The 144,179-nt window shown below is 43.7% G+C and overlaps 1 long non-coding RNA gene across 3 annotated transcripts; it reads right to left on the reverse strand.

Moving 5' to 3' along the window:
- Positions 1-24,055: 24,055 nt before the first annotated feature.
- Gm34799 lies at positions 24,056-109,169 on the reverse strand. Of its 3 annotated transcripts, XR_876396.1 has the most exons (5): positions 108,845-109,169; positions 93,131-93,201; positions 90,552-90,642; positions 90,142-90,176; positions 76,957-77,340 (listed from the first exon to the last, which is right to left on the reverse strand). It is a non-coding gene; the product is annotated as a predicted gene, 34799 (long non-coding RNA). The 3 variants fall into 3 exon arrangements; XR_876397.1 differs by lacking the exon at positions 93,131-93,201; XR_003952248.1 differs by lacking the exons at positions 76,957-77,340; positions 90,142-90,176; positions 90,552-90,642; positions 93,131-93,201; positions 108,845-109,169 and adding exons at positions 24,056-28,714; positions 85,955-86,162.
- Between the last annotated feature and the right edge of the window lie 35,010 nt (positions 109,170-144,179).

Below are 144,179 nucleotides of genomic sequence, written 5' to 3' on the forward strand. Positions count from 1 at the left end.
TTAAGAACTTTGGAGGGAAGCTAAAATGTTTGAGAATTTCTGAGCTCAGACATCACATATGACTATTTTATTTTTGGTTTCTTTTATTTTTATCTTGGCTTTTGGGGTGGACATATGATCTTGCTATGTAATCCAAGGTACATCACAGCGTACCTCCTGTTTTGTTCTCTTGTGTTTCTGGCACACACAACCACATCCTGATTTATAACTCTAATGTCTAACTGGTTGTAGAAACTCTAGGAGAAAGGTGTGGTTCACACCTTATGATTGTGGTCTATATAAATCTGTGTAAGTACAAGCCTGTGCCCGATGGGCAATGGGTCCAAACAAAACATATAAGTGGCTCCCTCCATGCAATCCTTATAATCTCTCATCTAAACCCATCCACAGATATCTCCTGTCTCCATGTTCTCCACCTACATTATAAGCAATACATTTCTGAAAGAACTGAGATTACTTGGGCCTTTGAGGCAATGTTTCTGGCTCTGTGAATATGCAGTGACAGCACTGTCTCAGAATCCTAGGCTTCATCCTATGCTCTTCCATCTCATCCTGAAATAAGCCTGTCTTTAAACTTTGATTTTGAGACAAGATAAAACAGCGGGGACAGAGGCATGCATGTAGTCACATTTCAGTCTTGCCTACACCTGTCAAGAATTAAGTCATAGGAACTGCCAACAGAACATGTGCACGCTTTGACTTGGACTGTACAAGAGCAAGTACCTTGGGGCTTTCTGGAATGGGTGGACAAATCAAGTTCTAGGCCCAGGTTAATGAGGCAGCTGGCAGTTACAACAGCAGCAGTTACCACTGCCAGGGAGAGGAGCGGTCTTTGCACGGCCATGGACCAGAATACCAGGGCACATGGGTGTGGTTGTCTGCCCATTCTGCCCAGAAGGTCTGTCACTGCAAAGGAATGTCATTTGTTCTCCACCCTGACCGCCAAGACAGAAGCTTCCACCACACAGACAGCAAAACTTGTCAGAAAGAGATCATGACATAAAAGTGCAAGCATGGGGATTGCCACACAGATGTAAGGAAATTTACAGAACCATTTTGGATGAGATGAGAATCTCTGACTTTGAACCTCGTATGCTGACACAGATCTGAATATAGCTACCTTAGATGTAGAATTTACAGGTAAATATCTCCATAGCCAATGGATGGGAGGGAACACTATTATCTTATCAGACTTTAGATAATTGTACAGACCAGTTATTAACCAAGTAGGCTAAGGTGGCTAGCCAGCAAGCTCCAGGGATCTGCCTGTCTCCACCTCCTTCGTGCCAGGACTTAAGTAAGCACCATGTGGCTAGCTACTTTTACGTGGGTTTCTGGATCTAGCTCTGCTACTCATGACTCTGTGGCAAGTACTTTACCAACTGACTATTTCCACAAACCTTTGTGCTTTTCAATTTTTCAGTGCTAAGTATTAGACCCAGGACCTCATATGTGCTAAGTGGGCAAAGTCTGAATTTCTAAGCAATACATTCTAATGGGGGTGTCTTAGGCAGTGTATTTGGAGAAACAGAAATCTAGAAATTAAAATCACGGAGGTAGGACAGAGAAGAAAAAATTAAAACATGGCTTCACTTTTTAACACTCAAGTGAATACAAGCCTCAAACTCTCACTGTTGGTTACAAAGAAAGATTGTGTTGTTGAATAAAATTACAGTGTGACTAACAAATAGGCTTGTCAATTTGGCTCTGCATTTCTGGGCTTAATATGAGATTACTATAGATGTCAGGTTATCTTCAATGATGGATTCTTCTCAGTAAAGTTCACTCGCAGTAAGACAGAGGAACATAGCTCGACATATCTACCCTTATTTCTTTTACCACAGCTGTATCATTACTGAACACCACTAAGCGGTCTGCCCCAGCCATATATCACTGCCCGCACTCTCAGCAACATAACCTCCCAGGCCACTCTTTGCTCTTTCCTCCACTCACTCCAATGTGAACTAGGAAGATTTACTTCACATCTCTTATATTTGTCTTTGAAAAGACTGCATGGAATTAGAGTCAAGAATAGAGTCTCAAGAACTGTATCTCAGAGACCATCCTGGGCTACGTGGAGAATGTGGAACGGTACCTGTTCACTCAGAACATACTCAGAATCATTCTCCCGAGGCGTAGCTCAGTAACTTCTTGTGGAAAGCATGCTAATATTATTTCATCTGAAGAGTGAACTTGTGTCCACCTGCTGCTGAGCCAAGCTCTGAGTTCACACACAGAGGCCGTGGAGGCAGCATACCTCTCTTTATGCTACATATATTATCTCCTGTCATGGGCTCACAGTATATTCCAGGACACAAAGATAATCCTCTCACGGTTTCTTTTATAGTTGTCCCCCTTTTCATCACATTTTCTTATCTTGACATCTCAGTGTCTTTGGAAATGTTACTTCATGAGCCATTCACCACAAATTCTTCAACCAGATTTACCTATTTAGAGAAATTGCCTGAGAAGGACATGGAATAGGTCAATATCACTCTCTGAGCAAAGAGATCATCTCTCCAAAGTGGACTTTGCTAACAGGTTTCTGTCCCATTCACTGGAAGAGAGAAGCCCTGCTTTCCTTCCAAGATAAGGTTAAAAACACTTGTCAAAAGCCAACTCATTTTTAGGGTGTAACAGTTTTTGAACTATGACACCAATCTTTTCCTTCCTACAATTTGTTTCTGCTTGGCCTTGAGTCAAGGACAGACAGTCTTAAAGGAGGTAGACCAGAAGTCTATGCAGCATGAAGGCAATACAAAGACAAGAACAAACAAACAAAAACACTGGATTCTGAGAACAAAAGCATGATTCTCATGGACACACTCAGTGATGCGTGTGCATGGGTATCTCAGGTTTGAATATCCACTTTAACTAATAGTTCACTCTCCCACAACCTTTCTCCTCACTCAGAAAATAAGTCATTCATCTGAGCCCATTACACATTAAGTGCTTAATTGATATGCATTTTCTTTTCCCTTTTAAAATTTAATATACATTAATTCTTTCTGACATATATTTTATGGAATCTTCCAAGAGAAATACACCTTAAAATGTTGAGCTGGTTTTAGCAAGCAAACTATTTAAAGATTTATATTTATTTTTAAGTTATACATATGAGAATGTATCTATGTGGGAGTTTGTGCACAAGAGTGCAGTTGCTGATAGAAGCCAGAAGAAGGTGTTTTATGTCCTGGAACTGCAATTACAAGTGGTTGTGAAGCTGCCATGGGGGTGCAAGGAACTTAATTTGGGTTGTCTGCAAGATCAGCAAGTGCTCTTAATCCCTGGGCTGTCTCTCCCACCCCTCAGATATCACATTGTTACAAACCAAGAACATTAGCTGTTATTACCACTACTCTCCATCCTCATGTTAATCCTGCAGTTACCCTAAGAAAACTGCTTGATAAGGGAAGTTGAAATGTTCCTTCAGAACTTCCTGTCCCTTCTCCAAAGCCTGGGTGGGATTGCTAAGCAAAGCCAGGAGTGAGCTATCCTCTTTCCTTGGGCTGTGACATCATAGGTGCCTTTGACAAATCCACCACATTCCTGTGATTGTTTTCTGACTTGGCATAATTCAGAAATGCCAATTAGTGTCCTCTGAAATCCAGCTGTCTGGTGGAAGCTTGCAAATATCTTAGTCTCCCTGTTGACGGCTAGGGATTTCTTCACCCTTTTCAAGGAGATTAAATAAGGCCCCTAGAGGATTCCTGCTACCTCCAGTTTATGGTCAACCAGGAAGATGGTCTCCTGGGAACCCATTAAAATACTCGGAGTAAAAAGTCCAGAGCTCAGCCGCCATAACATGCCACAGCATGCTCACAGAACTGTCTGGAGCACTGGCTCTGTGATCTGGGTTCTGTCCTACATGAAATGGCATTGGTCCTGTGGGTTCATCTCTCCCGTTCCCCTGCAATTTGCTGAAGTGAGAGTGTTTGCCTTTAGCATCTCTCTGACAAGTTTACAAGATGCCATCTTAACTCTTCCCTTCATCTCACCAAGTAATAATTTTCAAAGCCGCCAATTTAATTTTGCATTTGACATGAAAGGAAGAGTAAGTATTATTTAAAATACCTGTTGAACAGGTAATGAGGACTGTGGCTCCTTAAATCCATTCATGGTTTCTCAAGGTCTCTGGAGTCTGAAGAGTGGCACACAGTAAAACACTTTAACTTCCCTTGAACCACCCTTGATTGTTGTCTAATAGAGCAAGACACTCCTCAGATGCCCTGATTACATTATACGGAAAGATTGCATTGAATGTACCCTGGCGTGGGCACCTGGTAATCTCTAAAATAGTGGTGCCTTTGATCTTGACGACAGAATTTGCATCTTATTTGCTTCAGGGGAAGCTCTCAGCCAGCAACCAGGGCTCTTCCCCAGGCAAGCATAGGGCTGAAGAGATCCTGCCCTGGCTTTGGAAATCCAATTCTACTTTCTAGGCCTTGTATTTCATTCTTCTGACAAAACTGGAACAGCAATGCCCTTTCCCTGTCTGGAGGTCATTTATCAGCTGGAGACTCATCCCAGGAAGTGACGAGCTGGAACCAGCATTCTGCTTTTCCTGAGGTCTTCCTGAAGCAAGTCTACAAGCCGGAGTTTTGGATTGTGCTAGGCACCAGTGGCAAACATTCTCAGCAGAATCACAAACAAGCAACAAGGCTCCTTTAACTAGGTTACCCTCTGAATAAAACCTTTGCCTACCTCTGAGTGGACATAAAACTTCACCCTTCTGCCTCACCTCTTTCCTCCTTAGTTTATACTCTACAAAAAATTGAGTTCCTTCTCAAGATTAGTTCATAGTACTTAGTTGTGAAACCTAAACCGCCACCCCTTCATTTGATCTGAGCTAAACATCCTTAGAGCGCGTGCGCGTGCACACACACACACACACACACACACACGCACACACACACATGCACACACACACGCACACACATGCACACACACACGCACACACATGCACACACACACGCACACGCGCGCACACACACACACACACGCACACGCACGCGCACGCACACGCACACGCACACGCACACACGCACGCACGCACCCACACAGGCACACACACACAGGCACACACGCACGCACACACGCATACACACACACACACGCACGCACACACGCACACACATACACACGCACACACACACGCGCGCGCACACACACACACACACACAAATGTGTGCACTTAGAACCAGAAACTTTTGAGATCTTTTCAGAGTCTCGACTTATTTTCATTTTAGAGTGTTTGCTTACAGATGATCAGAATCCTGGGGATTGAGCCCAATCTAAACTCATTTATGTGTACTTACACAAAGGAAGGTAATTTTATGCCATACTTTCATAAAAAATGACCCGGTGTGGAATTTTCCACTTGTGGCGTTGAGTAGCACTCAGAGTTTTGAATGTTGAAGCATTTTCAATTTGGGGACTTTAGATAAGGTTTGTTCAACTTGTGCTCAAAGGCTGTTCTGATGGGGCAGATTTTCCCATCTTCCTTCATACTAACAGCCCAATATGAGCTGCCCCCAATGTGAGCTGCACTTGCTATTGGCCTTTCCTGATCTTTCCCTCCCACAGGCCTGAGTCCATCAGCCCTCTACCCACAGTTATCTTTCTGGCAGCTCTGCCTGCTTTCCAGTTACCCATTCTTCTTCCTATATATCCTCCATGCCACCCATGCCCCCTGACACCCAATCTCCCTGCCAACCAGTCCCCGGATACCCATCCCCTCTGAAACCCATCCCTCTGACCCCCATTCCCCAAGCTCCCATCCTCTCAAGCATCTATCTATCCTGCTACCCACAGTTCCCTACCACCCATACTCAGCTACCCCCATCCTCCCCTTCTGTGCCAAGTGTGCCAACTACAGAAGACATGTATATATTGTGCTTCTCAAAATGGAGAAGAAAAGATTTCAACACTGCCACCATAAGGAAGAGGCGTATACTTGACAAAATAGATAGGATTAGCCTGATTATGCACTGCATACAGGTAATGAAATATCACCTGATATTCCAAGATGTACAATGGTATTTAAGATGTACAATTGTATGTCTTGGGTGTGAGTTAGGAAAGAGTAAGTAATAACACAGAGAACAAAAAGAACTGGACATGTGGAGGCATCCTCTGCCCAGCTGTAACTGCTGATGCTACTCGAGAGGACAGCCTGCTCGTGATATAAAGCCCACTGCCATTACAAGTAAGATGAAAAGACCCAGTGCTAATTCAAGGGGACATTTTCTTACTGTTCCCAGTATTTAACTACACCCTTGGCTAATAACATTTTGTGTAACATTTTATTTTATTGGATTTCTAAACTTTTAATTTTCATCATTTTCACTGTTTATACAAAAAACAAAACCAAATGTCCTATACTCAGTCACATCTTATGCAGTGGCCAAAGGGTTTATAGAAAGTGTTTCCATGTTAGAAAGCACTGTGAGAGGAATATTTATTTTTAGTTTAAAAAAATCTATCTATATACTTGATTGCCTAGGGAAGCAGAGAGGGTTTTAGAGTTCTTAAAAATTATTTAGCAAGAAAATCTGCTGAGCTCTTCTAATTTCAGTGGCAAGGCCATAGAAACAAATGCCTTACTCAGAAATAAAAACGCATCAGTAGACTGCTTTGGTCCGGAAGCCATCTTTGCTTGGCACGGGGCATAAACATGAATTTGGATATTGAAAGAAGCCCCTCATTTCAAGGATGGAAAGATACACTCCTCAGGGATACAAAGAAACTCTATGGAAAGTCTGGCTCCTACTTGAGGGCCCGGCACCATTCAAATACCCTCATTTATGTAATCTGGCAGCAAGGACACCAGAGAACCCTGGGAAATAAAGAATGTATGGGATAGATGGGGAATGAGGACTCGTGATAGGGTCTGGGTCCGCAGGACATTTAGCTTGCAAGAGGTCTGTAAGTGAACACATGGGGTTGAGACCCTTCCTGATGTAGACAGCCTAAAATCTTGGTCCTGCCTTAAGACAGCATTGTGAATATGTTAAAGATCTGAGAAAGGACGCCCAAAGTCCTGACAATCATGACCCGCACAGTTTTCCTCATCACACTTTGTACACACAGAAGCTACTCTCATAGACAGCCTGCCTATTGGTCCCTGGAAGTCCCATCACTGGACAGTACAGTAACCACAGGCCATTCCTAGGCCATTCCTGTCCCAATTGAAAAAGATGCAACTCCCTGAAAGCTTGGGTAGGCCTTCTGGTTTCCTCTGCTGTAAGCTCCAGGCTCTAATTCTCCCCACCTGAGTTAGCCAGGTCTTACAGCTGGGAGTGGGGGGAGAAGGAGAAGGGGAGAAAGAAAGGAGGGAGGGGGAAGGAAGGAAGAGAGAGAGAAAGAGAGGGAGAGAGAGAAAGAGAGGGAGAGAGAGAAAGAGAGGAAGAGACAGAAAGAGAGAGAGGGAGGGAGGGAAGGAGGGAGGGAGGGAGGGAGGGAACTAGGGAGGGAAGGAACTAGGGAGGGAGGGAGGGAGGGAGGAAGGAGGGAAGGAAGGAAGACAGAGGGAGGGAGGGAGGGGAATTGGAGAGGGGAAGCAGGAGAGATATGGTGGGGGAAAAGGTGACCTTGCAGAAGTGAGTCAGGTTCCAGGAACCTTTTAGTGGAACATTAGATGAATCTGAACCTACTCATTTATCTTTGTGATGCCAAAACAAACATCTGAGACCTGGGAGTCCAAGGTCAAGGCAGGAAGGGATTCAGGCTCTGGTTACTCTCTGTCTCCAAGGTGGCTCCTATGGCAGAGTCTGCAGAAAATGAGAGGTATCAGAGGGACCCCTTTAAGCTTCTGTGTGAGGGCTCTGACCCCCTGTTCCCAACTTGTCCTCTTCCAAAAGACTCCCTCTTCATTTTATAATACTGGCAATTAAATCCAAGCATATAAATTAGATGAGGAACATATCTAAGCCATCCCATGCCTTAAGCACCCAAGTGGGGTGTCTTCTTGAAAAGTCTTGGAAAAACCTGGAGTTAGAATAAACTGGTCCTTCATAACTCATAATACAGGGCCAGTGTGGTGACTCCCCCCCCACACACACACACAAGGAGTTACTATTGTGCTATATTAGAAACTTCCTTCTGCCCAACACAACAAATATGCATCCTCTGCTGATTGGTGACAGCCCATTCAACCTTATCAAATTGACATTTCTTCTGTCGCCAACACTCCGGCTCCGTCATATACAGCTTTTATATTGTTCACAACCTTCTTGTTGTACATAAATACTCAGTGAGAATATATTGTTTAACTCCTCAAATGGATAGCCTCAACTCTTGAGTCAGGGAACTGGGGTTGAAAACGCATCTCTAGTGCGCTAAAATGCCAAGGGTGCTCACGGGTGACGTGGGAAATAGGAAAATCAAAACAAATGCCCACTGCAACTTAGTGCATTTTAGAGTTGAGATTAAAGGGGAATAAAGACCAGGCTGGTGGGAAAATGTGCTAGGAGTCAATAGCCAAGAAGATCATGGGCCCGAGCAATCAGACCAAAGAGAGTCATCAGCCAGGGTCCCCTGTACCAGCTCCCACACTGGACTTGATTGATGAAAAGCTAACTCCTCTCCATTTAGTGTGGGATAATTTCCCCCTTTTGACAGCCATATGGTTAATCTCTATAGATAGATAGGTAGATAGGTAGATAGATAGATAGATAGATAGATAGATAGATAGATAGATAGATAGATAGATAGATAGATAGTAGAACACTTAGGGAATCTCAGGTTTCCATTTGGGCCTAAGAGACTTCATTTCAACTAATATCTCCATTTTTATCTGTCAGCCTTAAGGAGAAAGATGATCCATTCAAAGGCAGCTGCCATCCAATTAACACTTGACTCTAGGTAATAAATCATATCACAGTCTTCATTGACAACCTGTAGGACATTATCTTTTCAATGGCACTTGGTATGACCTTTAACTCCAAATAGTTTGAAAGATACTTGAGTGCAGCCTTCCAGGGCCCATCACCCTGCTCAGGACAGAATGCAGCTTATACAGAAGGGGGCCCAGCTCTGTACAGAAAGGGCTTTGCATAAAACACAATTACTGCTGATTAAACGTCATCTAGCATTTCAGGAGTACACATCTATTTTTATCATGCATATTTAAAATCCACTTGAACTGGATTTCCTTCCTCGAGAGTTCATTATTGGTTCCTTTTTTTCCCCATAGAGAAAAAAAAATCAAATGTTCTATAATGCATTTTGTGTAGAACATGGTCCTAACACCACAGAAAAATTCCGTTAAATGTCAAAAGAATTTAAAGACTTGTTGAAAAAAATCAGAGGCTCAGGATGTTATGAGTCCTTGGATCCTTGGAAACTTTAATAACCATTGAGTGCAAGAATCTTTCAGAAGTCCCAACTTGGCTGAAGCATACGATATAATCACCGGTTTATTAAAAGAAACCCGTAATTACACATGTAAGCTGAGGGAAGGCCGGGATGCTTTTCCTCTGGTGCTGTGTCAGCTTGCCTTCTCAGGCACACAAGCATCTAAGGATACAAGCTTTTCTCTTCCTTCCACCCTTTGCTATACTAAATAATCATGACTGCAGAGCTGTTCAAATAATTTGCATTTTGCTTTATCCTTTGAGTACTAAACAAAAACAAGGTACCGAAATATAAACAGAGACAGAAATTTTAATCTAGAGGCAGATGACTGCAGGGGCCATCAAAGGGAGTTCTGTGTAAGTTAAATGCATAAAAAAGCAGACATACAAGAGCATGCATGTACACACAAGAGCACAGGTACACGTACATACACAGCTGCACATTGTGTATACACATACATAGGGATACATACACACAGGAACACACATGCACATATATAATACATACTCAGGAACACACATGTATGTGTACACATGCATACACAGAAACACACGTACACATGTAGATACGCTGGTATAAAAAGGCATACAGAACCACATACATGCAGATGTACACACATGCATATGTACACATAAGAACACAATGTACACATACACATGTACATAACCATACACATACACAGAAACATGTGTATACATACACATATACAAATGCATATACAGAAACATACATATATGAGAACATAAAGTTATACATGTCCAGATACATACATAAACACACATATAGGTATGCATACCTATGTATACATGTATACATAATCACACATATATGTGCATATACTCATACTTCTACATGCACACTTATATATAAATATACAGAGGGACACATAGCTGCACATATACACAGGTATATGTGCACATACAGGTATACACATACATGTGTACACATGCACACAAAACACACTGAAGAACAAAACTCTGAGAAAACATTTGTCCTCTTGCTAAACACCCTTCCTTCCACCCTTTGCTATACTAAATAATCATGACTGCAGAGCTGTTCAAATAATTTGCATTTTGCTTTATCCTTTGAGTACTAAACAAAAACAAGGTACCGAAATATAAACAGAGACAGAAATTTTAATCAAGAGGCAGATGACTGCAGGGGCCATCAAAGGCAGTTCTGTGTAAGTTAAATGCATAAAAAAGCAGACATACAAGAGCATGCATGTACACAAATTAGATTAGTCCAAAAAGATTTATATCCTTAACAACTATTCATTTTTCCTTATTCTCTGAGCCTCACTAACTGCTGCCTTCCCTGGTCCTGTAAATAATTATAGTCCTAGATGTTTGAAACCCAATGGTGCAGACACTAAAATATAGAGCGCAGACCTATTATGAAACTAGATAATTGATCTCAACAGTAATGAGGCTGGAGGCTAGGAGGGATTCAATCTGGAGATAGGAATTCAAACTTTTTATTACCTTTTAAAAATATTCTTTTAATTTTTCAGAAAATTTATATTGATCTAGTTCTCCCCACTTCCCAAGTCCTCCCAGATCCTCCCAAACTCCCTACCCACCCAACTTCACGTTCTTTCTCTCTCTTACAAAAATAAGAAAAACAAACTAAAAATAAAGAAACAAAAAGGACAGATGCACACACACATCAGTGCATAACCAAAAGTATCATTTTAAAAGGGGGGTGTCTATTTTGTGTTAGTCAAATATTTCTGAGCATAGGGTTTGCCCTGGAGTGTGAGTGATATTTCTCCTTTGCAGAAAGCTGATTTTCCCTTCTCCTAGCAGGTATACATTGTGAATAGCTTCTTTGGTAGGGCTGGGGCTTTGTGCCCACCTTCACTTCCCCTTATTGGGATTTTTTTTCTGTTTTGGACCTAGACAGGTTCTGCCCATGCTGTCACAGTCTGTGTGAGTTCATGTGCATCCCTCCTGTTGTGTCGAGAAGATCTTTAGAGTCCTTTATACTGCTGGCTCATATCCTTCTGTCTCCTCTTCTGCATTACTCCCTGAGCCCTGAAAGGAAGAGCTTGATGAAGTCATCCCATTCAGGGCTGAGTGCTCTGAAGTCTCTCACTCTCTTCGTGTTTTCCAGCTGTGGGTCTCTGAGTTACTTCCCATCTACTGCAAGAAGCTTCTCCTATAAGGGAGGATGCGGGATTATGGCATGCCCGCTGGGTATCATAGACATGCAGTCTCTGGTAAAGAGGGTTCTGCTGGCCAGCATGGCGTAACAAAGGCATGGAAGCTGACTAGGAGGAGTGGCTGAGGGGAACAGTGAAGAACTGGAAGAACACTGCGTGTGTACCACAAGTGAAGGCCCAAGGGGGTGAAGGTAGCCTGTTGGAGGGGCTTGCGGCCTGTGGGAGGGGCTAATTTTGAGCTTCTTTGAAAAGATCTTACTAAGACATACAAAAAAGACACATAAGCCCAAATCTAATGCCCAAGCCTATTCTTTACTGAATGGAATGAACTTTGCACTCCTTTCTACCAGGCCCCTACTCCATGGACACCAGGAACAGAGGAAGGAACATAAATATCCATACAATGCCAGAGCTCATAATATGTTGTCACAATCTAAACCCTAAACATACCCAAAGAATAATCCTAATTGAAACCTTAGGCAACCATCATAAATATATCATAGGTTGAATTCATATTACATATTATATGCATCAGTTCAATCTATTATATTCAATATCAATCAGCATTTACTGCTTTATAAAGGCAACAAATCAGATTTTGAGTAAGAAAACAGTGTCAAAATTTGTTAGACAAAATTGGAGAAAAAAATCAGGAAAGATACAAGAAGTTAAATTAAGCATTTGAGGAGCAAAAAAATCCCTGAGCTTCATGCAAAATATTCCTCCAGTTGTGTTGACTTTGATTTTTTCAAAACCTACTTTAAAAAGAGTTCTTAAATGTTTCGACCTCCCTTTTAGCCCATCACCCACCAGAGGTAGCAGGAAAGAAAGGTTTATAGAAAATAGGAGGGTGGACCTGTTTAGGAATAGTTCTTTGGGGCTGCTCAGTCTTTGTTGTCAGCAGTCCAGTCCTCTAGCAAAACCCAACACGAATCAGCAGCAGCAGTCTAATCCATCCATAGTACAAACACCATTCATGAACCAGCAATGACAGTTCAATCCAGAGGAAACTCCTAGGCTGGCCAATTGGCCCAAGTCAATGGAAGCAGCAAGAAGCCTCCAGAATATCACGAGAAGTTCTTTGGTGAGTTGCTCTCTATGAAGTCATGACACGTGAAGATCAGCAACTCAATGAAAGGTGATCCAATATAAGAGTATCATCAGCAAAGATTAGCGAGGCAGAGCAAGGTGAGCCAATTCCAGGGCCTCTTCCCACTGTCTGTGAGGTCATACTTATACTCTTTCTATACATTGTTTGTCCTTTCATGTGTCTGCTTCAGCAAAATATCCTCTCACCTGTGTCTGCTTCAGCAAAACATTCTTTCACCTGTCTGCCCCACCAGAACATCATATGGCATAACTGAGTTTCCAAAGAAACCAGAAATTTCCACGTCAACTTGAATACTTTACAAAAAATGCAAGAAAAGTGAGAAAAACATAAAACCTAACTTGAAGCCATTGGCTGACTGGCGATCACATATCTGCCCATGGTTTTATAATTAGCAGTTGTCTTATCAGATAATAAGGTGGAGACCAGTAGTTACAATTTAGAAAAGAATGGCTTTCACCACGAGAAGGAATAAGACCAGAGCCATCTCCCGTCACTTGGCAGAGAAGCTATTGACCGTGATTGGCTTCTGAGAGAGGATCACTCTCCTTCAGGGACATCTCAGCTAGCAGATAGCCCAAGTCTGCAGTGGGTTGGCCTGATACAGCTTGTATTCTAATGCCAACACTGGTTCCTCAAGACCTGGTTGCCCAGAGATGAGAGAGTCTGCAGGTAAACACAAGTAACGCTGTGTGACCTTATCCCCAAGTTATTTCTGAATGGTGAGTAAAGATGCTGACAGGCAATATCCAGGCAGAGGAGACATAGGCGGCTTGGAGAGATCAGGGGGAGAGCCACCAGGGAGAGAGAAGAAATTAGGTGAGTCATGAAAATGTGGCCCTTAGGGCTGGCCAATTGGAGTAAAGAACAGGCCAGATGAAACATAGTAAGTAAAAACTAAGGGTTATTGATAGGAAGTAAATTCTAATATCACAGAGGGTAGACATCTGCCCAGCCCTTGTGCTGTTTAAGGTTTATTGTAACTATAAAGGTTGTGTGTATCTTTTATCCAGGAACTAAATGATCAAAGGCAGGGTAGTAACCCAGGATTGAGATTAAATAAAATCTACAGCACAAGCCTCAGAGGAAGTCCCCACACCTATGCATATATGACCAGCACTAATTGGAATCAGGAGGTTCTCAAAAACAAAAAAACAATGGAGGACATTTAAGATGAGGAAGATACCCAAGGATCTAATGATGGATAGAGATGATTGAAACATGTTGTGTTAAATGTATAAAATTTTCAGATCATAAAAAAAAAATATTTTTTTTTTTAAAGAAAACATGGCCTCAGAGATAGGACTCTGACTACACCTGGCTGTTAGATAGGAGGAACGAAACTGTTTTTCATGAGACAGGCCTGAGAATTACATAAGTCATGCGAAGCCCTCTGCATAATGCTCTTTGCCTGCAGATCATTGAACACGTGTTAGTTCCTTATTTTCCAACAGTAAGCTCTCTCAGTGTCTAGTGTTAAAGCATCAGAAAGCTCCAGAGCCAAATGATGTTGGATGCATTTTATATTTAAGATTTACATCGCCCTAATAAAAGGGAAAAAATCTTTAACTTAAGATTTCATTCTGTTTTATCTCATAGGAGTGAGATACAGTGACCCTTAGCTGCGTGAATCACAACAGAATGTGTATGTCTCTTGGACCCAGAACCACCTTCATGACTGAATGGTATTAAGCACATATTGTACTTTGCTAGTGTGAATGTGCCCAGATGCAGCTCCTCAGATGCCATGTGTAACTCTCTCATTTTAATTCAGCTGGTTTTTGAGACACTTCACTCTTCCATTTTTGCTTCGGGTCCCACTTGTGCCATACAACACAGACATTCAATAAAGAGCCATAGTGAGACATTCCTAGATGATTAACAAGAGGAAATAGTAGAGCTCTTTATATCTTCCAAGATCTTCTGATGTGTTCTGGTGACGCTGATGTCCTGTGAGACCCACACAGACGCCTCACTTCATCAAGAGCTAGGCAACTCCTCATCACTACTTCAGTTGGCAGTCCCTGCTCCAGTAACAATCTGACTCCTTGCCTCTGTTGTGTCTTGTAAAAGCAAGAACATTAAATAGTAACGGTGATGTCCCTAAGCTAAGATCACACACCCCCCCCCTGCCCTGAGTGAGCGAGTTCTACTGTGCACACCTGTGGACCAAGGTCCACAGCACATTTATGCCCCTCCCCCTCTTCAGAATGGAGCAGGTGGCTCTTCTGCAGCCATGCAGGACTTTAATGAGACATATGATGTCCAAGTTTACGCTCTTGAGCTCAGATGTTAGACCTCTCCCAAAAATAGGATGTCCTGCCTTGAGAACAGAGAGCTGCTTGCCTCAGTAAACAACACATTTCTACCAGCGTAATGAGTTAGAAGCTGGGACACCGGCAGTGACTCTTCAGAATAGGAAAGAATGATTTATAGACAGGAACAAAAGGAGAGTGAATTTCCTTTCTATGCTGGTTTTCTCAGACCTCATGACATATGCAGAGTTTTACATGAACTATGAGACTCCAGAACACGGAACTGCAAGCCATTCCATCAAAGCACATTCAGTCCAATTGAACAAAGACCCAAGAGAGACATCCATGATCATTAGTGAGATATTTCTATTCAATGTAGTCAGTACTGGGATATTTCCTGATTACATATTTTGGAGTCTTATAACATAGGCATCCACACTACTGAACTCTATTTAATTTACTTTCTACCCAACTCCCAATTAAAAGGTTGGAGTTTAGAATCACCCACATTGACTTTCAAATTATCTCGTTCACAGATATCACCTTCCTCGTTTATACATGCAGGTAGTATATGCTTTCTGAAGGGTAGCATATCCTTCTCTAGGATCGTTGTTTTCCCAGATCTTACTTACCTTTTGGACCCAATTTTACTTGCAGATTGACTTAGTAGAAGATGCACTGAGCTACATTAATCCACCTATTCATCAGTCATCCATCCCACATCTATCATCCATCTTCCTACCTTTCCAGCCCATCAATATTAGTTGAGTGCTGAGCTCCAGAGTGGTCTCTGAGCTTGTGAGTGGGACCAGAGGGGAATGAGGAAGACAAAGCCAAACCCTGTAGAATGGAGAGCAGGGGTTTCTGTAAGAACATCCCCATTTCGTGGGTTCCGTGCATTGCTTTCTTGCGGCTTAGGAATCGGCCGAGTTTGGTTGTGAGGAATGTCCACTGGAGAGTCACAGCATCACAAAACATCCATAGCCCACTATGAAAACCTGGGCAGGCTTGCTTGTCCTTGGGAGTATGTCAATAGCTTCTGGCCACTACAACAAATGTCCAAGATAATCAAAGCACAAAACCAAAATGGTTCTCTTGGCTCACAATTTTGGAGTTTTTGGTCTATAGTCTGTTGCTCCCACCAGCGATGAGTACGTGGCAGAGCAGAACTCCTCACTTCCTGCCATAAAAGGAAGAGGCTGAAACTCAGAACTCAGTATGAGGACACACTTCCAGTGACCTCACCGCTCTCCACTAAGACGCCCCTTAAAGCATCAGTCAAGGAGTAAGCCTTTAACATATGGTTCTTTGGGGGTTGTCTGGAACCGCGCTACAGCAAGGTTTTTAGCTATAAGTTGGGTAACAATAGTACCGTCTTAGGGTTTGTGAGAGGAAAAATGAAAATATATAAGTCCCGCCCATAGTGTCAAGCAAGTCTGTGCCCAGTAACCATAAGTTCCTGTGATTTTATCGAGACTTTCTCAGCTGAGAATTTGATTTTGTTTTGAGCCTATCTTGGGATGACAAGCTGCCAACCTCTATTCAAACCCACTGTTCATGGTACTCCTATGCCGCAGCACTGCTTAAAAATAGATGTTAATTCCCCCCAGGAATGAACTGAGTCTGTGCACCTGTGCCTTCCCATCTCACGAGGTAAACCCTGTCAGCTCCCTGACAAGACGCTCGTCAAACACGTTTGGTCCCTACCCTTGTACTGTGAGACAAAAAGGATCCAGGAACCACTTCCCCAGGGAAAAGAATCTTGCTCATTAGGCAATGGCTATGGATTCGCTTTTGCTATAAACTCATTCTATTAGTTCCAAGAAATCAATTGCAATAAAAAAAAAGTCTCCTAAGGATGAGAAGAGAGGCTAGATGGTGTCAGAGTTCTGTGCAATATGAAGTCTTTTTGAGAGACAGCAGGAATGAGACCCATTACCTCATCCCAGGCACATTCCAACCCCACCCTGGGTTCAGACACTGGGCTCTTTCTTCTAAAATTAGAATGTCCTTGGTCTTTCTGGGCATTCTATGCTCTGTGCTATTTCTCTGTGTCCTGTGAATTGTGGGTGTGTTTTTCTTAATTTACAGAGACCACTTAAAAATCTCATCCAGTAATGGTTTTGTCAGGCTCTGCCTAATGATGAGTGGTGTTGGGGACTGTTTCAAAGACATCCCTGCAGTTCATTAGGAGATGAGGATGTCAGACTGTCAGACTACATTGCATGCATCCCAAGACTGAACTGAGTCTTTCCCAGTCCTCCTCCCAGAGAAACAGCCTCAAACCTGTGAATCCCATGCAATAGAGAGTAAACAAATCGGCGGGAGGGTCACAGCACCAGTGGGTTCCTCCTGATGGGAACTAGTCAGAATTGGGAGGGATTTGGTCAAGGATGCTCCTCATGCTGAATAACAAACACAGCCGAAGAAGCTGCCTGTAGCTTGTCATGGGTTTGGGGAGCTCACCTCTGACATCAAGGAAATATTTATATGTGTGTGTATATATATATATATATATATATGTATATGTATATGTATATGATGTATATGTATATGTATATGTATATGTATATGTATATGTATATGTATATGTATATGTATATGTATATGTATATGTATATGTATATGTATATGATGTATATGTATATGTATATGTATATGTATATGTATATGTATATGTATATGTATATGTATATGTATATGTATATGTATATGTATATGTATATGTATATATCTCACTCACATTGCCAATTGCCAGTTTGCAGGGTTAACTTCATAAGAGATGGCATCCTTATTTACCTTTGGGTTCCCTAGACAACATCTGGTATCAGTCATTTTGTGCTGATTCATAGCCCCCTGGATGGGCAGCATTAGTCACATCAGCCCATGCCAGAGCTCCATATCTGCATCTTGTTGTTTAAGCATCAACTGTCTCTCAAGGTCCCCTGCTTCCTTCAAATGCCATCTCCATTTTCCGTCTCTCCCACACAGGAGATGACCTCCTTCTCCCACCACAGCCTCCAAATGCAAATCTGTCCTCCAATCCACTGATTAACCTTCTTGGGGGAAGACGAACACAAACAGTTTCTGACAGTCGCAGCAGCTTTTAGCAGAAGATGGTCAGATACAGTGGGGCAGTGGGAAACCTTCTGCAGCTGAACACAAAAGCCCCCTGTGTTCAATATTTTCTTTGATATGCAAGCATTATTTACATTTCAAGTCAAACATTAGTACATTTATTTATTTCTATGTTTGTGTGTGTGTGTGTGTGTGGTAGAGGTAGGGCAAGGGTTGCACATGCCGCAGCTTGCATGTGGCGGTTAGACGACTACTTGCAGAAGGCAGCTCTCTCCTTTGACCATGGAGATCCCAGGGATCAAATCCAACTCCTCAGGCTTCGCAGCAAGCACCTTAACCACTGAGCCATCTTGCTGGCTCTATTTCATTTATTTAAAGCCTTGAAAATATGCTGAACGTATAGCTGGGTGTGAGAGCCCTTTTCTGGCTTATATAAAGCGCTGGATGCCTACCTAGGACCAAAGAAAAAGAAAAATATTATATATATATATAATAAATTTTTATAGATATTTGGAAAGAAAATTGGCTGATGGCCAAGGTAGTTCTGATAAGCATTAGGCTAGTTCAGGCTCAGCTTCTATGTAGATAGAAAGTGTGAACATTCAGGTAAACAGCTACAGAGAAAGCTCTCCTGTGCATTGCACGGAAACATTGGTAGGAATTCTCTGTCCTGGAGAAGGTCAAATGGGTAGCTCTACCCCAGGGAGGCTGTCACCACGACAAGGTTGTGCTGCAAAGATGAAGCTGCTGAGTGCGGTAACCCTCCCTTGTCTGGGGCTGGAGGATTAGCACGCTTGCCTGGACTGATGGAGTTGCACCTACTACCCACCCTCTTCACCTTGCATATATGATGACTGTTGTTAGAATTAGCAAATGCCTAGGCCAGCAGAGGGATGCAGTCAGTAAAGAGCATCCCCCTTGAATATCAGAGCTAACGTCCACTTTCAATGTTCTTCACATTAACTAAGTGAAGATGAACCAAGGCTCCACTCGGTTATTGCAAATGCCAAGGTCTCAGGCTTGGAAGCAACGTGAGCTTAGGAGCAGCCTAAGGGTCATGGCATCACTAAGTAAGTAGTGCCTACCCGGGTTCTCTCTCTCTCTCTCTCTCTCTCTCTCTCTCTCTCTCTCTCTCTCTCTCTCTCTCTGTGTGTGTGTGTGTGTGTGTGTGTGTGTGTGTGTGTGTGTGTGTGTGTGTGTGTATTCTTCCCTGACTACATAACCTTCTAGAAATCTCTTAGGGGACCATTGCCAGGAAAGCCAAGAGAATGGAGACTCTATCCCTGGAGATAAACTCAGAGCTCCATACCCTCTCCCCAGGAATAGTCAATTCCCAAGAAATATACTAATCTTTCCCTGTACATCTTAGACAATGCCTGGTCGCCCATAATTCCAGAAGAGTTATACCATTGTAAAGGGATGGGAGGTTCTACTACAGAAAATGCTAACAAAATTTCTGCAGTAAAAAAAAGAAAAAAGAAGAAGAACAAGAAGAGAAAAAGGAGTGATGTCTCTGAAGAGGTGGCGGATGGGAATTTTGCCAAAGGGCAAATAAACAAGATCCTGGAATTCTTTTTATTTATTTATTTATTTATTTATTTATTTATTCTTTTCCATTTTTATTAGGTATTTAGCTCATTTACATTTCCAATGCTATACCAAAAGTCCCCCATAGCCACCCACCCCCACTCCCCTACCCACCCACTCCCCCTTTTTGGCCCTGGCGTTCCCCTGTACTGGGGCATATAAAGTTTGCATGTCCAATGGGCCTCTCTTTGCAGTGATGGCCGACTAGGCCATCTTTTGTTACATATGCAGCTAGAGTCAAGAGCTCCAGGGTACTGGTTAGTTCATATTGTTGTTCCACTTATAGGGTTGCAGTTCCCTTTAGCTCCTTGGGTACTTTCTCTAGCTCCTCCATTGGGAGCCCTGTGACCCATCCGATAGCTGACTGTGAGCATCCACTTCTGTGTTTGCTAGGCCCCGGCATAGTCTCACAAGAGACAGCTACATCTGGGTCCTTTCGATAAAATCTTGCTAGTGTATGCAATGGTGTCAGCGTTTGGATGCTGATTATGGGGTGGGTCCCTGGATATGGATCCTGGAATTCTTGTTTGTAGAATATCTTCCCTAACAAGCAGAGGGCAGCATCTTCAGATCACTCTGGTAAATGCTTCCCAGGATGTCGGGCCTGATTAAGGATGTGTGAGGGTTATTGAGTTCTGAATTAGATGCACTTTAATAAAACAGTGGAATGTTCTTATCTGCCCGCACCTGCATTGATTGTGTTCAAAAGGTCTGCCCTTGGATCCAGGTCAACGATTTTACATAAACTTACAGGAGATTCAGACAGCATGTTCGTTTGTCGATTCTGTAGCCGTCTGTTTGTTAGGCTTCAGTACTCTGAGCCTAGAAGACGTGGCTGCTGCTGCTGCTGCTGAGGAGTTTATTTTTTCCTCTTGTTACATTCCGCTTAATCTTCTGACCACACTTAATTTTCTGAAGACTGTATCAATAAGAGAACTGTATTTCAAGTGTTTTATATCTGAAGAGGCCTTGCATACAAATATGAAATACCCAGTTACATTCACTTTGGAAACGTAGACACAGATCAAAATAACACACGGTGAGCATTTCACAATTAAAATTAAGAGCACAGATTCTGGCAGTGGGCAGATGATGGCAAAACACCAAGGGAGTCCAATGTGTGTTTTATCTACTTGTTCATAAAGGAACTATGTCTGTAGCTGAGACTGAGCAAAGTAGGGCAGGAAGGAATGGGGTCAGCAGGTCATTTGCAGAGGACTGTGATCAAACAGAAATGTGCTAGTGTTGCCTGACAGGGCTGAGCACCCACCAGTATTCCAGTAGGACCTGAATTGATGGGAATGTGAACAAGAGAAGAGAGTGTATTGGGAGTGTATTGTACTGTAGCAAATTATATACATGTACAAAAATCTCACAATAAAACTCATCACAGATAAGTGATGATTAATGGTTAGTTCTCATATCGTATAGACTAGGTTAAGGGACACCAGTGTGGTGGTTTGAATATACTTGGCCCATGAGAAGTGGCAGTGTTAGGAGGTGTAGCCTTGTTGGAGGAAGGGCGTCACTGTGGGGGTGAGCTTTGAGGTCATAGTCTTCAGCTCGACCCTTCTCCTGGCTGCGTACAGAAGGAATAGTCTCTTCCTGGCTGCCTTTGGATCATGATGTAGAACTTTAAGCTCCTTCTTCAGCACCCTGTCTACCTGTAATCTGCCATGCTTCTTACCATGATAATAATGGACTGAACCTCTGAAACTGTAAGCTAGCCTCAATTAAATCTTGTCCTTTATTAGAGTTGCCTTGGTCATGGTGTCTCTTCACAGCAACGGAAACCCTATGACACCCAGATACGATAGTTAGTGTCAGTTGTTAGCTTGAGAAAATCTAGAATCACTTGGGAGATGGGCCTCTGGAATCACCTTGATTACATTAGTTGAGGTGGGATGACCCACCCACTGTGGGTGGCTCCATTCCCTATCCTAGACAGTGTGAATGGAGAAAGGAAAGTGAACACAGCAGGCTTCATTAATTCCTCTCTATCCTGTGAGTGTGGATGGGAAGTGAGACAAAAGGGTCTGAGGGAGAGGGTGCTGCTTTTGCCTGTCTGCTTTTGATAAGTGCATCCACTCTGTTGCTGCTGCTGACACTGCAGAGGGTGCTCTGCTGACATTGGAATCCTGCCTCTTTAGCCTACTGCCATGGACAGGAAGACCTGCAGTGCTGCAGGAGTCTTCTAGCCCTTTATCATAAGATTGGGACTGCTGAAGCATTCTGCCACATGGCCTGAGAAACTATTGGGTTCTTGGGCTCACCAGTGTCCAGGCAGGCAGCCATAGTTGAACTGCCCAGCTTCTGCCATGTAAACCTGGCATTATATGTTCATTCCATGTGTTCTGCTGCTCCAGAGAGCTTCTTTACCCACAGAGCTCTCTTGGCTCTTGGATATGTGGCTTCAGACTGGAGTTTCACCACTGGCTCTATGGTTCTGAGACCTTTGACCTTGCGATTCATGACACCTTAGATCTGCAGCTTAGAGATGTTCTATTGTAGGGACCCACATCCCTGTTATGGAGTGGGCTAATTCTCTTTTAAGCTCTCTCCTGTGTCTGTCTGTACTTCCGCTCAGCTCTGTTTCTGAAGCCCTGACTACCCTGTACCTGAAGCATATACAGAGCACCTTCCATTTAAAGGGTGAAATGGAGAACTTGAGCAGATGCAAGATCTTCCCACTTCAGGCTCCTCCTCCCACTGCAGGCTTGTCCATCAAAGGTTCCTTAGCAGGTAGAGAGTTCTGAACTCCTGGGAGTCACTCAGCCTTCATGACCCCTCGGAGAAGATATTTAAGAGTTGAAAAGGGATGAGCATGACCAAGCTGCTCAGTCATTTTCAGCCTTAGACCTTCGTTAGGACAAAGGGAATTACCAGAGAACTGCTCTGCAGGGATGTCAGAGAACAACTGACCTTTGAGTAACAGTCTGTATTGCATAGTCCATGTACTGATTCTCTGGAATCTTAAATGTAAGGAAACAGAAGAAAACAAAATTTATACTTGTCACAATTATACAAAATATACACAAGTAATAGCCACTTTCACCATTAACTCCATAAAATATACACAGGTCTACTATGGAAATTTAAAAGCTATCACAGCTTACAAACACAGAGTACACTTGAGTTCTGAGTAGAGAGAAACGTTAATGGCAAGAAGTAAAATGTCTCTGAGCTATGCACACATGACTCCTCAGTGTTGACAATGGCCATTCCATAGCCACCTCTAGCACTATTAGGTAGGATCAAGTGACCCAGACATTACAGGACCTACAGCAAGAGTGATGTATAGCTCTGAGGACAAGTGACCACTCACTCAGGGGTGAATACTTTTAACCTGAAATAATAATGCAAGCTCCATAGATACTTTTCCTGCTGCTGTGACAGGCAAAGTCAGAAATTCATGGCTTATTCTTGCTCATAGTTCAAGGGTAAAGTCCACTATTGAGGGGTGGGGGTGGGGGAGAGCTAAAGTAGCAGGGGCTTGAAACAGCTGGTCACAAGACATCCACAATCTGGAGCCAGAGAGGAATGACTGAATGCTGCTGGAGCTCAGCTTGCTTTCTCTACTCACCCAGGCCAGGATTCCAGCCAAGGAATCATGCTGCCCACAGTGGGCAGGCCATCCCACCTCAGTGCAATCAAGAGTCCCCCTTAGGCAAGCCCTGAGGCCTGTCTCCCACAGGGTGCTAAATTCTGTCAGGTGAGGTACTAATGCATGTTAATTGGCTGTTTATGGAATGTCAATGGAATGTTCAGCAACAGCCCGTTGACTGTCCTTATGTTTGGAAAACTCAAACTCAAAACCTAGAGACGGATTTGTACTGCTAGTACCAGGGTAGCCCTCAGCGAGTCCCAAGTTCCCTATCTTCCAACTTAGTCCCCATCACTCTTGTCCAGTCACTCCCACTCACAATGGGGCTGTGAGGTAACATTCAGAAGGAACAGCACCAAAAAGATTGGATCTGGACCCAAACGGCCATGAATGAAGCCTGAGAAACTCCCTCTCTTTCAGAAAACAGAAATTATAGGGTCTGATGCTGGCAGGGAAGAAAGGTGTATAGGGCTGTAAATAGGTTAGCCCTGATACAGTGGCCACGCATGGCCCATTACTGACATTATCCTCTTCAGGGGTGCTCTGCCCATTAGCCAGGAGAGTTATAAGAATGAACGTGGATAACGAGAGACCAGAGAGTACTCTTCATATCCAGTCCTAACCACACTGGAATTACTGCAGGGTCTGTTTGTCCCTTACCCCATGCAGATTCAGAGAGCCTCTTCTTCCTTCCCTCCAGTTGAGGTGGATGGGAAGGGAGGGTGTGGTGACAACTAGGGAACAAGACCAATGAGACAGGACTAGGATAGGGTTAGAAACCCCCTGGCCCTATAAGCCAAGACAAAGGGAGAGGGCACAGAAATGGCTGTACTATGCTTCCAAGCATGTCAATGTCAAGGCTTCTCCTAATAAATCAGGGCTGTGAACAGATCGCAACACACTCTGAGACACTAGCGGACACTTGTTGATGTCAAGTACCTCGAGGCCTTCACACTATACCTGCATCAGAGCATCAAAGCTTGAGAAGTGGATGCATTTCAATGGAGCCACTTACTCTTTCATTTCAAGTATATTCCTCAATAGATTCTTCAAGTCAAACAAAGGTACAATTAATTGAATCATAGACACTGAAGAGCACAGAAATAGAACCACAGATGAGAGCTCTATTCACACTCTAATTGCTTCCTGCAAACATAGGCCTCTCCAGACACCACTGCCTTAAACTGTACCTGTGCACCCATAACCCTATAAACCAAAAGCAAACAACAGCCACATATGTGGACCAAACACACTTTCAGCCCTATGCAAACATTAGGAATCTAGATCTCCATAGACCAAGTTGCTTACAGTAGTGTTGTCAAAAGGCAGAGGACTTGTCCCAATACAAACCATAAAACTAGGAAGTTTAGTATGCAGTTGGGTGAATCACAGAAGATTGTGACCATTCTAAGACAGTGAGGAGATGGCTCCGTGGCTGCAGTACTTGCTACATACGCATAGGAATCTGAGCTTGGGTCTGCAGCATCCATATGAAAGGCTGCTGGTAGCAATACACAGCTGTAACCCGGCATGGGGCAAGGACCCTGGGGGCCCCATGACCAGCTAATTCAACAGACATAGTGAGCTTCCAGGTTCAGTGAAAGAGTGTCTAAAAAAAAAAAAAAATCAGTCAGCAAAGCAATGGACAGAGGCAGCTCAATGTTAATGCTGGCCTCTACACATTCTTGCACACATGAGAGAACCTGCACAAATACAGATACACACATACTTACAGGAAAACTGGGATTACATGTGGGCAAGATGTTTCATACCACACTGCTGTTGGTGCTTAAGGAAATGGCAGGTCACCTGACATGGTTGTCATGCTCCAATACCACCTCCAGATGGCATAAAGACCATCTCAGCCTTGATCCACAAAGGAAGGGCCAGGGGCACTATGGATCTCTCCCTACTGTACTTTAGGATTTAATGTTTGAAGCACACGCAAAAGTCTGTGGTCCAGCATTGACTTAGTTCTGCCAGAGCCGGGGACCTGGGAATGGTGGTTTTGTCCTGGATAACTGGGGAACCACCAGCTGAGTGCATCCCAGGCTGAGCACTACATGAAGCCAGAAATGTTTTTCAGAAAGCAAGAACAGGAACGAGATTGACTTGTTTGTCTGCAGCCACGATGAGTCATTTGGCTGTGAATAGTTGCTGTTGGCTATGAATGGCCACTGTTGATAGAGGGGCAGAAGAAATATCAGATTCTTCCAGCATCTAAGTGTTGAGTCCAGGAGTCAGGCATAAAAAGTGTTTGGGGGAACTACTGCTGACCCTTGCCAAATTTTATTCGTTCATGGCAAAATGAGGGGGAAAAAATGACAGAAGGAGTTTTCTGTAAACTTAAATACAGTCATGAATATTGTCTTATTTGAGAAATTAATTTTCCATCCTGCCTTCCATGTCAAATATCCTTTTCCTTGTGCAATTATAATGCTCTGTAAGATAGAGTAGCTATTTGATTTTGTTTATGATGTCCTTGCTGGCAAAACATGAGATGGGTGACACTGTCAGTCTGCACTTTCTCTCTCAGGCTTTTACCAGCTGGGAAATGGAAAAGTGAAGCCGAGAGAGAGAGCAGGAAGGCAGCTGCCATGAGGGGTGAGGGGCCTTTACTCTCTTTCATTATAAACTTTTGGCAAAAATGACTGAATTGTCTCAGCAACACCCAAGAGCTCTGGTGAGTGGCTGGCTCTGTGTGTGTGTGGGGGGGGGGGGGGGGGGGCTGAGCACCGGAGTGTCCTCCTTTGCCTCCTAGGCCTCCATTTATGTTCTAGGCCAGAAAAATAGATGGAGGACCTTTTTAACATGGAGCACAAGGTATTAAACAAATGTCACTATGTCAAGCGCCTATGTCCCTCATTAGAATTAAAATCCACAGTGTCCTCATCTTTCTAAACACAAGTCATGCCAAGATGCAGTTCTAAGGACAGGAGGCAGGCAACGTGCTCTGCGGATGAGTCTGGAGAAGAGTGTGGGTGAGGGGCTGTGATTAGTGTTTCTTGGTTCAAAGTTGCCTCCCGATCACTTCCTCTCTGGGAGTCTCTTTCCAGCCAGTTTCTCTTAAGTCTTTTAGAGCAGCGCGTCCTTCACCTCCTGGAATTTGCTGTTTCCTTTGTTTTTTGCTCTCTTGACCTACAGCAGTTCATCTCTCTAACCAGGGCCACTTGCTATAGAGCGTTTCCATCTCCAAACGTCTGGCACAGGTTGGACCGGAGACAAGCATGTCTTCTTCAGTTTAACTGTCTGGCGGGACAGACCCCTCCCACCAGAGTCCTGTAAATGGGTTCACCCGCACCTCTGTTCTTGCATCGAACAGGTCTGCCTATGACCCCATGCTTCTCTCTTGGCAATCATTTGCTCAGTCACTCAACAGATTTTATTCTCGAAAGTATGTGAAGAAGTGGCTGTGTTCTCAACATGTGTGATGCTCTCATCCTCAGTGGCTTAAATGTCTCTCCCTCACAGGAGAATGCCTTGAAGGAGGTGGTGTGGCCATTGCCATTTCCAGTGCTTGGCACAGAGTGTATATGTAGACAGTGCTCTGACAAAGAGAAAACAGCGTAATCATGTCCTTTTGAGGACACTCTGTGTCCTGGGCACTAGGGAAGCAACATATGTATTAATTAATTATGTCATTGAAAACTCCACATTGTCCTACCCCTTATTTATTTATTACCCCTTCTACAAAAAAGAAACTGGGGTTCAGAGAAGTCAAGTGATTTGGCCAAGTTCAAGCAGATGATACCTGATAGAGTCAGGATTCGAGCACAGAAAATTGGTTCTAAGTTCTTCTCAGTAGAACATTGCACCATTCAGTCACAATGCTTATTGAATAAGTTAATGAATGGACACACCCCAGGAAGCAGAGATGATAACATGGCTAATAAATGCTTGCTATGTTAGCAAGCACGAAGCCCTGAGTTGGATCTTCACAACTCACACAAAAAAATCCCCAACCTGTTGGCAGGTAGAAGGAATCCCAGAGCTGGGGAGACAGGTGGGTCCCTCGGGCTCACTGGCTAGCAAACATAACCAAATAAGGGAGGCCTGAGCCAATGAGAGCCTGTGCCTAAAAAAAAAACCGAGGTAGGCAGTACCCTAAGGAATTACACACAGGTTCACATTTGCCCTCTGCATGTGCACACATGCACACATATGTACCCCCACTAACACAAACAGACTTATATAATAACATGTGCTAGGATCACAGGAGTGCTAGTGTGATGTGCCCTGCAACCTGGTGCTCCTTATAAATTCAAATAGCAGAAGTTCCCCCCATCAGCCTCAAATTCTGAAACCTTGCTAAGTATTTCCTTTAACAGTTTACACATGTGTCTATCGATTATAGGTGGTCTCACAATGCATTCATTGCAGAGCTGTTTGGGAAACGTTCCATAATGAGCTCTTCCACAGAGCTGAACATATTTCCTATCTCCTGAGTCCTTTTCTAATTCTCTTAACTCAGTCTGGGAAGTTTAACATGTAAATACGTTTACTTCAAGAGTTCACATTTTAGTCAGAAGGGGGGAAAAACAATTAAGCTGAAAATTGATGGTTTTGGAAAAGATACAGAAGGTTCACAGTATGCTGATTGGAAAAAATTCTAATGAGTAAATAAGAAAGAAAGAAAGAAAGAAAGAAAGAAAGAAAGAAAGAAAGAAAGAGAGAGAGAGAGAGAGAGAGAGAGAGAGAGAGAGAAAGAGGGAGGGAGGGAGGGAGGGAGGGAGGAAGGAAGGAAAGAAGGAAGGAAGGAAGGAAGGAAGGAAGGAAGGAAGGAAGGAAGGAAGGAAGGAAGAAGGAAGGAAGGAATAGAGAAAGAAAAAGGAAAAATGTGCTTTCCCCTTTTCTCATTCACTGACTATTGACTAAATAAGTACTGGATGAGGGCTGTCCACAGATTAATTTGTCAGTTCGGTGTGCAAGCTCCCCTGAGCTCACTACAGCTTGGACTCAGTCCTTTCACCTAATTCCATTACAGCGCAGAGACTGGATAAAAGGAAAGATGAATGATATTTAAAATTAGTATTTCCCTACCCAGGGCTATTCTACAAATCAGATAGTATCAATTGTTTTCCTAGTCCCAAGTTGATAATTTCAGAGACTCGATCCTGACCGCCTATAAAACAGAAACCCCCAGTGAGCTAGAGTCACAGCTGTGGCTTGCTCCCACCCCCCAAGCAGATTCATTCATTTGGACTTAGATTTCAGCCTAGACAGACTCCCATGGAAGGAGAGGGTGGGAGCCTGAGTTTGGCAGCCTCTGAAGACCTTGAAGAATTGGACCTCAATGCCTCGGCACGTCTTTGTGAAGATCCTTTCTTACTGGCCATTTAGTTTTCCTCTCTTGAAAGACATTCTTTAGTAATGTGGGTCACTTAGAATCTTAAACATGGAGCAGACTGTTACAATGATGCCATTCAGGACTGTGCAGGAGGCAGGCTCTGTGGGATCATACACAGGAACTGGGACACTTAGGCACGTTCCCAAGGACTCAGCAGCCAGACACTGGACACAGGGCAGTCACTGCTTCCGGGCCAGGAGACGACAGGAACACTCTAGGGAGAGAAAGAGACACTGAGAATAATCTGTCCTTTCTGGTTTTCCTTTTCTATTTGTCAGAAAAAGTCACACTGATATATATTTAAGAAAATATATTGAAGATATAAATATGGTTTTATTGGAGGGGGGTTACAAAGTATAATACAGAAAGTGGTAATCTAATCTGTTATTTCATTAGCAAAATAAACAAGGAGGGAAGTAAGTATTTTAACAAAGGTCTAAGTTTAACTTCCAGATGTCGGACCCTTGAGGCCTTCATGCTCCTATTATTCGAAGGCAATCATATTTTTAAATCTTATATTTAATGGACTTGCCTGAACCCATTTCTCTTGAAATAAAAAAAAAAATCTAGGGAAAACAAATAGGGGGGTCTCAATGAAAACAAATTCAAAATGCACTATAACAGCCTACATGTCCTCTCATCAGTGAGCCTACCCAGAAGTTCTCAGTGATATTTAAACTACCCTCAGGGACAATAAAGCAAAGTGTATTGATACTATCTGAAACCGATGTATTGGAGGTCACATTAGTGTCACTATTTAGAGCATGTTGTCCCCAGAGGACACTCTTGTCATGAAGCATTACTAAGCAAACTAGAAGAGGGGCCAGTGGGCCAATATTTCAGCCATGGAGAATCAAAGCAAGCTGAAGAACCCTTTTCTCTAGCAACGATGCTTCACCAAAAGCCCTTTCTTATGCAATGATGGCCACTGAAAAGCACTGGCAGACACTTTGGAACTTCACTTAAACCTATAACCATGGCAGCTTACTTGGCAAGTGAGCTCTCTTAACAAGGCAAAGAAAACCAACCTTGGGATTCCTACATTTTCATTCATTCATTAAGAGAAAAGTAGGGGCTCCCTCCTGCCTCAGCAAACACAACACACACGGACACATGCTCAGGCTTGCAGTTCTGGAAAGCTCCTCTCTAGGGCTGAGGCAGGCCAGAGAGATCTGCAGTGTCATCAAGGACAATGTACAGGACTTCAGTGCATCTGAAGTTGCTGCCCCAGACAGAAGTGGCATTCCCTCTGTTACATGACTCTATCAAGGCCAAAGACGTCAGTTTCAGTCTCATTGGAGAATGTGTTCTGTTCATTTGCTGTTGGTCATGGAGCAGAGACTGCGATTAACAGTAAGGACCCTAAATGCTGGACAACAATGGTCTCTGGTTCTTCTGCCCCCTGAAAAATGTTCTCACAACCTCAGTGCAAATGTTGACTTCCTACAGGGTACCAACTATCAGCAGCACAGTACACCATGACATAAAAGACGCAGTGTAAGTGCTAGTCCTAGCCTTTTGTGTGATATCAAACCCAGCATTGGTGTCTCTGGTTCTCAGCTTCTCATCTAACAATGAATGCACCAGAGCCCTCAACCATGACACAGTCACAAGAAGGGGGAGGGGAGGTTAAATATTGAATTTGTAGATCTCTCTGTGTGTATGTGTGTTTATATATGTGCGGGTTCACATTCTTGTGGGTGCCTGCATGTAGAGGCCAGAGGTCAACTTCAAGCTCAGACACTTTGTGCCACCATGCTTGGTTTTTTCCCATAGGATCATTAGTCCTTATGCTTATATGATATACACTCCTTGCCAAGCTTTTAAAGAAACCCTTTTCTCAGAAAGAAAAATGATTATTAACTCGTGAATCTTAAAATGTGTGTGAGTAGAAACAAGCCTAGGAAAAGACCCAACCTTGTAAGTATAAAGGTCCATCTTACGCTAGTCATTCTGCTCTGGGAAAAGCTATGGGAGAAAAGGGCTGAAGAGATGGCTCAATGGTTAAGTGCACTTACTGCTCTGCTTTTCCAGAGGACCTGAGTTCAAATCCTAGCACCTACATCAAATGGCTCACAAGCACCTGGAACTCTAGCTCCAGAGGACCTGACCTCCACGGGTATTTGTACATAGATGCATACACTTGCACACAGACAGACAGACAGACAGGCAGACACATAGACAGACAGAGTATAGCCTTAGATGTTTCAAAACCTACTTTAATAAGGGTTCCTAAATGCTTCAACCTCCCTTCTAGCCCACCAACCAGAAGTAGGTGAAAAGAAAGGTTAATAGGAAATGGGCATTGTGGATCTGTTTAGAAGTAGTTCTTTGGGTGATTCCAATCTTCATTGTCAGTACATCAACAATCCATTCCAAAATACGGAACACAAATCAATAGTAGTGGCTCCATCCAGAAGAAACCATAAGGTTCCATAGCACAAGTCCTCAGAAGCAGCAAGAAGGAGCAAAAGCACCACAAGAAGTTCTTTGTTTCTCTCTATGAAGTCACAAGCGACGATCAGAGAAGATCAGCAAAGATCAGTGAAGAGCAGCCAAGCATTGCAAGATGTACCAATGCAAGAGCGCCCTCTCACTCTCTGTAAGATTATATTTATAGTCTTTCTAAACACCATGCACCCTCTCCATCAAAACATCCATTTGTCCTCTCACAAGACAGGTTCCAGAGAAACATCACATGACACTGACTCTCCTAAGAAACTAAAAATATCCATTTCATAGACAGACAGACAGACAGACAAACAGACACACACACAAATAAAAAGTAAAACAACTAGCTGTTTGCAGTCAGTTTTTGTTTCCAATATGGTGTCTTTCAGCTTTTTAAAATATGGTGAATGCCCTCTATCACTGAGTAAGTCAGGGCAGGAACACAAGTAGAACCTGAGGAACTTGCTCACTAGCTTACTCCCCATGGTTTGCTTAGCCTTCTTCCTTAGATAACCCAGGACCATCAGTCCAAAGTTGGCAATGCCCACAGTACGTTGGGCTCTCCTACATTGATTATCAATCAAGAATATGCACCAAAGCCAATCTGATAGGGACATTTTCTCAACTGAGGTTCCCTCTTCTAAAATGACTCTAGCTTTTGTTAAGTTGACAACACTTTGCAGCATGGTGGAGACAGAATAAATGTTGAAATATCAGCTGGTGAAGGTACATGTTTAAAGGCTGGGAAGCAGGCCAGCCATAGATCGGCAGCCCTGCGGGGTGTGCATTTTCAGAATCGTGAAGCAAATAAACTGTCCACACACAGATAACTCCTCAGAGGTAATGAACATGGGCTCAAGGCTTCAAACAAATGGGTGCAGCCTGGCCTGCAGCACACCTATAATTTCTAGATGAACTAATAGCACCGATAGCCAGTGATGGATAGATATCTCCAAGCCACCTGCAGCTGGTCAGGACTGTGCAATTTTTGTAATGTCAGATGTATCCCAGAAGGCACACATTGCAGCAGAGTAAGGTTGGCTGAAGACGGTATTTCTGATAGTTTCCAATGATTCCAGGAGGATGCTGGAGACTGAGCACGACTGATACCATTGTGAGGTTAGGAGGGGATAAGAAATCCAGTCCTGAAAAACTGTCATGGCCCTCATCCACAGAGACCAATGGTAAGGCTGTTACTTATAGGGTGGCAGACCCTGCTGGTGTCCCGCACCATCTAAGTGAGGCAGGAAAACTGCCAGAGCAAGCTGGACAGATTTAAAGAGCTCACCAGAGGAGAAGGGAAGGGTCTGGTGAGACAACACACAAAAGGGATTGAGTCATGGCTACCATGAGTAAAATTCTCAGTAAGTCTCCAGTTTGTGTGTCATCCAACGGCTGCCAGTTTGAGGACTGGATTTTAAGATGATGTTAATTGAGGCATGGATTGACTCCTCAGAGGCTCATCATGAGTTTGCATACACTACCCAGGGCCAGACCCTCTTGGAAGACTAACTGAAGAGGTCAGCTCAGGACATTTGGAAAATTCCACCAGACCAAAGCACATAAAGACCACTCCCTTCCTGAGAGGAGGTTAATGGTAGGCACCCCTCCCTTCTGGGATTACATTTCCCAGGTAAACCACAGAGCAGACAGACTGTTGGCCATCTACAGACAAGGGAAGTCCTTGCCACCTTATTCCCTAAGGACAAATCAGTTGAAAAGTCACACTGTTCTGCCAATCACATTGTGCCTAGTTGCTGTTGCTCTATTCTACCCCTGAAGACTGTATATAAAAACTCACTGAATGGGCCACCCAGGGTTGACACCCCTACACCCTAAAACAATAAACTCCTCTTGCTTTTGCATCTATCTCTGGCTCTGCATTCTTCACTCGGGGGGGGGGGGGGGGGTCCCACAGTAGCTAAGGCCCATCAGACTCCTATATAACCACCTAGCCAGGCAGATTGCAGGACCAGAGGAGAGAGTAACTTCCAGGAGCATCCACCTTTGTGTGACAGCAGGATATTCCTCTCTTCCTGAGACCTGTGAACCTTGCATAGCCATTGGTGGACTTGGATTGGAGAAACTGGCCGGATCCTCAACATTCTCCCATCAAAGAGGACAAGGACACCCACAATAAATGATTATACCTTAATGGCAACTTCTTTGGCTGAGCCTGGCTTGAGGCAGTAAAGATATCTACTCAGTAGTTCTCTGGTTAGCCAGTGTCTAATCAGAATTTTGAGGGCAATATGAAAGAATAAATTACTAGGAATTCCTAACAGTCCAATTAAAAGACTTCCTAGCAAAAGTGAAAAATATCTGTCTGGGATAGACATCACCACTGAGCACACAGCTCTGACATCACTTATTAGCTAAAGACAGTGGTTTTAGACCTCTTAAAATATAGTAGCATAACCTGGCAGTAGCATAGCCATGCATATTAAACCAGAGACATGCACTCTAGATTAACTATCTCTGAAGGAGCAGGGAATACCTTGAGAAATGACACCCCTTTTCCCACAGAGACGGAAATGCTAGCAGTCAATTGTATGAGGCACAAGCTTGCAGAGATATAAGCAATTGTTAGAAGGCTACAGGAAAGGAAAGCTGACCTGTGAGAGTGTCAGGAAGGGGCGACTCAAGAAACTCTACCTGTGCTGTGTAGGGAATCATAATGGCAACCTGCCTGGTGGCAAAAATGGCCTGATATGCCTAATGCTAGGACCAGACAAGAATTTTTTTTTCTGAGGTCTCTGTCTGTCACTTCTAAGAGCCTCCATCATCATATCTTCAGCATCTTAGTGACCTGCCTAGATTTTGTTTACATTTCATTACTGACAATGGCTTTTATTACTTTTGCACTCATTTGGCCATTTGGTTGGTTTCTGTTTTACTCTGCCACCTGCTTGAGTGAGAACCATTTGACAAGAGGCTGACCCCAAGCCAAAATACAATTAGGTAATTGATTATCTAGGAAGGGGTGTGGATTAAATCTGGCTTTTACTCATAACAATCAGCAGAGAAGGGGGATGTTACAACATCAATGGCTTGCTTATTGATATTTAAATTCCTATTTAAATTGGAAATTGTGTTCTCCAAGGATGAAGTTCAGCAAAGAATAGAGACTTCCTTTGACTAAAATAAGAAAGGAAGGAAGTATTACAGCAGAGAGCACTTTCCTTGCTGTGCACTGCAGAGGATTTTCTTAGCAGCAATATGGAGAAGGAATTTTTTAAGCATGCTATCTTGGTCTCCTCTCCTGTTGCTGTGATAAAAGTACCTTAAGGGAGGACTGGCTTCTGGGTCATAGCCCATCAATGCAGGCAAGTCATGGTGGTGAGAACCTGAAGCAGCTAATTACATTACATTCAAAACCGAGAGTAGAGACCAATATATTAATGCTAGTGTTCAGTTCACTTTCTCCTTTTTATTTAGGCCATGAAATAGTGCCACCCATATTCAGGTTGGGTCTTCTTACCTCTATTAACCCATATGTTCCCCAAGGGTTCATATATTGGAGTGTTTGGTCACCAGGGAGTGCAACTGTTTGAAAAGATTAGAAGGAATGGGAGGAGTGACCTTATTTGGGTAGGTGTGGCCTTGTTGGAGCAAATGTGTCAATGGATGTGGACCTTGAGTTTCAAAGGCCCATACCAGGTTCAGTCTCTGTGTCTCTGTCTCTGTCTCTGTCTCTGTCTCTGTCTCTGTCTCTGTCTCTCTCTGTCTCTCTCTGTCTCTCTCTGTCTCTGTCTCTCTCTCTGTCTCTGTCTCTCTCTGTCTCTCTCTGTCTCTCTCTCTCTGTCTCTCTCTGTCTCTGTCTCTCTCTGTCTCTGTCTCTCTCTGTCTCTCTCTCTCTCTCTCTCTCTCTCTCTCTCTCTCTCTCTCTCTCTCTCTCTCTGCTTACAGATCAGAATGCAACTCTTAGCTACTACATCCAGGACCACACCTCCCTGCTCCCCTGCTCCCTGCATGATGATAATAATTTAAGCCTCTGAAACTGTAAGCAAGCCCCCAATTAAATATCTTATAAGAGTTGCTTTGATCATGGTCTCTCTGCAACAATAAAACAGACTAAGAGATTGAGAATGGGATTGACTTCACAGGTAATTCTGCACAGTGTCAAGTTAACATAACTAACAATGTCAATTATACCCTTTGTCAACTTGACACCCAAACACAACAATTTTAAATCATAAAGCCCTTGTCTCTACAGATACTTGGCTATCCTATAATATAAAATAAAATAAATCCAATTTTAAAGGTTCCCATATTCATGAATAGTTCCAGTATTTCAAAAGACCAAGGTTTCTTAACTGTAAGCTCCCATAAAATAAAACAGAAACAAAAAAAAAATATTTGCACACTTCTAACACATAATGGCATAGAGTAAATACTCTTATTCCAAAAGGAAAGAATGATCTCACTAAAGCAAAATCAACATGGAAGATAAAAATTCCTTCAGCTCCATGTCTCACATCTTGGGCTCATGCTGAAATTGTCAAGGCTCCAATGGCTTGGTAAGCCCCACTCTTCAAACTCTTCTACCACACAGTGTACACAGCTTCTCTCCTAAGCTTACTTTGCTCATGCCTGTGGCCCTCCTTAGGGGATAGCCTATGGCATCTTTACTACTCTCGAGGTTTCCATGCAGCTGAGGTTTTAACCCACAGCTTTACACGATGACTCTCAAGCTTCCTCCACAGTGTCCAGTCTCATCTGTGCTCTATGACCCCTAATTTTTTTTAACATTAATGCCTTTAAAACAGTATCATGTGGACAATGCTACTAAGTCCTGCTGTCAGCTTGAGATGTAGCCCAGTCCCTTGAACCACTTCTGAATTTGTTTCTGTGAACTGGCCCCAAGAAACCACTTTCATGGAGCACAGTAGCCTGATTCTTCTTAGTGGTGCTAATTTTTTAATAGTCATAGTCTCTTTGTTATCTACACTCTATTTGGTTAGAACTTTAAGCTTGCCCATACACCATCCCTTCATCAAACAAATCAGTCTGCTATCTCTCAGTTCACCTTCAGCCAAGTTCTCAGGGTAGAGGCAGAATGAAGCCAGAATCTTGCCCAAAAGACCACATAGGGCATCTGTAGCCCATTTTCTAACAGAGTCCTTGTTCCTCTATGAAATTCTTGCACTGTCCTCTTTTCCCTTAGCATTGTTGTCTTGCAAACTCCTACTGGAATAGCTCCTTAAGCTCTGCTTCCAGCATTAAATGGATTTTCTAGCCTGGAGCTCCAACTCTTCCACATTCCTCCCACAAAAGAGTTTCAAAGGACTAAATGACATACACTCAGGTTTATTACATTGGTGATCCTGCTTCTTGGTACCAATTCAATCTTAACTTCATTTTCCGTTTCTGTGATAAAATACCCTGACCAAAAAATCTTGAGGGAGAGAGTTTCTGGATTAAAATCCATCATTGCAGTCAACTCGAGGTGGCAGGAACTTGTGGCAGTTAGTCATATTACATTCAAAGTGGAAAGCAGAGAGCAATGAATTAAAGTATCCTAGTACTCAGCTTGCTCTCCCCTCACTAAGTCCATACACAAACCCAAATTCAGGGTGGGTTTTCCTACTTCAAGGATCCCAATCAAAAAAATTCTTTATAGGCATGTCCAATGCCCAACCCAACATTGACATTGAGGTGCCTTCATGGGTGATTCTACATTTTGTTAAGTCAACAGTCAAACTAAACCACCCCACATACCATGCATGTGCAAAAGAGAGCGAAACTGAGGACAGACTGTGTGGTTGCCTCACAGTAAACATTCTTCTGTATTAAAAAAAAAAAAACAGGTTTCTATAACAGGCATTTGACTTTGGGAACAAACTGAAGAAATTAAAATTTCCTCCTCAAAATGTTTTGGTTTTATAAAACTAAAGGTATCTCTGTAAGGCATAATGGGTGCTACCTTCTCAGAGAGCACATGTGACAGATGCAAATCCATGTGGTCTTGAGCTGTCCTCACAGGCAACCCCAGACAGCCAGGCTACAGGGCAACCCCGGTGCTTCATTGTTTTCTATAGTAACTGAGCATCGGCATCTTTATGCCTTCCTCTCCTGCTTTGGTTCTCTTTCCTTTTATCCTATATTATTTCTGGTCCCTTGGATAATATAATCTGCCTTCATTAATTGTCTTCAAAGAGTCCTTATCCCTAATGTTTCAGACTTTCGGGAAGCTGATACCTCTTAAAACTATATAAAATCATCTACATCCGTGCTGCTCCATTGATTCACTACCTGGAATAGCTCCTTGTCTTCCTGTAGTTCAACGTGCAGATACCTTTAAAAGGGATGACCCTACCTTTCCTTACTATTCGACCTTGATGGCCAATCACAGCCCTTCTCTGTCCCTAGGCTCTCAGCCAGGTTCTTTTGGGACTGAAGGTTTGATCAGGCCACTCTTGCGTTTCACCTCCATGTTCTATTTGCAGATGCTGGACTCACCTAAGCAGGCACTGACTGGACCTTCCCTGGACCACAGGCTACATTTCTCATCCAGAATCCAGTACGTGACTCAGAAACTCCAACCCTGCTCTTTATAAAAGACAAAAGCCAAGAACCTAGGATGGAACCACAGTGTTAACTATAAGCAGAAAAATAAGCTGGGAGAAACAGCAGATAGTTGAACCAGTTACTTCCCCATCGCCATTGACTCTATAAGCCACAGAAGAGTCAGTCCTGCTTAATACCCATGTCATGGGGGTTCTTCCGAACCCTGACACAGGAAGTTTCTCAGCACCATCACCACACTTCTTTCTCCTCATTCTGTCTACTCTCAGGCATTGTGCTAAGTACAGTTGTTCAAGTCTTTGTGCTCTATTGTGTGTTCTACAACAAGGAATCATTACTCACAACTTACAGAGTGGGAAGCAGGGTCCAGACAGAAGCCATCAGTCCTTCCCATCACCAGTGAGGCAAGGGTGGACTCTGAGGAAAGACTGTTGTCCTTTCTTGGCTCAGTTTAACTCAACCACAGAAACATGCTTCTTCAATCATAAGTGCTATTTTATCTCGGGCTTTTCCTCTGTCTGCACCACTTACCTGTCTGGTCTCAAATGAATGTATTCCTACTGATAATCAGCTAATTTCTTGTGCCTCACCTCTGTACAAGCACATGCACTGCTGATTTAGAGTGCTAGTAGACTCCTCTCCTGCCCAGCATTCTAAATCAGTCACCAAACTTGTCCAAGCTTTCCTTTGTATTTTCTTTGCATTTATGCCCATATTTTCTTTCCAAACCCCAGTTCTTATTACCTGTGCCAGTCACTTCCACTAGGAATAAATCAACAGGTTTTCTCAAGTGTTGAACCCTCCATTTCTGCTAGAAATTCTAACAGTGATAAGATGGCTTTTCTTTCTCTGCCTCCTGACTAACTGCCGTCACCACAAAACTGCCATTCATGAGCATGCATGTAGGAGTACATCCTTTCTTCCTATGCCTTGACCTCGAGCTCAGGCAAGGCATCACTACAGATGACACAAGCTGGAAACCATTCGGCATAAAGTCCTCCCCTGGTTGTTTGCATGAGTTCATTCATCCCAGCAAGACACACAAAGACCATAGCGAGATGACGGCCACCGTCCAAAACATCTTCAAAAATGTAGGCTGGGTAAGCCATTCATTCATCCATCTGTGGTGTCTTCTAACAAAATAGAACTAATGTTTACACCCTGGGAACTTAGAAGGGATCATGTTTGAGCACAGTGAGCCTTGATTCTGGGAGCCCATGAGTACAAGCCTCAAGTCTTAAGTTAAATATAAAGATGCAAGGCAGACTCACAAAGCTCCATGACATAAGCCTCTCATGGGGGAGCAGGCATGATGAGCTTCACAATCTACACTGACCATTTGGCCATATCCCCTCTTCTCCAAGCTCCTTGTTCTGGTTTCCCACAAGACTAATAAACCAGTACACGGAGAATACTTCTTAATCCTATGCTGTCTAAAAATGGCCAAGGACCACAGACAGACAATAAGTCCCTGAAGGTCGGGAGACATCTGCTTGGTTTTCTACAGTTCCTTCCGACTCCTGTTGTTTTTATAGCCAACTGATGATTTAAAAATAAATAGCAGATCTTCAAATTTTTTCATATAGATTTCATCACATTATTTTGCATTTAAAAATCTCTTAGTGTCCTTTCCAGGGTAGAATTCTTAGTTGTGCCGAGTTTGGATTTGACTCATGTTAGGGATATGTGCATTTTAATTGGGATTAGTTCTACCAGTATTCATCCATTTATGGGAGTGTGCTTATAATCCAATCTAATCACTTTTAAACAGATTAATTAATGTCCAAATTTCCTAAAATGGCCAAGAAGCCTCTCTGATATTGACTTTTAAAAAAAATCCTATGAGTGTATATCTGTGTGTAGATGTGTGTCTATGTCTGAGTGCAGGGCAGGCAGAGGCCAGATGAGGGCATGAGGTCGCTGGATCAGGATTAAAGATGGGTCTGAGCTGCCTTATGTGAGTCCTGGGATCTGAGCTCAGGACCTTGGGGAGAGCATTACCTGCTCTTAAGTGTTGAACCTTTTTGGATATATACGCTGAATCCAAAGAGATTTCATACAGAGCCCAATTTCCCAGTAAGAACCGGCACTCTCTCATTCTTTTTCACCACATCACAGAAGCCCACATCAGTTACTTCCTTTGAAGATCACAGGGTTTTTGTAAATGCGTTATTGTATCAAGAGTTACAAGAAGCACAGAAGTACTTTTAGAACCTGAGCCAAAGCAAAGCAGTGAGATGAACAAGAACAACAGCAGCGAACATGGACAGGGGCACACCCACAAGGCCTCCACGATAGTCAGAGAACTACAGGCAACTTACGTAAGAAAGCAGGGAGCGGGAGAGGTGGTCGTCCTCAGGGAAGAGCACACCAATTGGTTGACCAGTGCCAGTCTGTCCGCACGGAAAACATACAGAAAACACACACTAGTAACATACAGACCAAGCAGGTTATATTTAGGAATATATGTATATGCATATATGCATGCAATAACAATTAGTAAAAAGATAGGCCTTGGATTTGAGGGAGAGTGGATAGAGGTATAGAGGAAAGTTTGGAGGGAAGAAAGGAAAGGGGAAACTTGTAATTATATGATAACTTATACGATAATCTCAGAGGACATTTCCCTTGGCCAGTGCCTCTGCACTGACCAAACCATCCTGTGCTGAGCTGTGAATGGCAATGTTCAGATTCTGTAAACACTTGGGATCAAGCATAGAGCATTGTGTCTTCCTTTAACTAGAACAAAACCTTCTGGGCTGCAGTAGGGTGAACCTTGGGCTCCCATAATTCTCTTTAACTGATGAAGAGGATGCCCCAGATGTTGAGATCAAACGCTGGCACTGTGTTCTTGTTTCCCTGGGGACAGGACCTGTCTCTTCATCTGGTGATCACTTTGAGGGTACTGCAGAGATAGATTTCTCCAAGGACAGCAGTCTGTGCCTTCCAGTGAGGAGGGTCATTGATGTGTACAGGCCAAGAACAGGACCTCAAGATTTGGTTTTGGCTCTAGGTTGGATCAGGCAGAAAACTACAAAGGGTAGTTCACTCTCAAACTTTCTCCAAGACTCAGTCGCTTCAGCTCCCTCAACTCCTGACAGCTTCAATAAAATCCGTTAAATATCTGAAGTCTACAGTAACTTTTCTTCTTCTTTCTTTGAAAACTGAAAGGCTTTTCTCTGAAAGGAGAAATGTCTAAATTGATCCAAGTGTTTGGAAAGGAGAATAGACAGCCACACTCCCCTCCACCATGTCTGGGGCCATACTGGTCCTACGCTCTTCTTTTCTCTTCCAGCTCCTTGTATGCTTTGAAGAACTAAGAGCTTTGCAGAGAGTTTGATTGATTCAAGGCACCAAATGGAGGGTACTCTCTCAGCATAACCATCTGCTAAGCCGGCAGATTCCCCCAGGCAGCTGCTCGTAGCAAATGCGACATAACACCTCCAGGCAAATCGTGTGACCTAGATGGCAGTAGACTGGCTGTTCTTGAACCACTCTATACGGTGAAGGTTTTAATCTTGGCAGCCAAAAATATAGCTCCTGGATTGCTTCAATATAAGACCATTTTCCTATTTGTCAAATACAAGGGGTGGCCTTCCTTTGATAAAAACCCACTCTTTCCTTTTGGAAAGAGTATACCATGCCCAGAGTGCATGGCAGCCTTCCTTTGCCCTTTGCTGCTGCTCAATACGATCTATCCAAACAGGCATCTACAGAATTTCTTTGATACACACATCTCCACTTACATGATAAAAAGGAAACAAAATGCTCTATATATTTTTCACCCTTCCTTTGTTCATCTTTAAATATTTTGAAAATCCATTCTTAGAACAATGAGCAATTCTTGGCAATGAGCAATGCTGAGCCTCTACTAGGGAAAAGGTATTTTATGGAACCAGTCATCTGGCTAGCGTGCTAATGAATGCCTTCTGCAGGCTTGCTCAGATAGAGCACTGGTTCAGACAGCAGATGCACACAAATGCAGCTCAAAGGTCAGAAAATGGCAAGAAAAGCCTCTGAATAGACATACGCGGATTGCTTATTGCTAAATGTCTCCTTCCCACTCCCCACCCCATCCCATCCCACCCCCGCAGCCTCCTCAGCCAGGTGGAGCAAAAAATCTAATGCAAGCAGTTCCAATTGAGAAGCTCGCTAGCCAGGATGTTTTAAAATGTTGCTGAACGATTAAACACAAATCCTTAAATGGAGAGAGCTGGTTTTTATTAAATATCCCAGAGCAGTGCCGTCTTCCCACACTTGTGCCCATGTCTGGCTGCTGGCTGATAAACGTGGTGGCTTTAAGATATGACTTATTAGCATGCCTGTATATTTCTACCTCACGCAGTCACCAAGGGGCGATTGCTATCTCTTAATTGAATTCTGTGCCGGCAACTGTGTCTTTGTGTGCTTGCCATTACAATTTCAAGGACGGTAACTTCATTTCCTATTCACAATAATAATGATAAAAATACAAAGTTGTGTATTTATGAACTCTTGTGTGATGATGCGTGTGTTGGTGTGTGTGTGTGTGTGTGTGTGTGTGTGTGTGTGTGTGTAGGGTGACTTGAAGCCACTAAACATTACAGAAAGACACGATTTAATAAGCTATTTAGAAACACACAACCCAAACCACTTGCCAATTTTTTGGCTGTAGCTGGCAAACCTACAGTATAGAAGCAGACATTTATTATTTTTTTAACTTATTGTACAATAATATAATCCGATATGATGGGCACAATTCTCAATGCAGCACAGCTAAGAATCTGAGAGTTTATAGGCCTGTCTTTTCCCTTAGCTTATGAGAGTCAGCCACAGCACCCTAGTCAGTCCTCTACAGATTTCAGAGTCCTAGTGTCGAAATCAGGCTTCACCCGTACTGAAGATCCAGGGAGGAAGATGCCTGCCTCGGGTCACAAGGCACCTTGCAGCTGTGTTGAGCACAGTGAGACTTGGGACTGGGGATGCCACCCAGCCCGGGGTTTATCTACGTCCCTGACTATCAAATGCCTGTGTCCTCTTCTAGAAAAGCAATTATTTCTAAGACTCAAACTACCCCATAAGGAGATGCTAAGTAAAATACATAGGGCTGTGTCAGGTGACTGGTAGGAAACACACCATGAGCTAAGTAATCCAGACACTTCCCAGATGTTTGCTCCAGCCAATGGCTCAGGCAGTGTCTGGAAGACATGTTTCCTGGTCATCAAAGACAGTGGGCTACCTGCTCAAACATTGCAGAGGTATGGGTGGGGGTTCCATATTGGTATGGAAACCCCCACACTCTGACATATGTACCGGGAGTCTCTACTTCTGGGTGGACCCTTCCTCTCCAGAAACCCTAATGACAGGGGTAAGGTATATTGTAGTTCTTGTTGCAAAACATGCCATGTGTATTTCCCTGAGTTTGCTACTGCTCTGGGATATGTGAATTAAAACTGAAACGTAGGTCTAGTAAAATGGCTCAGTGGGTAAAGGTGCTTGCTGCCAAGTCTGAGGAGCTGAGTTTGATCCCAGAGATCTCCACAGAAAAGGGTGATTCTCTGAAGATATCCTCTTTCCACTCTATGTGTGCCCTGACATGTGCACTCATGTATACACATATGCAAACAGACTTAATAAAACCTGCTCTGCAAACATAATGCTAAATAATTAGTGGGACTCACAAACATACTGCTTAAGGAGTCTAATTTGTCTGTGATGTGTCCTGGCTAGCAGTAGCTGCTGCTCCTGTGACTGGCTCATTATGGGTCCCACTGCTCCACCGAGGACAGAGCTCTGGGAGTCTGTGTGGAGCTGGGACCACATTCTCCTCCTCCAGTAAAGTGCTTAAGAGAGACTCCTTCACAGAACCTCTGACTTCCTCAGGACACAAAGCAACTGAAAATCCCAAGCCAGTGCAGTAGATAATGCTTTAAGGTATTAGGGGAAATGCAACCTGTTTTTTCTCAAGTCAGTCCAAATAGAGGTTACAGTCCACTTCATAATACATTGGCTTTTTCAAACTAGAAAAACGAGGAAGACGTCCTTCTGACAAAAAATAAAAACTGAGCTTACAGTCAAGTCCACTGAGAGCTGGGGTGGGGTGCTAAGGAAGATGGGAATATGAAAATAACATTAGACATGGAAAGTGGGTTTGCAAGGAATTGAAAGGAGACGGATTACATCTGAAGTGCCGAAAAGAATGACAGAGCTTACGGAAAGGCACTATCAATGACTTGTTTGTCCTGGAATTTAAAAACTGAACAAGTGACAGAGGCCAGACATTCTCAGCCTGTGAAGTTATAAGCAGAACGACTCGGGGATGAGGAAGCTCGGGCGTGTTGGGGTGTGCCAGTGAGGTGGTTTGTCTGAGGTGTTGAGACAGACAAAGAAAATGAGCCTTGAAAACAGAGTGAGCCACATGGTGCAGGGTGAGGCCAGGAGGCGGGATCACACCCACACCTGAGAATGAATTTACAGCCACGGTAAGGGTTAAGTCTTCAGAGACGGATCTGGAGTCACACTGGGCTCAACCAAGCCTCCTATGCCTGGCTTCACTTTCCTCCTACAACTAAGGTAATAACCCTGACATAGATGATGCAGAAACAAGTGTTTGTGTGTGTGTGTGTGTGTGTGTGTGTGTGTGTGTGTGTGTGTGTGTGTGTGTGGAAGGGACATGCTCAAGTGTCTATGATCCCAGACCCGTCACAGTCCCATTTGTTAAAGATACTTAGTCAAGAATAACAATACAGTTGGGATGTTGACTCTTCCTACAGGAATGGGAGAGGGGGAAGAGTCTAAGCAAAGGTTGAAGTCACCATTTGGGACTCAAGCTAAGGTGGTACTAGAGGGCTAAAGAGGAGAGACATGTGTGGCATCTTAGAGAACCCCAGAGCAAGTCAGTCAGCACTGACTCCATACAGTGAGCAGAAGTGAATACAAAACAACAAGAGATTAACAGGGGAACTCAGAGACGAAAGCTAGGCAATTATGATTATTATGAGGCCACCCTCAAACCTGACTGATGGGCTATCTCTCTACTGGTGAAATGAGCCAATTCAAGCCAGATTAGATTATATTAAATGCAAGTTTATTGGGAAGCTGCTCTCAGGCAAGTTCACTGGCCCCAAAGATGGAGGTCAGGGAAGTCACCATGGGGAGAGAGAGGGGAAGGGGGAGAAAAGAGAGAAAAGGGTGCATGCATAAAGAAAGAGAGAGAGAGAAGAGGGGGAGGAGAGGGGGAGGGAGGGAGAGAGAGAGAGATGAGGGGGAGAGAGGAAGAGGGGAGAGGGAGAGAGAGAAAGAGAGAGAGAGAGAGAGAGAGAGAGAGAGAGAGAATCAGTTTACAGACAATTTGGCTAGGCTCTGCCCAACAGCTACCTAGCAACAGCTTACATCATCATGTGCCACACAGTGTTTGCTCAGAACCTTTCAAAAACATACTCCAGCTTTCCGTAGCTGTGAACATTTAACCAACTAAGCAAGATACAAGGCACCTTTATCTTTTTTCCCTGCCCCCTGCTCCTCCTTCCCTTTCTTTCCATGTATGTGTGATGCCTGTAAGTAGTGTACTCACCCATACACATATGTGCTGAGGCCAGATGTTGACATCAAGGCATCTTTCTTGATTGCTTCTCCATCATTTGTTTTGAGAGACAGTCTCTCACTGAACCTGAAGCTTGCCCGTTCAGCTAGACTGCCTTGCCAGTGAGTCTCTGAGAGCTGCCTGTCTCTGTCCTTCAATTCTGGGGTTACAGGCCCATGCTGCCACATTAGCTTTTAACACAGTTTCTGAAAATCCAAACTAACTGTGCATACAGAGTCATCTCCCTATGCTCCCTATCCCATGTGCTCTTTTAAAATTTATTAAAATCAGGATTATAAAAGCAGATCAACAGGGCTACCCAAATGGAATAACCACTCTTCCACATAGGAATGCACTCCCCTCTTCCATGCCTAGTTGTTACCTAGGGACAGAAAAGGGGAAATTATGGTGAGGGGAAGATCTAGTGAGGGCTCTGTTCTTTGATCAGAAGTCAGACTTTGTCAAACAAGGAAAGAAACACAAGAAACACTGTTCCTTGCCAATTGTTGCGATGGGAAAATCCTTCAAACAACACAGAGTGGAGATCAGAAAGCTCTCAACCAACAAGGCTCTGTCACCTTGGGGATGGTGGCTGTCACCGTAAGTGGAAACATTGGTGTTCACTGATACAGCACCCGCCACTGTCCTTTTCCTGGTTCAACAGAGTAAGCAGCTATCGTTCTGTACAGAAATCAGTGGATAGCTTTAACATGGCATCCCCGAATACCAAGAGAGTGTTAGCATTAGAGTGGGCCTGGAAATTCTTCGTCAGTTCTCAACTTCACTTTATTCAGGAGCTTGAATACCTTGCAAGTTGACATCTATGTAGATCTTAAATAGCACTTATGATGTTGAGGAGTAAAGAACAAGGGAGCATATCCTGAAAAGTCCAAACCACTCCAGAGACTAAAGAAGAAGGCGCCTTTATCGTGTTCAAAACAGTAAACCCATAAAGTGCTACAGTTCCCAGGGAAGGCAGGGTCTGGACAGCAGGAGCTCACAGTGATAGCCATGTAAACCATTAGACAAACAAAATTCCTGTATTTCAAAACCATAAATAAATGCTCTATACACACAGTCATAGATACACACATACACAATTATACACGTGCAAACACATATACCTATATATACTATGCATCTTCTATTTTTCTTTTAATTAACTCTTTGAAAGTCTCCAATGTGTTTTAATCATATTCACCGCCACACATCTCCCCTTAACTCATCCTAGATCTGCTCCCATCTTTCTCCTCCCCAGTTTTGTGTTCTCTTTAGTATTTTTCTCTTTTTAAGTTAATCACCCAGTCTGTGCTGTCCATTTACTTCTGGATGAGGGGCCAACCACAGGAGCATGGTCAACCTACCAGTGCCATAACCTCAAATAAAACTGACATTCTTTCCCTGAGATGCCATCAGCTAACTATCACTGTTCCTCAGTTACAGATCAGAGCCCATTCCATGCTAGAATGCATCCCTGCAACTAGTATCTGCATTGTGTGTATATGCATACCTATGCATCTATACGAGGCTGTTCCTCTTTGTGTTTAAAAGTCCGAACCTCAAGTGGAACCTACAGAGACTATAAAATTACCTCCCACTTTGTCAACAGATTCCTGGGTAGGCTGCCTGAGAAACTGACACCATTAATAAATGACAGTCCCTCACCTTCTTCACTTAAAGAGACATTGCAGCCACTATCTCTAACAATTGCTTTCCTTTGCTTTATACCTTTAAATAGCAAAGCTATAGCAACTTCTTCATTAAACAGGAAAGGTTAAGTTACCAAAAATATAAATGTAGTGAAGATGTTACTATTGTTATTGTTGCAGTAACACAAACCAGTTGCGGGAGTGGCTGCTTCCATCAGGAACGGGACCTTCACAGTGAGCTCTCCTAGAGCCCTGGTTCTGAGCCTGTAGGTCCCAACCCCTTTGTGACCAAATGACCTTCCTACAGGGATTACATATCAGATATCCTGCGTAGCAAATATTTACATTATGATTCACAACAGTAGAAAAATTATAATTATGAAGTATCAACAAAACTAATTTTAGGGCTGGGGGGTCACCACAACATGAGGAACCGTATTAATAGGTCACAGCCTTAGAAAGGTTGAGAACCACTGCCATAGTGGAGGTCCCAGGCTAGGAATTGGCTGTGAAAGACACTTGTGTACCGGCTAGGCACATGTGTTTGGTTCTGGATCTGTAACCCCTAGCAAGGCTCCCTTTCTCCTTCGTTGAATTTCTGCCCCCAACGGATTCTTTCTTTCCCTGCGGAGTAATTTTATACTGCTAATGGTGATGGCAACACTATATTAAAAGTCAGATTTATGTCAACACCCACAGATCAACTATCAGATGTTGCTATTAACATTGACATCAAAATCATTAAGAAGTTTCCATCATGTAAATTAATTATGAGAATTGTATTGGCACGAATACATAATGACATTATTCATGCAAATAATTAAAAAAATATGCCTCCTGAAAACAAATTACAATAATGGAATAAAATGTCATTATTTCAGCTCTCCCATGATCCATTAGACTTGGCTAGGGGCACGCAGGGCCTCCAGATTATCATCCCAGAGAAAGAGACAGAATGTGCGAAATGCTGTGTGCTCACATGTGGAGACTGGGGACATGCAAGTGGTGGGCAGGGCACGGGGATACCCAGGCATGCTCTTTGTGCCTCTTCCTTCCTGCGCCATCATCTCCACAGTCACTGTTGAAGGGAAGAGGGTTATTTTATTATTGCCAGTCTGAAGTCTCAAGGGACCTCTCACATAAAAATTCTGCAGGAAAAAGAATAATTAACCCTCATCCTCACAGGGGATCTCCAAGTACCCCATGCAGAAAGTAATTACCACCCATCAGTGTGCGAGCAGGGTCTGGCTGGGACCTCACAGATGTCTGCAAACTTCTCCTGAGGAATGAAAGTAAAGATGGCTTTTAGGTTCCTCTGGTGAGGGCAGAGGTCATATTAAACCCTGTCACACAAACCTGGGTAACAATGTCTACCTCAGAACACTTAGCTGAGTGCTAGTGGAGGGCTCTGTGACGGGGCAGATGGGGAGCAGGACAGGAAACTGACACGAAGCAGGTCAGTTGAGCCCTCTGCACCTCTGGCTCACAGCTGAACCCTCTCAAAGAGGCTCTGTCTGCAGAACTGTGAAATCCTAAGTTCACTTGGAACGCAGAGGAAGCTCGGGGATCCAATGTGCAGCTGAACTGGATGGGGACGGAAAATGGATTCGTCGTCACCTGCATTAAAGTCTCAACAGTCAACGGAGCAAAGGGGAGCTGGGTACGCCAGCCAGTGCAGTAGAAAACTGCTCCATGATGTTTGCTCAGTGAAGCCTCCAAGCTTCCATCTCAGCCAGCTCATTAGGACAGCCTGTGCTCAGTCTGTCTGGCCCCTGCCTTCGGCCTGCGTTCAGACCATGTCTCATAGAAGTTCATTAATCCCTGGTATGTTATAAGCATTGTGCTTAAAGAAGCTGAAAATTTTTCAAAAAGCATCTCATAAGTATTTCAGTTTATAAATATTATGTTAAAAAAGACACAAATCTTTTTTATTAAAAAATTCAAATAAATAAATACCTGCCGTTATCTCAATGTGAAGAGTCCTTGCCTGCCATGTACTAGATCCCAGTTCCATAGTGAGCACTGAAAATGAATTGAGTGCCAACAATCAGTATTACCCATTGAAAATTACTTTGCACATTTTAACCTTCAAATTCCTCATCTATAGGTCCACAACTATCATGTAAGCCAACCAGCCTGTCCATAGTTGAAAGAACTATTGGGTATGTCCTTGAATGGAGTCATCTCCTGAAGCTATGAATGGCTATATTTTCCAAACGTAAAGAAATAAAAGACTGGTCAGACATGATGATAAATGTTCTGAATCCAAGCATTCAGGAACTGAGGCAGGAAGATGATACATTTGAAGCCAGCCTACTACTCTACATAGTCAGTTTGAGACCAGCCTGAGCTACGGGTAAGAATCTGTCCAATAGCCGGGCACGGTGGCGCACGCCTTTAATCCCAGCACTCGGGAGGCAGAGGCAGGCGGATTTCTGAGTTCGAGGCCAGCCTGCTCTACAGAGTGAGTTCCAGGACATCCAGGGCTACACAGAGAAACCCTGTTTCGAAAAACCAAAAAAAAAAAAAAAAAGAATCTGTCCAAAACATGAACAACAATAGCAACAGCAACAACAGAAAAGAAAGATCAAATTGTTTTCACAGCTAAAAAAACTTCTTATTTTACCACATTGGTACAAATGTTTCAGTAAGAAAATTCTGGAACACTGGCAAAACAAGAATGATTCGCTTACTTTACCAAAAATATTTTTCCCAAGAAGTAATCTTCAGTCAAAAAGTAATATCAAAACTCCCATGAAAAGAATGGATAGTACTTCTAAAGTGTGAAGATTCCTTTCCACTTATAGATTTAAGCAAACCAGCTGTCAGATTATAGAGAAACCCTCTGAACAAAACAGGTATGTGTGTTCATGCCTTCTTCGTGTGTGGTATTCTAGTCAGAGAAAGAAATAAGGAACCCTAAAGGATGTAGCATTGTGTCCTGCCCTAGTGGAAGCCATGGGAATAATAACCCTGATTTCTAGGGGTGAAGGTCAGAGTCTCCTGGAAAAGAAGCAAAATTCCTCCATCTGCTTCCAGCCTTGTCTCCTGTCTGCCTGCCAATCCCAGACTAGGCGGTAACTGTGGAAAGAGGCTGGGTTACAACTCCCTGGGCTGTAGAGTGTAGAGACAGGAAACACTGGAGCCCACCACACAGGAAGATGGATTAAAAAGCAGAGGAAGTGGCCCGGCTGTGAGCTGGATCTGCTGGGCTTTGAGTAGAAGCACCAAGGAGGCCACTCTACCTAAGGCTTGGACCAGGGATAGAGTCAACCCAGACGCTAATCTGGCTCATGTTTTGACTTCACAGATACAAAAATGAGGTGGAGTTGGGCTTTCTAAAGATCCACGGGAAGACCCAATGCCTAGTTGCTAGAGAATCTACTGGGCCTGGAGTCTATGTGACTGTCTTCTAATTAGCTGAGCCATTGAGCATCAAACATCAGACCTTCGTTGCTGGCTCTGAGCATGGAGCTCAAACAGAGCCACAACAGATAAGTCTGTCTGTGTGACCAAGCTATATAGGCCAGTTAACTAACAGTTAACTAATCCTTGGTCATTTTCCTAAAGGTTGGTTGAGTTCTGCCCTGGGTGCCTGGGTCCCTGCTAATTGATATGTCACTCCCAGTGGATGTTCCCTGGATTGTGGTGTCCTGAGAGAAGTAGACTACCAGACTGCACAGTCCTGATCTCTCAACTCTGCCTCTTATGAACATACCAGCTTTTCCTCAGATCCAGGAATGCATGTTCACACTGGCCCCTGACTGAGTATACTTCAAGATAACCTCTCCTCCCTCCAAGAATACAGCAAATGCTGGATAGAGCAAAAGCAGATGCTTTCTTCGGGGTGCCAAATCCCTTTGATAAAAATAATTTTAGAGATAAGAGATAACCAGGTTCCTACTAGCAGAATTAGTAAGTATCGCATTTGCTCTGACTTGCTTCTGGATTCTTTCTGCTTGGTAGACTTTTCTAAAAGATGTTAGTAAAATCGGCAGTTTCCCTTTCAAACTAAGAAAAGCCTGATGGTGACAGCAGACCCTCCATCCTGTTCCCCAATTGGTCCTTGATCTATCAGTAAAGAAGCCATGGGCCAATTGCTGGGCAGAGAAATGGGCAGGACTTCTGGGTCCCTACAGGCAAGAGACAGATGCAGGAGAGAGAGAAAGGGAAAACAACATGCTTTGACGAGAGAAAAGCCAAGTAGTTATGTGAGATCTCGGGAGAAATGGCTTCAGGTCGGCAGATGGAGATGTTTAGCTGAGACTAGATGTAACTGAGCAACTAAAGTTGAGGACAGGTAGAGAAGTGTGGAGCTAAGAGTTTTGATAAGGGCACAATTCTCCAGGTAGGAGATAAGTAGCGCCTAGCAATTGTGCCAAAAACGCAAGTTGAAATTGAACAATTGTGTGTCTGTGTCATTTATCTGTGGATTCAAGGGAGTCTGGGTAGGAGCTGGTAGCACTGCCATTCTCAGAGCTTAGGTTGGGTAGTAAAAACTACATGCAACAACTCTCCTGTACAAAATACCCAGTCTTTGAAAGGAGTCTAGTTAGAGTTAATTCAATGATGGATCTAAGGTCTGAGCTCAGTTATCACAGCACGATCATCTTGCCTGTTGTGCATCCATTGTTCACTCTACTACTGCTTGAGGATTTTTACACTGAAGGGGGAAGCCTCATTCCAAGTCTGCTGGGTGCAACCTTCCTCAAAGACCCCACTCGTACCTAACCAGTCTCATTGCTTCTTGTCTCATCTTTGGCTTTTCTGTTTGGCTAACCTGGCTTACTTTCTCCAGATACATCTGGTGCCAAGGTTTTGCCCAAGTCATTTTCCATCAACCAAGATCTCCCCTTTGCGCCTATCCTCAAATTCTATAAATCCTTCTCCTCCATGGTGGATAATGTTCATTGTTGAGTTGGCTGAATTTAGAGTCACCTAGGAGATACATTGTCTGTCTGTAAAGTCATTTTCAGAGACATTTAACTAAGTAGGAAACCCACCCAATAGCTAGAACCCATTTAAGTTGTATTGATGGCGCTCTGCAAAAAAAAAACCTGAGAGGCAATATACTCTAGTTAAGCCCCTCCCAGGCAATAGCTACATGTCTCAATGACAAAACAGCTAGTGTGTTCAAATATTAAAGCTTGACTTATTTTACTGGTCTTGTGAATGGCTGACTAAGGGACTATAATCTCTGCTCCAAGCCGTAGATTGCAGGCAAGCAGAAATTAAGAAGTTTTTTTTTTTTCAAACCATTGATATATCCTGAGGGTTGGGGGTTATGGACTCAATGGAAAGGAGAAAATAGGAAGGGGAGGCTGAACATTCCTCTTCCTTTGCATCCTGACCACAGACACAACCTGACTAGCTGAAATACCCTCATCTGTGATGTATGGCAACCTCTCAATCCATGAGCTGAAATGAACGTTCCTTTGGTTGACTTTGGCAGACTTTTGTGTCACAGAGGAAGTAAGTATCAATAATATATACCTTCAATGTAGCTTGGATCCTGAATGTCCCCAAAGGCCCATGTGTGGAAGGCTAGATGCCAAAGTGATGCTGTTGGGAGGTGATGGAACTAGGGTCCCCTTTTAACCCCTTTGGGTAATGGCACCCCAAACCCTGCCCACAACACGTACATACCCCTCATGTTTCCATCATGTGCTCATCACAAGCTTAAAAATAAGCAGGCTAAGCAACCATAGGCTTGAAACTTCCAGAACTCTGATCCAATATAAGCCTTCCCTTCTTATAATTTGCTTCTCATTAACTTTATCACAGAGACAGGAAGTGACAGACATACCTCCTGATCTGTGGTAGACAGACAGCAATGTCCACTTCACGCAGGCCCCTGAGCTGTTTCAAGGTAACAGGAACCAAGCCAAGTTCTTGATGGTGGAAGTCAATCTCAATAGTGGTTGCTCTGGCTCACCTAGTAATCAATAAAACTCTGTTCTCTCAGGGCCACATTTCCTATTTAACCTCTTCTCTATTTCCTGGAGTTTTCCTGCTGGGACATGTGGCTCAGTTGTCTAGCATTGCTCCCAGGCTTCTCTGCAACTCAGCTTTCATCTTTCCAGAATGCTGTGTTTTCCCAAGGAGCAGGATCCTGTCTGAGTTTCTTAGCTCCTCATACACAAACCCAATGGGCGCTCCAAGAATATCTATTAAGTTGTTTAGAGGGAGAAAAAGAGATGGAATAAATAAATAATTTTAGAGACACAGATCTTGCACATTTTACAGGGAAAAAACACTGCCAGATAAATAAGGCATATCCCTTGTTGTAGAAAGAGAAGGCACATAAACAGCACCACAAGAAGAGAGCGGTGTTATTTATTTTCATGTAGCATCTTTTATTCAAAGCATCGGCCGGAGTTTGCTGAGAGAGTTAGCTGCACAAAGGGCATATGGCTCAATGAGGTGCTGGAGTCACATTTTATAATGGAGGGGAGGCTCTCCTGAGGTGTCTTCTTACCAGGCTGAGACCCAGCAAATGAACAGTAGATAAGAAAGCACCGGTGCGAGAAATTCACAGTATAAAACAAGCTGCCGAGTGTAGCCAGACAACATGATCAGCGCAACAACGAGGGGAACTCCTGTAACTCCATCCCAGCATGAAGCTACAGTGACAGGAGGATCTAAGCTGTGCCTGAGTGAAGCTAGCTCAGTCAGCCGGGGCTCCCCATATAAACGCCTCATCTCTGGGATGCCAGGGCACGAGAACCACTTTAAGCAGTGTTGGTATTGCTGTATGAGAAATCAAGGGAGAGTTTATTCTGGGATAACATCTACACATCACCGATAGAAGATACATTGAGCTACTTTTGTTGGCCTTATGAAAGGCTGAGCTGGGAACTCTACTCTCATTTCCCACCCCTGAAATTGTCATTAGCAATTATCTTTCTAGTCATCCATGCCCTCTTCTCCTGTAAATGTTAGTCAGCTAAGCCACCAGAAGCGAGGAGGTTGGAGAAACAAGGGCCTCTTCAGAATATCTGTTTGCAGCAGGGTGAGATTTATGCATGAGATGCAAATGACTATGTGTTATTTACACATCTGAGGAAAAACAAATCTTGAATGTAAATGTTTAGAGGGCATATTATTTTTAAATACAAATGTAGCAAAAAATTATTAAAGCATTTAGAACTCCTAGCCTGCTCAAGAGATTTCCAAAGGAGTGCTTAAAAAGGAATTATATCGAAATTATAGAAACTACAACAAATAAACAAAAGGGGTTGTTTTTGTTTGTTTGTTTCCTTGTTTGCTTTTAAACCTTAAAAGTCTGGTGGGTTCTACGATTATATATCCTTCAGGAAAAAAAATAGTTAAATTTCAGTTGATCATAGAATTGGCCCATTTCCTACAAAAACAAAAACAAAAAAAAAAAAACTTTGCTCAAAAAGGAAGAGAATAAACTGTCCCTTGATTATATATAACAATATCAACACTGCTTAAAGTGGTTCTCATCCCTGGCATCCCAGGGATGAGGCGTTCATATGGGGTGCCCTGGCTGGCTGAGCTAATTAAGCAGCAAACTTGACGCATTCATCTGCCTGTTTATCAAGCCCCCCATGGTTTCTATAGGAGTCCAGGTGAGTGGAACATCTTGCTATTTAGATAGCTTGATCCAAGAGTATATTTTTAAGGATCATTTCTATAGTTCATTACTAGATAGTTTGATCTGATTTAAAAAAGGGGGGGGAATGAAACATCATGAAAAAAAAGGACAATCTACTGATGTCATTTGCTCAATCATTCTTCCATCCATCAGTCTCAGGAATTATGCTGTAGACCCAACTTTCAGGGAGTGGAGCATAGCCAGGGATCTCCCACAAACAGTAAAATCAGTTTCTCACAGACTCTACATCTGCCTCTGTTCCCAGTGTTTGCAGAGACAGTCTCATTCTCTTTCAGGAGAATCATAGTTATGGTTGTTTTCAGGTGAGGAAACCCAGGCTTCAGAAGGTAGGAAATTTTCCCAGCATGCACTGCTGGACAGTGATAGAGCCTGGAGTTGGTTCAAACCTGACTCCCTGCTGAGAATATCATCTGCTAATATCTAACGGCTTAACATCTAATTTCAAATGCTGCCTTGGTGCCAGGGAAAGAACATGGCCTGCTAGATTTCAGCAAACTCCTCATGATGAAAGAGTGGGCCAGACACTATGGCTCGGATGTTGTACATTAAATATTAACATCCCTAGTCTGAAAATCTGGAGCCCATAATGCCCCAAACCTGACACTTTTTGAACATCATACTGCAATTGTAAACACTCCACCCTGACTTCCTGTGACAGGTCACTGTCCAAGCGCAGACTTTTTAGAACACCACAGAATTTCATGGTTGGGTTTCTGCCCTGTCACCAAGATGCATGGTTTAATTTGTTTTGCGCTAACCATTGAGAGCACCAGTGCCTTTTGTGTGCTCGTCATCTTCTGTAATGGAGCCTCTGCTCACATTTTGGCTCAGTTTTAAATTGGGTCGTTTTCTCGTCATTGAGTGTGGAGCATTCTTAATATATTCTAGGTATAAATCTTTAATCAGATATGAGCCTTACAAGAAATTTCCCTCCTATGTGCAGCTTATCTCCTCTCTCTCCTAACAGTATCTTCTGAAGATAAATCATGGAGCTTGTGTCATTTGTTTCCATCTCTCATGGATCTCTACCCCTTGCTGCTTCATGTTAGGTATTTTGAAAACTACTATTACTTACATATTGCTCCTGGTATTGCTACTTGTTTGAATGAGAGGCCAAAGCCAGTCCTCATTACCCTATCTGGTAGTCATACTCTGAACTACACTTTAGAAGATGTAATACTGACATTACTAAAAGGCACATTGCATACATGTACTGCTAAATTTTCACAGAATTTTTACAATCATAATTCTTTTCCTCTCAAACGACACTTGAAGGACAGTATCATTACGTAGGAATCAGAAAAAAAGAGTTGGAGTTAAAAAAAAATTTATCGTGTTACGCCAAAACCAAACAAACAAAGCAAAGCAAAACAAAACAAATATAGCATTGGAAATGTAATTGAGGAAAATACGTAATAAAAAAAATATTTAAAAAAAAGAAAAGAAAAAGCAAAATTATTATGAAAACAAACAAACAAACAAAAAATAATAAATATTCTTTCTGAGCAGAAGGCCCTCAGTCTGGAAAGAGTGGGAACCCTCGGCTTTCTGGAACTGACTGGTTATCAAGACTCAAGGATTCCAAACACAACTGGGCTCTACTTAACTGATAGCTTCTAATTAGCTCATGCTTCCGTGACATTTTTCTTCTTACTTTCATCATTCAACAGATATGGAATGAGAAGGATGCCATGGAGTAAAAGGTCTGAAGGCTTACAAGATCTAGAAGCTTGATGTATGCAAAGGCTCAGGTAGAGTTTCATCTTGCATTATTAGCATTTTTTGTTGAATATGGGTATCATGGTGTAGCTTTGGTGATTTAGCACCACCACAGCCAATTACCAGGGAGATCAAAACAACAGGAAGTCTCCTCCCCTAGTACACGAAGCCTGATACCTAAAGACCTGAGCATGGCCACGTCCTAGGACCTCTGACAGAGGATCCACCTTCTTGCTTGGCCTGCAAGTTCTGGGTGTGGCCAGTTACCCTTGGTGCCCTTTGCTTTCAAAGCGTCCCTACGATTGCTGCTTCTCTCTTCCTATTTACAGACACGCCCTTTCTCTATGAGGATGCCAGGAGTTGGATTCAGGGACCACCTTGACTCTAGGAGGATCTCACCTTGAGATTCTTGACTTACATAGCTTCTTAGAGATCCTATTTCCAAATGAGTTCCCATTCATAGGTCCTTACAGTTAAAACTTCCATCTACCTATCTGGGGCACATACCACAACCCACTACAGTTTCTTCTATAAGAAGTCATGTATTACATGTTTCTAAGCTCCAGCCTTGATGGCGCATAATGAGATCACATCCAAGTCACTGGGTAAAGATCACTCCAGGGCTTCATTGTCAAAGTGTGCCATGGCTTCACCCATTTGAATACTGACTGGTCCTTGCATTGAGTTTGATGTTGGTAGGTATGGATGATACTGTGGCCTCAGTCACATTCACGTACAGTCTTACAGTCTGGATTTCTGAAGACACATTGCTTTGTTTGAGAGACAGGAGCATGCTGCATGCTAACAAAAGTTGGGTTGGGTGATGGCTCATGGGTAATTGTGTTTGCTGCAGTCATGAGGGCCTGAATTCATATCTTCTAATACCAATGGAAAAGCAGAACATGGTGACATACGCATGTAACTCCAGAGCCAGAGAAAGAAAGGTAGAGACAAGAGGCTTGCTGGGACTTGCTGACCAGCCATCCTAGCCCTCCCAAATGGCAAACTTCATGGCCAGGGAGAGACCTATTTCTATGTCCTCTGCACATGGACACAAATACTCATTATAAACACACACACACACACCACGCACATGTATTCTCACACAAACATGTATTATCTGAAATTACTAGATATGTTTTGAAGAATAAAACATACCCTTTGCCACTGAGAGCCAGTGGCAGTACAGACTGCCTTTGTTCCAGATGGCTTTTCTGACTTCTAGGGTGCCGGGTGGAACAAGAGCTGTTCATCCCCCGGCCTGCGGTGAAGCTCTGGCAGCTTTGCAAAGTCTTGTGGACAATGAGGGTTTGGCTGACCTGTGTCATAGGTGTTCTTTGCATGGCTTCGCTTGGCTGGCCTACATACCATCCACTTGTAAATGCCCCTTGCCTGTTTGTCAGATTAGACCCTTACCCTCCCTTTGAATTTAACCTCTGAGTTCCTGGTGCAACACTGTTTCTCTCAGTTTTTCATCTGTTAGTTGACTACATTTGCTGTCAGCTTTCTGAAAGGTATCCTGGTTTTGGAATAGTCAAGCAGGCTTGCAAGTGACTTTTGCAAGTCACTGCCATGCTTGCAAAAACCCCAAACCATACGATTTCTACCATAACTTCTCTCCTGTCCTGTTCCAGCCCCGACTTTTACACCACCAACCCATTTAGTTATGTGCACATCATGTGGGATAGAGACCAACCTGATTTTACCCTAGAGCAGCAGTCAGGGTTTTAGAGCCTTTTCTAGAATAGGATATCACTTTTCACTGAGTTTAAGCTCTGCTTTGTCAAGCTCCCACAATACACTGGGCTCTCCTGTCAGATTTCAATTCGCTTCTGACGACCTAGTCGCCTGTAGCCCAGAGCCATACTGATTGGATTTCAGTGGCTTTAGAGCATGTATCTGTGCTGTGTCTGGCTTGCACCTCTCAGCTCATTCCTTGTCATTCTTCAAAAATCATTCTTCCAAGAGTGGGAAAGCTTTTTTTTTCATTGGCTTTCAAAATTATGCTTGTGAATTTGGGGCGGGCAGCACTTTAATAACCTTTAACTTTATACAAAAATAATTTTTCTGTTTTGTGAAGATATTATTTCATTTCTTTAAGTGTCTGTTATCTTTCCTGACAACCCAGTTGGTCTTGTGATTAACTGAATTTATGGATATTTTATGTTAACTGCCTTTACTGTGTAACAGAATGGTTGCTTTGCTTATTTTAATTTCTAGCTAGTTACTACTAGCTACAGAAAGATATTGATTGGGACGTGTGTCACAGCTAATTACTTTACCAAATTTATTAAACGCAATAACTTTTTAAATTGGACTATTTTGAATCTTACAGATTTATACTCAAATCAACAGCCAAAAAGAATAATTTTGTCTCTTCTTTATCAGCCTTTTAATTATTATTTCCTTTTCTTATCCTCTGAAATATCAGATAATTGTGACAGTAATTACCTTTGTCTTGTTCATAATTTTAGTGGGAATGAATTTAGCCTTTTACCATTTACAATAATATCTTCTGGGTTTGCTGGTTTGTAATAATTGTCTCTTACAAATTTAAATTATTTCTTCCTAATTCTGATTTGCTTAAATGTGTTATTTTTAAGAACTCCTAAACTTTTATCAAATGTCCTTTTAAAATGTGTTAGCGTGGTGTATTTTCCTCTTTAAATAGGTTGGTATGGCGAATTTTTGTTGACACATTTCTAAAATTTGCTGCTTAAAAAAATATGTGATTTGAAGTCACGCAGTGGGATATTAGTTGTTGCTTTTAGGTCAGAATTTCTGTACTTGTTAGTGTAGCCAGGATGGTTCCTGGGTTTGCTTTCTGGCAGCCTGCATCATCTTCCACAGGAGAACTTCTGGGCTGCTTACCTCTGTGGCAGCCTCTTCTGGGGTCCTAATTCCCACCCACCACTGGGCAGTTAGTTAGTGGATGTGCCCTTTGCTCTCTAATTCCAAGTCTACCACCAAGCCTAACCGCTGTGGGCATCCGCAGCTCTGTGTTGGCATACAAACAAGGCCTCTTTGTGCTCAGATGATGTCATGGGTATGAACGTGACAAGAAAACAAGTGCCTCAGAATCCTACCATTGCAATGTTCTCAAGAGAAAGAGAACAGACCCAGATTCCTCACGGGGGCAAGGCCACTGCACGAAATGTGACTTTGAAGGCTTTGGAAAGAGCTGGGAACCAGGACAATGACACTGTGGGGTGAACATTTGTTTTGTAAAGGAAAAGGAATCCAAGCCCGGTCCTCAACAGCCAACGCCATGGGAACTCGAAGGGGTTTGTTCCCTCTCCACATCCTTCAGCACATCTACAGCCCCACTGCCCACCTGCTAGGAAGCAAGCTAAAATACACAGAATACCCAAGAAGGGCCTTTGGCTTGCCTCCCCAGCCTCCCCTCTGGTCGGCATTGGCCCTCGGGCTAGACTGCTTGGATAGCATTGCAGTGCAGTACGAGCATGCAAGCCTGACGTTTGAGAATGTACTTTCAACCTCTATGTCTGGAACCTGAAGGAAAACACTGCCCATCTTCCCAGCCGATGGGTTTCTGGACTGTGAGAGGCTCAGAAAGCTCGCACACTGGACTATGCTTGGTGAAGCCCCCATAGTAAACCGAAGACAGCATGGGACAGGCCAAGAGAGTTAGGTCTAGGTAAGGCCCACACCCCTCTGGCATTTCTAGAACTCGATGTGAGTATACTGCCAGCTGCTTTCCCCCCAGCAAGAGAATATGAGCGTTCATAATCTTCCGGACTTCAGCCCATACCTGAAGCACCTGGAACACAGGCGTCTGTGCAGCATCTTCTGAGCCCTGAGAAATAATATACGAAGCCGAGACCCTAGGAAGCCATGACTAGTCTCAAGTCAGACCCACAGAAATGGGCAGAGAACATTGAGGACAAATCCTGTGCAGGGATGCTGTCTAAAGCACTGGGGAGGTGTCCTGTGTGTTAGAAAGAACTCTGTGTTCGCTGAATTGCAAGTCATCTGACACAAATGGGCAGTGAAAGAGACCCCCTTCCTACACAAAGTACACAGACTCTTGCTGCTTAAACACATAAGTTATTTTGCTTTAGTAAATAGTATCTATTTTTTATTACTATAGCAATGCATGTTTGGGTGAATACAAATTAAATAATTTTTTGGAAAATAGTTGAAAATTCCTCATTATCCCACAGCTCATAGTACTGCCATGATCGCTCTGTGGGCACCTCTGGTTGGTGTTTCTCACTCCACATAAACTCAGCTATCTGTTCAGGAGCTAACATAACACATACACACACACATGTACATACATATATGCATACATACACACTATACATATGTACAGACACATGCACATATACACATGCACACAAAGGAACACACACAGACACACATATACATACATATACACACACATACATACACACATGAACCCACAAACACTCACAGAAACATGCACACACATACACACATGTACACACACACATGCACACCTGTGTGCACTCACACACATACTCACCACATTGTCTTCTTACTCCTTCAATCATAGTCCCAAACCAATTTTCATGTCAGACCTTTTTTTTTCCTGTGTGATCATTTCTAACCAAAATTTATGATATTTTAACTCATTTTAAAGTTTTTCTATTCCAACCTTAGGTTTAGTTTTTCATTTCACACACACACACACACACACACACACACACACACGCACGCACGCACGCACGCACGCACGCACCGCACACGCACACGTACACACGTACACACTCGCGTACTGATTATTTTTTTGCAAATGCATTTGGCAGATTTGTTTGTTCTCAGTACTTATTGATAGTTAACTAACTATTGGAGAACAAAATAGACCCCACATGCAGATAACGTTGAAAAGGAGAAGCCATGATCCCACTGTGGGCCCCGGAACCACTCGCTTATCTACAAGGGCTACTTTCCCAGAGGTGTGGTGGGTGGCATCGTGCTTCCATGTCCTCTGTTTTGTTTCTTTGACCCTTCCTATGGCCACACAGCACTAAATTCATCCATGGCTTGTGCCTCCTTTGCATCTCTATCCTTGTGTTTTCGGACCAGACATAAAGTATTAAATTGCCTCATTTTCAGGAAAATGGATGAAACTGGCCACCAACCTGTTAGGTGAAACCAGACAGACACAGAAAGATAAACAGCACACCTTCTCCCCCATATGTGGAATCCAGACTTAAAGTAAAACTCACGGGAACAAGAGGAACCATCTGAGAAGGAAAGACCTCTCAGGAGGAGGGAAGGGAGGGAAGAGAAGACATGGCCATGGAGAAGTAACTGAGGTAAGTTGTATTCATGAGGGGCGGTGCATCTCAATGACTCCCATGCTCACACAGTTGAGAGCGCTGATGTTAATGTGGAAAGCCATCACTTAAATGCACACAGTGTGGTGCCCCACAGTAGACCTGATAGACCACGTGGATCCCGAGGACACTGAAGCACTGACCCAAGGATATCCAGGAATGTGACGCAAATCTCATCAAATGCCATAGAAGCTAATACCACTTAAAGGAGGAATTGATGCCCCTTTCCATTTAGCTGCTATTAAAACCATGGGGAGGACAACATTGGTGCTATTTTATATTTCCAGAGATTTCCAGAGATTTTGACTGCCTATGTTTGAATAGACATATACGTTATTGCTTTAAAAGAAAATGAGTTCATATGCTATAATGTGCACTTTTCTGGTCATTATTTTGGCAATATTTGCCCCTGTTGATAGATACAGACATAATTAATTAAGAAGTCCCCGTGTTGTTAATTTTAAGAGTTATCACATAGTGATAACCACCTGCTTATAAATTTGAGCTGGACAGAGGAGCTTGAGGCATGGCCGTCTCCCGTTCTTCATAAATAATAAGTACTGAAGAACATCTGGGTGAGCACTTAGTCAGATGTCTGGTTGAATTAAGTGTGAACCCACCGTGTCCTGGGCTTTCTTTTGTGGGGAGCCTTTATTCCTGCTCCTATCTCATTGCTCATTATTGATCTATGTAGGGATTCACATCTTCTTGGTTTTATTTTGATAACTCTTATGTTTCTAGAAATGTACCCATCTCCACTAGTCTTCCAATTCGCTGGACTATGAGCTTTCCACCTACCTCCTCGCCACCCTCTGGATTCCAGTAGCGGCTTCTGCCATGCTACCATTTCCATCTCTAATTGTATTAAACTGGGTCTTTTCTCTCTTTTGGTTAGTTTGGCTGAGTGTCTGTCAGTCTTGATTATTCTCCCAGAGAAGCGCCTCTTTGTTCCGCCAGGCCTTTGTACTGAGCTTTTAGCTTCCATTTCATTAACTTCAGCTTTGATCGTTATTATTTATTTCCCTTCCCTCCGTCTGAGATTGGCCAGATCATCACAGTAAGCAAAGCAAACCATTGCCTGCAAACAAGCCTGCCATTTTCTCTGCTATGTGGAATGTGGAGAAGAACCTGAAAGTACAGAGACCCAGAGTGTGGAGGGGAGAGGGAGAAAGAAGGAGGGAAATTAGAACGGCAGTGGAGGGTGACTGTAATCAATAGACATCATATGCATACCTTAATGAAATCCATTACTTTGCTCATTAATATATGCTAATAAAAATAAGCGTGTTGGAATATGCACACATTTTCATTTATAATGTTCCTTGATTATAATAATGTTATTTAAAATTAAACAACTTGTAACAGTGAATCAAAAAAAAAAAAAAAACACAAAAGAATGTAGATAGGACATATCCTAAAAGTACAACAAGATACATGACTGCTAATGACCCCCATAGACCAAAAACGACTCAAGTGCTGGGGTACGATACAGCTCAATGGTAGAGTGCCCGCCTGCCTGGTGTGTACCAGGACAGAGGTGTCCCACTGTCCACAATACAAAGAAAAGCAACAGGCTTAAAGAAACTGAGTTCTGAAGAAAAGAAAGAAAGAAAGAAAGAGAGAGAGAGAGAGAGGGAGGGAGGGAGGGAGGGAGGGAGGGAGGGAGGGAGGAAGGAAGGAAGGAAGGAAGAAAGGAAGGAAGGAAGGAAGGAAGGAAGGAAGGAAGGAAGAGAGTTCTGCCCATTTGAAGACCCTTTGGTCCTTCCTTCCCCATCAGCTGTCATTTTTCAGGGGCAACACGGCATTTCTGCTCACATGTCGGGGTTTCACTGTGACTGCTTCTGACTCTATGAACTCACCCAGTGATCTGCATTATAGAATATGGATTCCTCTACTTGGTTTCCCTTGCCAGATTTTATGATCCTGAAATCGATCTGTGGTGGCTTGTAGCTACAATTTGCACACTTTTATTGCAGTATGGATTCTAACGCCCAGACAAGTCTTTTTAGATATCAATGATTATTTATTTCACATAAGTTTAAAGGAGAGGAATTGACTGGTCGAGGGCCAGACCACAAAGCAGGGAAGGGGATTTCCAGCTGCTCTACAAAACGGACACACTTATTCTTCCATTAATCTGCATCAACGTATCTAAACCTCGTGCGTGGCCACCAACCTGTGTGGACTTCACCAATTAATCTGTGCTGATCTGAGAAACTATAAAACACATTGTTGTCTAAGCCTTTCAAAGATATACTTTGTGAAGGATGTGCACAAGTGCACAAAACCTAAGAGCAGTATTTATCATGAACACTTTCTTTGAATTCTAAACCTATAACAGTTACGTAACTTCTCATCAGCATACCATCACTGATAACATCTGCATTGTAAAGTTTACCTCCTGCTATTATTCTGTGTGATGAACATTACGGTCTGTTTATAAATGCACATGTCATAATGATACTTAACCCTCCTGTCAGTCATTTGAGTTAGGACCTGTTACTATGCATCATGAAATGACAAGGACATCGAGGCACAAGAAGAAGACACAGGTCAGTTGCTGGGAGCTGAGCAGCTGGGGAGATTCAGATCCTAAAGCTGGGTCCTAAGCTCTGGCTCTGGCTTTGGTCCCAGCAGCCAGGATTTCAATGCCTTCAGAAACTGTCATTACTAGTAATCATAATTTCCTCTTTTTCAGAGTAAAGGTTGATTTGGCCCTACTGCATGATTTTTCTATGATCTTGGAGATTACTGTTGTCTAATAGATGAAAATTCATTTCTCTTCCATTTTTTTACTTCAAATGCTTCATAATATAAGTCTCTGATGGTCTAATGGACCATTCTAATCTATGTTGAAATGGCATTTTTTACATAGGACAATCTCCTTTAACTCGGTGATGCCAATTATCCTTGACTCTCTTCAAATATGTCTGTTTCCCCCCCTTGGCCACTGCATATCTCTCTCAGCCATGTCCAGATAAAGCAGGAAGGTTCATGCTCTGCCCAGATAACAGAAAAAAAAAAAAAAAAAAAGAATCCCTTCTTGATCGTTTTTTAAGACTTACTAAGTAACTAGTTTATTCCTCAGTACAGTTCAGGCTCTGGCAATTGATAGGAGGATGAAAACTCAGAGACTGATTCTTTTACTGGGTTTACTGAAAATCTCAGATACATTACAAGAAGCCTGCAAATGCCCCCAGTGCACGTCAGCTGTTGACTCTGTGTTAAAAACAGCAAGCTCAGCCAGCCTCTCTCAACAGTCTCTACCGAAATTGCTGTTTTTCAAAGCTGGAGCCTTCCCTGCTAAAGCCAATAGCTGTCACATGATTAATGTGCTTGTGTCTTATTAACCGCTCCATTACAGAAGCCGTCCAATTCGCAGCCACCCTTTCTGCGGGGACCTTTCTGTAAAACCCTAGTTGAGATCATGCTATTCTGACTGCGGGCTAGTGCACCTACCACCAAAACATCATAAAGAGCGAAGAATTACTACTTCCAGTAATCCAGGCCATAAATCAAGCCTCTCAGAGAAGTTGTGGGGTGAGGGGAGGAATCACAAGCCATTTCTTGTATTCATATTCAAAAGCCAATCTGTAACAGCCTATCCCAGAAAGTGTCAGTTGTGTGTGTGTATGTGTGTGTATGTGTGTATATGTGTGTATGTGTGTGTATATGTACATGTGTATGTATGTGTGTATGTATGTCTGTGTGTATATGTGTGTACATGTGTATGTTTGCATGTGTGTATATGGGTGTCTGTGTGTATTGTGTGTATGTGTGTGTATGTCTATGTGTATGTATATGTATGTGTGTATGTGTGCATGTGTGTATGTGTACATGGTTATGTATGTGTATATTGGGTGTGTGTATGTTTGTGTGTATGTGTATGTATGTGTGTGTCTGTGTGTATGTGCCTGTGTGTACATATACATATTTGTGTATGTGTATGTATGTTTATGTGTGTATGCATGTATATGTGTATATGCATGTATGTGTGTATGTGTGCATGTATATATATGTGTGCATGTGTATGTATGTGTGTATATATGTGTGTATGTGTGTATATATGTGTATATGCATGTGTGTGTGTGCATTGTGTATATGTACCATATGTATGTGTGTATAAATTGTGTGTCTCTGTCTGTGTGTGTGGTCAGTATGAATGGCAGAGCTAGGGAGGACAAAAGAAATCTCAGTCAAGTCTTTCAGAATGCTGTGATCTTATCGAGCCCTTCCTTGCTCTAACAGTATTTTAAGATTGTTAAAAACTGTCACCTTATCTGTGTGGTGGCATCACCCACCACAGAGCTTATCTGAACCCAGCTGCCTGAGGAGAATGCAGTGTGTCACGACCTTGATTTCTTAGCACCTGACCTTAATATCTAATCAGCCGCACATGGCAGTGAAGCCACCCAGAGATGTCACATAGACCCCTCTGGCGACTGGAGATTCAAAAGATGTTTATTTCATTTACCCGTCATAGACATCTCCAGGCAACAGACTGGGCAGCCTCACCCTTCCCATCTGCGCCCCATGCCCTTCAAGGGTTAGCATGGAGTTTGAAGTCCTGGATACCCTTTCAGTTGAAAATAATTTGTACCCCCTTGGGTCAGTGATAAAAATGATCTATGCTTGTCCTGAGACTCAGGAAGAGAGCCCTCAACTTGAACATGGAAAAATATTAACAACTCCTGGCATGTGCAGTGTTTAAAACACAAAACATTCCCCTCCAGAAACACCTAATATAAAGTCTCTAATACAGAGTAGATGTGCATATCCATATATTACACAAACAACTCCACATATACACAACACACACAACACAATCCTCGCACAAACTCTTAACAAGCTTCTAAAGGAAGGCCTAAACATTTTTTCTCCAAATCAAAGTGAGGCAATAAATATATGAGATCATACAAAAAATGTCAGTTATGAAAGTGTTATTATATTAAAGATGACAGAGAAGGATCTGGGATTTCTCCTTCAGCACTGACTTTGGACTCAAATTTACTCCCTTGACCGTGAGACAGAGTCACTACCGACTGGGCAGCTCATCTCAGCCTCAAGGCTAGTTGTTTTCCTTCCGGTTCTTATACAGTCATTAGGCATAAGTGTCCCAACATCTTGATACTCCTGGGGGAGGAGGGAGGCCTGGCTGGGCTCCCCTCCGTGCTAATGTGCTCAGGTACCTGGTCTGTTATGTTACAGCCAGAGATCTTGCAGGTTAATAATTCCTGAGAGCACCTGTTTCTGGTCTCTTTAATAAACCATGTTGCTCCTTCATCCTTAGGAAAGAACAAGGGTCGAGGAGGGAAGGACCCCCCCCCACTTAGCCCCTGAATTCTCTTTCCTCTTCTCCAGAACGGTTGGACACTGGGGCGACCAGCTCTCTCCTGATCTCGTGGATCAGGAGAGAGTTCTGTGAGACCTCTTCTGCCTTCCCTCACGTGTTACTCTCACACACCACAAGATTCCTCCCAGTGTGCCCACTTATGTGTCTACAGAAACAGCACATCTGTGTGTGTGTGTGTGTGTGTGTGTGTGTGTGTGTGCAGTTTCAGTGTGTGGCTGGGGCTGTAATCTCCTCCTCACAGGAGAGTATCTGACCTTGTTCTCTGATGTGCTCAGAATCAGACTGAGACATGCAGCCCATCACTGCCCAGTGCCCAAGGTGCAGCTAAGCAGATACTTATGTAGACCCTGCCCACGGAGCCCACCGCTGCGGAAGTCTCTCAGCAAGCTTCTAATAGCCCTGAGTCCAGTGTCCCTTCATGGGTCACTCTTAAATGACTCCACACAAATGATCTTCCAAAACAGACTTGACCCGCATAGCTATTTATTTCTTCTTATTCCCAGTTGACAAAAACAATTGTGTAGCCGTAGGGTACAACATGAGGCTCCAAGTACAAGTACACACAAGCACGTGCAGAACAGGGTGATTTGAGCACGCTAACAAACATATCTGCTATTTGTTTTTTACATTGTAAAACATCAGAAACTTTCTTTCTCCATTAATTTGAAATGTGTACTACATTCCAATTAATTATCACTACAGTGCTGTACAGTGTAGATCTCAAAAAGCTTTCGAGTGTCTGAGTCTTAGCCCCTGAGTGATTCAACTTACAGCCAGAACCTCAGAAGACATCGGTACTGAAGAGCACTGGACCCTACGACCCCTGGCATGCCCTTCCTCCTGGAATTAACTACCAGGTTTGCTCAGCTCTCCTGCCAAGGGCCCTGGGGCATTATTCCCTGGATGTTGCCCTGCTGTGTGTTTGCACACCTGTGTGTTTGCACACCTGTGTGTTTGCACACCTGTGTGTTTGCACACCTGTGTGTTTGCACACCTGTGTGTTTGCACACTGGGGTTCTGTGCTTAGCAGCACTGTCTTTCTTCTAGTGTTCTCTAACCTTTCCTGCTTCTCTCATGGTCAAATCTATGCTACCAAGCTCTGGTGCCAGCTACACCGCATACTGATGCTTCTCTTTGTTGCCAGGGTGGTCTCCAAATGTCCCCACATGTATATCCAAAGTCTCCAGATGACAGGAGGAAGAGGGTTCTGTAACCTGGCCAGCACTTCCAGCTGCTTGGTCCACTCGCTCCAGGAGAGTGCATCACTCTGTCATATGCTGAGCCCAGCTGGAGCTCTGGGCTAAATGAAGCTGAATAATGCCCTAGAGAGACAGCAGCCTCCCCATCCCACTCCAACCCCACCCCCAGCTTTGTACAATGCCTCCTATCTGAGCAAGAAGAGCAGCAGCCCCCTACCTGGGGACCCCAGAAACAAGGGACCATCAAAGTAAATCCGAATTGTCCTTAAAGGGAAACGCCCTCAGCACAGATGCATAGCCTCAAGAACACAATTTCAGATTCCAGAAGGAGCGCCTCGTGTGTCAGTGAGAAAAGTCCAGGCTGCTCCAAGGTAACCCGGACCGCAGAGAGAACAGTTTCTCCACATGCTCACGTGATAATGCAAACATCCAGATATTAGCAGCAAACCCTGGGCAACTATACTTGCAGTGGTGTGTAAACTGCTCAGGGGAGCGCACTGTCCTGCTGTGACTTTATATTAATCTCTGGCCTCTGGATGGTCACGGGGTGTCACATGCACTATAATTAGATTTTAGAAATGTGTGCATGAAGGAAGTGGTATAATTAAGGTAATCTATCAGACACCCAAACACATCCTTTAGAAAGGAACCCAAACACACACCCTGGCCAATTCCTCACGCTGTCCTTGAAGGGCAGAGATGCCAGAGCCTATTTTCCACATTGAAATCAACCCCCTGAAGTTGTGAGCCTAGGGCACACGTCTTGGGAAAGACAGCGGGACCTTAGCCTCTGACTTTGCATTTACACTTGGTCACAAATAGAGAGCTGTGTGAGGCTCAGATAAGGGGTGTTTAAACAGTTCGATCAAGTGCACTGGAGTCCCAGAAGCAGATTAGGGCCAGGAGAGTTGAGCATCGAGAAACGCTCTTCACAGTTTTTAGCACAATCCACCAAAGAGCTAGCTTTTCACCTCAAGACACTGGTTTTCAACACCCATTTCTAAGAGAAAGAGGAAGAGGCTCGAAGAAGCTGACAGAAAGTGCAGCCTTGCTGGCCAAGGCAAATACCACCCCACCCCATCCAATCCCTCTTCCAGGCCTGAGTTCTACTTCCCAAAGACTCAGTCATCTGACTGCCACAGTGAAGACAAGACCCTGGGTCCCAACTCCAGATGTTCCTCCTGTGAGCTGTGCCTCTGCAGCCAGAGTATGTTCCCGTGCCTCCAAAGTTACCAGAGCCTCTTTGCCACATCTCTGGGCTGGATTCCTCTCCCTCTCCCATCAGCTGCAGGCTTGACTATGGATCGATCACTTTGGCCACTGGGGCTCTAAAGAGCAGCTCAACTGAGATTTAAGACCACCGACATCACCAACGCTACCACTTCCGCTGTTCTGTAGGCTTCTTGTCATGCTGAGTGCCCCCTAGGATAATCCAGCAGGAAGATGTAGAACCAGGCTGGAATCCCCATCACCTTTCCAAGCTCTGCCTCACTCCTGTCTGAAGCCAAACTGGCAGACTGCAAAATCCAAACCAGCTCAGCCTTACATGAGTAAGGTTAACTGTAGCTGTTTTCAGCCATTCAGCCCTCATTAGGAGGGTTGTTAAAAACAATTGATAGCACACAAATTTCCTAAGCCTCCGCATCTCCAGGCCCCAAATTAAAACAGTGAAAGAGTTTCTCTAGAAGGGTAGCTGTGAGTGTAAAGGAAGGCCATTCTTGTCGTGCTGGGCAGGGCAGACCCTTGGATGCAGTCTGCAGTATGCACTATGATTGACAGAGGGCTTGCTTAATACGTGTGAGGTACCGGGTTTAATCCTCAGCCCTACATAGACCAGGTAAGGTGACAGGCACATGCCTGTCACTCCAGAACTCAGGCACAGAATCCAGGAGGGACAGAATCTCAGACTATTGCGTCATCTCCTGCCTCATGACGAATCTAAGACAATCTCGGTCTACCTGAGATCTGTCCCTAAAAAACAAAAATAAATAAAGGGGATAACGGCTTCATGCTTTAAAAGAAAGCAACGCTTCAAAGTTTCTGAGTTTTGAATACAACTGTTTGACACATAAGGAATAAATATAAGCTTCGAGTTATTTAAGATTTAGTCAGACTAATTGCAATAAACGACAAAGAACTAACGTCAATCTTCCATCCTCTAAGTCCACTGAGACCAGAGTCATGGACGGATGTTGGTGTGAACACAGGGCCCATTTCCTACATCCCAGCACTGAACATGGGCTGTGAGGGAAGGGGAGAGTTGGGTACCCAGGCCTCTTGTGTGTCTCTGTCAGCAGCCCCTCCCCTCTCCAAGCAGGAAGGGAAAACTGATAATGTGTATGATCCATGATTTTCAGACAAAATGTGGGACAGGTAGAACCGACTGGTGGGGAGCTAGAAAGAATCTGCCATAATCTACAACATAAATTAAGGATAAGGCAGCAATTGCTGCCTGAGGATGTTGAGTCTCTAGGACCACTGTCTCTACCTGCCACAAGCCCTCTGCTCTACCGCACCCTTGAGGCCTGACCCACAGAAAACTGTCTAGGGAATAGAAGGCAAGAGAAAGAGAGGAAACAAACCCAGTGTCCACCTCCCCAATTGTAGCCGAGGGATGCATACAAGTTGGGGTGAAGGCTTCTTGATATCTAAATCAGAATGCTTCCCGTTCCTCTAAGGTAGTCAGCAGAGTACCACAGTCTGAGTGGAGAGAAAGGAGTAGCAAGCCAAGGTCAACTGATAAAGCAAAGTCATAGAGTGGGGGTTGGGGATAGACAAAGAGACAGAGAGACACATGCACAGAGAGACAGAGTCGGACACACAGAGACATTGAGAACACTCCATTTAGCAGTGGGCACCAGCAGAGAATGTGTGACTGGGTCTGACTGCACAGGAGTCTCAAGCCATGTGGATTTTCTTTTTGACATTGCATGAAGCTGAGAAATTTCATTATTATAAAGGCTGTCAGTGAGGTCTCTTACTTGCATGTGGGGCTGTAACTCCAGTCAAAATAATACTGGTTTTTCATTTGGGAAGTGCTTATAAAACCTAGGAAGAATGCAGTTTGCTGAAAGAGGGGAGCCTGTCCTCCATTGATGGGAGACAGAAATGTGAGGGAGAGGTCCTGGGAGACCATGTGTTCCCGAAGGAGGGGACACAATAATTAATGGGAGGAGCCCAGTCAGGGACAGCATAGAAGTAGGAGTTTATTAGAGCCATTGAGGGAACTTCAGGAAGACCCGCTAGAGCAGTGGTTCTCATCCTGTGGATCTCGCCCCCTTGGAGGCCGAGTAGCCCTTTCATAGGGGTCACCCAAGACCACCAGAAAACACAGATATTTATGTTACAATCCATAACAGTAGCAAAATCACAGTTATAAAGTAGAAACGAAAATAATTTTATGGTTGGGGTCACCACAGCACAAGGAGCTGTATTAAAGGGCCACAACATTAGGAAGTTTGAGAACCACTACTCTAGAAGGTTCCAAATGGTTTCCCAGGGGAAGTCTCACAAATGTGCTAAGGTGAGACTTTTCACCTTTCTGGTTAGAGTAAAGAGAACTGGGTGTGCTGGAGACAAAACATATTTGCCTTTTGCAGGGACCCTTACGAGTTCAGGGCAGTTTTTCTGGTCCAGGTGAGACAGAATTCAGGCAGCCAGAGTCAGAAGAAAAAGTTAGAGTGCCCAGTGAGGCTGTACACTTTAACAGCGGGGCTCACACACTGTTGCCACGGTAACAGAGTTTGTATGAGCTCAGTACCTGGAAGAGGTGAGGAGAAAGGAATTCTAGCCGGAACTCCGTTAAACCGCACCGGAGAGCCTGGTGGTCACAACTGCCGAGGGAATAGTAAGTGGAACTCTGGTCAGTGTTTGTCATGCAAAAAAACTTTACAGAAAGTTGTTTTGTTTTCAGAATGGGGTGTGCTTCCAGTATGGGAGAAACAAGCATCTAATACGTCTAACGTTTGTAGATTTGCTCTCATCCATATTTGCGTATCACACTGTCCTACAGGGACCACAGGCAGAAAGCATGCACATTGACTGGGGAGACTGAAAAATCGGGACAGACTTCAGAGGAGGCTTGTCTGGGAGTTCTGCTGGGAGTCTCTGTCCTTCTCCTGTCCTGTGGTGCGCTGGAGGACCTCCCTGGATCCAGCGTCAGCAGAGAGGTGTTGCTCCTGCGTCTCAGTGACTACGGCAGTGAGGAGATGGGGGTTTGAGAAGTAAGTTGTATCTTCTGAGTGAAGCCTTATGCTTCCTAAAGGCCAGAATCCTTATGGAATGAAGGAGTAAGGGAGGCCACCCTGTGGGCTCTGAGTGACCTTAATAGTGCTGACCCTAACCATGCTTCACAGAATTAAACAATAGAGAATGCCAGCTGTGTGGTTCCCGCAAGAACAAAAGCTGGGGACACACTCATTGAACCGTGCCCGCTGAGGGACAATCTTGGACTCTCTCTTCTAAAAGCTACTAGAGAACAGGTCAATTCTTGCTTTCTGAACTAACATCTAGGTCATACATCGAAGCATCTTCATTGATACAGGAAGTAGAAAGCCACAATAGAGAAATGGCCAGACTGGGTCAGGCAAGGGAGCTTAGAGACTAAAATACAATCTGAGCAGTCAAAGCTGTGCGAATATTTCAAACAGAAACCAAGCAGAAATAGCACCTTCCCGTGACATTTCCCGTGCCTTCTAGGGAGAATCTCCCCGTTATTGTTATCAAGCTTGCAAAGTGATTATGTGCCTAGCCATAGCCCCCGAGGAAGAAGACATTTTAAGTAGGAAGCCATCAGGATCGTGAACACAGTGGTGCCTTCTTGACTTTCTCGGAGGAGCTGGGCCCCACAGCTGGGTGACAGTGCCCTCCTATACACAGAATAAGGACTTGGTTCCCCGTGAGCTCAAAACATGGACAATTCTTAAGCCATGTTTACCAAAACTTCACGTTGCTAAAGAATGTGCTGGGGCACTAAGGAGAAATGATCTTCATAAAACCCGGATGGCTCCAAATCTGATGTAAAGTATCAAGAAAGCAAGAACACACAAAAAGTAAACAAAAAAAAACACCAACAGGTAATTTTAAAAAAGAATACTGGAAAAAGATAAAAGTCCACAGCCAAACAAATTGAGAGAAAAGTGTTAGTTGAAAATGGTTTCACTTGGCCAACCCTGAGAAGCTCAAATACGTTAAAAAGCTACACTTCATTATACTGGATCCACCATTTCTAGCATTTACCTATAAGAAAACCCTTTTATTCAAGACTACTATCAACATAAAGAATAATTTCCTAGGAATCACTAATGAACCAAATGAAGGATGATCGGTTTAAATGGACCTATGTTTTTCTTTCTCAGAAAGCTTTCAAAAGGAAGGGATATGTTTTTGAACCAACAATCCAGATTATATTGATTTGTACCGTCCACTGAAGCCAGCCACACACTTTTTACGACATTGGTTGTGCTTGCTGCCTGCTGAACTCCAGTCTTTGGGAGGGGTCTTTGGCTCCAGCGCGAAGGCAAGCCCCCAACACTTCCAGCAGGGGGCTCTGTCCCCCAGCACAGACTATGAAATGCTAGAAGACAGTTCAAGGTTAAGATGGCTACACAAATAACAAGCCAGTCACATAGCCTGGCCACTAGGACAGTGCAGCATAAATGTGTGGTCATGGTTCAGGAATGTTACCATGAGGATAATCTGTGACAAAATCTTATTATTAGGTCTTATCCTGTGCGCTATTTTATATCTAACCAAGCGAATCCAAAGGGGTGGGTGTGGTAATACACAAGGAAGCAAAGAGTATTTTTTATGAAATAACATCAAAAGATAGGCCTCACATTAAAAATACTGAGAGATTTAATGATTTTCCTAAATGGTTGATAACTCACAAGTGCCAGTTTTCCATTAAAGAAACTAATGTAGGAAAGAGAAAACGTGAGAGTAAAGTTAGAGGTAAATGGAAATGAATTAGTTCTCCTGAGATGACAGACTGAACTTTGCGAAACCGATTTCTACAATTAGGGTGATGGTGGTGGTTGGAGGAAGCTGTATTCTGGTAGACATGTGATCTAGATGACTTTTTCCTCAAATACTTTTATCTTCACCCCCCCACTCTTTCTCCCCTGCAAAATCAAAAGCCCTTTACTTACAGTTTGAATTGTAACTAAATAAAAATATTTGGTTCAGAGTTTGGGAGGCACCACTCTGAGCAAGAATGATTAGAAAGAAAGTAAGTAGCCATGCCAGCCCAAAGCTGCAAAGTAGAAAGTTCACACAGGCCGCTTCTCGTTCTTGCTTTATTTCAGAGGATGATAGCTTCTAGAAGGGGCTCACATCCCCACTGGGAGAGAGACTGCCACCAGACAGGTGCAAGTGGCTAATGAATGATGACATTTGCAAGAGAGTGGAACAACTTATTCCCTTCCCAGCCCTAAGAGGCTTTACGTGTAATGCACAAAACACAGGCGCGAGACGCAAGTCATGAGGGGAGGCTGTCAGGCGGGTGCCATTCCTCTATTGAAACACCATAACTCTGTCTATAAATAAAACAAATAGTCTACGCTCAAGTTTCCAGTTGATCCTGTGCTGAAGATTCTAAGAATGTGAATCGCTTTGTCCACACTAAATATCAACATTACGTGAAGATGCCATTGTCTCTTTCTTGGGTTGTATTTGTACTGACTTTTCATATTCTCGGAGTGAGCCCTGGGTGCTTGCCATGAACTACTAGCAGAGGTCAAGGGTGGAGAGAACACTGTGTAATGTAAGTACTCAGTCTCCTACAAGGGCAACATTCACTGGGGCTCATTCTCAGCCCCGCCTCTTCCCTGGGAATGTGATTTCAACAGAGGCCAGGAGAGGAACGTTCACTCCCGCAGGCATACCTCGCCCAAGCAAGGCCACATGGGAGCTATTTCTAGCAGCTAATTACGAGGCACTCAAATAACAACACTGGATAAAGGGGAGAGATAGCCACAGAGCTCATGTGAAGAGCATGCTTGCCACTTGCCAGTCCCTAGCTGGGCAAACCCAGCTTGGAGGTAGGGGTGCAGTAGAGGGAACGCGACCAAGCATAAGTCTTTCAAGTTTACAGCACCGTGGTAGTAACTGTGGGCTCAAAGCAAGCAACTGTTCCGCACAGTCAGTCCAGCTCACACATTGCAAATAGAAAGTGCTCTAAATATCAGCCCAACAGACATGCTGGCAAAATTTGAGGGCACACTTCAGGTGACTACATGTAGGACCCACCATTCCTGGCTCCGAGGTGGCAGAGTGACACAGCTCAAGGCTTCAGGGTGCGGAGCTACTGTGTCACGTGGGCAAATGGTTCTTGGAATCAGGTCCATACGCAGCTCAGAGAAGCCCAGAGGGGCCTAGGATGGGCAGATCCAAGCGACTAGACAGGTTTACACACTCCAGGTCCAGGGCACTTTGTTAAAACACAAAATAACGTGACTAAGTAAGGATTGTGCACTCAGTCTTGCTTGAACTCTGTCTCTCAGCATGAATTAGGATTTGTTTAAACATGTGGCTAAAGGCATTTGGGGGTTGTTAACCTCCTCCACGAGCAAAGTAATTGTGCATTTAAATTTTAAGACTCTTAAAAATAACCAGCCTGGTCTACAAAGTGAGTTCCAGGACAGCCAGGGCTATACAGAGAAACCCTCTCTCGAAAACCAAAAAATAAAAATAAAATTCCTGGGAACACTCTGCAAGAGTGTAGGGGTGTGACCATGAATTTTAGCTGTTTAACATAACTGAGACTTGTGTGCTCAGTGACATTTCGAAACCCACCCCATATTTTTACTCTTTCTTAGGCCTTGGAGTTTTGTTTGTGACTTCATTCTCCCCACCTCCGACCCCACTCCCCACCCCACTACTTCCTTTATTCTTATGGCTTTATCATTTCTGGCTCAGAACCTTCACAGTGAACACCTGGGACACACAGCAAAAGAAGTCTCTGGATCAAGAAAGGAAGGACAGAAGGGACAGGAAGAGGCCCCAGGGCCTTCTTTATATCCTAGACGGATTCTGTTTCCAGAAGTAACACACAGAAGCCCCAAGCCTCTGGAGCCGACATCATCTTTTCTCTTATTGCCATGCAAAAATGGAATTTCTTCTCAGGGCCCCAAGTCATAAGCCTCCGTGTGGCCATATGAACTTCAAAGCATTTAAATTTCTTATGGATTTTACATGATTAAATGTGTGCAGCCTACTGAATATTGCATACGAGAGTAAAGAAAGACATTCTACTGAGAGAAACATCCATGATGGTTTGGGGTACGCTATCAAGAAATTGGTTAGGGCAGTAAAGCCTGGACATGACGCTTTTTAAATTCTTTAGTTTATAATTTGGATCATGGTTGCTGCTGACATGGAAAAAATGCACAGGAATCTTTCTCTAAATTATGGGCATTTTAGTTATGTTAACCTGAAAAACTGTAAATTCCAACTTGGTTATTTATTATCCGTGCTACTGGACCTGTTCTGTCATTTCAGACAAAAGGTTGAAGGTAAATAATTCTGTCACTTTTATCTTTGTGCCTCTGGGGCTGTCCTTGACTCTTAAATACACTGTGTGCTAGGGGGGGAGGGGTGCAGGATTGCAAAGGTCCTGAGCATGCCCAAACCACACATCCCGTTTTCAATCTGAGTACACTGCAAATACAGGATCAACAGTTTGGTGACTCTCAACAATTTTAGAACAATTTGATCCAAGTATAAACCTGTCAAAAGCTTGGAAGATGTTCTAATCATCTATGTGCCACAAGAAAAAGAAAAAGGTGGCCACAAAAAAAAAAAAAAAGGATTAAAATAAACTTTAAAAACAAACAAAAACAAAAACAAACAAACAAGAACAGTTAACTAGTTAAGTGCCATAGAATTAGTGGTTAATAAAATGTCAAAAAAATATTGTTGGAAGGAACAAACCAAAAACCGAAACAGCTAAAAATGAATTTGTGAAGAAGAAAGTCAAAACTAGATAATTAGATAGACCTGGTTGGAAACTCTTCCTACCACACTTCCTCATTATTTTAGCTGCAGGGTAGATCAGTAGTAAAACTGCACCATTCCAGGCAAGGACCCAACTGTCAAAAATGAAACAGGGACCAAAGGATTGAATTATACCCGCTTTACTCTAGAGTGGTCCAATAGCCTGAGAAAATCGTAAGGGAAACCACAAGCACTGGTGGACAAGTGAGTGATTGGCGTGTCGCTTCACTTCCAAGTGGTCAGCAGTGGAAGCCTTTGGGAAGGACAGGCACTGAGAGGGACGCGCTCTGGAAACAGACTCTTCAGGCTTTCAGCCTCTGAACGTGGACACGAGGGGTACATCTGCTTGACTCTTCTCCTGCCTCTGGCTGCTCACATGGCCAACACTGCATCTTCCAATCTCCATATAAGGACTCTCTACAAACAGACATGTCTGGTTAAGTGCTGAGAATGAAGGTGGGAGCTGCCGGCTGCTGATTCCCCTCTGTGGGCCGGTCCTGAGTGCCTGATGGTTTTATGTAAATGCAATTTGTCCAACGCAATTCCAAAGGGCAGGGGTGGGGGGACCCACGGTAATGACTACTGACTGAGGGTGTTCTGCTGCTGTCTTTTGGCTCTGTAAATCAGCTGTCTATCTAGAAAACTCCAATACACAAAAAGTAACTGTGGAGGGTGGTGCTGGAAATTGTGGTTTGACCGTTCTGAGACTGGGGGTTACTCAGTAGAAACCCCTTGGTCAGAGTAGACTGGATTCACAGCAACGTCAAAGTGGATTAGCGTCACTACGTGAACTGGGGTTAAAGTGCCTGGCCTTAGAATAGAATAGTGCCCATCAACTGTTCTCTCAGTCTATGGGGGGACCACAGAGGCTGCTTAATGCTATAGCAAGTGAACATGTGGGTTGGTTGGTCGGTTGGTTGTTTCTAAGATCTATTTATTTTCATTTACATGAGAGATTTTCCCTAGGGTATGTCCGTGTACCATGTGTATACAGTGGTATTGGATCCTCTAGAACTGTAGTTACAGATGGTTGTGAGCTGCCATGTAGGTGCTAGGATTCGAACTCTGGTCCTCTGGAAGAGCAGCCAGTGCTCTTAGCCACTCATCCATCTCTCCAGCCCAAAGCATGCAATTTGGTGGTGTGTGGCTCAGCTTGGGATTTGATCTCATAAAGTCCAATGGAACCTAGATGGTGTTGCAACTGTTGATGGGCTAATGAGTCAGGGGTACCACTGTTCCCCAACTGCCCCGCCCAGACATCACTGTTCTCTTACAGGACTTCACCTCCATCAACCATACATATGTGTCTGACCTACATCCTGACCATGCTATCCCTATGGAAAACCCTCAGAAAACTCCAGCATTTCATCTACAGGGAGAAATATAACCAACCCTAATGAAACTTTTCTAGCCTGTGCTCAGCTAAGGGTCCAGGCTCTTCAACCTCAGCTCACTGTGCTGAACTTACTCCAAAGTCTGAGAACTTCTGCTCATGCCATGCCACGAACTCAGTGTCACCTCATAAAGTCGCGGATCACCAGGCACTTCTTCCCCTCTGCCATAAGTCCCCACCTTTCCTACTTCTAAATGTCACCCTCCTTTCCCCTGGTATTAGATACAATTAATCTCACCTGCCTGCTTCTTGAAGCCTTCTAACCACATGGAGAGGCTGAGTGTGAGGAGCTCCCATTATGTACCGAGGTCTAGAGTACATCACAGTAATCTCATGGTCATTGCATGTCCATTGGCAGGTAGACCATGCTCTTTGATAGGCAGGGACAATTGTTTACTTTTCCCTGTGCTCCACAGCTCATACACAGAAAGTACTTCCTGGCACTCATTAGAGGAACAGAACGATGCTCACAGGCTTTCCAGTGTAATTAAGGCCAATGGTGTTCCACTTCGAAGCATGAAGAGCAGATCTTTGTGTCATTCTGGGAGTCTGCAGCCCCCTCCATGGAACGGTAGACCCAGATACACTATGCATCCTTACAAAATGCCTGAGGGTGCAGCTTCCCTTCTGCACATTGGGTGATGCATCAAAACAAGGAGTGCACCGGAGAACATCGGACGAAATTTACAGCTTGTCGCTGTTATTGTGTTCATTTCTTTACATGGGACAAAAGAGCACATAAAAGCACCCCTCGTTTAGCAGCTGTTATAGGTGGCTGCTCTATCGCTGTGGTCAAACATGGACCTAAAACAACTTAGAGGAAAAGGATTACTTGCCTTAGAGTCCATCGCCAGAGGAAGTCATGGCAAGAAGTCAAGCAGAAGCAGAGGCAAAAAGCAGAAGAAATGCTGCTTACTGGCTTGCTCCCCGTGGCTTGCTCAGTTTGCTTATGCAATTGAAGCCCACCTCTAGGGTGTGGGTCTTTATTAACCACTTGTCAGTCCAGAAAATGCCCCACAGACAAACCTACAGGCCAATCTAATGGAGGCGATTCCTGGAGGTCCCCTCTTTTCAGATGACTACTGTTTGTGTCAGGATAGCCAAAACCTAACGAGCTCATCAGCCTTTCTTGGTAAATTAACAATAGAGCCACAGCCAGGAGTCAAGGCTTACAAAACCCTCATGTTAATCTTAGTGCATTGATTCATCTGTGATCTCTGCAAACTCAACTCCACAGCAGACAGTAGGGATGGAAGAGGGTCCTCCACCCTGGTTGCTGGTGTAGGCTAGGGTCTGTACCATCTGGTTTCCTCCAGAGGCAAGGCAGTGACAGCAACAATCATCTCTCACAGATTGGAAACAAGTTCATGACAGCTTGGTCATGTATGCCCTTGGGCCATGAAACAGGGCAAAGCCAATAGCTGTAACTCTAAGGTCGCTGAGAGCTGACCTTGGTGAAAGTGCTTAGCCCACACTGTATGGATCTTTCCTTAGATCTAGATCACTTAAAAATTATATCTCCCAGGGTAAAGACAATAAATAAAATCTGCCAAGTTGTGCAGTGGACAGGACAGTCCTTGGGATATATCCATGCATCTAAGAGTGTCTTCCTAAATTATATTCCTACATTCTCAGGGAAACAACTTGCATGTCATCTATGGATACATGAAAATCCTAAACTGTGTTCAAAAAACTTTATAAACACTTGGCCTGTCAAATCTTCTGCAGGGTATCCGAGGAGTGTTCTCGTTGTGACTGTATTTCAGCCATCAGCTGGGCCAGATAGAAGATGGATGGTCAGCACAGGTGATTTTGTTAAGAAGAGTGGAAATGTCAGGCAGACTTTAGAATACATAAATAATTGTATGGGGAAGAGGGAGGTGAAACTGGGTCAGAACGTCATAATCAGTGTGAAATCGCTTCTCTTTTAAGCTCGATAGCTTAATACAACACAGAGAGAGGCAGTATTAGTCAAACATACCTTCCTGTGTGCAAACCTAGTCTTATATACATATATCCCTTGTGTTAAGGTCTTTCTCAGATATTATGTAAATAATTAGGCATGGTGGCCTGCCTGTGATGCTAGTACTAGGGGAGCTGAAGAAGGAATAATTGCTGTGAATTCTAGGGCACCCTGAGCTACATAGCAAGACTTGATTCAAATATTAGAACAAGGCAATCCATCAATTAATCAAACAAACAAATAAAAACAGAAAGGAAGGAAGAGAGAGAAAAAAAGAGAGGAGAGAAGAAGGAAGGAAAGAAAGAAGGAAGGAAGAAGGGAGGGAGGGAGGAAGGAAGGAAGAAGGGAGGGAAGAAAGGAAGGAAGGAAGGAAGGAAGGAAGGAAGGAAGGAAGGAAGGAAGGAAGGAAGGAAGGAAGGAAGGAGACTTCAGGACATTTGATTTTGAGAATAGAGATGTTAACACCCAACATCCCTGGGTGATTACTCAGTGGGTAAAGCATCTGCCTTCTAAGCATGAAGAGTGTTTGATACACACACACACACACACACACACAGAGAGAGAGAGAGAGAGAGAGAGAGAGAGAGAGATTGAAGCTGGGCGTGGTGGCGCACGCCTTTGATCCCAGCACTTGAGAGGCAGAAGCAGGCGGATTTCTGAGTTCGAGGCCAGCCTGATCTACAAAGTGAGTTCCAGGACAGGCAGGGCTTTACAGAGAAACCCTGCCTTGAAAAACCAGAGAGAGAGAGAGAGAGAGAGAGAGAGAGAGAGAGAGAGAGAGAGAGAGAGAGAGAGAGAGATTAGGGAGGCAGAGAGAGGTAGATTCCTGGGTTCTTCGGATGACAGTCAGCCAGCCTATTTGACAAGATGCTGGCAAATGAGAGACCCTGTCTCAAAATGAAGGTAGCTAGCACTTGAGGAACGATAGAGGTTTCTTCTGCCCTCCACAAACACATAGGCAATCAACTGTAAACACTCATGAGCATACACATACAAATACAAAAAGACGTTCATGAAAACCTCCATCACTAAGAAAAGTTTTCCCTAGAAATGGACAATAAAATAAATCAGATCACACCTCTCAGTAGGCACACAGCATGCCACAGTGAATGACCCACCGCAAGTGATTCACCTTCGGAACAGTCTCTTTGAGACTGGGACCTTCCCATCTGTGGTAGAACCAGTACCTCCTGTCACATACAAAGTCTGGCTCTGCAAACTGTCCAACCTGACAACCTCTCCTAAAGCCCTCAGCTCTCTGCCTGGCCTAGGGCTCTTGCCTCCGTATCTGATCTGCTCCACTGACCTAATACTACTGAGCAATCCACGCAGGGACAAAATACCCTCTCCCCCATGGATGGGACTCAAGGAAGAGCCTCCAAACTAGGTTGATATTCTTTTTCTCAGTGTCTGGTTCATCCCATCCTCGACTTTCTTTCTCTTACTATTGGCTTTTGTTGGCGACTTTATTCTCTCATTTGGTTTGAGATCTCTATTCACCTACACTCATTTAACTTTCTTCTTTATTTTCCAAAAAACGTCTTCTTTCAAGATTTTTGTACTCCATCTTCTTGTCTTCTTCCCTCTGTGACATCTCCAGGAGCCACAGAGACAGCTTGAGGGTTTGTAATATATTTTAAAAGCCTGCAAAATATTTAAAATCTTGCAACATTAGGAAAAAAGATCTTTGGTCACAGTGAAATGTTTAATTTAAAAAAAAATAATAAAATCACAGAACCGTAAAATATAAGTTGGCCCCACATGGGTAGGAGGGGGCAATTCGGAGGGTTCTACTATGTCTGCTCATCTTTAACAGCCTGTTTGAAAATACAGAAAGTATCCCAGCCAGGCTGGGACTATCAAGTTCACAGAAATTAGTATCTATTGTGTCCCAGCCTGTGTGTTGACTCATTCACGACACTTATAGAAGGTGAACCATGTAGACATATCAAGGAGAGAGGCCAAATGCTACTTGCTTGCCATCTCGGGGTCTTGGTGCTCTGCTGCACTGTTGTAGTCAGAAGGAGGGACTGTTAACAATGAAGAGAGAGAGCAGGGGCAGAGTCAGACTCCCAGACTTATTTCTCAGCCTGCTAACTTTTATGAAGCCCTGTTTTCTGAGACCATGGTGGTTGCCCTTGGTTAGTAATTCGTGTAGTTTGATACAGATTGAAAGTCTTACATGTAATGTACAAAAGGAGTGTGTGTGTGTGTGTGTGTGTGTGAGAGAGAGAGAGAGAGAGAGAGAGAGAGAGAGAGATCATGATTGGAAATAACCCTGAATGGGGATGCTGAGCCCATGAACCTACACTAACATCCTGACTGGTGGGCACTGCCAGAGCTCCCAGGAGAGTGATGGACATTCAGTATATCAGGGTCCTCATGAATGTATGTCTGTTGGGAAAAACAGTGGTGACTTTAGAAGATTTGGTTTGGAAGGGAAAAAGGAAAGTTCTGTTTTCTCACTCTAGAAACTTCAGTTCTCATAGCCTCTTTTGTTGCTGTAAAATGATATTCATTAACGAACCCCCTGGGAAGGCTCCTGTCGCTGAGCAGCAGCTAGAAGTCTCGCTGTGGAATGAGTAACTCTGAGCCAAGACTTTGCACAATCCCAAGATCTCAACAAGGAATAAAGAGGAGCATCCAGCACAGTGTGGGCTTTGCAGGGACACAGCTCCAATCTCACAGGCATCCACCATGAAAGGACCTAGTTTTCCTCAGAACCGCCTTGCCCACTAGCTACACAAGCCAGCCTCCAAACTCAAGGCTTAAAGTCAGAGTAAAGACGAAAGCGAAAATAAGTGTGGATCCCATTCTTGCCATCCTACCAGAACCCTGAGAGGAAAATTCTCTAAAGGTCTTTGATGTTTTCTTCACTTTCCAGACTTATCAATCCCTGTGTATCAAACACGATGACAACTTTAAGAAAATAATATATATACAAAACAGTCCATATGGGCCTCATCTCTAAAGACTGGCCTTTGCTGCTAAGCCTGTGCAAGGTGGATTTGTCTCCTAGAGGTGACTGAGGGTCAGAGTCTCATTCACAGCTCAGCTCATGGGGGAGGGGGGAGGGGGGTGAATCAAAATGGAACCTCCAAGAATTTAGCAATCCCATGGCTGCCCAGAAGCAAACTGCTGCTTCCTCTTGTCTTCTTTGCTTTGTCTTCAGCAGAGAAGGATCTGACTCAGACTCTCACAGTTCAGCTAGCCCCATGTTGCTCACAGCCCCTTCAAAAGACTGCAGGCTATGCTTGACTTCAGCAGAGAGATGGGGACTCTTCAGAGTCCTTACTGCTCTGATGTGAGTTGATACAGCGCCCTGTGCATCTAGCAGTCTAAAGACTTGTATTTGAGAGTTGATGGGTTTTAACTGATTGTGTGAGCAAAGGTAAGTTTCCCTAGGTAAAGCCAGTGATGACCACCAAAAAAGGTTACCTCCAATAATGAACAGTTCCTTCTAGGCGTTCCCATTTCCCCCAGTGTGTTTTCAAACCCTAGCTATCACCATTGATGGCTAGCTCGGGATTAAGTCATGTCTGTGCTAATGTATTAGTGCTGTGGTAAATGCTAATTGGGAGTGCTCAGTTTGGAGATAACAACACCCTAGGTTTAACACACAATGGCAGGAATCCCCACATACATACATGAACCCCAGAGACATCATATAGAGAAAAGATCTTGGCTCAGCATCAAAGGCTGGGACTCTTGCCAGCCATGATGGAATAACAGCACAGAAATCTGAGACCACATTTTTCACACTTAACAAAGAAATAAAACTGACAAGCTCGTGACAAGCAACATGAGACATCTTGTCCCACAAGAATGGCTTTCCCTCATCTGTGTTTCCCGTTCTCCTATTGATCTTCCTGGCAGGATGCACCATGCCCATGAACACGGAAGAAACATTCACTCGGGGTGACAATGTCTATCTGCCTGAGACAATACCCTGCCTGTCTGATGTCACTGGCTTCATGCCACCCAAGTCACAAATGCAAGCAGCAGGTGGGCACTTGGAACATCAAAAGGAGTGTGTGGGGCCTCCGGAACGGCACCCTGCAGGGCCCTGTCCCTCCTTGACCACAGCAGCCCCATGGCTAGGAGCTGGAGGGAGACATCTCAGGGGCTTTTCCAGACAAATTGCAGCTCCGTTCAGCTAGGGCATTTAATTAGACTTTCAAAAGATAAGAAATTGTTTAAACAGTGTATTTCACACCACAAAGAGGCACATCTGCAATCCTTTACACTTAAAACATGTTAGTTCGTAGGGGATAAGAATTACTTTTGATTTTTAAAAATTGCCCAATAACCTAACAGTTCTGACAAGGATGGGTCTTGGTTTTTCTGGGTAATCCTGCTTGGGACATGCAGGAACTGAGCTCAGAACACCCCCGTTCCCCTCCCCACCCCCAATTATGCATGTGAGCTAGACTCTGCTAGCACAAAAGCTTCCTTGTCTTTTCCAGGTAAATATAAAACATCCTGTTAGTATCTTTAAACTCTTTGACCACACAACAAAGGCCCTAAGACCTCTCTCTCCGGCAGCACTCTAATGAAATCTAACTGGGAGATGATAAGGAGATAGAAATCCCAGGCCCCGAGACTTTGCTTTCTAATTGCCAATTTTACCCCTTGCACTGAGACATTAATCCTTGAAGAATAGAAAGCCAGCTTGCCAATAACCCAGCAGAGGAGGGCATGGGAGTGAGAGGGAGGCAGCCCCCAGCAGAGGGTGGGAGAGACTTCCCTGCCCCTGTGGAGTCTGGCCACCAACACCCTGCCAGCCCTGGTGGGTGCCTCTGGAAGCCAGCCCAGGCCAGCATTGGTATTCAAATTAGGCTGCCAATCTCTGTGGGCACCTCTCTGTGTAGAGTGTCCATCCATCCATGACTTGAAAAAAAACAAAAACAAAAAACCAAACCAAAACAAAACACAAAACAAAACAAAAACCAGGTGTCTGATCCAGGGAGATCCAGCCAGACTTCAGGCTGCCTAGAATCCTTGGGTTTGTTCACAGGATGCCTTGAGGTTGGAGAGGTGGTGTTTTCTCTTCCCCAGCCTTTGGGGGGGGGGGGGGGGTTAAAACAAGAATAGCAAGAAGACAATGAATCTCCAACAGAGACTTTAAAAAGAAGAGGAAGGGGGCTGTGCAGAGTCAAACTAGTCATTCACCGCTGAGCACTGGTTTCTATGGGAACAAGAAGGGCTTTGTGCAGGAACTTCCCGCTCCTCGCTCCCCCGCCCGCCCTCAGTGGGACTAACTCCAGCATCCCCGGCATTGTGTTTGTGTGGTCAACTTTTCTTCTGTCTCCTCACTCCTCCTGCCCCTGACTATCCCCAGCAACAACGCACATCACCACAGACACAAGAAGAAAAGAGAACTCACAGCCTCTAGGCCGAATTAAGTCACCATACAAAGGTATCCAGGCAACTGGGAGCCAGCGGACAGACTGCCCGACTGCCGGGAGAGCTGTGCCCATCATCCTGTCTCTTGCTTCATTTCTTATTCTGTCCCCAAGCCACCCAGAACTTCAATTCCCTGACTCTTTTCATGCAATACCCACGCCACACTCAGCTTTTAAATTAAGTTTCCAAGCGCATAAAAATGCAATGGACACACAGGATACTGTTATTTAGAAGTGACAACGAATGACAAATGGCGGGTATCAACTTACACTTTAAAGTTTCAGTCTTCGAAATGCTCATGCCCACACGCACACGCGTGAACACATCGGGGTGAGAAGGAGAGAGGCTTGCAGAAGTCCTGCCCATAGCTTCGATGAGGCAGAGAGCTCACTGTTCAAAGACTGTGGGTCGGGAAGGTTGTGAAGTTCCACTTCTCTGTTTCACACGGTGCCTTTAACTAGAGCATTTCTTACTTTATTAATTTATTTTGATTTTTAGATTTTTTTTTAAAAAAGGAAATATTTAGGCACCTCCTACTCAGAAGCTGCCATGGAAAACATCTCAACACTTTAATCCCCATCACTTGGCTACCTGTCCGGACTTCGTTTTATGAGAGAAAAATGTGTATTTCTGAATACTGTTTATAAATCACAACTAAACTATTCAGGGCTACAAATATCACGAGTTTCAACACCACTTTTCTTTTAAAGTTTAATAAAAATCCTTCAACGTCTACCCCTGACCAAGCCCCAGGATGTCCACAGGCAACCTATGAAACCTAAAGACACTCTTGCAATTTTATACTTTATAAGTGTATCTTTCCTTAAGAGAACTGCAGTTCATTTTTCTGGAACCAGGCCCTTCCTGGTGCGCCCATTCATCTGCAAATTCCCCAATAAATTAGCCCACTAATGACTTAAGGACCCTCAGGACCCAGTCACCTCTCAACAGCACCACCAACTGGGGACTAAGCCTTTAATGCCAGAGCTTTCCAAAGAGATACTTCTTATTAAAGTGACAAGGGCCCAGCTTCAACATTTCCCATCCCAATGTCAACACACAGTCTGCCTTCCACCACAGCACAGACCATGGCTTGCCTCTGAGCACAGCTTTGCATAATAAAAGATGTGATAGCTGTGTCCTAGATTGTTGTCTGTTGCCATGAATAAATGAATGAATAAATAAATAAATAAATAGCCTGGTGGTGATGGTACACACCTTTAATCCTAGCACTCAGGAGGCAGAGGCAGGTGGTCATCTGTGAGCTCGAGTCCAGCCTGGTCTACAGAGTGAGTTCCAAGACAGACAGAGCTATTACATAGATAAATCCTGTCTCTTAATTAGTTAATTAATTAATTAAATACTGACTAGAAGCCATTTGGGGAGGATTAAGGAAGAAAGGGTCTGTTTCATCTCTCAAGTAACAGTATATCATCATGGGAAGCCAAGAATGGAAAGAGCTCAAAGCAGGAACCTGGAGGCAGGAACTATAGCAGAGACCATAGAGGAAAGCTGTGTCCTGGCCTCTTCAAGCCAGTGAGAGAAACTCCCACCACCTCCGAGCCTTAGTGCCTCCTGACAGCAGCAGCTGTATTAGGACCTCTGGACAGGAAGTTCTCCGAGGCTCAGCACCATCTCTCATGGGCTGGGAGAATCTATGGTTATGGATCTTGTTGGGGAAGCAATCCATTTCCGACCTCCGTGCTAAGTACTAAGTAATAGCACCTCTGGGTCTTCAGCTGGATAATGAAGACAACATATTTTCAGAGCAATTACAGATCAGAAGGTGAGTTGTAAGAGATAAAAAACAGTGCTGACGGCTATAGCTTCAGATCTCAAAGACCGGCTTTGCTAGTGGCATATGGGACCGTCCAGGGAGAAGCAGGTATCCCTCACAGAAAACCTGGCAGCTGCCACCTTACGGCGGATGTGTCACAAATATATTTTTGCACAAAATATATTGTGAAATATATATATAATTGGTGAAATATATAATTGGTGAAAATCAGACATTTTTATTGACTCCTGAAAATCTATGTTACTGCCTGAATATGCTCAGCACACACACATACACACATACACACACACACACACACACACATACACACACACACACACACACACACACACACACACACACACACACATACACACACACACGAGGGTTTTAAACAGGTGACAAATAACCATCATGGCAGGGGCTTCTGCCAACCATAGCTGGCTAGGAGGTGAGACGCGGAGGGTGGACCCATTTGCATGGTGTATCAAGATCTGGCCTCTCAGACTTCTGTATTCTGTCTGTTTTTGTCAGTTAGTTTGGATGCTTAATCAATCTCTTGAGTATTTACTGTTTGTTTGTAATCTGCGGAGTAGGCTGTAGTTCTATAAACCCTGGGTGGCTTCTGAACGCCATGGGGACATTCTAGAAAATGCCTTTATCTCTACCCCCAACTCCAGACCCACGGCATCAGAGGACCTGGAAGAAGAGTCCAGCAGCAAGGGCACTCGTAAACCAGCTGTGTAGGTTAGTGAGCCCTCAGGGCTCTGAGCTGAGGTTTTGCCTGGGCCAAGTCCAAGTTTAAATCTCATCTTGCCGTATACCTAGGTGAGGTACCACACCAATGAAACCTCCAAGAGTCAACACTCCCTCCACACAGTAACCAGAACTGGTCTGAAGACTACAGGACATGAACATAACTGTACCAAGGCCTAGGACAGTCCTTGGCAGCCATTGCAAAATGTCTGCCCATCTATCTAAGGGGCTTTATTACAGCCTCTATAACTTGTCCCCTGCAAATGACTGACCTCAGGGTCTTTCCCTTGGGCTCCATGTTTACATCCCTCTGTCTTGCCCCACCCCTAGCCAATATGGTGACTGTGTCTCTTCACACTTGAAACAGTCTATATGATTGAAGCCGATTGGACTAGCTGGTCCACAAAGGTCTCAACAGTCCCTGCCACACTGGGGTTGCTTCGAAGGCACTGGAACCTCTTGGAAGCAGTAGCTCTGGTTCTGAATGGAGCCAAGAAATCGTGGCTCTTTGCTCTCCTGGGAGTTCAGGAACTCTGTGAGATTAGACCAACCCTTCTCTCTCTTTCCTCTCTCTCTCTCCTCTCTCTCTCTCTCCTCTCTCTCTCTCTCTCTCTCTCTCTCTCTCTCTCTCTCTCTCTCTCCTCTCTCTCTCCTCTCTCTCTCTCTCTCCTCTCTCTCTCTCTCTCTCTCCTCTCTCTCTCTCTCTCTCTCTGTGGGTGTAGGCCTATCTTTCTCTGTCTATTTCTCTCTGTGTATGTCAATGTCTCTGACATTGTCTCTCTATCTCCCTATCTGTCTCTGACATCTCTCTGTCTGTCTGTTTCTCTGTATCTGTCTGTCAATGTCTCTGTCTCTCTCACTCTTCAGCTATGTTCATGTACTTCAAGTAAATCAAAGAAGCAACTAAGCCCTGCAATAGTGCCCCCCAATGTCATAATCACACTTCCAAGGGCTTGGCACACCGGGGTCACAGACAGACACAGCTTTGAAGTTGGCTTGGTCTCTACTCAAGTGAACAACTTTATACCCTGCTGGGTTTTGGTGGTGCTGGCTGGTCAGTGGCTGGACTTTGTTTTTAATGTTTCCTTTCTAAATTGACCTTTTGTCTGGGTAATTCTTGAGCTGCTTTTCTTTTCCTCAAACAGTTGAGTCAGTTTAGTGGTTTTTTTGTTTGTTTGTTTTGGTTTGGTTTTTGTTTTGTTTTTTGTTTTTTGTTTTGTTTTTGTTTTTGTTTTTGGAAAGAGTTCCTGTCTTTTCAACATACTGTTTGCCTATTTTTTTTCTTTTATACTTTCCTTTTATGTTTTCCCTGGCTTATTATAAAACTTTCTTTCCCCTTTTGTCTTTGTTGGTGTCTTGTTTGAAAGCATTTCTGGGCCTTCAAAAGAATAAATTTGAACGTTGCATAGAACTTGGTATTTAATTGTATACCCAGGGTGGTTGAACGGAGCCTTTTGGTGTGAAGAATTTCCAAAATGGGCTTATACACATTATACGGTTTGTTTGTTTTTAAATGAATGAGCTGCTTACACAGTTCTGCTTCAAACAATATAGAGGAAGTGGGAGGGGCTTCTGCCCCCCCCCCAGAGTGCTACCCTTCAAGTTTTAGTAGATCGTTGGCTAGAGAAGACACACCAAAGAGAGTTGGATATGGGGCCTAAATATATAGAACTGGTCATGGATATATCCCTAGGGCATATGGTGGAACCCAAAGGATATCTCTGGCCTAACACAGCCTAATACAGCCAATCCTGGTGTATGGAGCCACCCTTAAGGCAAAGATCAGGCATTAGGGCTTTGCTTCTGGTCTTAAAGCTTACTGCTTTGTCTGATTGTATGAATGAGTTTATAAACAAAGAAGCCAACTGCTGCAGTGTAAACAAGATATAGAGGTGAGGCTCATAAAAGTCCCCAACTCCTTACCTCCTGGGTGCCAGTGCAGAAGACTACGCACTTTCCTGGAAGACAGACAAGTGAACATTTAAAAATTACTCCCAAGGGAGGATCAAGAGTAAGGATTCACTAGATAGACTGTATCCAGCTATGAACAGACTCACTGTGACCCCACAGAGCCAGCCTCCACCTCTGGACCAGCCATGCTCTGATGTTGTGTTAAATGTGCGTGGGGTGAGAGCTCTTCCTTCCCAGCAAGACAGCTGCCATGAGTGCCAAGTGACCCAACAAGGTGCCAACTGCCAATTGGGAACACTCCAAAGCCCTATGTTTCCTTACCAACCAGCTAGTAGTGACCTACTGAGCCCAGAGAGAACAGCACTGAGGACGGAAGAGAGAGCTTCCAAAAGGATGCTTCTATCCTGGACAAGAGGACTTACCAGGTCCATTCAGACAGTTCCCAGTTGAGCCCCTGCCACATCCCCACAGTTTTGCCTCATAGACAAGGCACACACGGGATTCCTCCTTTACCTGGAACAGATTATCAAAGTTCTCTTAGGACCAATCAATAATACAATACTGGACAGTAAGATCCTCTCTCCAAAGCAAAATAAAATAAAATAAGGTTTATTTGCATTTTATGAGATACCCAAACCATCTAGGCTACAAAGAAAACTCATGAAATAGTGTTAAACTGTGGCTTGAAACTGCAGACCAGCTAGGCTTATGCAGTAACCTCTCAGGTCAAAAAGAGGAACAATTTTTCAATGTGAGATGAAACACCATTTCTTGGAAAAGCATTATCTATTTATTTATTTATTTATTTATTTATTTATTATTTCATGTGCATTGGTGTTTTGCTTGCATGCATGTCTATGTGAGGGTGTCAGATCCCCTAGAACTGGAGTTACAGGCAGTTGTGAGTTGCCATAAGGTTGCTGGGAATTGAACCCAGGTCCTCTGAAAGAGCAGAAATTGCTCTTAACCACTGAGCCACCTCTTCAGCCCCTAGGAAAGGATTTTTAACTTTCAATATTTTGTTTAGTTGTTGTTAGGAACAGTTGACTACTAATAGTCTCTATTCAAATAAAGTGAACTGGGCATCTAACCCAGTTCAATTCAGATAGGAAGAGGTAAGCACGGTCTTGTGCTTCCAGTCCCAGGATGGATAGCTCAAACTCATTTTCCCATCATATAACACATGAGGACAGCACATGCCAGGCTGGTTTTACACTGAAAAAGATAGAGGCTCAGAGACACTAATGATTTGCTAAAAGCCACACAGCAACACAGTGGAACAGCTAGTGTTTGCCTGGGTCCTCCCAGAAGCCATGTTCTTTAAATTTCCAATCACTTAGAGATCACCCAAGAACTCACATAACCCTCAGAGTGAGTTTAAATAAACTAACACCGTTCAATTAAATTCATACAAAGTACTATGAAATCAGAAATGAGGGTCGATTAATTTTTGTTAAGTCATCTAGGTATTGTGATCCAAAACACTCAATCATAGAATTATTGGCTGTCCCAGTTCATTCTGTCCTGGGTGTTTTGTGGGCAGTAGACTGTCCAGGAGGATGAACAGCCAAGGCGGAGATTCTCTCAGGTCTGGTGTTCCTCACAGATGACTGTCCATTTGCTCCAGCCTCACAGCGAGGAAGAGGCTGGGTGTTTCTGCTCTGTCAGCTTCATAAAGCAACTTTGCCCTCACAGCTCACCCCTCCCGCCTCCACACCATTGTCTTAGAGGTCTGGATTTTAATGTATTAATTTTTGACGGGATGCCTGCACTCAGCTGCACCATGATTCAATCTGTACCATCCTTTCTGTTTTGGAAAGGGACAGAAATGCACCTCATTCAACCATTTGGCTGAGGCCACCTGAAAGACATTTGCAAGCAGCCAGAACTCCCTGCAATCCAGGCCTCCAAGGGCTCATTGGAGAGTTTTAATGGCCACATAAATGCATATCACTCATGAGTGAGAGGAAAGACTATAATGAAGCTTTGTAGAACCTTCTCTGGAATTGTATATGATTGCCTAGCTGTACAACACTCAGAGAGCGCTTAGTCCACCAAACAAAATACAACAGAGGCACAAAGTTTGTTTTGAAATAATATTGTGCCCCTTCCCCACAAACTACTGCTAACATTAGTTTGTATTTCTCTGATACCTGACAGGCACTGCTCTCCCAGAACAGCCAATTGTCTAGCAATAAAGAGCGATGGGGCATGGGACAATTATGTAACAGCTGCAGAGATATAACCTGGATAATTTAGTATCTTCTACCACCCTAGGATACAATAAAAGTGAGGTTTAAATATGTATCGATAAAGCTGAAAGATGGAGAGACACAGAGAAGACAGACTTCAGTGTCTTTTCTTGGCAAATGGTGCTCATGTGTCTTAAGAAAGACAAAAGATGTAAGGGGTGGGGGAGAAAGAGGAAGGAAGAAGAAAAGAACAGGGAGTGGGGAGGAAGGGAAGGGACGGAAGGAGAAGGTAGAGAGGAAGGGAGAGAAACAGGAAAAAGAGGAAGAGAGGAAGAGGAAAACGCTTGCTTCATGGCATGCAGGATTTGAAAACAGTGGCAAAAGCCAATGAGACCAAGTCTCTCTGTGCCCAGTTCAGACTGGGGACTCAGGCATCCAGCTTCCCAGCTCAGGGTCATAGCCTCAACCCTGCCTGCTCTCACACTCTAATCTGACTCCCTCCTGTCCTTGCACATGAACTGAGCTACCTCTGTGCTTCTGGCTCGTTTGTCTCATAGTTTACACCTCAGGTGACTAATACAGTCTCTTCATTTTCCTTCCCAAATGAGGGATCATTTCTGCCCCACTCTGATTCCATTTGTCCCTCTTTTCTCTCATTTTCTCTGTGGTAATCAGGCTTGCTTTGCTCCGGCGAACCTCTTTTCTCTAAGCACCCTGGCTTTCTTTTCTCTCAGATGTCTTGTGATCAAGGCTTGTGGCCAAAATGCGGTGGTGGCTAAGTACAGGGTGATGTTTTCACCAGCTCGTACCGATAATGACAGCAGCACATCACAGCAGTAAATGAAGGCAAGACGGGCGCACTAGCTCCTGTGGATGCCACCTGGGGAGGACAGAGAGAAGAAAGACAGAGATACAGAGAGTGTACTCTGATGTCCTAACATGTCTGCCGTTTCTTTAATCTACCATGCTTTTCCCCACTCCCTAAAAACTCACAGGTAAATTTCAAACCCCTCAGTAGGACAGTATACTTGTTTGACGGCACCACTCCAAGTCCTATTTCAACTGAGTTTTGACTTCCTTAGGAGTATCCAGGTATAGGACCTGTCACCTAACTCAATTTAAATCAAGAAGCACAGAAAACTCGGGAGAGTGCAGCCTCAGTATGAACTTCAGTGCCCTCTGAGGACGTTGGGAGTCCCACAGGCCAGATCAGCTTGGATGAGCATCACTGTTGCCCTGAACATCAGCAACATTACCAGAGCCTGGTGGAGTATGATATTATGTTTCCAAGAATTACGCCGCTGGACCTCTTCTGACCAAAAGAGGAAAACTAAAGAAAACCACTTCCTGCTCCTTAAAAATCTGGCAGCAGGGAGAGGTCTTTTCCTGATGTCAATGGAACTGAATAAAATATTCTAGGAAATATCTCCATCCAGATGTCTGGAACAGACTCAGATTTGCTAAGCTTGCGTGTAGGTCGGATTTTCAGGGAAACCGAGAAGTTTACAGTGACGTCACCCTTCCAATGAGCCCCCAACCCTTCCCACTGAGCTCTGCACACGGTCCTGCTCCCTTTGGCTGTTGCTTGTGCCAGTGACGCATGCCTTTAATTTCAGCACTTGGAGGAAGAGGCAGGCGAATTTCTGAGTAGCCTGGTCTACGGGGTAAGTTCCAGGACAGCCAGGGCTACACAGAGAAACCCTGTCAAAAGTAAAGAAAAAGAAGAGAAAAAAGGAGAGAAAAGGAGAGGAGGGGGAGGGGAGAGGGGAAGGGAGAGGGGAAGGGAGAGGGGAAGGGAGAGGGGAAGGGAGAGGGGAAGGGAAGGGAAGGGAAGGGAAGGGAAGGGAAGGGAAGAGAAGAGAAGAGAAGAGAAGAGAAGAGAAGAGAAGAGAAGAGAAGAGAAGAGAAGAGAAGAGAAGAGAAGAGAAGAGAAGAGAAGAGAAGAGAAAGAAATATTTCCCTCTAAATGGATCATTGCTCTCAAAGCAGTGGTAACAAATATTACCATCTTGACTTACTAGCCACCATGGGGACTGTTCAGTATTATGTACATTTATTACATTATAAAATATTTTTACATAGTATACATACCATCACCCATCAGTGACAGATTTTAAGTTACCTTAGGCTGCTTGCTTATAAGATGCTGAAGTGTTATCCCTAGGCTTTCTGGATGCCCATCGATGCTCAGAAAATACCCCTCTGTGTGGCTAATGAAATTTAACCCTACTTGTCATCCTCTGTTTAAGCTGAGACTCACATAAAGGAGATTGGTGATGGTAAGTTGAAAGAACAGTGTTAGGAAAGGGATAATATTCTTGTCACCCATGTCCAATGGGTAATTTTTGGATGGAGGAATTCTAGGACAACAGAATATTTTCAATGAGTTAAGAGGACCCTGCCAGTAAGATGACCAGGCAGTTTGTGCTTGAAAATGGAAGACTTGTAGAGAACATCAGAGAACTGATTATTACTAATTTACTTCTTACAGAGATACATACTCATCCAGGGGTGGGGTCTCTCCGCACAGCAGAGGGGCTGTGTCGGAAGGGACTTGGAAAATCAATAGTCTGAAGACAACTCCATTTCCTGACATAAAAGGTAATACTTCTGAAATTTAAATTTTATTAATAACGAGAAATAAGTGACTCAATACTTCTCGATGAATTCCAAGGCTAAAGTGAACTATCCCCGTGTTAACCATGGATCAGCACATATTCCTAGCTCCCCATCCCCGTGAACTTACAACTGCACAGTGCACTCTAAGCTCACAGCACTGACTAGGTTCTTGAGTTCTAGAAAACCAAATTATGAATGACGGGCGGGCTCTCATCTAAGCGGCATACCACAGAGTTTGGAAAATTGTCTCTTCAGAGACACCAGAGTGAAATCTGAGCAGATCCTTGCTATTCACCAGAATCACACATAAAAAATCTCACTGCTAATAATAATAATAATAATAATAATAATAATAATAATAATAATCCTGTTAACATTTTAGAAAAAAGGCTACAGCAGGTATTGGCGACACAGTAAGGAACTAGATCCATAAACAAGGGATGTTTCCTGAAGTAAGGAAGGTTGGGGTGTCAATGGGCCTTCTGGCAGCCACAGCGGGGAAATGGCAGGTGCCGTGGCCCAAGAAAATGTCCTTGGTGAATTACTCAATTTTAGCGCATTCTTTGACCATGGTACTATTTCCCGTCTGTTTAAAGATGCTTATCCCAAGAAAAAGACTTTTCCTTTTTAGTCTAAAGGGAAAAGTAAGGGAAGACATGACAGCGTGGTGACCACCTCCAAAGATCAGCATAGCATTAGATAGGAAGGTGGCAGAGTACCCTGTGCCTCTAAAGAAATATCTAAAATCAAGTGAGTGGAAGCAACGAAGGAGCAGGCCACCATGAGGAGAGAGAAGTTTCCCACAGTGAGAGCCTAGAAGATTGAGTGGCTTTCGCCGTTCCTGACACTGTTTTGGGATGGGGCAGGAAGAGGGTAGATACATGAAGGACTAATTCTCAAGTGTTGAAGAGTGTAAACTTTCATTTAGACACAGGTCCATCCAAATGCCCTTTAACTTCTGGGTATCTCCACCTCTTTGCCAACAGACATGGTATTTTTGACTCCCTACTCTTGCGACTCAAATGGAGGTTATTTGGTAAATGCTGTTTCAGGATGTCATTAATACTGTCTTATCACTGAGACAGACGTTCATTATTTTTTTATGTTATGTGTGTTAATGTTTGCTTGCATGTATTTCTGTGTATTGCACACACACTTGGAGTCTGCAGAAACCAGAACAGGCTATCAGATGTGGAATTACAGATGGTTATAAGCACCCATGCGGATGACAAGAACTAAACGCAAGTCCTCCACCAGAGCAGCAGATGCTTTTAACCGAGAAGACATTTCTCTAGTCCCATGGGACAAACATTCTCTTTCTATTTTTGAAGATTAGAAGATGCTTAATTATCTATATGTGTGGGTGAGTACATACACGTGATACAGGTATCAGGTTTCCCTGAAGCTGGAGTTATAGGCGGTTGTGAGCTGCCTGGTATGGGTGCTGGGAGCCAAACTCCAGTCCTTAGCAAGATTATTGAATGTTCTAAAGTATGGAAGTATGTCTCCAGCACCAGGACAAAGACTCCTAATTAAGCAAACAGACTGTAGCCTCCCCCAGCCTTGAGTAGGCTGGCTTTGACCTTGCTGCCACTGAGAATGAGACCACCTGGGTGGAGCCTTCTGACTTAGCTGGCTCTATTGTTCTGTCACCTGCTGCTGCTTTTCTCCAAGACACTGCTACCTGCTGAGAGGTCCAGAGATATTCCGGAGACAGTACCCAGCAGATCACCTACAGGCTGGCAACAGGCACCAAGAATAGATTGGTGGGGGGATGGGCCTCCCCACTTTATAAGCACAGACTCTTAGTAAACTTGGGGGCCTTGAACAGAAACGTGTCTTGGCCTCCATTATTTCTCTCATCATTCTCTCCCATACAGCTCCTGCCTCCCACTCAGGAACCCAGACTAAGCTCCTACCACCTATAAAGGAAGCAAGGAGGTCAGGGTGCAGCATCTCAGCATCTCACTGAACCTCCTTTCTCATTCGTTCTTGTCCTGGGACTGCCAGGGAACATACCACAACCAGAGGGATGCTTAAATCACTATTGCACAAAGCTTCCAGTAAGGCCTTGGGATCACCAAGGACTTCGTGTGTCCTCATAAGATGCTCCTTGAGCCCTTCATCCTTATAAAGCCAAGGCTTAAATGAGATCTAAAGTCCTCTTAACAATCAGTTGGAAAAAGACAGATCATCAGACTGGAAACAAAACAAGAAACTTCTCAAAGGAGGCTCTTTAAACAGCCCACAAGTATACAAAATGTGCATGAGCATTTCACTTCTGAAGAAATACACTAAAAATATAAGCTATTACTGAATAACTGTCATAAGACATAAAATTAAAAACACTATACCAAAGTTTGGTAGCGGTGTGGAGCAACTTAACCCTTAAGTGGCTAGCACAGATACTTATTCCACTTTGAAACACTGTCAAAGCAGTACGCCATTAGCCCATCAACCAGATATGACACTTCATGCATGAATACAACCGCACTTCTATGCATCCAAAGATCTATACGGGAATCTTCAAGCAGCATTACTCAACAACAAATTAAAACTAGACTGCAACCCAAATATTTGTTAAGACAGAAATATGTACCTAAGACTACGGCATGTCACAGGTGAAATACTTGATAGCAGTGCAAAGGAAACACAGGAGTATTCAATGATATGAGTGAGTCTGCAAAACCATGAGAAAGACGACAGAGGAAACCCTAAGTCCTGTTTCTGTGAAGTTCACGAACACAGAAACAAATCCACACTTTCAGAATTAAGGACAGTTACCACCATAAGGCAGCAACAGCTGCCAAGAGCCATACAGGATAAAACTCTGTACTGCCAGGAGGGTTTGACTGACAGGATGGGCTGTGATAAAACAGACTCACTACAAGAGCTCACTGCTGTCCTCTTTGTAAATTGTGTACCATCCTGCGTGTTATGAATGAAGAAAGTTTTTAGACTGAGCATCCAAGTATGGTTGTGTACACCTACAATCCCAGCACCCAAGAGGATAAGATAGTAGAATTTCTTTTGTTTGGTTGGTTTTTGTTATGTTTTGGGGTTTTTTGGGTTGGTTGCTTGTTTGTTTATTTTTGTTTTGTTTTGTTTTGATTTGATTGGTTGGATGGTTGGATGGTTTTTGGGAGTTTCTTTTGGGCGGGAAGTATTATTTAGAATGCCAATATTCCTCAAACTATTCCACAAAATAGAAATAGAAGGAACATTGCCAAACTCATTCTATGAGGCCACAGTCACCTTGATACCTAAACCACACAAAGACTCAACAAAGAGAGATAATGTCAAACCAATTTCCCTTATGAACATTGATACAAAAATACTCAATACTCAAAAACCAAATCCAAGAACACATCAAAACATCATCCACCATGATCAAGAAGGCTTCATCCCAGGAATGCAGGGTGGTTCAGTATATAAAAATCTATCAACATAATCCACCATATAAACAAACTAAAACACACACACACACATACACACACACACACACACACACACACACAAAATCATCTCCCTAGATGCCAAAAAACCACATTTGACAAAATCCAACACCCCTGCGAGATAAAAGTCTTGGAGAGAGCAGGGATAGAAGGAGCATATCTAAACACAATAAAGGCAATATACAGCAAACCAATAGCCAACAACAAATTAAATGGAGAGAAACTTAAAGCATTTCCACTAAAATAGGGGACAAGATAAGGCTATCCACTCTCCCCCTATCTCTTCAATACAGTACTTGAAGTTCTAGCTAGAGCAGTAAGACAACTGAAGGAGATCAAGGGGATACAAATTGGAAAGGAAGAAGCCAAAAGTATCGCTAACCTAATTCACAGATCATATGATAGGATCCATAAGTGACCCCAAAACTTCTACCAGAGAACTTCAGCTGATAAACACCTTCAGCAAAGTGGCTGGATACAAAATTAACTCAAAGAAATCTGTAGCCCTCCTCTATACAAGTGATAAAACAGACTGAGAAAAAAGTTAGGGAAAAAATACCCTTCATAACAGTCACAAATAATATAAAATACCTTGGTGTAACTCTAACCAAGCAGGTGAAAGACCTGCATGACAAGAACTTCAGGTCTCTGAAGAAAGAAATTGAGGAAGATATCAGAAGATGGAAAGACACCCCCCCCCCATGCTCATGAATTGGTAGGATTAACAGTGAAAACAGCCATCTTACCAAAAGCAATCTACAGATTCAATGTAATCCCCATCAAAATTCCAACACAATTCTTTACTGATCTTGAAAGAACAATTCTCAACTTCATATAGAAAAATGAAAACCCAGGATAGCTAAAATAATCATGAACAATAAAAGAACATCTAGAGGATTTCTTTTCATTCAAGGCAAACTGGACAACTTAGTAAATATCAAGGCAGGCAGGGCTACATAACAAGACCTTGCCTCAAAGAAGAAAAGCAAATAATAAATATTTTTAAATCCATTTTATTGAAAATTTCCTATCAACTTCAGTCTCCCCTGGTTGTTTTCACTTTAGCCAATACTGAGTAAATCTATAATTCATATTGGTAATATAATAATTTGAGTAACGGAGAAGTCAAATAAGAAACTAAAATATCGGAGTACCTTCCAGAACCTGTCAAATATGGCATTGAGAGAGGTAGACAGATATATACAGTGAGGGTGGCCGAGGATACTCTGCACCAGAGAAAAGGGAAGTTAAACCACTGCTAGAGGACACTGTGACTTTGAAGGCTCAGGAAGTGGCACTATTTGGAAGGATTAGGAGGCGTGGCCTTGCTTGGAGGAAGTGTGTCACTGGGAAGTGGGCTTCGAGATTTCAGAAGCCCATGTTGAGCCCAGCTACTTCTCTCTTCCTATTGCCTATGGATCTGGCTACAGAAGTCTCAGCTACTGTATCTGCCTCTATACGGCCATGTTTTCTGCCATGATGATAGAAGACCAAGCATTTGAAACTATAAGTAAACCCCAATTAGATGCTTCCTTTTGTAAGAGTTGCTGTGGTCATGGTCTCTCTTCACAGCAATAGAACACTGACTAAAACATTATTAAAATTCAAAATAGCCATGAGGTTGTACACCCTTGGAATCCTAGAACTTAGTTGTCCAAGCCTAGACAATTATGATATCAAGGATGGTCTGGGCTACCTACAAAGATCCTCTCTCAAAGTGTCAAAATAATAACAAAAATCTCACAATATAAAATTCTACAATTCAAGACAAGTCTCTTAAAATAAAGAAATGTTTGCTTCATTCTTCTTTTTGCATCTACTTAAATGCAGTTTGCTGCTCACCGGGCTGTGTTTTCAATTGGCCTTGCTGTTGGCCTGGCTCAACCAGGCTAGTTGGAGTTGGGATCAAGACATTGAAATAATTTTCCTTTGAATCCTAATTCAGTAACAAGGTTAGACATTTCTTCATAAAATGCACACACAAACTGAGAAATTCTTAGCCAAAATATGAGATAGTATTTGTGTATGTCGTCCTAAACAATGGCTTGAAGGCCTATTTTATATGTTCAAGTGCATAAGTATGCATCTCAATATGCATACTTTCTCAACTGTCTATCATCAGTCAGTCAATCTATTATCCATTATCTGTCCATCAATCTATCGATCAGCTATCTATCATCAAACTATCAGAAGATAGATGATGAGCTACCCATTGCCATTGGTCTCTCACCACCTATTAATGATCTTCCTAGCTACCATGATTCTTGTATAAGGGTGCATTGTCTATTCCCAAAGACCCACTGAGCCCTGAAGAGAGTTTGAATTAAAAATGCCCCACAGAGGCTCATGTATTTGAGCAACTGACACCCAGCTGATATACTATTTGTAGAAGTGACAGAATCTCTAGATGTCGGAGCCTTGCTGGAGGAAGTACATCACTGGGAGCCAGCTTCAAGGATTGTAAGCCTCACCGCACTTCCTGTTTATACTCACACTGCTTCCTGTATGTGGATGAAGCTATGATAAGCCAGTTTCCTCTCACTGTTGCCATGCCATGCCTTCCTTATTAGGAAGACTCTGTCTCTCTGGAAACATAAGCTGAGATGAACCTTCTCTGTTTGAAGTTGCTCTTGACCAAGGTATTCTTATCACAGGAACAGAAAGTAACACAGCATATGTGACCTAGGCCATGCTGCCTTGAGTCATTCCACCTCGCACCATTGAGATTCATAGATGTGGCTGTCTCCATCATTATATGCAGAGGTCTAACAGACTGCCTGAAAAACTTACCCCCAAAATCACATCTGCTCTGTATACCCCAGGAGAGCTGCTTGCTTGGGATGTCTGTCTCTTGAGGATACAAAGTTCTCTCTGCCATCCTGAGCCTGTGTCCCATCTCTACCATGAGAGCTGAAACTTCCAAGTAGACAATGGCAGTTTAACAAGATTCAGTACTTGTGGTGTGCTGAAACCACAGCTCCTGCAACATCCCTTGCTCTGTTAACTGCCCACCCCCTAGTTTCCTCTTGAATGTGACTGTGCCTAAGGTTGCACCTTACAGAACCCTCGGTGACTGAGTTGCCTTTAAGGCAGATCACAAACTCTGGCAAGTCCTGTGGTATTGTGCATTCCTGGTGTAGAACAAAGCTCTATCTGTTCTCCATCTTCATGGGCCTAGATGACTTGAAGTGTGCCTTTCTGGGTTGGGGGGGGGGGGTTGGTTAGTATTAAAATGATTACATGAATAAGTAGGCTCAGTGTCTTGGGTTATTATTTTAAGACATTTTACACCCACGCTCTTCATTCCTATAATCTTCTTGGCTTTCACTGGCTCTGTAAGTACATGAACCTATCTACATCTCAAAACCAATCATTTACCCACAGGTCCACTCACACTACCTTAAGTCCTAAAGTTTAGCCAAAATGCGGTGATGGTGAACCTGTAGGGCCAGCTTACCCTTTCACAGAAAACAATGTGGAAATAACAGGAAATGGATCAAGTCTATCCTTGAAAGGTGGCGACATCAGACAGGGAGACAGGGAAGTTTTCAGACATTGGCCCAATGGTGCTTCCCTTCTATCTATGCATTTTGTATAGCGGAGAGTTGTGGTCTTACTGGAAGAAAGTGTCCAAGGACACAGAAGATGATGACAAAGTGTCTGCAAAGAAGTAAGGAAGTTCCAGAAGACTAGGGCTGCAGAGGGAAGGATCGGCTGCTAAGCTGTCTTCACAGAGTCCCCGGTAATGTCACAAGAAACAACCATGAGACTTAAGCAGCAGCGCACAGAAACCGGCTACTGCCCATCTTCAAGTGAAGTGGGCTGGGAAGGTGGGCATGGAGGTGGGGTGGGCAGGTGGAATGTGGAATTAGAGGCCAGACAATCTACTGCTCACAGGAAAAAAGTCAAGACACTTGAGAGTATCAGAACAGCATAGACACTCTACAACCTATTGCATATCAGCAACAACAAAACCAATAGTAATAAATAATAACAATAATCACTAGACATGTTGAAGAATCCAGAAAATTTACCTGAATGTAAGAATGGGGGCGGGGAGCTTCTAAAATAATACACATGCTGCAATTAGCAAACAAAATTTTGAAGCAGAGATTCAAAGATTCAAAGAAGCACATTAAGTAACAATGAGCAATCCCAAAGGTTTAAGAGGACTTCTTTTAGAAGGATAAAATTCCTAGAGCAATAGGAGAAATGGCTCAATGGTTAGGAACAAGAACTGCTCTTCCAGAAGACCGGAGTTCTGTTCTCAGCACCCACATAGGGCAGCTCACAACTGCCTGTAACTGCAGCTCCGGAGCTGATGTCCTCTTCTGGCCTTTACAGGACCCTGCACAAACACACACAGAGACATATCTATATACACATAATCAACTTTCAAAAGAGAAAATTTCTAGAATTAAAATATATAAGGAAATTTTATAGAGATAGTTTGATGAGAAATTGAGTGGATTTAGTTATTTGAAGACAAACAGAATCATTTGTTCTGAAGACTTAGAGAAGACACTAAGTAAACATCAATAGAGCTCAGACAAATGTCACACACACACACACACACACACACACACACACACACATGAGCACATGCATGCCCACACTATACTATACAAACATACACACACACTGTACCACACACATACACATACTACATCACACAGACACATACATGCACACAGTATACAACACAGACACATGAACATACTACACCACACAAACATACACACTACACCATACATACTATACCACACACACACACACACACACACACACACACACACACACACACACGGTATAGGGTGTATTGTAGTCTCCCCTCCCCCAGCCTGAAACCTGCTTGCTCAGGGGTGGAGCTTCCCACTCAATCGTTCTGCCATGCCCACTGCTGGAACCTGCCGCTTTGCTGTTCGGAGCCGTGCACGTGGTCACCCTGCTATTGGATTCCAAGATTATTTGGCGGGAATCGGCCCCCTTCCCCTGCTTTATAACTGCGTGCGGAACAGTAAAATTGAGCTTTGATCAGAATGCCTGTCTTAGCTACATTTCTTTATCTCGCCACCTAGCCCTCTTCTCTTCCAGGTTTCCAGAATGCCTTTCCAGGCTAAAACCCAGGTTGTCTGATGGCCGAACACAACAGTGTATAACTGAAGCCTCAGAAAGAAAAAAGAGAACACAAGACAGAAGAAATTAATTGAAAAATTGTTACCTGAAACATCTCCAGATTTGTTAAGTTGTTTGACTGAGAGGTCATACTGAGACTGAATAAAGCATTTTAAGTAATGTAAATAGTAAGAGTTGAGGTCTCCCCACTAAGCATCCCAAACACTTGAGACACACAGGGGTTTAGGACACACAAGCACAACGGTCAGTTTGCCTGAAACTCCATTTCTATGTCTTATTGGGGGTGGGTGGTGGGGCGTCGAGACAGGGTTTCTCCAGACAGGCTGTCCTGGAACTCACTTTGTAGACCAGGCTGGCCTCGAACTCAGTAATCCACCTGCCTCTGCCTCCCAAATTCTGGGATTAAAGGCGTGCACCACCACACCCGGCTCTTTATGTCTTAACCAAAATATTTTCTAATACTTTTCGATTACTGGCGGCAACCATGACTTGAAAGTTGAATAGGCAGAACAATCTATACCATCTTCTTGAGACACCATCTGCCGTGGGGACCACTCTCCTGGATCTACCGTCCTGACTTTGCAAGGCCTGTGTACCTCACTGTTACTCTGTAAAGAATCCCCATCCCTTCTGTTTTGTGGGATGCTGTCAGCATTATCCTTCATCTTGGCCATGGAATATAATACTTCGCTGTTTTTCTTTTGCCTGGGGTAAATAACTACTTATTTCTTAATAAATCTGTAGAGTGCCTTTTCTCCATGATTATTTAAGGTTCAACAAAGACAAGAGAGCAAAAACATATAGAATACTCTCGGGATTTAACTAACTAAACTGGGCAAAATAACTATTCTCTTTAAATCTTCAACACCATCTTTTCCTAATATGTAGATTTATGCTTTGTCAGGACAATGTCTGCCATGCCTTCTGTCATAACGTGAAAAAGAAAAGTTAATACACATTGAGATAAAATTCTCTCAACTGCAAGACAAGAATCAGAGATGCTTGCAAACAATGAAAAATAAGTTCTCATGAGTAAAATTCAACAAGTATATTAGCTAATATTATTCAACTAAATTGGGTAAACATTTATTAAGAGTCTACTGTATACTTACTCATGCTATATCAAGTTAGAACTAAAAGTGGCTCACCATGTAGTTAGTAAATTCTTCAAAATAACATGGTTTTATCTATGTGTCTTTTCACATGTCATATAAGCACAGTAATAAAAACATTGACATCATTTAAAAGAACACCCGGAAAAGGCAGCAAACTACATAGTAAGAGTTTTACAAAGTTGAGATGTGAACTTTTTCTGCCTTCACCAGCCATAAGATATGTTTTTCACGGATGTCTTCACCGGCATCCAGGAGAAGCACAGAACTGATCCTGACAATGAGCCCCTGACTTTATGTACCAGGTTTTCTTTCTTTTCATATTTTTCTTAATTTTCCACGATCTCCTCACACGCCAGAATCGGGACCTCCGTGATTCGTGTATTTAAACAGCTAACAGTGTCTTAAGAAGAAAATGAGGCAGAGGTACCGCAATCATCGTTACAGAATATCATTTAGGTGGCACAGTTAGATGCTCAGGTTAGAATCCAGCCTGCTTTAGTGGGAACCTGCTTAACTAAGTAAAGAAAACTTAGGAAAGAGTAGGAGATGTATAGTCTTCTGAAAACCCTCCACGTGCAAGATGCCAGGGAACACTGGCAGGCCCTGCGAGTGCACCAGCCTCTCTTACAGGTCCAGGGCTCTCTGGACAAATGATCAGTGTTGTCAAGATTGTTAAGAGGATACATCAAAAGCGTTCGAATGGCTTCTGTCCCAGAAACTAACCTGTGGTTCCCATCCTGCCCATAGCTTTATTTTGAAAATTAAACTCATGCCTGTGTTCAAAATGCACTAAGTTGGGGATGATAGACAGGTCTAGGGTTTGTGGGAAAGGAAGTAAACACTACAGTGTTAGGAAGTACATGGGTGGGGGGTGAGGACTGCAAGCAGGAATCAGAATCATTACTACTTTGGACCTGCCAGTGAAGGGCCAAGTCTGTGGTTTGTACTGATGAAGGTAGAATTCTACAGCTCTCTATGTGGGGCAAAATTGAGGAGCTGAAACAGGGGATGTGTTCAGATGTGGTGAGGCAGCAGCAGCTACAATGGTTTTCATGAAAGAAACAGTGCATCAACATCCTATGCAGGAAAGCTTACGGAGAAGCAGGGACCAGCCTTTTACAGCATCAACCAGCCCCTTGATGTCCCAAGCACAGAGGCAGCACAAACACAGCTGCTGAGTATCCATACTGTAGGGTCAAAGGCTTCAGAGGGAAGGTCTCTACCACCCCGTTGTTTATAGCTATTGTTAAGCAACTAAGAAACTTCACAGACAGAAGAGAATTGAATTTGGCAAGAATTGAAGTTATTCAAGGCGGAGCTGAGTGGGGCCTCGGGCAATGGCCTGGTAGGGTATGGGTCCTGTTCCAGCTCCAACCATCTAGAAACAATCCAGTGAATACCCCAGCCCCTCTGTATTTAAAGGTTGGTGCTAGCAACACAGGGATGTTTAGATAGAATGGTTTTTTCACAGAAATGTTTTTCACACTGTGTCGTGCCTACATAAAGGCAGTCACTGTGAGGCAGCTGTTTCCATAGTTGTTTGTGTCTTCATGTTAATCCACACTTCATCCCTGGGTGTCAATTCTTCTGGAAAGCTAGAAGATTGGACAAAAAAAAATCACCTAAAATTCTTCATACACATACACAACATTGATCCTAAAAATGTACAGGTGACAAATCCCCCTCGAAGCTAGTCAGCTCAGCTAGGCTGACACAGGCTCTGCTTCAGGGCTTGGTGATAATACTTTTGGCTACTGAGGACATCCTCTTAGAGGCAGTACGTCAGGAAAGAGATGTGGGAGACACACCTGGAATGGTGGCTACTGGTTACCTAAGGAGTACTTTCAACTGTAAGCAAGCAACTTAGAATCTACCCCTCAGCAGATAATGAACAGAGAGTCACTGGAGGTTTTCAGCAAAGTAGCAATATCCTCAGCTTGCTGTCCAGGAATCCCCTCAGTGGGGTATACAGGGATGACTGCTAGAGACAGAGAATCTAAAGACCCCTTAGGCCATCAGTTCTCAACCTTCCTAATGCTGTGACCTTTTAATACAGATCCTCCTATGTGGTGACCTCCAACCATACAGTTATTTTTGTAGCTGCTTCATAATTATAATTTTGTTACTTTTATTAATCATAATGTAAATATCTATGTTTTCTGATGGTCTTCAGGGATTATGACCAATGAGTTGAGAAACACTGCCTTAGACAGCCATAGCTCTTCAGACCATCAGACCACCAGAGTAACTCTGGCTTGGATGCAAGGATACCACAGACATGAAGCCCAGCACTGTCAGGCTACCTAAGCAAGGGCTGGCAAGCAGACCCCTGTCTACCTCCTTATCCATTGGCCAATGTATCCTGCCCTCCATCTCTCTGTGTGTGTGGAGCCTGGATCTGCATATCTGAGCAAGACCCAGTACATTTGAAGTCTCCTGGTGGATAACAAATAACAATAGGTATTTCTTCACTCGCCTTCTTTTCTTGTCTTAAAAATAAACCGTGATCGACTAGTCCCAGCTGCGCTTGCACAAAGATACAGCCGTCTCTGACTTCAAAAGCAAACAGCTGAGAAGGAAGAAAACAAACAAAATTGCAAGATCTGAGATTTCATCTGGCGTGAGAATAATTTTCTAAAAGCATTTCTTACCCTAAGCTGTTTCCCGTCTCTTTTGAAAGCTTCCCCAGCCAGCCAGCACCTCACTTGCAGGGCCCAGGGAGCCTTGTGGGGGAGGAGGACTGGGGGTGGGGGAGCCCCAGGAAGCTGGTGCGTCCTCCAGAGAGCAAACAGCAGTGCATTCTAATACCTGTCTAAGAGAACAGTCAGGGAGGAAAGCAGCATAATTTGTGGGGAAGTTGAGGCTTTAGGTGTTTGAAGGCCACAGGCTTTATGGAGAAGGTCACACTGGATGCTACTTTTCAAAGGACAGGAGAAGACTATAAGACTCCCCTCTCTGCCCTCTCTGGCCATAGAGTAATCAAACACTGCAAACGTCAGTAAGTTCTTGGGACAGCTTTCTGAAGGGAACGTAGGCTTCATGTTATCTGATATTTGGGTTGTGTGGGCTCAAGCAGAGCGCTCGGGGGTCTTAATCCAGGCACAGAACCGGAGGTGCAGATCTAATTGGTAGAAAGCCCTTCTGTCCATCAGCCAGCCTCATCATGTGCGGCAGAGGAAATGCCAGTTTGAATTTCTTAAACTCCCAACAAGAAAGAGAGCCTCAGCCTGGTCATGGGGAGTAGGGGGGTTGTACGGGGGAGGACATCTGGGAGCAAGTGGCCAAAATGAGGACCAGGATTGCATCCTGGCATGTGACCTCACGGGGCTGCTGCAGGTGGTGGGAAAAGCCGTCTTCTAAGAGCACCCTACTGGTAACAATTCTTGTCACTTCCAGGGCTGCCTCCTGACAGGGAGCCCAACATCCAGGGGCCCCAACAGGAATTTATATGAACTCTTAACTGAGTCTAACAAAATGACTTCTCTTCGCTCAATAACAGTTCTCAGTTCTCTAGTGTGGACCCCACTCACCTACCCCATAACAACACATCCATACACACACACACACATGCATATGCACATGCACACGCACACACACATACATGCACACACACAAACACACATATGTGCACACAAACACACACATGCATATGCACATGCACACACACATACATGCACACACACAAACACACACACACATGCACACACATCCACATGTGCATGTTTGCACACACACCACATACACATGCACACATGTGCACACACATGCACACACATGCACACATACACATGCATATACATGCACACGCACACACACTCATACACAATTCTGAACCAGGAAAGCTCTGGACAGTTAACATCTGTGTGGGTGGCTCCTTTGTTGCTGTCCTTTGGTTATTTAACTTCCCTGAAGCCTGAAGAGTGGAAAGGGACCTGCTGTAGACTAAGGCCAGCTACTCCCAGCTTCCAGATGGCTTTAACAGAAGTTGCATCCAATCCAAGGACCATTCAACAAACAAGATGAGCATCTGCGTTAGTTACTTATAACTCTGACAAAAGCAAGGTAAGGAGAGAGGGCTTATTGCAGCCCACAGTGTGAGGGGTCAGTCCATCATTGGTAGAGAAGTATGGAGCCAGGAGTTTAACCTCTTCACCTGAGGGAGTGCTGAATACCCTGAAGAGACCATGAAAACACTTACCTAGCAATAGGGGTTTCCATTCCTCTGAGGTTGTTCAGTTCCCTCAGGCAAGGCTATAGTGCAGCCAGTTTGGAGAGAGCCTCACATACTCTCAAGCTGTGTCACTGAGAGGAGGTGGGTGGGTCTGCCGCCGAGTTCACTACACTCATTTTCCACAGAGACCGGACGCCTCAGGAGACCTGGTATTACCAACACCCCACAGTGTGTTCCGAATTGTTCTGAGACCATCTTTTGGCTACCAGAGGGATTTCCAACCCCTCCTCCATCAGCACTAGCCTCTTTCAAAAGGGACTACTCAAAGCATCCGTAAGTGCTTCAAAGGGGCCTCTCTACACAGCCAACACATGACGCCATTACCAAACTCAAAAGGCCCTGGGAAGAGGAGAAGCCACAGATTTGAAGGGGAATTTCTCATGAGGTGAAATCTTAGAGGCATGTGGTGCAGCCTTCTGATGTGGACTCTTCAAAGGAGGCAAGCCTTCAGTCTCCCCCGGAGCAGGGTGAAATAAGATGCCAGAAATACAGAGAAAGAGAGAGGAAAATGTCCTTTGTGACAGAGGAACTGATGAATTACCAGATATAATGGGCCCCATTCTTTGCCCTTAGATCAGGAAAAATAAAAATCTTGGTGCTATTAATGGAACAGTGGCCAAGAGACGCGGCGTAAAGAGGCACTGGAGGGGAGGGGATCCACCCGGAATGTAGCCCCTCTAAAAGCTCTGAATATGAATTTCCCTGCGTGATGGTGGGGTTGGAGGTTAAAGAGATAGCAACTGCACAGTTAGACTGAAAAGCTTCCCATTAGCTCCACTCATACATTTTAACACTTCCAATGAGGACAGAGTAAGGTTATGTTACTCACAAAAAAAAAAAAAAAAAAAAGATAACCACCATTATTTCTGGCACATGCTTCTTATCAAAAGCAAAGAGAACCTGGTCTGTTCTGCAAGGCTGCCTTGCTCCTGCATCCCAGGGCTGGTTCTGGTGGAAAGCCCTGAGTGGCATGGCAGCTTCCTTAGCAATTCAGGGTTACCACTGCCAGGCTCAGAAAGTTCTTAGTTTCTTTCCTCCAACACTCACCCATGGAAACACGTGCATTGTCTTAATCTTCCTTCTACCCCACCTCCTCACTGGCAGGGAATACATCTGTAAGGAGCACTGCCCCGAAATTAAAATATGTTATGCAAATTGCTTGGAGCCATATTCGTCTCGGGATAGATTACAAAGAGTGAGGATGGCGGGAAATACACAGTTTTAGTAATGCCAGAGAAAATATGAAGTCTGGTTTCATATTCTTCGCTGGCTCAAATTCTCTCTACTGAATGCTGACATCAATAGCCAGGCTTTCTGTCTCAGGGACTTACCGACCTGTACCAATCTGCAGCACAGCTGCTCCTGGCTAGCAACCTCTGTCAGTAGGGAGCCCTGTGCTCTGAAGTCTCTCTTAGCACCTGGATCCCATATTTGGGGCATCTAGATACCATTTTCTTAAGTCAATGTGAACTTGACACATGTTGGAATTGTCTTGGCTGCTAAATCCTGAGCTGTGCAGCTAGAACGGAGTCTGCTCCTACTTCTTGTCATCTGCTGGTTTGTCTGATCTTGAACAAGTCAGTTAGCCTTGATAACTTGAGTTTGCCCATCTATAAAATGGGCACCATGCTCCTAGAGGGCAGAGGCTTGGTGTTTTCCATTTCCTGCTGTGTATCTTACAAGCAAAAGGCAGGCACTAGAACAGAGAAGGGAAGAACTAAGTAGAGGAAAGGCGAATCCCTGAGACGTTCTTCCCACAGAGTGACTGTCACTGTTGGGACATGCAGAATCTAATTTATAGTAAAAGGGGGACAGTGTTTTATGTGGTGGATATTATGGTTGCCTGGAAGAAGTTACTTTAACATGGGGGTGGGAGGAATGCAGCAAAATATACCCAGTAGAGTTGTTACCTGTTGACATAGGGCCCAGCCCTAGGATTTGAAGAGAAGATGCCCCACGTGTATTATCACAATCCCAGCCAACATCCACTGCTCTGTTTATCCACAGTCAACATCAGCCCAATTGGAGACTGAAGGGGGGGGGTGGGGTTGGAGATTATGAGGTTTAGCCCTCTCTCTTCTTCAGAGATGAGAACCCAACCACTTTCATCCGGGAACTCTGAGCCAACTCTTAGTGCTTGCTCAGGAGTTTCTAGCTCCTTCGAGAACCTTATTTCATTCAGTATGACTCATACTCGGGTGGCAGCAGAGCTGACTAGAAGCCACCGAAAATTAAGATGTGCAAGTAGGAAAGAAGCAGAGACATTGTGAATCTAAGCCCGCTGATTTCCATATCCAGGGAGCCTATGGGATGGATCCCTTCCTCACTCTGTGGTGCTCTTATCCCACCCCAGTCTGCCTCTCGAAATCAGCCATTGATACAGAGATCACTAGACCTTGTACACACTCTGCTGAAAGAGCCACTGTGGAGAATACTGTTTACAAAACATAGTTGCTGAGAGAGTCGCATATTAAAGTGGTTGAAGAAAATGAAAGACACTGGGAAGCAAGGAAGTTCCCACAGCAGTGAGGCAGGTGAGAAATAGTGGGGCCTTTCCTAAGACCATTGCACTTGAGCAGAGAAGAGATCGATGCAGAGACCGGAGAAGCGGAATCAATGCCACTGTTTTATTTCCTCTGGCGGCTATCGTTTGTTACCACAAATTAGGTGGCTTAAAATAACAGCGATCTATTCCCCCATGGGTCTGGAGGCTAGGAGCCAGCAGGCAAGGTGTTGGCAACCACACAGCCTAGGAGCTCTAGGGAAATCTGTCCATGCCTCATTCAGCTTCTGGGGGTTGCTGGCATTCCTTGGTTTGCAGTGGTATCTCTCTGCCCTCTGCCCTCTGTGAGCAAATGGTGTTCTCCTCATGTTGCACACAACGATGCTGTCATCAACTGCAGCAAAGGCCTGTTAGCGGGAATATTGAATGTTCGGCGGTCAAACAGCAGATTAATTAAGAGGGGTGTGTGAGGGGAAGTCGGTAAGGAGTGGTCTCGGGGAGTTCAGTGTTTAGCCTCCACGTCCATTACTTAAAGTGTGAGGGACACAGCTGTACATTATTTGGAAGGTAGAGGGAACCATCAAAAGGGTTACTGAGTGCACTGCTAGTGGAGGCTGAGTGGGGGGGAGGGAAGGAGCAAGGACACTTTACTTTAGCAAATTAGGCCAGCAAGATGGCAGAGTGGGTAAGTACCTGCCACAAAAGTCTGCAAGTTGATCTCTGACTTCACGAGGTACAAATGCACACACACACACACACACACACACACACACACACACACACATACACATGTATACATCATACACATACATATATGTATACATATATACATACACAGACTCACACATAGACAAACACATACAGACACACAGACAGACATAAAGACACACACATATGCATCACACATGTACACACCTGTGTACACATAGACACGCATAGGCACACACAGACATGTATAACTAATATGCATACCCACATGCATGTGCATACATGTATATGCACAATTGCATTCACAAATATACACATGTATATACACACATACACATATACACATCACATATACATGCATACATACATATAGAAACACACACATACACACAACATACATACACATACATGCACTCGTGCACATCATACATATACACATGCACATATACATATATACAGACATACACATATACACAAAGGCACACATATATATCACATACACACAGGACACTAATTAACATACATGCACACATACTTACATACACATACACAGATATATCCGTGTATAAACATACACAAAGTATACACAATAATCATATTAACAATAAACATACATTTAAAACATTTTTAATGATATTTGAATTTTTAAGCCCTACCTACATGGTATTTAATAAAATTTTAAATTGCAGAAATTTCTTTTTTCAAAGCTACAAAGGGAGACGAGAGGACTTCTATGTCATGTAAAAACCTTCCAGGCCAACCTCTGGGCTCATTTGCCTGCTAGCTTGGTATCAAGATAGGTGGCACTTGAAGACAGACGTCCCCAAGACATGACACAGCTGGTCCCTCAGCATCCTTGGATAAGGCCTGCCTATCTCCTCTTCTCAGGGAACCGACTCCTGGCTCAGTCTGACATGAGTTCCACATGCCAGGACAGTGGGCATGCAGCACATCATGGGGTGGAGGGGGGGGTGATGGAGGCTCTGTCATGCAGCTGCCTAAGCAGAGCCCAGCTGGCTGGACCTACATGAGGCTTATCCCAGCTTTGAAAGAGTCTTGGTCTCAATAAATCATAACTGACAACAAATAGAGACTCAGGAGAATGAAGGAAACATTTGCCCAGGGGGGGGGAGGAATGTGTTTTCATAAAGCATAAAGGACCCTGCTTTTGTTTTGTTTCCTTAGTCACTTGTTTTTTACAGTCTCTTACATGTATATAGTAGTGACCATATATTCATGGTCACACTCATGCCTCTACCTTATTTTATCCTCCACCAACCCCCATGAGTCTTCCCCTTTCTCTTCCCGAGTCCCCATCTGTGATGGTTCAGATAAGAATGGCCCCCATAGGCTCATAGATTTGAATGCTTGGCCACCAGGGAGAAGGATTATTTCAAAGGATTAGAACATTGTGGCCTTGTTATAGGAAGTGTGTCACTGGGGGGGCGGGCTTTGAATTTTCAAATGCTCAAGCCAAGCCCAGTGGCACTTTCTTCCTGTTGCCTACAGATCTAGATGTACAACCTTCAGTTGCTTCTCCAGCATCCTGTTTGCTGTATGCTGCCACGCTCCCTGCCATGATGACATTGGACTGAACCTCTGAAACTGTAAGGAAGCCCCAGTTAAATGTTTTCTTTTATAAGTTGCCATGGTCATGGTGTCTCTTCACAGTCATAGAACACTGACTAAGACACCATCACTCTGTCCTCTCTCATACTCTACCTACACACCTGCCCCATGAGCCCTCCCTTCCTCTCACCAAGTTCATATCCCCCTCCTCCCCTTTATCCTCCACCTGTCGCATGAGTCCTCCCTTCCTCTTACCAGATCTCATCATACTTTGCATGCCTTTTTGCTTTTGCGACTCATTGAATTTTAACCAGGACTGCTCACATGGACATAGATCTTGGGTTATCTACTGGATCATGAACAACTCACCAGCAAGTAAGTCACTGTAGACAATGAGTTCTTCTCAGCTACAGCCCTTGACTGCCATTAGCTCCTCCGGATGGGGCCTTAAAAGCCCTTTTCCCACCTATGACTAAATGATCCACTGGGTCAGCCTTTCACAAGCCCTATGCAGGCAACCACAGCTATCCTTTGGCTTCATGTGGCAAGTAGGCTATGGGCTGTAAATAGAGATGTTTCTGAAACTGTATCTACCTTTCCTTAGTAATCTTTGTTTTGGGGTTGGGTGTTTGTTTGTTTTCTAAGTTAGAGTAGCCTTGTAATGACTACCTCTTTAGGTACCAGATCATCTGATAATCTTTGATCATCAGAACTCAGGGCTTCCTGTGTGGCACAGCCAATATTGATCATTATTTCTTCCAAAGGGAAGACCATCTACTGGGACCACGTCTTGAACTTGCCAAGGAAAATGCAATATCCAATAATTTCCTTCCTCTTAATAATTGGGTCATGAAACATATATAACTTTTATACTATAGATGAATTTCATATAAATCATTTATCTCATTTTGTGTTCAGAAACTATTCTATTTTCATATGTAAATTCATTCATATTACAGTCTTAAAGGGGCATAAAATTAGATAATGACTGCTTGGCATATAATGAATCTCTTTAATTGAAATGAATAAAATTATGTAAAATGGGAACTATTTCAGAAAAATCTGGGACGTATGGTCATAATAAATTGTAGTTTTCTTCCTTTGGGCACTAAGAAGTAGTTATTGTAACGATCCCACGTTAATTAGCAAAACTTACTGGGAGCAAAATTACAATTACAACCATGTACAGAGAAAGTTCCTCTGCTAGGCAGCTAGCAGGAGACAGCAACAGGAAATTTGTAGTGTCAATGGTATGAGTGTTGGAAGAAGTTAGTGCAGCATAGACCACTCAGGGCTCAAGAGATCTGGAAAGATTTCTACAATAATGGCTGCTCAGAGCTGTGGTTAGCTAAGACAGCATAAAGTACAGATGACCAAAACTATTAAGTCTAGCAAGACCCTATCCTGGTTAAAGAAAAAAAATAGTTTCTAAAACAAAATAGGTTCATGTACAGAAATGCTTGGAGGTCAACCAGCCTGGCATGGAACTTCTAAGCCTCCATCACTGACAAACTTCAGAACTACCTGGCTTTATCTCTGACCTAATGTTCAACTCTGAAACTTTCTTAAGAGGCTATGAGCTCATTATGTTGCCCTAACTATCCTTGCATACCTAGACTATTAGGACCCACCTGCCTCAGCCACCCAAGTGCTGGGACAACAGACAGACATGGGCACCACCACACCTGACCTTTCTTCCTCTTAACAAGCAAATGCTAAGTGCAGATGTAAGGCTTAGCATCAGCTCTCTATCCATTTACTCCCTGGATCCCATGTGCTAAGCACCCATCTCCAATGTGGAGAGCTTACTAAGTCGGGGATGGCATTCCTGCTTCATTGCCAGTTGCTCTGGGAAGTGGTTGGCAGCCAGTCTGAGGTAGGGGAAGGGGCTTAGTTGCCAGGCTCTATACCTTAAATGCTTCCATCCCCAGCATCAAACTGTAGACAGTTTATCCACTGACTCTTAAAATTAGCACACTCCAGCAGTGCGACCTACTCTGAGGATGACTGCCATGTCTCATAGTTGAAGAAAGAGAGGCTTGTCCCACATCACACAGTTGATAACTGGGGAGCTCGAATTTGAACACAGATCTGCCCAACTTCACAGTCAACTTACTCAACAAATATTTTAATTGCAAGATGCTAAGAAAAGAGTTTGTTTAACAAAGAAAAACAATACCCACCCTTACAGTGATTCTTAGCTAACGGACGTGACCCCAGACACTCCAGGGGATATGTGATGGGGTAAGCAAAAGGTAGGGCAAACTTGCAATATACAACACTGTGCACTCTGCCTTGTCAGGCAGACTTGTCCCTGTTACTCCCTCCCTCTGTGACATCTGACGGCTCCTTTCAGAGATGTGCCTTGAGCACAGCACACAGTTCACAGGTCAGGGTGGAGGTCCCTGAGATGGCTCACTACATCCTACTAGAACATCACAGCCCTGTGGTTATTCCTCACCAATTAGATGATGCTCCAGAACCTGAGGTCTCCATAGAGCCCACCCCAAATCCTCAGCCCAGGCAGAACACAGCCTGATCCTGGGGCATCTGGGCTAAGAACCACAGTGTCCATTCATGGAGGCTTTCCTGCTGCCTGGACCCTCTCAGCACTGATTTCCAGAACACCACCCAGGCTTGTCTGTTGCCTGACCCTATTTTTCTCAGGCTGCTCTTCAGTCTCTGTGGAAATTTCCATCCAATGGCCTTGTTGGGTGGGCTAGTCAGAGTTCTCTAAAGGAACAGAACTGATAAAATGAGTGCACAGAGAGAGAGAGAGCATCATTAGAGTGGCTTACAGTCTGGGGTCTGAATTTTCCAACAATTCAGCAAAGGCCAAGGATCTAGTAGTATTCTGTCTGTGAGACTGGATATCTGAGCAGCTCCAGTCTGGTGCTGAAGGCCCAGGCAGATCCTCAGAGCTCTCGGTCTCCGTTGGAACCCTCAAGAGGGAGCAGCTAGTTGCCGAGAAGGACTGTCTCAGGATGAGGGGAAACAGAGGCCTCCTTCTGCCATGTTCTTTTATGTGAGCTGTCACCCTAAATCTAGGCCACACTTTCAAATGACCTAATCAAGGAACTCCTTCCCAGCATGCCAAGCTACTTGGGTTTTATAGCTAATTCCAGATGTAATCAAGTTGACAACCAGGATTAGCCATCACACCGGGTCATCCTGTTCTGTCACCTCCTAGAAAATAGATCTGGCAGATCAAGGGACCCATAAAGCTGGCCTTTTGAATATGGACAGCCAAAGAACATGAAGGAGATGACATCACTGGACGCTTGCTCATTTCCTTGTGTATGAAACAGGATATATATATATATATTAGAAGAATCATACAAAGTGCTTATATACGATCTTGTAAGAGATACGCTCTGCTAGCTTACCCCAAGTGTCTGGTAAGTAATTAGTCCTGACCAAGACATGAAGTGCTTTTCTCTGTGAGATACATCCTTATACACATGCTTCGTGATCACAACTGCCCACCGAGATCATGGAACCATCAGAGCAGTAGTGGTTGAGGGAGCCCACATGGCAGGCCTTCTGCCAGGCTGCAATGAGAAAGAGCTCATGGGGCTGGCTGAGGGACAGCCCCTGTTCCATGGTGTTTGCAGTCTCCAGAGGGGCTTGTCTGCTGGGAAGCCCCCTTTAAAGAGAGTTGTGGGAAGCTAACCTCTGACCCACATTTATCTGATTTTTAGCAGAAAATGAGAGAATATATTTATTAAACTCATTCACGGCGCCGATGTTGAGGCCCTAAGGAAGATGCAACAGTAACTCAAGTCACATTTACTCATTCCCCCACCCCAAGTTTTAATTTTAGAGTAACTTTCAAAATTAAAAAAAAAATGTAATAACCTTAGAGCCATTTAATCTCCTCCAGTGGTGCCATTCCTCAGGCCCATAGCTTATACTGAATACGCTTTCTCCTGAGCTCCGAAACATTAAAAATCACATAACACGTCCTTCCTTTCATAGTACCACATAGAACCTGTAGAAAATAGCTCTGGTCAAAATATCACCCAATATTACTAGAGACCGTAAGGGCTCCCTGCAGAATTTCATCATAACAATGGCCATAACAATAAAACTCTATCCCCGGATCATGCAGCGCCGTCATTCAGATGGCGAGACTCAGAATGTCACCCGCCATGGTGGCATCTGGTGACTTCTGTATGTTGATATATCTCTACTCATTTAGAGAGTGACAGCTCTGCTGGTGAAACAGAGCTGGGCACAGACACTGTAGATCCAACGTGACCGCACAGCATCCTCTAGTCTCAGACCGGCTCTCCCTCTCCGTTCACTAATGAGGCAACTAGGAGCTGAGGTTAATTGACTCAGCGCACACATTCGGAACAGGGAATGGCCGGCACCATGTCTGCAGCCTCTCTCAGCTCTAAGCCCTTCCACCACCTCACAGCAACCTGCTAGATAGCACAGACATGTTTTTAATGGCAAAATACAGTCATTTCCTCATGTCTGCTAAGAGCTTAAGATCAGAAACGAGTCACTTTTGTTCAGAAACAAATTCCATGAGAGACACCGGGAACCTGTGTTGATAATTACGCTCATAATTACCCATGTGCAGCAACCTCACAGGAAACAGAAATTGAAGGTGCTTTTTGCCCACAGCCTATTCCCACCTTACAGATCTGAGGAACCCAGGGAAAGGTGCTTCTCTGTGAGCCTCACCTGCAGAGAGGTAAAACTGGGTTGCAAAACAAGATAAAAGGGGATGAGAATCCCAAGGGTGGGGTTCTCCAACAATGAACCGCCAACCAAGGAAGATACAGAGGGTGGACCTAGGGCTGCCCACACACGTGTAGCAGATGCACAGCTCAAACTTCATGTGAGTCCCGGACAATTGGAGTCGGGGCTGTCCCAAAAGCTTTTGCCTATTTGTGTGATATGTTCTTCTAGCTGGGCTGCCTTGTCTAACCTCAGTGGGAGAGGAAGTGCCAAGCCCCACAGAGACCTGATGTGCCAGGGTGGGGGGATTCCCAGGGGGCCCCACCTGCTCAGAGGAGAAGAGGAGGGGAGATAAGGGAAGGATTGTGGGAAGGGGCGACCAGGAGGGGAGAAGTGAGTGAGATGTAAATGAATAAGTAATAATACTACTACTAACGATGACACTACTAGTAGTAGCAGTAATAAAGAAGGAATAGGAAGAATGAGAAGTAAAGGAGAGGAAGAGGGGGAGGGAGGGGATTGAGGGGAGACTGGACCTGCACAATTTTGTTTAAACCTTACTAAAGATACCTAAATATCATGAGGAAAGCATTAAAGGAACTGAAAGGTTAACAAAAGCTTCAAGAAACATCATTCCCTACAGCAAGGCGCTCTGCAAGTGACTGGACTTCCTAACATAAATGCCATTAAACATTTGACCTATTTCACTAACTGACCTTCTGCCAGATGCTCACGCAGCTGTGCGCAGGTCATCATGACCATGCCCTGAGGCTCCGATCATATAATCACGGGCATTCTGAAGCCCATGATGGATGAGCCCCTGCCTACATCTTTACTGTGGAGCACAAAATTCACTGATGGTTTGTAGATGGTTTGTAACAAACACCATCACACCCCGCTGTGAACACTGTCAAATCTGCCCCTCCTTGTGTTTCCTTCAGATTTCTCTTTAGACCAGAAAATAGTTCAGGGGCCTAGAGGGACGGCTCAGCGGTTAAGAATACACACGCTTGTTACAGAAGATCACGTTCAATTCCCTGTATGTGCACTGGGCAGCTCACAAGTGCCCATCACTTATAGGGGGAGTCTGAAGCCTCTGAGGACATTTGTACTCACATTCACGTGCTCACACAGCTACACAGGGCTAAAAAAATAATAATAAAAATAAATCTTTTAGAAAACATTTTAGGTGAAAGCCAACCCTGCCTTCTGCTTCTGCCCCTCTAGAGGTAAGGCCCATTCTGACCATGAGGTTTGCACTCCCATCTATATTTCACTTGCAGAGCTACCCAGGAGTGCTGTACATTCAGAAGACATAAAACTTTTCAAAATTTCCCAATGTGCTGGACACAGAATTATAATGTTATAAGTTCAAGTACAGCTTGCTTTCCCCTCCTCCCCCCTCCCCCGACTTGATATTATTTGTCTGACACTTCTTCAGGTTGAATGTATGCAGCTGGAATAAATTTAATGGCTCACATTGGAGATCTGGGAACATCTCCCTTGCTGTCAAGGGGGTCACCTGTCCTGTACATCTAATCTCTTAGCTCATCAGGGTTTTTTTTCTGCTCCTGGGTGGCAGAAGTCAAGCCCATCATTTGAGAGCAGCCAGGCTGATTCCCCCATGAGGCTACACCGCTGTCTGTTGGCTACAGCTCTGTGGTCTGGTGAGGGCTACAGGGTGCGCTTCATGTGTAATCACGGTGTGACTCCATGCAACACTGCACAGCCCCAAGTTCAGCAGGAGAGTTTTACACACTTCCACCCTCTGCTCAGTCTTCATCCTATGTGCTGCCCTGTAAATTCCTTCTGCAACTTTTATTTTTGCCAACTATGAAAAGTCAAGGACTTGACTCTTTAATCTTCTTGTTGGGCCAATGGAAATCAGCCATGGTGGGGGCATTTCCACCAAGGACATGGGCAAACGATGGAAATTAGGACCTCTGTTTCTGGAAATTCACCAGTACGTCGCTTTATAAACCAGAAGACATCACTATTGTTGATTCTTGAATGTTTAATTACTTCAAGAAGACTTACAGTTTGCTTCGGGTGTTTTCTCACTATATCTTACAATGCATGCCTACTGTTGACTGATTTTTTTTTTTTGACTCACTACAAAAGTGTTGCTTTGAGAGACGCTTTTCCTCGGCACAGAACTCTTTGTGTGCAGTTATCTGTTTCCTCTCAGTACTGCAATGTTGCCAGGCTGATATCTTCAGCCTGCTTTCTCCTAGCAAGGAGACTGCCTTCAATCCTGTCAGCATCCTCTGTGCAAGGCTTGTCTCCTCCTCTGCCTGGTGTCAAGATTTTCTGCTTGCTACTCATTTTAAATGCTTTTACAATACCCGTAGTTTCCTGACTTTTGCTGTGTCCCCTCTCCCTTAGTACTACATTGCTGCCTGTTGGCTACAGCTCTATGATCTGTTGTGTGTTTGTCCATTGCTGCAAAGAGCTCTGTGGTCTGTTGTGTGTCTGTCTATTGCTGTGAAGAGGCACCATGACTATAGTAACTCCTTTAAAGGAAAGTGGTTAATGGGGCTGGCTTACATTTGGAGGTTTAGTGCATTACCATCACGGCAGGAAGCATGGCGGCATAGAGGCATCCATGGTGCTAGAGTAGAGATGAGAGGTCTACATCTGGATCTTCAGGCAGCAGGAAGAGAGAGTAATGCTGGGCCTGACTTGAGCTTCTAAAACCTGAAAGTCCACCCTCCAGTGACACAGTGGCATACTTCTTCCAATAAGGCCACACCCACTCCAGCAAGGCCACACCTCCCAATAGTTCCACCTCCTGGTGATCAGGCACTCAAATATATGAGTCTGTGGGAGCCAGTCATATTCGAAGCACCATGTGTTCTATTTGGATATTGTTTCTTTTCTTAAATCTGTGAATTTATAGTCTCTTGCAAATTTGAAAAGTCTACATTCTCCCAGATGACGGTTGTTTTCCTCTCATTTGGGAATCCGAGTAGGTTTTCCATCTATGAAGACCCCTCAAGGTGCCCCTCAGCTTCACAGCTCACAAACACTTGGCTCCTATGCTTGCTGTACATTTCCTTTTATGGCATCTCCATGGCCATATTTTCACATTCACTAATCTTTTCTTTTTCAGTGTCTATTCTGCTGTTAGCCCCACCCACCACTTTTCAAACTTACTATATATTTGCCAGCAATGCCGCCTAACTTTTCATATCATTATCCATTGGACTTAAGCTTTGACATTTGGACATATGTCACATGATTACATGATTCTATTGCCTTCCCTCTAAGGTCTCCTAATTGGTTGGCCTCTCTGTGTGGGTTGCATTTCCTTCCTTATTTACTGTTTGGCACATTTTCAGTTCATGCTCGAAGACTGAATTGTACTTTGGGTGTGTCATAGAATGTTTGTCTTTCTGTAAATAATGAACTTTGCACTAAGATGTGGTTGTCTGGCCATTCTTAGACTCCTTTGGTTCTTGTGTTTAAGTTTCGGTGGACAGGAACTAGGTGCTGTTTATCTAACCCTTCTGAACATCATATTTAATGTCCCAGGGACGCAAAGGTTTCCCAGTCTGCCTGGCACAAACCCCAGATGAGATCTAAAAGTGTGCCCCTCCTTTCCTTTCATGTAGGTGGTCATTCGCTCTGCTTAGGATAATATCGTAAGTGCTGATCAGAACCTGCAGAAGAGAGAAGAGAGGGTCCTCTATGGACCCCTAGAATTCTTCCCAAAGGCATTTCTCTCTGTGGCTCTCCTGTATCCTGTGAACTTGATTCAGAGCTTCCTTCTCTCAAAACAGGGACTTCCCTGCTCTGGGGTCCTCTGCCCACGCCCTGGCTGGGAAGCCCTCTGTGCCTGCCCCCTGACTTAATGGAACGGCTATGCTGGCTTGTTTCTCCTTTCTCAGGAATTTTTGTGCTTCTTAATAATAGTAAACGGCAGCTGCTTCATGTGTTTTGCTCCGGGGATTTTATTTTGTTTTGTTTGAAGAGGAAAAAAAAGTGAATGTCTTTTACACTGTCTTGGACAAATGTAGACATATCAATATAACTTTGGATTCTGTGATTCATTACTAATTGGCCTTTCGCATCTGTGCCTGGTCTTATGATGTGCCTTGTATCCCCTCTGCACTTGAAAGAGAATGATGTTTGGGGCCCAGTGCATAGTATTCTTAAGTGTTCAAGCCTGATGTCCGATGTCTGTCCTCAGACAGCAGTTGCTGAGGGGACCTGTGAAGCCCTAAGAAAGGACAAGGCCCCTGTAAGAGCCACGTGGCTAACAGATCCAGCTCTGCTCCATTTTTGTTTGCCACAGAAGATAAACTACTCATGTGAATAATTAAAAAATAAAATAGCTATACAAACATCCATAGCTAGCCCAGTGTATAGAGCTATAGCCTAGGATTTAAGATGCTAAAAATATTTGTTTACTCATCAAAATTGGCAGATGGAGAACATGTCTATCTATAGCCTTGTAGAACCATTAAAAACAATGTTGTTGAAAATAATACATGTGAAATATTTTATTTACTAACAAATGTATACCTGTGTTCAAAACTACTTTATTGTTTTAATATTTCCCATTTTCTAGTCCTTAAATGCCAACCAGGGGCTTGGAGAAAGAGGCCACCACAGTTTAATCTTACACACATCAAATCGGGCCCCTTGTTGCTATAATTCCACCAAGCAACTTCTCCTGGAGAAATCATCTAGCTTTCTGGTTTACCATGGTAGAGATCTCATCTCAGAGAGCATGAGAAAGTCAATTATAAACTTATTTAACCTCCAGGGACCTTGCCAAAAATCCCAATTTAATCGCGGTAAAGGACAGGATTAAGTCTATTGTCATTGGATTTTTCTGCTATCAAACTATAAAACTAAGAGAGCCTGTTCCTCGGCAGCCAGCCCCTCCTCTCCCTGCTCGCTCCCAAGTTAACCAGGCTAAGGAAAGTCTGGGCCTGGGACACTGCATTTTAAAATGTGTTTTTAATTGGTTGTCTCTACCCAGAGATCGCTAAGGGAACAGATGTGGGAATTCTGAGACCTATTTGTCCAGCTCAGTTCAAATATTGTCAGCTACCTGAAAGATGAGGCCATTTTTATTCATTATTAATATCTTAAGGGTTTCTTTTTATCACAGTTACACCTTTATGCAGTACACACACATAAAAGTGTCAGCTTCGTTACTAAAAACACCAGCAACCCATCCCCTCTCCTCTGGGTCCTGGGAAGCGCGTCATACTCACTTGGACCGAGTCTTCACATTTATCTCCCTATCTACAAACTTCATGCTAGCACTTATACTTCTCTGCTGCCATTTCTTTCTTTTTTAGTTTTAGACAAATATGTAGTTCTCCCGCAGACTTCCGTTGCTCCACCAGCATGCACAGCTTCAGGGAATCTGTCTGTCGCTGTTTTCCTAGATCAGCACTCCAAGAAAGCTACCAATCACATAAGCAGTTCCTAGGGTCTATAGGGCTCAGCGTTCTTGCCCAACACCTCCCACAAGTCTCTACCATGGGGTTCTGTTCCCTAATGTCAGTTCGATGAGTGTACCTATGGTAATGCTACTCACACGGGATTATAAAAGGTTGGTTTTTATTTGCTATACATCTTTTTCTTTCATTTAAATCGATATTTGTTGATATTGTTGCTTCCTTCTTCTTTTCTTTTTAGTTTTTAATCTATGTGTCCCTGAGTAGGTCTATGCACGTGAGTGCAGTGCTCATAAAGGCCAGAAGAGGGCGTCTGACTCCCTGGAGCTGGAGTTAGGGCAGTTTACAGTTGATTCTGCTAGGAATCCCGGCTCTTGTGACAGCAGCAGTGCACTTAACCACTATGCCATCTCTCCAGTTCATTTACATATTTCCGCACATATTTACTAATATTTCAATCCTAGACTTTCTAACCTCAGAATCGTAGAATTAGGAAAAGCTCTTTCTAATTCTTATGGACGTGGTCGGTAGCTATCAACCCCTCCTTCCTGCTGTGGTCCACCCTCCCTGTTCCCCGCTGTCCCTGTGACCTCACTCATCCCTTCTTTCCTACTTCTTATTCAAGTAGGATCCCTTCACCGCACGTATAGTTTGGATTTCTCCCCCATTTGATGGGACACATCTTCCAGGGGCTCTTAAGAACTGTCGCATGAAAGCTAAACCTTTTGAGAAACCACATGTTTAAAAATGTCTTTTTTTTTTCCCCCTCTACATTCTGTTGAGGTTTGGTCTGTTGCTATATATTATAATGCTGAGTAATGGTCCTGGTTGCCCCAGGGAGAAGGAAATCCTAACGAACACCAAGTGATGGTACGAAACCTTGCCCCCAATGAGAGCTAGTCAGTTGGAGTAAGAGAGGCCCTGGCCAAACATGGCAAGTCATATCTCAGAGCTATTGATAGGGTAGTAGATACTAATAGCTTAGAGGGTAGCTATCTGCCAAACTCTAGTTCTTTAAAAGCTTATTATAAATATAAAAATTTTGCATCTTTTATCTGGGAACTGAATGATCCAACTGGGAATAAATATTTAATATAACGACATTCATACTTGATTATCTGTCCTTCAAACTCCGATATAGCTGTTGAAGAATCCTAGGTTCTTATATGTCCTAATCACACGGATGCTACCAGTGTTTATCTGAGAAGCTTCAAGAATCATGGAGTCTCCTATTTCACTTCCTGCAAACTCTTCAGCACTGTTTTCTGCTTTCGCCAACAGCGCCTGTGTCAAGACTATGATTTCCACAGGTAACATTTCATTCTCTGAAAGTTTCCCCCTAGGCATATGCAGCCATCTCATCTGCATGAAGGTACTAATGAAGGCTGTTTGGTATAGAGAGTTTAAAAGTTTGTCCCCCTTTGGAACTTGAAGTTCCTTACATTGGCTTTGTGTGTGTTTACCACAGTCTCAGGGTCTCACACTACACATCACCTAAGATGTCGTGGTGTTGGCTGTTTGTCTATAAGTGAGAATGGGGTACTGTGGGGAGCCCAGTCTGCTCATTGACAGACATCAGGGTTTCTTGGTGTTCCCTCCTGGACTGATCAAGTTCCCAATGCAGGAACTTCCTGTGAGAAAGGCTTGGCTCTGCCACAGTTCTGCAAGGTCAGTGCCGCTGGAGGCCTGCAGCCTCCATGTTCTCTCTGTTCATTCTGATTTACTCTCTCGTTATCAGGAGCTTCTGAGCTCTTCTGTGGCTGACACTGAGAGTCAGGCTTTTACAGGCAGCTTCCTTTCCCTCTGATCTCCCATCATGGTGGACAGGAAATTTGGGAACTCTGTTTCTGTCTAAACAGACTTAGAGTCCTACGACATCTCAAATATCGCTGAATCTGGTGAGTGCTGTCCCCATTCTCTCTGCTGATTCAAGGATGCTATCTAGGTTCTCTTGTCACTCATCCACTTGTCTCCAGCTTCCCAGTCTCACCCTTTGACATCTCCTTTCTCCATTTAATCTTAAGTATTGTACATACTCATCTTAGTGGGGATTCAGGACAGATCAGAAGCCAATGCATTTATTCAACCTTAGTATCTTTACCTTGAAATCCACACATCATATTTTATCCTTTCTCTATGTCTTTGCATTTTGGATATGACTTTATAGTTTCTGCCCTCAAAAAGCGGGGCCTATTTCCCTTCTTTGAAGTCAAGGCTGGGCCTGTGGTTTGTTTTGGCCAGTTAAAATGTAACAGAATTGACCTCATGCTAGTTCTAAATGGAGGTTTGAGGTGTCTTCTATGATCCCAATGTTCTCTGAGAACTTTGTCTGGTCAGCACGAGCCAGGTGCTGTAGCTCAGGCCACCCACCCCTAACTGATCCTAGAACACTTGCTAGTGTGAATTCCAGTGCAACTAGAAAACCCGCATGAATCCAACACCCATTTACAAGCTAGCTGACTAAGTGGCCGCTGTTTAAGCGGCTAAGGGCTAAGGTGGGTTATCGTGCAGCAAAGGCTAACTGTTGCAAACGGTTCAGCTGTTGAGAGGAATCGGGAGATATCCTCACTGATTCAAAGATGGGAAGAACTGCCAAAACAGCTCAAGCCTGCTGCAGACTTTGCCCCGGAGCAACACTTGCATAAATAATACAAGAACTTCACATTGTTCTTTTTACAAAACAACACTCCCTGAACGATAGCAAATCGATTTCATAGGCTGAACTCATGCAGCAGTAGACAACTTACCCTGACACCAGGGATTCAATGGTGACTGCTCCCAATTACACCAGACACAGACACAGACGACACAGACACAGACACAGACACAGACACAGACAGACACAGACACAGACACAGACACAGACACAGACACAGACACAGACACAGACACAGACACAGACACAGACACAGACACAGACACGGAAGAGCCTGTCTGTGGGGATGGTCAGCCCACAGCAAGCCACCATTCCGGGAGGAGGCAGCCTGGGCTCCATGCATTGACAAACACTACCAAGCAAAACAAGGGTGCCTCTGACTTGAATTTCTGTTGGTACCACACCAGTACTGAAACAAATGAACTTACTGCAAAGGGCTCAGTGTTAAAGATGTTTACTAGACTTTTTTTTTTTCATGGCTGAGTAAGAAAAAGTCAAAGATTGGAGAGAGTGTGAATGAATCTGATAAGCATGCTCAGTAACTCGGTCACCCAGCCTGCTTGGACATCTCTACCACACCATCTACTTGTGAAGCCGCCTCCCTAGCTGAGGGGCCGCTCCACAAAGGAGAGAAATCCCAACCTTAGCCATGATTTAAAGAAAAAAATTAAAGTTAAAAACTGGTTCTATGGCGTTGCAGATGCAGCTGTCCCCTGCTGTCACTATCCCCTGTCACACAACCGAGGTCAGCTCCACTGTGTTGACATCACAGCTGAGTACAGCCTTTGGGCCATGTCTTCTTCAAGCTGTTTGCAGACAAACTTCCAAACGCAGCAGAGAACTTTGGTTCTGAGCACTGGGGAGGAAGGATTCGGATAGGAGGATTCCTCCTCTCACAAAAGCATTCCAAGACTCACACATCAGGGTGCTGATTTTGCACACCATATCGGCACCGGCAGCAGGTCCATTTAAGTGGAGAAATTTGAGGGTGAGGACTCCATCCTGAAGCATACAGATCCTAGCATAATGTCCATGACAAATGCTGGACCTAGCCCAAATGGTTCTCAGTTTATGTGCACTGCCTAGGCTGAGTGGCTGGGAGGCAAGCATATGGTCACTGAGAAGGTGAGAGAAGACATGAGCATTGTAGAAGCCACGAGCAGTTTGTGTCCAGCAGTGGCCAGACCAGCAGAAAGGTCACCATCTCTGACTGTGGACAACTCTAACTCCTTAGACTTGTAGGCATGGTACCTACCAGTCCATTCCTTCTGCAGCTTGGGTGACCATCTCCACCCCCATCTGCTCACAATGCCCTGCAACCACTGCTCTCACTGAAGTTCTTTGGGTTCCAAAATTTCCTCAGTCCCCTCGAAGTCTAGCTGGATTGCAGAGTTAAGTTTATGATTATGAATAAAAACTAAATAGGAAAAGATTGTTAAAACTAAGTTATTTTAATCTATATGTGAGTATGTGCGTCTGTGTGTGAAGGTATACTCACGTGAGTACAGGTGTCCGTGGAGACCAGAAGAGGGCATTAGATCTCCTGAAGCTGGAGTTACAGATGGTTATGAGCCACTCAGTGTGGGTGCTGGGAGCCCAACAAGGCTTCTCGGCACAGTAGTAGTCTTAACTGCTGAAGCATCCATTTTGCCAGCACCCCAGACCTGGTTTAGAATGAATTCATCCTTCTGGGTAGGACTGTGACTAGAACTCACTGTAGAGTTAGCTTATTTATCTATCTGGGTAAAATATCAGGTCTATCAAGAAGAAAGATGTTTGGAAACTTGGAAATGTGAGCCAGGCCTTGTGATAAGTATGCAGAAGGCAAACAGAGCAAGCGGATGCTCGTACGTTCATTCCTCTCTGCTTCTGATTGACACCACGTGACCAAGAACTCCAGGATGCTGCTCCCCTGACTTTCCTGCATTTTCCCTTAAAGTTGCCTCTGTCAGGGTATTCTATAGCAGCAATAGAAAGCTAACTAGGACAATGGACTTGGGGCTTCCCGGGTGACAGGCCATCTAAGCTGTGTGGACAAGGACACTGAGAAGTCACCAGGGTGTCAGTCTGGTAAGGGGTGGAGCCAAGACAGTGTCAAATGCACATTATGCAACTGCCCAGGGCTGTGACATCAGAGGGTTTCAGAGGGACTAAGAGTATGTCTTTCTGTGTTCAGAGCTGAGCTGACCTGACGAGAAAGGCTGGGGAAGTAATTGGGAATAAATCATACCAGTATTCAGGAATTTTAACTTAATATTGATAATAGCAAAGGAAGTTGTTTATCTGGGTTCTATTATCTGTCCACACATACCACGAGAGCTTAGAAATTGTCTTGTTTGTGGTTACATGCCTTGGTCTTAGAACAATGTATGATACTTCCTGGGTATTTAATAAGCCTTGGTTGAGTGGAAGAACACTGTGTACTGACCTGGGAATTTCCTTCCATGCATGTATTTCATAAATACAAGCTGCTTCATAGGGCTGGGGTGAGCAGATACTAGTGTGGAGGGGACTAGTGTGGAGGCCAGTTGGATGTAAAGAGATGGTGAGGAGACCACAAAAGTACAGGGGATTGTAACACACATTGTCAGTGTCTAACAGGCAACACAAGGTTGTTTGATAAAGCCTCAAGGAAGTAGTTTATACTCACCTAAAATTATACACACTCAGTAGTGTGTGTGTGTGTGTGTGTGTGTGTGTGTGTGTGTGTGTGTGTATGAAAGGAAGTTGAATCCCTTGGGCTAACCATGTTCCCACAAGAAACAAAGACTATTAAAAGCCCTATTACAGGCATGAAAAACCTCCATTCAAGACACTGGTCAGATAATCAAAGTAATTCACAAAACAGACTAAGCTGTTCCCATTGCCTTTGTTTGCCTCTCAGAGGCTGGAGGCCAGTCCCTGTTGCTCAAGATACCACAGGTAGGACACAGGACTTGGATGATTGGAGTTGAATCTGACTTGAAAGCCTCCTCTTTGTGGTCTACTTTCCATGGTACCAGAAAATATTATGCAAGTTACAAAGGAGAAGTGATTATAATTATTTCCACCCAGCTGCAACACCGATGAACGATACTTACCAGCATGGCCAGACTTCCATAAAGGAGCAGTAAGTGGCAGGCACAAGTTGGTGGTAACCAACAGCTATCTAATTTGACTCAGCAGACAAGAAAGCATACCTAGTAAGAGAAACCTAACCAACCTTCAAGGCCTTGTGAAGTTACGGGCCAGTTTGTTAGATGAACATAATTCCCTACTACCTTCTAAACTTTTATGACCACACATATGTGAACTCAACACCTCTCATCAAAGAAGCTTATTTCTAAAGAAAGCAGATATAATGGTGGTTTGAATTGAATGGCTCCCATAAGCTCATAGATTTGAATGCTTAGTCACCAGGAAGTAGGATTATTTGAAAAGATTAAGAGGTGTGGCCTTGTTAGAGAAGGTGTAGCATTGCTGGAGGAAGTGTGTCACTGGAGTGGGCTTTGAAATTTCAAAACCAAGATGGCCCCAGTGTCTCTTTCTTCCTGCTGCTTGCAAATCCAGATGTAGAATTCTCAGCTGCTTCTTTAGCACCATGTCTGCCTGTCTGTCCCCAGGCTTCCTGCCAAGATGACAACGGACTAAACCTCTGAAAGTGTAAGCAAGCCCATTAAATGTTTTCCTTTAGAAGAGTTGCTGTGGTCATGGTGTCTCTACATAGCAATACAACAGTGACTAAGAGAGACACCACCACAGAAAGCCATAGCTGACCAATGACCAGCCTGACTTAAGATCCTGCTATGCTTGCAGACAGGAGCCTAGCATAACTGTCCTCTGAACTCCACCCAGCAGCTGATTGAAACAGATGCAGAGACAATAGCCAAACATTAGACAGTGACCTGTCCAGCAGGTCCAGTTATTCGAGGGTCTCGAGGGGACCTTCTCCTAATAACCAAATGGAGGGATAGAGAGAGACGAGGACCAAGTGCAAGAACGACACAGAAACATTCTGAGTGGCATCAAGCTCCCAACTGTATTCAGCAAGGCTCAAGGCTTAAATGCACAAGCAAAAGGGGAAGTACAAGTACTTATCAGTGGGAGGGGTAGGACAGTAGAAAATTTTCTTTTGGCAGCTACACAGGGAAGCAGGAGCTTGGTGTTATCAGGGTGTGGTCAGGACATCTGGCGCTGACTTAGGGCTGGAACATTCTGTGGTTGTTCTCGGAACGGTGCGTCGGTGGCCTGCTTTTGACCCCCTTTTTTTTGGTGGGGGGGGAGAGGCCCAATTCAGAGATCAGGACAATAGCATTGTCTTAATAGCTCCCAACAAGGCAGAGCTTGGGAGTCTTATGGAAGAGTTGGGGGAGGAATTGAGGGAACTTAAGGGACCCCCATCCACAGAAGACCAACAAAGTCAACTAACCTGGACCCTTCGAGGCTCCCAGAGACTGAGCTACCAACCAAAGAGCAGACATGGGCAGAACCTAGGCCTCTTGCACATACACATAGTGGATGTGCATCTTGGTATTCATGCAGCCCCCCTAACAACTAACAGGAGTTGACCTTGACTCTGTTGCCTGCTTGTGAATCCTGTTCCTCTAACAGGGCTGCCTTGTCTGGCCTCAGTGGGACAGGATGTGCCTAGTTCTGCAGTGACTTGATGCGCCACGGTAGATTCTTACTGAGGGTGGGGGGATGGGAAGGGGGCTTTCCCTTTTCAGAGGAGAAGGGGGATGGGGGAAGGGACTGTGTGAAGGAGAACTAAGGAGGAGATGGGAGCTGGGATCAGAATGTAAAGTGAATTAATAAATTAATTAATGAAAAAAACCCATAACTGGACACAATGCAGAGATCAACAGATCATAAGGAGCCTAGCCCTGATATCTCCATCAAAACTCTTGAATCTATGGCACAAGGAAGATCACGAGAAAGGATAGTCAGAAGGCTGTAAGAGCTGGATACCAGGAAGTCTACACTGCAAGTCTCTCTTCGAAATGGTTGTATAAACAAGACTGGAACATTGACAATATCGATAGGCATACTGATCGGAAGGGAAAAATTCTCACAGAATCTCACCCTAAACAACTACAGGCAACTAATGACTGCCAGCAGGAGAATTAGCCTCTCCCAGGGATGAGCCTCTTAATTGATTGTCTAAAGTAGAATGGTTGACCTTGCCACCACATACACAGCATCAGCAAAAGTGGACTCAGCGGGTTGTATTTATGTTTGTGTACACAGGTACATACACATATATGCATTAGCATGAGTAAAGAAAAAAACTATAAATTCGAGAGTTTGGGATGAGGTGTCTTGGGAAAGGTTGGAAGGAAAGTTCTTGAAGGACTAGAAGGCAGAAAGTGAAGTGGAATAGGAAACATAATTCTATTTCAACTAAAAATATACTTAAAAGGATGAAGAAAAGAAAACAGTCAGTACACATATGAAAAGCCCAGGTATCAAATTACCCTAAAAAGAACATTATGAAATTTCATTATACACTAACTCCTAAAGAAAAATCTCAAAACTATGTCACAGAATAAAACTGTATAAGCTTATGTCCAGGGGACAGTATAATTAAGTTTAAAATCAGCAAAGGAAGCCCTCCAATTTTTATGAATTTATAACAACATATAAATGACCTGTATCAAAATACAAATTTTAAAAATTATTTGGACATACTGTATATATTTGTTTAATCTGTACTTTCACTCAGCTCTAATAAAGCTATATTGCTTTTTTTGTTACAATTTGATGTGGGACTTGATTTTTATTATTTGTAAAAGAGAACAAGAACCTGGAAACAGAGCCTAGACCCCTATTATCACTGCCAGAAAGGCTGTGTGTTCAAGGTCATGTTCAACTACATAGCAAGTTTAAAGTCTGCAAGAGTGTGCTATGTGAGGCTGTCTATTAAAAGGGTTTGTTCTTGAAATATAAGAGAGAGGAAGAGAGGAAGAGACAGGGGAGGAGAGAGGAAGGTTGACTGGGATCCCTAGGAAGGAGACCCAGTAACTAGAAAAACAGAGCCAGATCTGCTCTTTGAGGCACCACTCCAACTTTTCCCCACAGGGCAAGAAGCAAGTTATCTCTCTTCACTCTTTGATATTTTCTGTGATTAAAGTTGGGGAGGTGAGGCTCAGAATAAAAGAAGGAGGGCCAATGGAAGGGTGTGTCCTATAGACATGGGCTCAACTTGGTTCAGCTGCATATTTCTCTAAAGCATCAACATTCCAGATGCTTCTGTGTAAACTTACGCCGTGTTCCATTGAATTTTCCAGACCCCATCTTTGTGTCCCTGAACCACTTATCTTAGAACAGAGCATCGGGCTCCCGCTGTGAAGAAGGGGCTGTGTAGACCCCTGCCATGAAGCCAGGCAGACCTCAGTCCACGTCTGATTCTAATGAGGTGAGATGCTGCTGTATGAGGGAGAGCTACATGCTCCCAGACTTCGCAGTGTGCAGAAGTGGGACGTAAGGCGTTCCACACACAACACGTGAGAAACGTGGACTCAGCGTCAGGCCTGAAAGGACGGTGAGCGGTACAGAGAGCCCTCCAATTCACAGCCGTCTCCCCACCCCCCAACTCCTGTCCCCTCACTGGTTCCTCCGTCTTCCTCAAGCAAATCCAGCTTTTACAGTCAACTTCCTCATATTGAGGCAACTTTAAAACAAATTCACAGTAATAGAGCTGGATTAAATGGAAAATTTTAGAACATTTTAAGGGATAAAATCTGGCATTGGCTTGCACTTAGAATTCTTTCATCTTCAATGATGATCGCCATTTTTGAAACGTCAGTATATGTCAAAACAGAATGTTTGTCAATATGAATTTTTCTTTTGGCAAATTTGAAATGGAAAAACATTGATTTTGAAGTAGATGCGGTCCCAATGCTTTGGACGCTTGTTCTGTTTTTTGTTTTGTTTTGTTTTGTTTTGTTTTGTTTTTTGTTTTTTTTTTAACACTGGTTTCTGATTTACAAACGAGTGGGGGAAATCTAAAATGAGAAAGGGTTCTTGTGAACAGTCATAATAAGAGGAAAATATAAAGTATTTAAAGGTCAAAATACATGCTTTTTTAGACAATGCATGGTGCGATGAGACATAGCTTTAAACCCAAGTGAGCGCTCCTCCTCACGCAGCAATTATGCACTTTAACGCGGTAACTAGGCATGAGTGCTGGCAAACTGCTAGCATAAAGAATCATCCAAGCTCCCTGGATGATATCTCTGCTGACAGAGGTTGGAATCTACCAGAAACCAAGACATCTTCTTCGTAAATCTCAACACCACCAACAAAAATATCCAAATATACCCAAACACTCCATTTGTATAAATGCTTGTGGTGTTATCATAAGGGAACACATAAACTATAAAACCATACATTCAGTAAGGTACACACACTCACGCACACACACACTCACGCACACACACACACATGCAGACATGCAAACTGATGAATTCTCCATTCATTCAAGCACACAAAAGTTCACCTTACTTCTAAACCATGCTATATCTAAAGTGAAGGACTTAAACAAATTATTGCCTTTTGCTTTTCATGTTTGGGACTGCATAAATTTACAATTAAAAGACATCATTTTATAATTTCAGATGAGTAAAGCTTAATTGACAAATAAATCTACATAAATAATGTCAAAGCAACTTAAAGTGATTTATTAGGAAGATGGTGCAGAGAGAACGGAGCCGCTGACAAGACACTTTACAGCTGTAGACACTGTTTCCCGTTAGTTAAGATTGCAAGACTTCTGGCAAAATTTAGTCCACTATTTATGCAATTATGACAGGTGAAATGCTGCTAAAGACCTACAAACCCTAAAGCATTTAATCCTTTCATGGAATCTGTGTGCTTAGCGTGATTAAGCTCATGTCCTAGGAAGGAGACAAAGCCTAGGGAGATTAAGGATTCCCACCAAAGTCCCTTCCACAAAGGGGTGGGCTTCGATTTGCAGAGGATCCCAACCATCAGATCCCTCAACCCATGGGCTTTTTCTCAAGAACCTTGCATTTAGCAGGAGAAGGCTGTTATTCATTAGCAAATTTTTATGAAGTACTCAGAGTTCGAAGCAAAATAAAAAAAATTACCAGTGATGAACATTCCAACAGGGAGCTCAAATGCTGATTAATCACTCACTCAACACATTATCAAAAATTGTTACTTTATGCCAACAAGCACTTTATGTACCTAAACCTTGCCAGAAGCAATCACAGGAGACAGCGGGGTGCAGGAGGTGGCAAGAATCTTAATACCTCCATCTCTGCAGAGCTTCTGGAGATGCCAGAGTGAATTAACCCTTCTGTGGGGTGGAACTGAATTCCAATAGGTTAGACTTGAGCATCCCCGAGGGCAGGAACTCTGCTTTGCCTCAGCTGTGTATTCTCCATAGGATAGCACAAAATGGGTCTCTTCAACCTTCAGTCGCATATGCTGTTGATGGTACCATCTGAGTGGATTAATATTCTTTGACTTAGTTAGGGTTTTTAATTACTGCGATGAAACACCTTGACCAGAAAGAAAGTTGAGGGGGAAAGGGTTTTATGGCTTACACTTCCATATTACAGTTCATTCGAGAAAATCAGAACAGAAACCCAAACAAGTCAGGAAGCTAAAGGCAGGAGCTGATGCAGAGGCCATGGAGGGATGCTGCTTACTGGCTTGCTCGGCCTACTTTCTTATAGAATCCAGGGCTACCTGCCCAAGGGTGGCCCCACCTACAAGGGACTGGGCTCTTCTCTACCAATCACTAATTTTGTAAATTGAGGTCCCCTCCTTCAAAGGACTTTAGTTTGTGTGAAGTTGGCCTAGACTATCCAGCACACTCTTTGCTTGACAGTGGCAGATCCAAAGTCATCTAAGCAAACGCATGACAGCAAAAAGCCCAGAAAACAGCTTGAGGTATAAACTTAACCCTCAGCAGGCAGGATTAACCTCTTCGTCCTTCTGTTCTGCCTCTGTTTCGTCTTCAAGAACCTTTTCTACCTGGCGAAATGTGGGTTGTGACCCCTTTGGAGGTGAATGATCCTTTCACAGGAATCACCTAAGACCAGTAGAAAATGGCGGTATTTATATTATAATTCATAACAAAAGCATAATTACAGTTATGAAGTAGCAAAGAAAATAATTTTATGGTTGGGAGGTCATCACATGAGGAACTGTATTAAAGGGTCACAGCATTATGAAGGCTGAGAACCACTGCTCTAGGGTCTCCCACATCCACCAAAGTTCAAGAGCAGAACACACTGTTGTTACAGTTCAGCTATGAAATGTGTCTCCCCAAGATGTTCTTGTGCTGCAGACCTGCTCCCTGTGTGGTGGATTCAGTCACTGAAAAAATCAGCAAAACTAATCAATATGTTAATCCACAGATGGAAGTGTGCTGATAGCATCATTGGAAGATAGGAGAAACACTCAGAGATGAGAACCCAAGTGGAGAAAGCAAGTTCTGGGGGACATCTTGTGTGATGGTTGGGTAGTGAGTAGCTTCTGCATCAAAGCCAAGCAAGCCATGGTCTGCAGAATGATGGAGAGCAACCCTGAAGGGAAGCATCAGGCATGTGGCACGACCTAGGCGTGTGAGTGTTTCCCTCAGAGTCTTGAGTATGGAAGGAAATTCTATCCAGAAAACAGCAAGGACACTGATTAAGTCTGTTTTCTTCAGAGCTCCAATCATAAATCAGATCAATAGTAACAAGGCTGGGGACTTGGAGCATGGCTCAGTAGGTAAGGTGCTTGCTGAGCAAGCCCGATGGCCTGAGCTCACATCCCAGAACCTATGTGAAAGCTAGTCACGGCTCTGGAGCCAGGAAGACAGGCAATGCCTGGGGACTCATTGGTCAGTCTATTTGAAATGCAAAGCTCTAGGTTCAGTGAGAGATCCTGTCTCAAAATAAGGTGGAACAGGAAGACACCGATACCAGCACCTGACCTCCACATGTGCACTCGTGGCAAGCAAACTTGTGCACATATTTGCACACAAGACCATAACACATGGGGGAGGGGTGTGGTCATGGCTGAGAAGACCACAGACTATCAGCAACTCAATGTTCAGCCTCTGACAAAAATGGGCATCAATTTTTCTTCTCTTGTCTCTGTCTTCTAAAATCTCTTCTTAAAGAGATTCTAGCCTTCAAATGACAAGGTATTTTATCTGAAGGATAAATTTCTTGACACTATTTTTAAGAGTCTATTTTGGTATGTGTATATGCATACCTGCCCGCATGTGTAAAGGTGTGCACTGAACTCGGGTTCTCTGTAGGAGCAGCTTGTATCTTCACAATACTTCTTTCAGAATTTACAGGAAAGATAACTACTCCCACCTGCACAATTCTACTGGGTGACTGTTTGACAATATATATTCCATGTTATTGATAGCAATTTTATATAAGAATGAGATTATCTTTTAATTCAGTTATTCTCACTATTTAATGCAAGTATATAATGTGTTTATTTCAAACAATAGACAAAGAAAAGCCTTTCAGGGTCCTTTCAGGACTTGGCACCTGTACACTGAACACCAATTCTAGACTTTCGGGCACCATTTACATCAGTAATAGTGTCAAAGAAAAGGCCAGTACTCAAATACCATTGCCAGAATTATCCCTCCATGGGATGACACACATTACTACCTAACTCCAACCAAGCAGAGATTATGCAAAGAAATTGCATGTTTATTCTAACATGTTTATTCTAGCATGGAGATGATGTCTTCCATGTGTCTTTAGCAGCCTCGCCACTTTAAACACGCACTTACTCAGCAACGAGAATGAACATGAAGGCTTCTGGCTGGGTCTTCTCACTCTCCCTCTGAAAGACTTTTCTCTGGGCCAGAGACCATCCAGTAGATAAAGTGCTCAGTGCAAAAGCATGGGAGCTCTCTTCGGATCCCAGGATGCACATAAAAAGCTTTAACCCCCGCATGGAGGTGGGAGGGTGGAAAAGAGACAGGCTCATCCCTGAAGCTCATTGGCCAAACAGCCTAGCCAGATGAATGAGTGTCAGGTGCGCTGAGAGACCCTGTCTCCAAATGTAAAAATGGGAATCAGTCAGGGAAAGGCATGCATGCACACATATGTATGCATGCCCGCTTGCACACATGCATATGCTTGTACTAATAAGTTCTCAGATCATAATAACTCATACACACAAAGGAAACATTCCTCCCACAGGTCAAGCCCCTCATAAATGTTAAGTAAGGCCCCCTTTTAACTGTGAAGCCCTTCCCTTTAATGTAGTACTGACCCACCACTCTGGTGATTTGCCACTAGCTCACTGCTGCTCCAAATCCTGCCTGATCCGTACCCCAGCCACCTGCTTCCCCAACTCACGCAGGAAGCTTTATCTTTGAAGAAAGCAAGTCTGAGTACTTCTCTCTGTCTCTCTGTCTCTCTCTCTGCCTCTCTCTCTCTTTCTCTCTCTCTTTCTCTCTCTCTTTCTCTCTCTCTTTCTCTCTCTCTCTCTCTCTCTCTCTCTCTCTCTCTCTCTCTCCCTCTTCCACACGTGTGTCTGTGTCTCTCTCTCTGTGTGTGTGTGTGTGTATGTGTACATTCATGAATGTGCAAGCTCTCTGTAAGGGTGCATGTGTATGTGTGTGTGTATATGCCAGAAGCTAATCTCTAGTGTTGCTCCTTGGGAGCTATCCACCTTGATTTTTGAGACAGGGTCTTTTTAGAAATAAAAAGGGGACAATTAGGTGAAAATGCCCCCCCAGTGGCCCCAGGGATCCAGCTGTTTCTGCCTTCCCGGGGGGCTGGGATTCCAAGCAGGCACCACCACGCCCAGCTTTTTGCTTGTGTTTTGGGAGTCAAACTTAGATTCATCTGCCTACTGATTTATTTTCTTTCCAAATAAACTCCATTAAGATCCCTTGTGAAATTTTGGAAATTGCATTTTAGATTTTCCACTGAAGTGGCCCACAATTCTTTCATCTGGCCTTGGCGTTTATAAATGGAATTCCGGGGTATATATCTCTGGTATGGACAAGGAGTTGAATAAAGCAATATAGCTGTCAAGTGTTCCTGCCTGAGTGATCTGTCACGGGACTCTGGGGCCTGTATATTAATATCAATACAAGCTTCAGGTATTAATATCTCAAGGGTGTCTGGAAGGTTCTTGCCTTAGACCCCCCTCCAAGCCTGCCAGGAGCCCTGCCTATTTATATTGTGTTTGACCTGAGTCCAAACTGCTGGTGAGATTCTTGTCCACATAGACACCATGGCTGGTGCAGGTTTCTAGATTTTTCCAGGCTCCCACTGCAAAAATCCTACCTTTCCCTGCAGAAGTAGGCCACAGTGAATCCCGCTTTAGACACAGCTCATCTAATGTTGTGACTCGCCCATGAGGACCCCATTGGCCCACCCCACAGTGGCCTTCTTCACTCTGGAAACCTTTTCTGTCTTCTTCCAATATATCCCTTGGTATAATGGTTAATTTTAAATTAAGCTTGCCTGGACTAAGAAATATCCACATAGTAAGTAGTGCATCATTTCTAGGTGTATCATAGGGCATTTCTGAAAAAGACAGCATTTGCATCATGGAGCTGCTGAAGAATACTTCCCCTCCCCCCAAGGCAGGCGTGTCCCCTCAGGTCCATCGAGGGTCCAGGTAGAAGAGAGAGGAAGAGGGTGAGCCCCCTTCTCAAGCTGACAGCCATCTTCTCACTCCCTTGCCACTCGGGCTTCTGGTTCCCAAAATTAGGAATCAAGTGCTGACACCACAGCTTCCCGTGTCTATATCTCCAGTTCCCAGACCTCCATCTTTGGTACATGTAGACTTTGAAAATCCTGGTTGTCCAGCTTGCAGATGGCAGGTTAGGGGACCTCCGGCTTCCATAATCACATGAGCCATAATAAATCAAGAGAATGATGCATGTCTGTCCATCCTATCAATATAATCATAGCTGCAGATGAGTGGACAGATGTGCACCCTGGTACTTTTTCTCTGCAGCAAGGTTATTAAACCACTTTTATCCAGAAGTGTTTACCCAACTTTGAGAATATACATAGGCAAAACAAATACATAAATAAGATGTTTACTGATAATAAATCATAAAGGCATTTGCTTTAAAACGATTCTTTGGTATACATATTATTTTACTGTTACCTCTATAGATGGATCTAATTTGCATATTCACGGGATGGATCTGCTTGTTTATTTTTATATAAATCATTAAATATGATCTGAATATTGGATCTGCAGGATGTATAGCTCCTTCGAGGTTTTCAGAGTTGACTGATGTCTGGATTTTATATTTGTTAATATTGAGAAGATGGTTTCTTATAAATGCACAAAAGGAGGTAATACAAGTATGTTTAACAATATTTCAGAATCTAACTAATCCCAAGCCAAAACTTAATGAAAAAAAAACTTTTATGAAACTCAAGTTGTCAACTCAAACAATATCTTTGGTAATCAAGTGTTCTATATAGCATAGTCCCAAGACATAGCAGAAACATACATGCTAAGCAGGTGACCCTAGGGAAACATGAAAAGTACATATTCTGAAATTAAGCCATTATGGCGCTGTCAGCGCAGAGGACTGCGCATGTGCAGAAAAGCACCACGCTCCATAGCTTACAACAGCGCTGGCGCGGAGCTGAGGACTCTCAGGCAGTGCTCGTGGATGCTGGGTGGCGGGGCTGCATGAGCAGTGTAAAGTGAGCATGCCATGCTTAGAACCACAGCGGCCATGAGTCATACTGACACACAGGTACACACTACCAGAAACCCTTCAGATTCGTCACTTAATTCTGGACTAATCTGTGGTTGTTGCATGTTGTTCAGAACCCTTTTGCTGCTGTCAAATCCATCATGAGCCTCACATGTGGGGTCTAGAAGCTGTGTGAGGAGGAAGCTCAGGCTACCGCACATGGAACACAGCTTTTGACTGCCACCATCTTGTAGAACACTGCTGCGTTATAGATCAGAACATATTTTGTTAATGGCAATTTTTCCTGTTGACGATCTTATGTTTTGTTTGCTTTGAAATGGCATCTTGCTCTGTAACCTAAGATGACCTCAAACCGTTAGAGCAATCTCCCTGCCTCACTCCCATGCCTAGCTCACCACACGTCTTTAGCGCTTCATTTTTATGTTTTTTTATTTTTTATTTTTGTCCCTGTCCTCTGTAGCCAAACGTAAGCTTCTGTTATGGGTTAGATATGAAACGGCCTCCAAAGACTCGTGTGCTCTCAATAGAGCAGTATTCAGGTGGGGTGTGGGGCAGTGACGGGTTCCTGGAGGCGTTGACCTCATGATGGTTCAATCCAATGATGGATTCATAACTTAAAGCTCTGAGTGGAAGCCGGTGAAAATTAGAAGGTGGAGTCTGGTTGGGGGAAAGGAGTCAGTGGTGGGATCCTAGAGGCAGTACATCATTTTATCCTGTTTCCACCTCTCTGCTTCCTGTCACCATAAGGTGAGCCACCTTATGTCCCCTTTCACCATGATGATACACTTCACCATGGTTCCGGAACAACAGAGGCAATCGAGTATCAAATTTCTGAAACCACGAATCAACATCAATATCCTCCACCCCACCCCCGCCACCATACTTATCATCAATAAACACTTCACCACAGTTCTAAGAGTTCCAGAAAGCACTCAGCACCAGAAACGCTCTTCATCAGAGTAACCCTCTAGTTTATTAAGCAACACTATGCATGCCGAGGTGTCTGGCAGGCCAACTACCGACTGCCGCCTTCTGAATTCTCTTGCATGAGCTTCACAAGATCATAGTAGCTTTTGCTTAGATAGTTAACCTTATATTTCAATAAAATTAACTACCATTTCTTGAGCAACAGACGTGGCTGTTGGCCCATTATTTGAACTAACACAATTAATGTTGATATAATTCCATATAGTAATTAAGTTATAAGTCTTATTTTTATAGGGTAGGACATTTTGGCATGAAGAAGTATGTGTAACATCTATAAATTTACAGATGATACAACCAGAATTCATATCTTTATCCTAGTATGGGATAATTGGCTATCCCTCTGCTACCCACACATGTTATCTAGACAACCAAGAGAGGTGGACCTAGAAGTTAAAGGGCCGGGGTGGTGAAGCTACCAGAGAATGCAGGTTGGGTGCTAATGTCCTTCTTTCTGTTTCCTGATCAGTTCTTTGTCAGGCTTCTTTCCCTGGGAACTGCTTTCTGTCTGACCTTCAGTCTGATGGATACTAGCTTTCAGTGAGATTTGGTTGGTGGTGGACATTTACAAGTACAGTTCTCACAAGTCCCCAGGGTCAGATGGCAAACAGGGAAGTGGATACAGGAGGGTTCATGATTGGCAGGTACAGTGTGGATTGGTTCACTAGTATAAGAAGATAGGGAAATGTGGCTATTTGCTATACTTTGGTGATTTCAACTCTGTTCATTCTTGGGAGCATGAGGTTGGCCTTGGTTGTGAGGAGCATTAGATGTCCCAAGATGGAACAGTATAGTTAGGTCATGGGAAACTGTCCTGGGGAGGAGCATCTCTCTCTTTAACTCCCATGGGGAGCCAGTGCTGAAGGCTGGGTAGCATCCTGCTTCTGTGACATGGAAGAAAAACCATTCACTTATCTAGGACCCCAGAGGGGAAGATGGGCAGGTAGCATATGTCACTCCTCCCTACTCCAATGTCTGAAGAAAAAAAAGTGGAATTTCTCATGACATGCAAATTAAGTCCAAGTGCCAGGCTCCCTGCTCCGACATCCGTCAGCACATAACAAGTACAACACATCACTGACTGATCGAGATATGTCAGATCAAGCTCACTGGAACCTAAAGACTAAAATAGAACTGAGAACCGGAGTCCTATGGTAAAGATTAAGAGCGGAGGAGCAAGCCTCATCGAGAAGTCTGACTGATTAATGGATGCCAGGAATTGCAGCTCAGCTTTCGGAGACTCGGTAGTTAACAAATGTCAACGTTTATTGGTGGGAACAAAGTTATGGGGAAAGGACATAAGATAGAATCAGCAAGAAGAATTTAGTGTGAAGCAGGAACTTACACAGTGCCAATAAATCAAAGGCGTATGCTGAGAGGAAACCCCACAAGAAGTTCAAGCAGGCCCATTAATAGGAAATGAAGGACCAGAAGGCAGAATAATTGAGTTATCCCAGAGAGGAAATCACATGTAAAGATGAATATCCGGCACTGTCCTGACTAATAGAGTAAAAGACGTGAGGAGCAAGCTGTTAGGAGGGCAGAGAACACAGAAGAGTGGAGATTGTTCTGGCAAGCTATGCCCACCGATGACTCCATTCCTCGGGCCAATTGTTGACACACTAAGCAACCAGACTTACTTTGTTTGATTTTCCTGTTGTTTAACTCTGGATCTTGTGTAGCATAAGATGACCTTGAACTCCTGATCCTCCTGCCTTCAACTCCCCCAGTGCTAACATTGCAGCCATGTGCTAAGACATACAATTGGGGCTGTACCGATGCTTAAGTCCAGGGCTTTGAGCATGCTAGCCAACTGATCTGTGTCACAAGCCCCCAGATTTCTATTAACAGCATAGAAATCAGCTAAGCAGACCATAGGCTGGACACGGGATAACATCCTACCACTGACTCCTTAAAGGAACAAGTGTATGGCTATGAAAGTAGCGAGCGGACTGATTTACACAGGATGTAGCTTATTTTGCGTTTTATTGCTGTGAAGAGACATTATGACCAAGACAACTCTTATAAAAGGCAAACATTTAATGGGGGCTGGCTTACAGTTCCATCACTGTCATGGCAGGAAGCATACAAGCATACGTGGTACTGGTGATGGAGCTGAGAGTTCTACATCTTGATCCATGGGCAGCAAGGAGAGACCGTGTGTCACACTGGGTAGAGCTTGAGCATTGGAGACCTCAAAGCCCCACCTCCACAGTGGCATACTTCCTCCACACCTACTACAAGGCCATGCCTCCTAATGGTGCTACTCCCTAAGGCCAAGTATTCAAACATATGATTATTTGGAGGGGGGGGGGTTGTCCATACCTATTTAAACTACCATAGGATAGTTTGTTAGATAAAACACTGAGATCCAAAGAAGAGCTAAACAGAAGGAGGGAGGTATCCACATGACACTGGGAAGTGGCTGAACTTATACAACATGGTGCCTATTAGAAGCTAAGTCATGGGAGGTGTGTGTCCTGGCTTACTTTCTGTTGGAACAATAAAACATTCTCACCAAATGCAACTTGGAGAGGAAAGGGTTTGTCAGCTTAAAAGCCACAGTCTGTCACTGGGGGAAGCCGGGACAGGAACTCAAGGTAGAAGCTTTTATATTCCAGTTGTTATGAATAATCTTGATTGTCCAATTTGACCACATCAAGTTGTATACAAATACAAAATTACCAAAAATAAAAAAAAAAGCCTATCACTATGCTTAGAATAGAAGTTAATTAATTAAAAGTCCTTGCTTAGTAATCTATCCAGAAAAAAAAATGGAAAATGGAATTATGTTATTTTTCTGTGCCTGATGTGACAAAGTAGCATAGGTGAGTTATCACCAGCAGCACATGTAAATTCTGTACTTTGGAAGCCAAGACCAGAGTGGACAGGATCGGGTCCCCCTAAAGCCCACGAAGGTCTGCTGCAGGCTAACCAGCTCCTAAGGTTTCACTGCCAGCCTTTACATCTTGGTGTATAGCATCACCAGATACCTGCTTTCCTTGTCTGGGGAAGTCTGTCTGCAACCCTTCCTTACATCGTCCTCCCTTCTCCCATCCTCCCATTTTCCTAAGAATAACAGTCATTCCAGATGAGTCACTGGT

Source organism: Mus musculus, chromosome 17, assembly GCF_000001635.26.
Source record: "Mus musculus strain C57BL/6J chromosome 17, GRCm38.p6 C57BL/6J".
Classification (NCBI taxonomy): domain Eukaryota; kingdom Metazoa; phylum Chordata; class Mammalia; order Rodentia; family Muridae; genus Mus; species Mus musculus.